Source organism: Mustela nivalis (genome assembly GCF_964662115.1).
Source record: "Mustela nivalis genome assembly, chromosome: 8".
In the NCBI taxonomy this organism is placed as follows: Eukaryota; Metazoa; Chordata; class Mammalia; order Carnivora; family Mustelidae; genus Mustela; species Mustela nivalis.
Window position 1 is genome coordinate 15,138,529 of NC_139027.1, and position 126,816 is coordinate 15,265,344.

The following is a 126,816-nucleotide window of genomic DNA, read 5'->3' on the forward strand; positions in this document are numbered from 1 at the left end:
CTCACCTTCCAACACACACACACACACACACACACACACACACACACACACACACACCCCATATCCCATTATCCAATTTTATCTCGTTCATAGCACTTATTAATGCCTAATATTACCTTCCCTCGGTTTATTTGTTTGTGATGTGTCTCTTTGCCCTGAGTTTCTTGAGGACAAAGCTAATCTTCTGGAATAGTACAGAGAAGGGGCTCAATAAATATTGCCTGATTGATTGTCAATATGTTGAATAGAAGCTAAAGTGATTTAGAACATCCTTTCTCTCTTGTCAATGGCTAGCTTTCAGGCTATCCTCTTACTGTGAAATCGTATTTCAATAATAGGAGCTGAACATTAACTCTTCCTTTATGCATTCCTGTTATAACAGTATCAGCCACCCCCTTTCCACCTCACCCGCCCAATATATTCCTCAGCTGGCTAAAGACTAGGTCGTGCATAAGGGAATACGAAAGAGAAAAAAAGTAATCCTTATTTTTCAAAATGTTTCTCTGTAACAAATATAAACAAAGTGTTTATTAAAACAAACAAACAAACAAACAAACAAAACAACCACATCTTCCAGGAGGCAGACTCCATCTCCCTTCTCTTTTCCCAGTGGGCAGCAAGATGTGCCCTAGCTGGTTGGCCTAAGGGTATGGCCCCAGTAACTGAATGTTGGTCAGCCGCCTCCTTTGCTGCAGCACAAACATACTTAGGGCTATTTCTACATTGGTGAAAAGAAGCCGTTTCCTTGCAAATTAGCAGACAAGGCTAAATGCAGAAGTGCTGGATTCTCAGGAGCCATTTCCCATAACAGGCTCCCATTGGCCAGCGTACAAGCAGCCCGAGTTTTCACCACACAGTGGGTGAGATTGTGACAGTATGCTTCTTGTGCGTGAGTGTGTATTGTGGTGAGTGTGTATGCACAGTTGTGCAATCTGTGTTTGTGAGGTCAAAAATAAAAAATAAGATATTTTGTATATCAACCCAGGAGAGAGTGGTGGGAAGAGCACATATATTCCACATAAACTAACAGCATTCAGATAGTGGTGGCTTTTTATTATTTATTTGCAAATGGGTTCATATCTATTTATTAGTGTGTTTTGAGAAACTACTTACTTTTGAGCCTCAGTTCTTTTAACTGTAAATTATGGCTGACAATTCACTTATGATGGTCCAACAAATACGAAATGCTGTCTCTACCACCCCCTGCCCTCCCCTTGCTGGCTAAGAAGCAACCACTATCCTTGCCTGATAGTTCTGGAGTCTTTATCACCCAGACTGGGGAGGGGGAGGGTGAAACACAGAGCCTTATAGGATTTCCATTGCAAATAGCAGGCGCTACTTACTGGCTCAGAATAAGACAGAGTGGGAAAAGCAGAGAGGGAGGTGTTGTCCTGCAGGCTCAGTTGGGAGCAATTCTCTTGTACTTAGGGCTGAGGGAAGAAAGGATTTCAGAGCATCCATCAAGCAGGTGAACCATGGTAACAGAGGGAACTAGGGAATGACAATCTTTAGAAGTTTCTCTGTGCGTTAGCATGGTGCTACCACTTTGGTATTTCCTTGAGGGACTACAGTATTGATTGAGTCTGTTTTTCTACCACTTCAATGGTTTCACAAAGGAACAGAACCAGAAAGCCAGACTTTATTCAAGTTAGAACCAATTTGCACTGCTGTTGTATTAAATGTGCATTAAATGTGATTTTTGTGTGTAATTTTGAACATAGAGTCTGGTACTAAATAAGATGTAGCTACAATTAGCTTGCTTGTTATTGTCTTATCTCTCAAATGATTGACTTGATTTCAGGAGTTCACATGCTCTCCTTTATCAGGCACTAACCATTTGCTGCTGTTTTGCCTTGTCTGGATTTTCCCTTGGCAACTCACAACCCATGTCCTATTGGCTCATAGCTGCTCATGAACCTAAGACTAACTTCTCAAGTTGGTTTCACGAGCCAGAGAAATAGAGCTCAGCCTTAAGGATATGAAAGACCTCTTCCTAGGAATGGTTAGGCCTGGGTCCCTTGGATGTATCTTTGAGTAAGCAAGGGAGTGACAGCTGTGGTAGAATTATTAGTTAGGTTCTCCATCAATGGGCTTGGTGAGAGGGTCCCAAGGATGCCAACCTAAACCCCTTTCCTCTGCCCCCCCACCTTGTTCCTTCCCAGTACTGTACTCCAAAAAGCTCTGAGCTTGCTCTGTGCTCTGGCAGAAGGACTTAGTTCTTCCCAATATGACAAGCTTAGGAACAACTCAGTCATGATGTCCCATATAGTGTACCAGGACAAAGTATGATCCAGGTGTGGGCAACTTTTAGAGAGAAATTATGATATCCCCAGGATTGTCATAGTGTTGGACCCAGTAGAAGCATGCTTCACCATGTTGTGGCTGGAATGTGGAGAGACTTCCATCACCAGTCAACTACCTTTCTGCCCACTGTAGTCCTTACTCTCTACATCTTTTCTTTTACTTAATCCTCCAGGTACCTGCTCTCTTGTTTCTTGTGTGCGGGAACACGGGATGCCCATCCATCCCAAGGGCTGGAAGTCCATTTCTTTTCATGGAAGGATGAAAAGCATAGACTCAGGTGCTTGTTACCTGGGGGGAATTTCAGGTTTACTATTTAGCACCTGATGATTCTGAGCCAGTTACTTAATCTTTACATGTCTCAACTTCCTCACCTGTGAAAGGGGGGATATTGTTAATATCTGTCCCATAGAGTTGTAATTACTTAAAGGAGTTAATACTGAACTCTTCCTTGCACCAATCTATGTAAGTTTTGTGGTAATGATGATGGTGGTGGTGGTAGTAGTGGTGGTGGTGGCGATGGTGATGATGGTGATGGTGGTGAGAGTAATGATGAAGATGATGGTGATGATGGTGGTGATGATGATTGTGGTGGTGATGGTGGTGGTGATGGTGATGATAGTGATGGTGGCAGTGGTGGTGATTATGGTGATAGTGGTGGTGATGGGATGATGGTTGTGGTGTTGGTGATGGTGATGATGGTGATGGTGGTGGTGGTGGTGATAGTCATGATGGGGATGATGGTGATGGTAATGATGATGGTGAAGGTAATGATGAAGTTGATGGTAATGGTGATGATGATGGTGGTGGTGATGGTGATGATGATGGGGATGGTAATGATGATGACAGTGAGAGTAATGATGATGATGGTGATGGTAATGATGATGGTGATGATGATGGTGGTGGTGGTGATGGTGATGATGGTGACAGTGGTGGTGATGACCTTTCTCTTCCCTTGTACTCAGCAATCTCAAAAGATCTATTGCTTGTTGCAGCCTGGACCATACTAGCTCTGAGGTCTCTGTGGACGGTGGTAGCAGTCTCTGGGCAGACTCTTTCCTGTGAATAGTCTTGTGTCACTCCCAGGTAGTACTTGCAAGGTGAAGGGTTTACTCTAATGCTGCAGTCAGCAGAACCTGATGGGGTTGACCTTAGGGGGCAGTGGGGGAACCCAGAGCCCTACATAATGTTGAATTGAGTTAATAGTGATAATTACTATGACACAGGCACTCCTTCCTTTGGCTATGAACTCTCACTCCTTCCTGGGAATAATCTTCCAGTATTATTGTGAGACTAACCAAAATATCTTTCAATCCAAATATTTGGAAATTATTACCAGGGCATTCAATGGGCTGGGCAAGAAGGGTCACTTCCCACTCCCCACCTTTGTATCCTGGGAATAGTAGTTAGAGCCAGTATACCAGGTTTGTTCTGGGGGAAAATTTTTATTTTATTTTTTAAAGAAAAGCTCTATTTTCTGTATCAGGGAGAGTCCAGATCCTACTAGGTTTGACTGGCAGGGTCTCACAGAGAGAGGCTGGCCCATCCAGCTATTTGGGTTCTGGACTAAAGCAAACTTCTCTAAATTCTGATCTTTTTCTCTCAGAAAGTTGTTCCTAAATACTGCAGTTCCTTGATTCAAGGATTTACTGATGAACAGTGACCTCATAGGAGGAAAAGGAGTTTTTGAAACAGTCAGAAGAGAAAGGCCATAGACTAAGACCTGGCCCAGAGGCTGAGCATTGCAACCTGAGGATGAGCCTTTCCCAGGAAGACTGTCTTCTGGCCCTTACCCCTCTCAGCAGTTGACCGTGGAGATGACTTCGCATCATAAGAAAATGGGGACATGGATCTTCTGGACATATTCCTATATTGCTAGTTCTGACCCGGTTTAATTAGAAGATTTAAATGTATTATGTTGATGGACTCTTCAGGGACCCTGGACCCCTGAAGTGGTCAGATGGTTCAGGCACTTTGTTCACAATTGCATTAGGGACTTTAGCTATTATGGAAAAAAGATCTGAGGTATCCTGCTGAAAATGGTTGGAGCATAATCTCAACCTTCGACAGAATGGGTCAGAATGGAAATCCCAGTAGGAGGAATGAGAGAATAAAAAGGACTCATGATCACAGGGAATGCAGGGTGAGATACACGAGGCTGGAGGGAGGAGGGACAGGTGCTGAGGCAGCATCTCCAGTCTGGCTAACCTGAGCGCAGCAAACAGGTGCGAGATGCCAAAAATTAAGGGGCACTAACTGTCCTAACTTCATTCTGAAATTTCAGATCCCTTCCTTTGGCAACTGTGAAGGCTCTGCCTTTAAAGGATTTTAGGGATTGAGTATTTGTGTCCCCTTCCAAATTCGTATGTTGATATCCTAACCCTTGATGAAATGGTATTAGGAAGTGGAGCCTAGGGAGGTGATCAGGTTGTGAGGGTGAAGCCCTGGTGAATGGGGTTAGCGTCCTTATTTGGAGACACATGCTTGTGTCTTCAAGACATGCTTGTTTCCTTCTTCTCTGCTCTGTGCCATGTTAAGGATATAATGAGGAAACAGGAAGCTCGTTTTCACCAAACACCATATCTGCTGGTAACTTGATCTTGGATTTCTCAGCCTTCAGAACTGTGAGAAGTAAATGTTTGTTGTTTAATCTATTCAGTCTATGGTATTTTGTTACAGAGGTCCAAGCTGACTAAGACAGGGGTCAATGTCAGCCAAGTTCAAGAATAGTGTTCCCAGAGGTATAGGGCCCTACAAGCTGCTCTCCTATCCTCCATCAGGCAAAGCTAGATTTATCACGTAACAGCTCCCAAGACAGTCTATGGAAATGTGTGAAACTCTTGAGGCCCAGGAACATCATGTTCTCTGAGTTCTATCATCCAAACCAAATCACCAGCTCAAGACATAGATTCCACCTTTTGATGCAAGAAGCCGCAAAGAATTGTGGCGATTCTTGCAATCAACCGCAGGTGTCCTCTGTGCTTTTGGTAGCCTTAAGGATTTCCTTCCAGCCCTTTGAGGTCCACCAAATCAATTGTGAAAAGGGAATCTGAGAAGAACTTCAATGTCTGGGAGATGATACGGATTCCTTTTTAATGTTAAAAAGTTTCAAAAACCCCCACAGAATGGTTGATGGCCTTTCACAATCTAATGTTTGAAAAATTAGTTAATAACCAAGTTACTGTAAATTTGAGAAAGTCGGGACATAAATGTGTATGTTTTAGTCATGGTAGCATCAGATGGGATTAACACAGTCGTCAAAGTTTATGTGAAATAAGACATACAAAGGCTTTAGGCATTAGTGTGTGAACAGCCTCACGGGCTTCTTGTTGCAGTTCTGAGACATGGTAAGGATCCAGACCCACAGGATGAGGACCGGTGCTCTACAGGAAATGAAAAGCTGGGCCTAAGGTAGAGATATAGATGAAGCTGGAAAGAAATTGTGGCTGGAAATGCTTGCTGGTGGTAATGGATCTTTCTGGAGGGTAAAAGAGAGTCATTAACTGAGATCCATGACAAATTTCCGTGTGTTATTTTATATTTGCATTTGAAAGTCATCATCCTGGGCTGTGACAGAGGGGTGTGCTCAATATAGAATTTCTGCTTTGCCCGAAACACTGGCTTTTTTGGCTGTAAAAGTAACACATTGTCAACTCTCTGGATTTTGGCCTTCACGCTGCATTTCAGTCCCTCCTGTGAGGCAGTAACCAGCTACATGCCTCCTCTCAGCCTGCTCTGTGCTCATCAGAAACCCGCCTGTCTCGCTCTCAGAGCAACGACCATTCTGCTGAGGCTGAGACCTAGCATTCCAGCCCCTCTGCCAGCCAGAGGCCCCCCAGCTGTGGAAAATGGCCCCCAGACTTCCTGGGAGAAAGACAGAAAGCCGTTCTGACTTGCTGATCACCGCTGAATCACTGTGGCCCAGATCGGGGCTTGTTGTCATGGTGACAAGCTTCAGCCAGGAGCACCGAGGTGGACAGAGATCCGACAGGCATGGCCTCCAGCAGTTAAGGCCACGCCTTTTGAAGTTATGCTTGAGTTTAAACTTCTAGTGTATCACTTATTAACTGTGTGTCTTTGGGCAATTTGCTTAACCTCACTGAGCCTCAGTTTCCTTATTATAACACTGGATTCGTGCAGTAAACATTAAGTGAGAAAACACAGGCAAAGTGCTTCTCCCAGTGACTGCTCCCTTTCATGTGCTTGGAAAACATTAGTTTTCTTAAAGTCAACATTGCTGGTGCTATGTTTCTACTCTGCCTGATTTTGAAAGTCCGGTGTAAGCAATGCATCGAGGCGGGGAAAGCTCGCCGCGTGCTTAAAATAGCATCTGGGAAGAATCTCTCACGTTTCGGAGATGCCAGCCAAAGAACATCTTATTTCCAGCCAAGCACCTTGTTTGTCCAGTTACGGAGTGTGGCCTATTTATCTGAGACAAAGTCACCCCAGCCCCATTTTTCATATTAACTTCTCCAGAAGTACAGCCAGAGAAGGAAATTAAGTTGTGGCTTGGTTGCAGCCCAAGATGCAGACATTTTCCCTTTTGATAGGCGCATCCGTCCTTCCAGTGGCCCCGTGAAACATGCAGGAGCGAAGAATCACTTACGGTCACTGGAGGAATTGATACCCTTTGAAAGAGGGTTGAGAATAATGCACATGTCACGTGACATAGGCTGCTACAGAATGGGAGGAACAAACCAATTAACTGATGGAATGTGGAGCCTCTAGGGGAACTGCAGGGGCTCTGAGAGGCCAGGGAAAGAGCAAAGTGTGTCCCTGTGTGCACAGGGGTCGGCTAAGTCTGGTCAGAACGAAAGCTGGTCCAGAGACTTTGACTGGCTCGAGGTCATCCTTCCAAATTCTCAGGGTCTTTATTTTCTTTTTAGGATGGGCACCCCCCCCCCCTTTGAATCCATAAGCTCCTACATTAGGGTCCACACACCAAGCCCAGGTTCCTCCCTTTCTGGAATCTTTAGTTCTCATCGCCTTCTGCGGCAGCTGTGACGGGATCCGCCTCTTTTGTTGAATTGTCAGCTCCACTGAGGACACCAAGTCCAACCAGACCTGTACCAAGTCCTTATCTCAGGCAGAAGTAGATTTTAGGCGGGGGGTGCTGAGGCTGAAGGTTCTTTGGGAACCTTCTTTGGGAAAGTGTGCGACCATCGGTCAGCAATGTCTGCTTGTGGACAAGGGCACACACACACCTAGGCTAATCAGGGAGTAGTGCACAGTAAGTGATTTAGAAATGTTTGTAAATCAAATAGTCAAATGAAGAGCGAGAACAATGGACAGGTGAAATGTCTCCCTGAAGCTCACATAGGCAGCTTGTTGTTGAGTAGGGACGAGAAAGCTTTCTTTTGATTGGCAGCCCAGAACTCTTCCTCTAGGTATCATTTACTCTTGCCCTTGGTGGCTATGGGAAGTCATCAGTAAAAGTGGGAGAGGGGGTCTGGTAAGGGCCAGAGCTCTTTCTCCAGCTCCTGTTTGATCTGGTTGGAAGAAGATGCGCCTGGAGCCAGCCTGGGGAAGAGCCCTCAGCTGAAAAGAGATTGACTTCTCTGGGGGCGGGTGGTCAGGGGGTGCGGGTTGCTGACATCTCTCCCACTCAAACAAAATTTGATACAACTTGCGAGTGGGGATTCTAGTCACATGTATTTGCCATCTAGAAATTATTTGTTAATCAATGAGTGTGCTTTTTTTTTGGTATGCTGAATGACATCTGGAAATGATCTATCCCTGTAAACTGAGGTTCAGGAAGATGATTAAAAAAAATCTGATTGTGCCCAAATGAGTATGGTAATGTTTCATAAGGAGTTGGGTCTTGGGATGCCTGTGAGGCACACTCTGGAAACCTCATGGTTGGGGCTTCACTTGGGGCAAAGGGGGGATTGGGGAAGTGCTGGTTTGGTTCGTTTCCCAGCCTTGTATGGGCGAGCAATCCCCGACTCCTGGCTTGCCTTCCACCTGTCTTTTTGAGACCCAATTTCCCATTGCTTGATTCTCAAAAACACACCACCACCCTTGTTTCCCAGGGCGGAAGGAAGGCGGAGAGGAGAACGTGGTTGTCACAGTGTTAGCATCTCACAGAAACACTGAGAATCCCAGGAGCATGTGGAGATTATTACCTGTTTTTACTCTTGGAGAGGTTATGGTGTCTTAGTCTTTCTGAGCCCAAGATTTCATTATCATTTCTGTGATCATGTAAGATCACAGAACATGCAAACTGCCTCAGGGCTGGTTGGCCAGATCTCTGTCCTGTAGAAGCTCACACTGAGTAAGCAAGACCATGCTAACCAACTTCCCTTGCAGAGGAGGGCAAACGCAGGGTGAGGGGAAGGCCTGGGAATAGCTTGGCTTGCTGCCCTGGGGACTTTGGTACATGTAGTGACTTAGGAAGTCTGCTGTGCACCCCAGAGTTGAAAGAAAGGGCCCCTGCCTGTGCTCTCCTACCTCGTATGGGTCTAGGGAACCTGATTACTTGTATGATTCCAAGGGCCGAGGAGAAGGCACCTTAGCCAGGACAATAGCCTCATCGGTCCGTCCTTGGTTGGACTCCATTCACTTCAGCATCTTTTTCCAGGAGGGCAGCTCCCTGGCTCCCTCCACATTTTTCTGTCCTTTGGCCTCCTTCCAAAGAAACTAAGAACACCGAAGTCTAGAGGGAAGAGGAGGTTTTCGCAAGGTCTCGCGGGATGCTGGGGACAGAACTAAGACCTGAAATAGGACTCCTGCTCAGACCCGAGTTCTGTGTTTCCCAAAACCCTTCTACTTGCCAGATGGTGTTCAAGCCCCCTGGACATCTGATAAATTGGGTGGTGCCATGACTTTTAATCCCCCCAAAAGTTATCAGCCAGGCATTGGAAGACAGAACTGAACAAAGAGTAAGAAGTGGACAGAACCTGAGAGAGAGACGGCAGTAACAACCAGTGCCAACAGCCCCGGGAGGAGAAAGGAAGCAATGCTCATTCGCCTTCGCAGACTGTGGGACGTGGGGTCCGCAGCTCAGCTTTACACTTAGTCCTGCAGATTTCCTGTGAAGCCCTGAGCTCTCACAGGCCCCAGGATGCCTGTCTTCTTGGATGGGCTGGACATCTAGGGCTTTTCTTGGTGTGGCATGAACAAAACATGGCGAGAGGCTTAAGAAATGGACAAAACCCCAAACCAAACCAAACAGAAATAACTTGGCTCTTGTCACTCATTGGAGAATACGAGCCACATGATTGCCTTGTTCTGGGCATTGAGAACGCGGAGTAGAGTTCAAGCCTCAGTACAGCTGTCATTTCAGTGGAAATGCTTGACATTATGTGAATTCTTGATGTTACTGAGGGGGCTGAAGTTTTCTTCCAAGTATGTTTCCCAGGAATGGGAGGTACTTGAAATGGCAGATATTACCAAGGTGAGTCAAAGTCAGAGCAGCATTTTGTTCTTGTCTTTTTCCTTTCTTGTTCTGTTCCTGGTGCAGGAAGGGGAGAGAGCAAAGTGCCATTTTGCTCCAGGCTTGGCCGCAAGGCTTTCTGCCACTGGCTGTGCCTGAGGCTCTCTGGCATCCAGCTGGTTGTCAGGGACAGTGACTGTGGTCCAACATGCAGCAAACCCCTGCCTCCCGCCCTGAACCACAAAGTTGGGCGGCAAGGCTGGGGAGAATAGCACCCTCCTAGAGAGGACTTGGGGGTCCGAGAGTAGCTCCAGGGGTCTGCTCCGCACTGGTCCTGTAGTCAGTGAGGAATGCACCATCAGCTTAACACCCATGACTTGGTCGATGCTCTGTAAATCCCTCTCTTGGGCTGAGCCTTTTTGGCCCATTTTGAGCTTTAGCTAATTTGGAAATTTTGCTTGGAGCCAATAGTGGGCCTTAGCCTGAACCTCAGGGCTGCATATAAAATATCTGTGCCCTTGGGCTAAGGACAGCCCGTGTGCAGATGCTGCCTCCTCTGCCCCGAGTGGGTTGCAGGTGTGAGGGGGGAAATGGAGATGAGCGGCAGGGAGGACTCGAGCCAGCCCCCTGGAGGCAGGAGTTATCCGGAAAATGAGCTCCCTGCCTTGACTCCTTCAGCTGATGTCTACCTGGCGGGCAGGTGGTAGAAGTAGAGAGGTGATGGCTGGTGGGGAGAAGGACACATGAGTGTTCAGGAAAGGAGAGGGTCTGAAACAGAGACCTTGCCTTCACTGAGCTGATTCTGCGGGAGGAAAGCACAATCAGTATGTGTATGGGGTCATTACTCTGTGCCTGATCCTTCACTGGGTGTGAAGATGCTGTGGGATGTGGCCTTGGCCCACAGAGAGGGCACAGGGCACTTTCAGGCTATAGGCAGGTGGGTGGGTGCCCCAGTTGAGAGTGGCTTTGTCCCGGGGTGGCCCCTCTAGTGAACGATTCCTGGGGAACAGAAATTTGGCTGGAAGGTCCCCCAAACAGCTCTGTGGGTCTTGGCAGTCGGGTCCTATGCCTTCCCTTTATCAGCATCACCTCTGAAGTCCCCAGGGGCCACTCTACCTGAAATGCAACAGAGACAGCTGATATGCAGCTAAAAGTAAGGGAAGATGATCATGGACAAGGCTTTAGGTGAAGTTCTTCAGGTGGGATGGGTTTTATTTCAGGGCATCTTACTAAAGTGAGATACTCCCCAGAGAAACCCAAGCCCGGTGCCTGTGCTGGGCAGGAGCACTCCTTTCTCTGGCAGAGACCATGGCTGACACTATGCTCCCCAGACCTCCAGACCCTGTAGGTCTGTCCTTGGAGGCTCGGTTGTTCTCCTGGCCATGAAGATTAGATGTCTCTGGAGGTTATCCTGCTAAACAAGTTTATGTTAGAAGGGATATGAGAGGTTCTAAGACCCAAATACATCATAGAACAGAAGGCAAGTTTGTGGCCCCAATAGATGTCACAGAGACCAACCACTAAAATGTCATTGTGCTCCCTGGGGATAAGGGATTGGCCTTGTAAGCAGAGCTACTCCAGACAGAATCAAGAGATTTTCGTGTATCGTTCTCTGCTTGAAGGGCAACGGGCACGTAGCAGGTGCTCATTTAGTGTTTGTTGGGTGAACAAGTACAGCCCACCTCCACTCCTGGGCCTGTCTCAGCACGGTATTGGCTCTCGCTGGAGTGAGAGGCAGGGAGCTGAGGGAACCCCCACCTCCATCTGTGCTCAAGTCAAGAGGTGTGAACTGACCTGCAAAGGAGTTCAATTGAGGGCAAAGTTCTGTGATGCATTCTTGGAGATTTCTATCACTTCGACAGGAAGGCCACCTTCCCTGAGTGTCTCTGCGTTCCCTCTCGAAAGCATCAGGAATGTCCCTGGTCCCTTCCCTGAAGCTGGTGCCAAGCTGGGACTCACCGGAAGCTGGTGGAACCAAAGCCTCCTCCTTCCCCAAGGGAGGACTTCCTGGAGGCTTGCAGGCTGCGGCCAAGAGCACCTGCCTGCCGGCAACCGGGCGACTTCTCCTCGTCCAGGCGACCTCTATCACGCCAGGCTGTGGCGTGTGCTCAGCGTGCCAGGCCAGGCTGACAAAGCACGTGCTCTCGGTCCCCCTTCATCTGGCCGTTGTCGCTGCGCTCCTGTCTGCCTCCGCATGTCGAGAGGCCCGGCCCCGGATTTCCAGGGAGCCGCTGAAGGCAACATGGGGCAGGAAAGAGAGAATTTCAGAAGCCGAGGCTGGCAGTAAGCCTGGGAAGGAGTATGTCTGGCAGCCTCAGAGAGGCACGAGCTGGGGTCTGTATGAGGGAGGTGCACCTGCTCATTTGCGTGTGCGCGCATTCCTGCGGATGTGTGTATCTGTGCGCGTGCACGCACGTGCCTAGGGTCTGTACGTAGAAGCCGGGCAGAGTCCTGGCATTGAAAAGATAAACTGAAGCATAACAGAAATTTTTGAGAGTTTATGTGAGCACAGTCAATTCAAATTGGGCAGTGCTAGAGCACGCGTGCTGAGGAACACCCCACTGCCGGAGCTAGGGGCAAGACTCGTCTGGGAGACCCGAAGCCAAACAGGGAAATTGTCTCATCAGCTATAGCCGAAGCGGTTGCTGTCTCTGGGAAAGCCTGTTGTTTGTGATTAAGTTTGCTTGAGGTTTCTAAAACATTTTTCTAAAATTTTTTCCTCTTTACTTTTTTAATTTCTTAAATTTTTTATTTATTTTTTAAAATTTCTTTTCAGTGTTCCAGAATTCAATTTTTTAAATCTTGAGACATTTACAGGCTGGTTTTGGTTTGCCAGTGTGAGCTACGGAGACACTGGAACCCCCTCAGGCTGACGACGTCCGTGTTTAATGAACTTAACATCGGCACTTCTGAGTTCCCGGGTCCCCTGTGGGCAAGTGCATAGGGCCAGGTGTGAATGGGAAGAATGTGTCCCACACGCTTGTGTATGTGCATAGGTCTCCTTCACCAAGGGGGTGACACCCAGCCTGACGTGGGCACTGACCAATCAGAACACAGCAGCACTGGAGTCCCAGGGAGGCCCACAGGTCCCCTGAAGGTGCTACAGTGAGGGGGCAGGGTAGGGGGTTTTGTGGGGAGGTTGGGCCAGTGGCTGCGTACCAACTGGCTCAGATGTATTTCAATATTTTAATAACTGGTATAGTTTTCCTTGTGCCCACGGGAAGAACATCAGTTCTGCTGTCACCGAAAATCAAGTTGGGTGAGTAATTAAGGAAATACACTCTGGTCACCGTGAGCTCGATTTTCACTAAAGGGAGTGACAGGATCAGATTTCTGTGTTAGAAAGGACACTGTCGGCTCTAGGTAAGTTGCATTAATGCCCTTGGAAAAATGGGATGACCGTGACCAGCCCTACCTTTAGGTCAGATTGGTGTAAAGACGAAATGAGAACACGTTCATCAAGTGTGCTGGGCAGAGGAGTTGTCGTCAACGGCACTGGTGTCGTCACTGTTACCATAAAAATGGTACAGTGTAGGTTACCAGCTATGGTTTTAAGCCCACTTTGCTATTGATAACTTGAGCTACTCAGCCTCTCTGAATCTCAGTTTCCCTGACTGTGGTCCCCACGAAGACCACAAAACGTTACTATGCGCTTGTTCTGATGATTCCCAATGCCTTGCACAGAGTAAGTAATTATAAATGAGTTGGTTATTATTCCTGATGATGATGATGGTGATGGTGCTGGTAAAGGTAACAGAGGGACCCCTCTGCAGTCCTTCAGAGCCCGAAGGCCTTTAAAATATCACCGGGTTCAACCATTTCATTGTACAGATGGGCCTGTTGTGGTCTGGAGAATTGTGACAAGTGACTGACCTCAGGCTTCCCTGGGGCCAGCAGCCTGAGGAGGCAACAGAGGCATCAGGCCGGTGCGCCTCTGGCGGGAACAGCCTTTTCACTCTGCTGAGCCTGGGCCCCAAAGCTGCCCTTTGGACCTTGTGAGGCGTTGGTGCTATCTACGCCTTCATTACTTTCAGTAAACGTGCGGATTGTTGTTCCCATTCTCCACATACCCTGCTCGGAGCCCCGACTCCTAGTGACTTTGAGGAGAGGGGAGAAGTGGGGATGGCATTGCTGGGCTCCTTCCGTGCTGGGAGCAGCCGCGGCCTGGCTGGTGTGTGCAGGTCCTTCGGCTGCCCGGGTCCCATCACCCGCAAAACTCTCCATGTTATGAGGCCCGTGAAGATGCTGCCTCTAAGTTAGTGGCAGAGGAAGAAACTCAGGCAGCACAAGGCCTCCCTGCACCTTGGGTACTGAATAGTCCAGAACTGTATTGCTACTTTCGGGGGTTGAGGAGGGAGGGAGAGGCTGATGGCCCATGAGGTGCTGGGTTGGTTCTCAAGGAAGAACAAGTTTCTGAAATCAGATCATTAGATAATAAAAGTAGCAAGTATGTACATAGCATTTCATTGCGTGAGACACTCCTCTCAGCCACTGACACACACAAACGTCTATTATTTTCACCAGAACTTTCTGAGGTAGGTGCTATTGTCATCCCCATTTTACATATGAGGACTGGAGGTACAGTGCCCTGAAAAGACCGGGAGGGAGTTGGAATGAGATCCAGGTGGCCGGGCCTGGCGTCTGTTTCCTCCGTGTCCTCTGTTGGACGGTGGGACTGAAGGACAAAGCCTCTTCTTTCCCCCGGGGGAGATCTGGGCTGAATGCTGGGAAGCTGTAAGCATGGACATTTCTCCTAGCAGAGAGGGAAGGCCTGAGCTGCACGGCATGGCTGGGCCGCTCCCAGAGGCACTGGTTTTGCATTCCGCAGTGGCCCTGTGCAGTTGCTGGGACAGCCTCTGGGGAACATCATTAATCATGGTGTGGCCCCTTGTGGTAGGACCAGCTGCACCTCGACCAGCCTCTCCCCCTCCCTTGCTAAGTCCTCTCTGAGGAAGGGACCATGGCTTTCGTTTGGTGGGTAAATTCCTGACCTTCTTGAAGGTGTGTAGCTGGGACCAATTTGGCTCTAAGTTGATCTATAAGGTCTCGTCCCCCAGCTCCACCAAGAGCTTGGACCCCAGAAGTTGGCTACAGAGGGGACCAGGTGTGTGAAACTCCCATCAAAGTACACAGTCAGGAGAAGAGAGGGCTCATGGCTCAGAGGACAAGTAGGGCCCTACAGATTGAGGGACTGGGGTCAGAGAAGACTTCCCAGGGGAAGGGCATAGACAAAGTGTGGCATGTCGCTGGGAAAGGAGAGGGCAAGGGGTGCTAAGGGCAAAGCCTTGGGGGCCACATTTGCTGAGCCCTTTTCGTCATGTGTCAGGAGGGCTGAACCCCACCCCCTGGGACAGGCTTATGTCTTCATCTCCTGTGCTCGGTTCACCCTGGCCTTTCTGCCTACCTGATGGGGCAAGGGCCCAAAGCACATGGTAGGCACTTTAAGGAACAAAAAAACCAAGGACAAGCCACAGCTGGCTCCCTACCCTGACCTTAGTGCCCCAGCAGAACACCTGCTGGCCAAGGCTGAAGGTGGCCTTTATGTTGCCTTAGGTATATACCTCCTCGACCCACACAGCCTCTGGACTGGGGTCTGAGGGGAAGCTGACCTGCTCCGGTGATGTGGCCTCACCCTCCAGGACTCCCACCTGCAGCCTGGGGACCTGGTCTGAGGACTTGGGGGGCTCTCGGCTTCCACAGCCTACGGCCGTCCGGCAGGTTGGGGGAGGTGCAGGCAAGTGTCAGCGGCAGGTCTCAGGCCTGACCTGCTCGGACCTCAAAGCAAACACGTGGCATTTCCTGGGAGCCGGGCCATGGAAGTCAGAAGTCCTCTCCCTTTTCCCCAAGGAAAGACCACAGAAAATTCAGCGTGCTACCTGTCCCCTTCCTCTCCAGAGCCTGGGAGTCTCTGGAGGAGGGGCGCCATCCAGCTTTGCTTCTCCCGAGGAAGTTTCAGTTTGATTTTCTATCTGTGGGCTGCTGGGAATGACCGTGAAGAGTTCCTGTTCCAGTGGGCGAGGGGCTCCTTCCTCCCCAGCCCCCCGGAGGGGGCAGGCCTTCTGCCCCAGCCAGGCCGGTGAGAGGGAGCCGCTAGGTTCTCAGGGGTCTGCGGGCTTGAATTGTAGCCTCTCCCGGGGCTGTGTTATAGTCTCACCTCCAGGTTTTTATTTTGTTTAGAACCACTCACATTATACTTTAGCACTTAATTCAACAGCCATAGAAAATATGCTCTTTTTACTTTTTTCATCTCTTTGACCTAAGATCATGTTGATGCCAATTTCCTTTAAAATAATTCATTACCTGCAGGCCATTGGCGTGAAATCCCAGCGGTAGCCCCCACCGACCCTCTCTCTGTAATTCCAAGGCCTCCCCTCGCTCACCCTCCCCTCGGGGAGCCTTGGCCTCTGTGTTTATACACTAATGTTTTTTCTCACACATTCATTGTGCGGCTTTCCTTAATTTGGTGTCCCACTGGGCACCAGCGGGAGGCCACTCAAACATTATGTCAGTGATCTCAAAATTGAACCCCAGGGCTTTCTTCTGCCAGCGGCCTGAGCAGATGTGTGGCACACTTTATTAACTCAAGTACCCACGAGTTGAAAATTTCATTAGTTTGAGGGGAGGGCTAAGTCCCATCCAGAGACCTGGTCTGGACAGATTCTTTGTGTCAACCTGACCCCTAGCAAAACGGATTATTGTTCTAAGTGAGACAAGTGACCTAATGTTCTGCCTGTTACGCACACATGGTCTGTAACCTTTTAAAATATGAGTGTGGGAAAACAGCGCATTCTGCCACATCCCTGACCGCGAATTCCTGACAGGTGGCAGCCAGGCTCTTAGCAACCCACAAGGAGCCTGGAATTATCCAGGGGCCACAGTGGTTCCCTTAGGCCAGGTATGGGCCAGGTCAGGAGGCTGCCGGCTGGGGGAAAAGAGCCCTCGGAGGCAGAGCCTCGGCCTCCACTGCCACCCTGTGACAGGCCAGAGCACAGCCTTAGCCCCCGGGGGTGAGCGGGGAAGGGCGTAGAAGCAGCCCACCTCCCTGGTTCCCAAGGCATGGGTCCTAGGCTTTGCAGCAGCACTGGGGCGGTGAGGAGTGCGGGGAAGCTTTACCATGGAATCCTGGAGACTCGGGCAGAAACGCTGGTTGGTTTGTTATAAAAAGAGAGTTGGCCGAGGCTCCATGAAGAGCCGTGGGTGCAGCCACGCCCCTGCTGAGAACAGTCTGTACAAACCTGCCTGCTCACCCGGGCCCCCTCCTCTCCTGCCGTTCTTGTGACCGCACGTTCCACCTGTTAGGCACACGTGGTCTGCAGCCTTTCAAAACATGGGTGAGGGAGAACAGCACCTTCTGCCACGTCCCTAACTACACATTCCTGTCCTGTGGCAGCTGGGCTCTGTGGGGACAGGGAAGGACACGCTCAGCCAGGTTCAGTGACCTCCTGTGGCCTCCCCAGCATGGCCCCAAGCTGGAGCTTGGGAAGGAGAGAAAGGTGCTCTGACCGTAGCCTTGCGGTACATTACGGCAGGGGACAAGAGTATGGCTGAATCACCAGGTTGACCAGGGAGGTACCATCTCCATCCAGTGAGCGACTGGAAGAGAAAAGCAGTTATAACCGAGGGACTCAGTAGGACCTGCAGGAGAGAAGAACCTGAGTAAGGCTTTAACAGACCAGAAGAATGGGTAAGGAGGGTCCTGAGTAGTAAGGGGACGAGCAGTGGGTCTTGACTAGAGTTTTGGGGGTGCTAAGAGGTAGCTAAGATTATTCATAACATATTTGTTCTGGACTACGCCTGAACAGTTAGTTCTTGGGCTGAGAGAGATTTCCACTTAGGTCTCCAGCGGGGCCTGTCATGGAGATGAGCCTGTGGAGGATCCCAGCCCCTGTAGCTGCATAGGAAAGCCTGGAGACCTAGGGACACGGCCCCCGGGCCTGGCCTCGGCTCTCTCCAGAGTCTCCGTGACATGGCCTCCCAGGGAGCTGAGGAGAGGGCTGTCCTGGCCCCTACCTTCTGACAGACACAAAACAGAGCTGGTTGTAAAAACTTAATTAAATGAAATATTTTAACAAGAAATTCCAAGAACAGAATGCCCTGCTCGTAAGCAAGCCCTCACAGAAATAAAAGCTGACAGGAAGCGTGTGTTCTGTCTGACAAGAGAAAGTTTCTGCAAGAATCAAGATGGTGCAGACAGTTGCCTGAGCTGGACTAACAGGGGAGCCAGGCTGGTTCTTGAGGTCAGAGCCCAGAAGGAAAAGGGTCACTGTTCTGGGACAGCGTGGATCCCTGACCATCCTTTTTCCAGTCAGCGCACCTTCATCGAGCATCTATCTTGTGGCCAGCGGTGTGCAAACCTGAGTGTCAGCACCCACCAGATGTTTCTGTTTTCCTGTGAGAGAGATATCACGAGATGAAGAACAGGAGTCTTTGGGAGGTGACGTGACTTCCTCACCATAGGTCAGAGCTGGGACTAGAACTTGGTCCTTCTGATTCCCAGGTCCAGGCTTTTCTTGACCTGACTTGCCCTTTCCACCACAGTGGACTTGCTGGCTGGCCGGAAGCAGGGCCACATCTGGGGCAGGGGGATGCCACTCTTGGGGGAGCACGACCAAATTCTGTCCTCGAGGGGGGCTAGGGGTGTTCAGGGAACGTCATCCCACTCTGAGGAGAGGGCCTGCAGACGAGACTGATGCGGGCAGGTGCTGCTGAGGTGCTGTGGCATGCCTAGCCTGGGTCAGGCACAGAGGAAACCTTGAACCTGACAGGGAACAGTGGGCTTCCATTGTCGGCAGACAGATGATCAAAGCAAGGGCTACCGGTCTTGGAAGACTTCCAGGAGGAAGTGGGACTTGAGGAGACCTTGACTATTTCCACAGATGGTCAAGGAGGGGGTTTCAGGCACAGGGAAGGGACTGAAAAAAGCCTAGGGGTGGATGGCAAAGCATGATGGGTAGCCAAGGGGGCATGAGGAGACTTCCCCGGAGGTGAGAGTGGATCAGCTGACTGACTCTCCCAGGAAACCTCACTCTCGTGTATGTGTCAGTGATGACAAGGTGACAGGAAGTATCTCCTGTTCCTGTCAGTCTAGGGCCTCTGTGAAGACAATGCATAAGTAGCTTGCTTGATTTTCCTTGATTGATTATTCCCTGGACTAGAAGTGTTTCAGTAACACTAGAACAAATCCTTCTTGCTATGCAGGTGGGCTTACTGTGTACAGTGTCCCAGTGGCCTCAGTAGGACCTGGCCCGGCGCCAAACTGACTGAAGCACACTCGGTAAAAAACCCAAAATCTGCAGTGAAGATTCATTTTAGGTACAATGGTTCACAGGCTAAGGGGAAACTGCGTTATAAGACCATTTCCCACTTGGTTCTCGTATGTTGTAAATTTCGAATATTCTTTGATTTAGCAAAGAGAATGCCCCAATTTTATTAAACCTAGTAAATGTGTATGGAACCTGAGGCAAGGCTGTGACTGCCTCAGCCACCAGCTTACAACCCAAGCAACTCTTAGATTAGAAAATTGCCTGCCTAACTGAACGTAATAATGGAAGAAAAAAGAAAGACAATTGCCTGCAAATTCTATCCCCTACCCTATCCCACCTACTTCCTTCCTTTAGGCCCAGAAAGGGCACAGGCAAAGAATGTGCTATCAGGAACCTGAATCATTCCCTTCTTTGAAGTCCTGTCAAGCAACTCACTCAACACTGCCAAGTGCTGTTTGTTGACTGACTAACCATTTCACTGAAGTGGTTCTTCAAGGCTTTCCTCTCACAAAAACATTTGAATGGTTGGAGGAAGAAGCTGAGAATCCAGAGGACCCATCTCTTAGAACAAAACCGAAGACTTCAGTAATTTGCCCTGAGCAAGGCTCTCATCTTGTCCTCTGAGGAGAAGGTAAGTATATGGGGACGTCTCTTTGCCAATCTACCTTGTTCCAGAAAAGTTGTGTGCAGAGTTTTAGATCAATAGATTCTTTCAAACACATGGTAAGATGAGTCATTGCTCTGTTTTATTTGTAAAAGATTAAAAAGTATTTTAAAGCTGGCTGCATGCAGTTGGGAGTCTGAGGCCTAAAAGGAAGGCAACATGATTCCTAGTAAGAAGACTGCTTGCTTTTTCTTAAATGAAAATAGGTCAATGGGCCTGTTGGTTATAAAACATGAGAGCCCACCCCCTCCCTAGCTATAATCACGGAAGAGACAAATTGCTCCTCGTGCCACAGGGGCACGAGTCTTCCTCTGTTGGGTGGGGCAGACAGGGTTTGGGGACCTGGGGAAAGTTAAATGGGAGACACACAGAGAGACAGACCTAGACAGACAGGAGTGGAGAGCTCACAGGACATTCATGCATTAGGGAGCCTCGGGAAGGCATGTGGGATGGCGCTCAACTGCTGTATTCAGATGTCAAAAAGGGAAGATATTGAAGGCGGGATTTTGTGGGCATATCCAGGCAGCCAACACTTGGTTGCAGAGTGAGTTTTAGGCTTGCATTCTGGATAGGTAGGTTTTGCTTAAGGTAGGACACACTGTGGTCGTATTCAGCCCACAGGCTGTCAGTATTGGGAGGAACATAAGGATAGAGACTCCGAGAGGACCATAAGGACAGGTCTCTAATTCACAGAAGCAGTCAGGCCAGGGACGGAGATGGAGCAGGAGCCAGGCCTCCCGACAGCCATGAAGGAGATTCTGAGGAGAGACAACAGCAGATTCTGCCAAGTGCTCCACTGACTGGATGGAGGACCAGGAGGCCTGGTGTCCGCTGGGGTTTCTGAAGACTCGGTTGGGGTTGGGGGGGAGTCAGGAAGGAGGAGGCCAGGTCTTAGGGGGATGGGGGCAGTTCCTGGGATGGGAGCAGTTGTAGAGGAAACAACAGGGGAGTTTTGCCTCCCTGCCATCCTGAGGAGCTCCTGGCCACTCATCTCCTGGGAGGATGTGGACAGTCTTCCTTCAAAGGACAGAAGTCAGCCTCACGGCTCCTCAGCTTCTTCCTCCGACCAGTCAAATGTCTTTGTGAGAGGAAAGCCTTGAAGTACCACTTCAGTGAAATGGTGAGTCAGTCAACAAACAGCACGTGCCAGTGTTGAGTGAGTTGTTTGACAGGACTTCATAGAAGGGAATGATTGTTTTAGCAAAATCAATGAATCCCCAAGAAGGGCTGGACCCCTCATCTCCCCAGCCCTAAGATGAAACATAGAGGAAAAACTGACAAGGCCCTAGGGGAAGCCCATGGCACATGGCCTGGTTGACTTCAGGGTTAGGTCTGGGGCAGCAACATGAGTCGGTAAGGAATAGCAGACCAATGCAAGCACAAGTCCTGGGTATGCTCCGGAGATGATCGGAGAAGACTTTGAAGACTAAGAGACATTGTTTCCTGGGCCTTGAAGAATCTCCCTAGTGAGGATAAAAGAGAGCCGGTCGTGGAGACTCTCCACATGCCGGAGGACCCAGACTAACTGAGTGCACCTGGAGTGCATTACTGTAGAGCTCCCATTTTGCAGACGAAGAAACTGAAGGTCAGAGAGGTAAAGTGACTCTCCCAGGCCCCTATAACTAGTCTACCTTTCTCCCTCCCTGTCCCCATGGTTCCCCAGAGCTCCAGGATCCCTGTTAGTCATCTCCATCTGGGCCCCTCCCACACTGAGGGCCTCCCCCAGCACTAGAATGCCTAGGAGAGTGACTGGCCCAGAGAAGGAGCTTAATAAGTAGCTACTAGGAGCACCTGGGTGGCTCAGTGGGCTAAAGCCTCTGCCTTCAGATCAGGTCATGATCCCGGGGTCCTGGGATCGAGCCCCACATTGGGCTCTCTGCTCAGCAGGGAGCCTGCTTCCCCCTCTCTCTCTGCCTGCCTCTCTGCCTACTTGTGATCTCAAATAAATAAATAAAATCTTTTTTTTTCAGTTTTTAAAAAATTTTTCAATTTTTTTTTCAGAAAAACAGTATTCATTATTTTTAAAAAAAAATAAGTAGCTACTAAAGACATGAGATGATTTCCTCTTGAAAAGAGGGCTTGTCCACCCAAAAATCCCAGGGTGATGCCCTGAAGGGGAAAAGGAAACACAAAATAAATTAAGTGCTTCATATGTGCTGGACACTTAAAGGCTTGTCTTTTCGGTCTTCTGTTTTACATAAATAATCAACAACATAGTTAAAGTAATCAGTAACATATTAAACACTCCCAAACTCATCATCAGTCCCCACAAGAATAAGAACATGGCGTAATTCACATCTACTGCACCGTCCTTGGGATGGCTAATTGCAGGTGTCAGCTTGACTGGGCCCAGGGACGCCCAGATATCTGGTGAAGCCTTCATTTTGGTTTTGTCTATGAGGGTGTTTCCAGAAAAGATCAGCACTGGAAGCAGCAGACTAAGTAAAGTAGATGGCCCTCCCCAGGAAAAACGTTCACCTTCCAATCTGTTGAGGTCTGAATAAAACAAGGAAGGGAAAATTTGCTCCTTTTGCTTGAGCTGGGACATCTGTCTTCTCCCTTCTGCCCCTTGGACATCAGTGTTCCTGGTTCTCAGGTTTTGGGCTTTGACCCCGCTGGACAAAGCCAGCTTTCCTGGTTTTCCAGCTCGCAGAGAGCAGATTCTGGATAGTCTTATCCTCTTTTTCTTAGCCAATTCCTATACTAAATCTCTCATATCTTACTGGTTCCATTTTCCTGGAATACTCTGACTAATATACCCATCCTTACCCCTGCCCGTCTCCACCAGATATAACCTATCCTGACTCTTGAGTTTATCATTCCCTGTCTTTAAAACTATAATTCTAAAACTAGAAAACAAATTGTTTGGTTTTAGTTGATTTTAACTTTATAAAAAGGGTATTATGCTGCACTTCATCTTACGTTTTCACTGCATCCTTTATTTGTGAAATCCCTTTACATAGTTGTGTATAATCGTAACTGTGTATCATTCATTTTTACTTCTGTGAATATGACACTCTTCGTATGCCAAGCACTTGATATATATTCTATCTTTTAATTTAATTTATTTATTTGAGAGCGAGAGAGCAAGGGGAGGAAGGGCAGAGGCAGAGGGAGAAGCAGACTCCCCGCTGAACAGGGAATCTTATGTGGGGCTCCATCCCAGGACCCTGAGATCATGACCTGAATACAGTCATAACCGAATGAGCCACCCAGACGCCCCTACATTCTCTCATTTAATCTTCATTACAACCCTATGAATAAGAGGCAACCACTTTCTACTACTGCTCGGAGTGGCTCAACCTATTCTTTCACAACTCCCATTTTAAAGATGAAACTGGAAAAACCAAGTCACTTTCCTGACGTTACAGAACCCACCCACAGTGAAGCCTGAACTTTCCTGACGTTACAGAACCCACCCACAGTGAAGCCTGAACTTTCCTGACGTTACAGAGCCCACCCACAGTGAAGCCTGAACTTTCCTGACGTTACAGAACCCACCCACAGTGAAGCCTTCATCTTCTTACTGTGAATGAGTTTCCATGATCTTCTAGTACCTCCTGCAATTCCAGAAATGCTCTAATGACCATGGGCCCCACCAAGCTAGCTCAGACCCGCTCTAAGGCTCCTGGAGCTTTTCTGGTGCCCCCTGATCTATAGGGACCCACATGACATCCTGAGCCTGACCTTCCCTGCCTGCAGAGAAGGGGCGGCATGCACTTGGGGAACCAGGTGGAGTTGATGGAGCTGGAATGTTCACCGATTACCCTTCCCTCAGGCCACTTTCTAGAGTCAACTCCAAACCCTTCCACTCAGTGTAGCTTAGAACTCACACTGCACAGCCACAGCCCTATGCATGGCTTAAACACGAGGGTGAGGACACCAATCTACTGCTCATGGACCAGGCCACCTCCCAGGCCTGAGTCATCCCTTTCACCTGAAACGGAGTGGTGCCATTTGAGGTGTAAAATTGACACAGAGGTCAGGGCTTAGCACATGGTGTCCCAGGCATCACTGACCCACATCACTGACCGCTCAGACCTGAACAGGGCATGAGGCAGTCTGTGCGGGAGGAGAAGGCAGGGCCCTTTCCTCACAGAAACATGTGCACCAACCCCACTAACTTTTATGAGGAACTGGAATGTTATTTGCTGGTGACCACCCAACCATCACACCAACAAATGGAGTGCTCCGAAGGGAGTTGCAGCTGACCTCTTAATGTGAAACAGCAAGACAGGGAGATGAGCTAAGAGGTAGGGGCTGTTTCTGCACATTTATCTCTGGTTATTAGACACTTTTAGAGGGAACATCTGCTTGGCCATTCCAGCTCCCATACTGCAGGCCCTGTTCGAGGGCCAGCTTGGCCTCTTCTTTGACTGAATGGGGACTAAGTCATAAATTAGAGCCAGAACGGGGACCTAGAATAAGAAGTCGGGTGGGGGGTGCTTTGCTCATCTCATGGGTGAAAGGTCACTGGGCTCCTCACCTAACCAGCCTTGCTCTAAATGCACCTGGGGGTGCCCACTCCCAGTGAACTTATTAATTATAAGGTTTATTGTGGGGACAACACCCCTACTCTAGGCAAGAGCCAGAAGTAAAACTAAAGCACACAGCCTGATCATGCTTCCTTCCAAGGTTCCAAGGACCTGGCCTGGGTTCCATTATTTCACTTCTCCTTTGGTTTGAAACATTGGCCATTTGTTTTACAGAAAGAAGATCTGTGATTATAGTAGGATTTTCCATGTCACCTCACGATATGTTTTTAAAAGATGTATATGTTGGCTCACTCTCAAGATCATACCTAATTAATTGTACAAGAAAAAAAAAACCTCTTTGTTTTCTTGTTAAGTTTCTAAAGATACTTATAAGTCATAAAATTAATGCAGTATTAGTTAAAATTCTCCTTTGTCTCTATTCCTTTGAATATTGTCTCTCTAGCACATATCTCCAGCTTCATAGCTTGCTTGTAATTTCTGCTTAGGCATACCGCTACAACTTGAAACCTACCATAGTCCCTTTCCAGCTGTGATAGTCTGTGAGTCCATGCCTTACACTAATAATCTGCCCCCAGCACATTCCTTATGTTTCCATGATGCCCCATAGGTCTTCAAGCTATTCAGGTTCAAAATTTTATAACTGTCCTGTTTCACTCATTGTTCTCCTTTGCTCTTCTGGTGTCTCCTGCACCCTCTGCAATTCTTGGTGCTGGTGATTTATCAAGGCAACTTCCTTTCCAACAGCTTCTGCACTATCCCTCTGTTCTAAATAATCAGCCCCTTAGTTCTGTCAAAAATGCCTTCACGAAGCTTCTTATGTCCTATCCCTCCTCAACATTCCTAGCAATCATGACTTGGCTAAGGCACTTAGCATCTTTTATTTGGATGCCGACGCAGCTTTGTATCCATATTCATCCAATTACAATTTATTCTACGTGAGTTGCCATAGCAGTTTTCTTAGATCACAACTTCTATCACCCTTCCTGTTCCAAAACTTTCATTGGGTGCCCTTCTCCAGCAACGAAGGTACCACCTTACACCCTGGTTTTTGAGATCTCTGCAAACCTGCCAAACCTGCCTTTGCAATCCTGTCTCCCTTTGCGTTTCCTGTGCTCTGGCGACTAGAAGAGCCAGTGTCTCTCTCACACACACCCATCTTCTTTTCTGCATGTTTTCCTTCATCTAGAATGCAGTTTCCTCCTTATCACTTGTCATTGCATCTTCAAGATTCATTCCAATTTCTTCAGGAAAATTTCTTGATTCTCATTCTTTCCTGTTATAAGCCCTCATAGTACTTTCTTTATGCCCATCACAAGATAACACATTCTACCTTTGATAGGCAAATGGGAAGGTACCTATGAACTGCATCGTATGGACCTTGGTTTCCTCTATAGAGCCTTTGTGCTTAGCATATGGAAACATTTTAATGAATGCTCATTGAACTGGATAGGTCTCCCTGCTTCTATTTCCTATCCTTGCATTAAAGTCATTTAAATTATCATCTAAAAATCATGGCACTTAAAAAAAAATGTTAATGATTGTAAAAGTTCTTTCACATGTATTATTCCAATGGATTTTTTTTTAAATGAACAACCCTTCAAAGACAGGCAGGATAGATATTAGCCTCACTTGGTAGTTTAGAAAACAGGCTCACTGAGGGGAAATAAGTAATCCAAATCAATAAGCAAGTAAGGAATGTAGCCAGTAATTGACCCCAGGGAAGTGTCCTGATTGATGGTAGAAGACCAAAGAAGAAATCAAAGTCAAAGTCCTCCCAAGTATCCCTTATCCCAACTTGATTGAGCATACTGAAGGTTTTCTAAGTCATCCAGGAGCACCATGTGAAGGGACAGGTGGGCACTGTGGGATTACGCGATCATTTCGGATTTGGTTCTATTTCTTCTTCTTGTTATGCCCGAGATGTAGGTATCATTACATGAACATCAGAAAACTTGGACTCCCCCTCCCCCTCCAAATCAAGCTGCAATTCCAGGCCTCCTTTCAATTTGGCACTTAGTACGTTCTTGCTACTCAGAGCTCATCAGGGGAACTCTTCTAGGGTGATGCCTAGAAGCACTCATGTGATGCCCTGGGACCTGGGGCTAATTTTCCTCCATCTACCACATTTGGAATTAACCCCTCATTTACCCACTCTTTCACTCAGCTCTCTGTCCATTCATCCATCCATCTGTCTGTCCATCCATCTATTGATTCATTATCCAATTCATTATCTGGTTTCTTCAGGACCAAATCCATACACGACCATGTAATCCACTTCCCTAGGACTATTTTTGGCTCTTTAGTTCTAAAGAATCCTGCTAAGATACCAATAGGCTAATATGTTTTTCTTTTCCAGGTAATGCTTGTGTATTTTAACAGGGATTTAACAGAGATTCACCAAGGGAATGTGAAAGCTTTAGGAAATAATGAAGTTTGAAGGAATTTTGGGATAAAAAGAGTCATTTCCAAACAGACCTCATTTAGGAATCAGAAGGGGTGGTAATCTCCAATTTCTTTTTCTCCAGAGGCCTCATCCAGCTTTTGTTGTTCAATGCCATTGAAAGGAAAGACAGAGCTCACCTTCCCCAAGATATTGGTGATGGTTGTGCTGCACAGGTTCTCTGAAGCCTTCCCTTGCTAGAGCTCAGCTTGGATGCTCTGACCGGAGGTTGCCAAGGTTTAAAACTAAGAGTTTGAGGTGAGTGGATGTGGCAGGAGACATTCTTAAGTTTTGATTATACTTGGGTTTGTTAGATACTAAATTTGGGGGAATAAGGAAACTCAAGAACATAAATGTATGCTTGGTCTCAGAAATGTTAGAAATTTATGTCTCCATGCTCCCTCTTCCACCCTTATTTTCTGTGCCTTGAGTGGATGCTGCTAAGCCGCAGAGAGACATCTGAGGTCCCTATTATCATAAAGCCCTTTGGGCTAGGATTTCCTTACTATCCTTTCTCCATCCCTGGCAGGCTGGTGAAATAAAGAGCCTGTTGTTTGATCTCAGAGCCCAATAGAGTGCCTTGCCTGGTGAGGGCAGACTGGTGGACAAAGAAGACTGTGGCCCATGAAGACAAGTAAGTTGCTCCTTGGAATCATATTACATGAAAGCCTTTAGAGATAGTTCTTCCTTTTCACTTGGCAAATACAATCCTTGATATCAGTTACCTCTTTTTGCTTTTAGGTGACAAAATATTTCCCTCCTCAAATTCTCCCTTTCCTCTTTTATTCTATTACTCTAAACTCTGCATGTATTCTTCTAGAAGTTTTGAAATACCAGATATTAGAACCAATACCCTCATTTTGTTATTTTTCAAGATGAATGAGTCAAATTGCGTGCTAGTATATGCAATAAAGAATTCATTTATTTGTTCTCCCTCCCCCACGTTTCACAAAATAACTCAGATCCTGATTTTTTTTTTTTTTAAACTGGCAAAAGAAATGTTATTTCCCAGACTTGAGAGACCTTCAGAGATCTGATACCAGCTTCCGTGCAGATCCAGTTCATATGGGCTTCTGTTTATAGTGAGCTGCTTGCCATAAGTTTGGCTCAGTGTGTGGTTATATCAATAAGTACAGTTTGAATTTCCCCCTACTATATGAAAGTTTAATTGAAACAATTAATTAATTGCTAGAAACAATTAGAAGGTAATAGTAAATTCTCCTGGAGAAACCGTGATGTAGGGGATCATGTTATTGACTGTGGTCAATTGTATCTCTTTCAGTAATTCAGTGATATATGTTAGAAACATGTGGTATTTTTGAATGAACAGGTCAATCAATCTTTTGGACTCAGTAATGAATTTTTCATTATATTCAGAGAGTTGTTCTGAAAAATCTTGTAGTTTATATCTGAACTGCTGATGGTAATCAGAAATGATTTCCTTCATTGCAGTGGCCCAGCTTTTAATTTTTTCCTGAGCCCTGGTAGAAAGCTCTGCAATCTTCTCTTTCCCTTTTCCATCTGCATCGGTAAGGATGCTAAGGTATTCCTGGATATCTTTCTGCCACTGCTCAACATGATTTGAGATTTCAGAAGACAACATAGCAGTGCTGACAATGTAAGTGGAGTGCAAGTCCTTAAGGACACCCACTAGGTTCTCGAGGAAGCAGATGATCTTTTCTTCAAGTTCATAAAACCTCGTTGTCCAGCTGAACACACTTCCATCAACAGATTCTTTGTAAAGATCCTTTATGTACTGACGGTACTGCTGTAACTGTTCAGAAGCTTCCTGAAGCCTGTATTCAAGTTCATTAAACTTGCCAAGGTAAAGGGACAGGAGTTCAGAAACATATGTGATAGACTCATTGAAAATTATGTTGATCTTGTCGTGAATAAAATCAATGAGATAAGTAAATTCTGTACCCTTTAAGTATGGAATAACTTCTTCTATGTCTTTGAAAGTGTCTTGTAACTGGTTTTGAAGATCACTTAGCATCTCTGTAGTCTTGAGAGACTGAAGTTTATTAAATATATCCTGTAGCTTATCTGATAAATATTCCAATAGACTCCCAAACTCTGAGATTAAATTTTTTAGTTTAACATTCTTTGACTCAAAAGGAATTTTAATTTCTAGGTCCTTGATTAATTCAGATTTCTCCATCAGGTCTTGGAAATAAGAAAACAGTATTTCTGACCCACTGTGGATTTTTGAATATATCTTGGACAGCACCTGCCCTACTTTCTTCATGACCACAGTGCAGACTTCATCTATAGTATATGCCCCAGCTTTTCCTGGGAGCTGGAATTTGGTGGACTTCAGGAAATCAACCAACAAGTCAATCTGATGACTGACTAAGACTTTGTATTTCTGAGTAACTACTATTAATCTGTCAAACATGTCATTCTGGAGTCCCTGGAGATCAGCTTGGTCTCCCTGAGCCAATGACAGTTTCTGGTACAAATCCTGGGCCTTGTCCTTCCACTGCTGGTAGGTTCTAGTGGTGTCTCTGGCTATCCTCTGGAGCTCTATTTCTGCCTCATCAATCTGCCTCATGGCACCTTGATAGGCCCACTCAGCGCTATTCTGCAGACTTCTTCTCAGTTTTAAAGAAGCATCTCCCAGATCGAGTCCTGTGTGCTCCTGGTGGTACTTGTTAGCATAGTTATAAAGAGCCCTCGTGGCCTTGGGCACATTGTCTTTGAGAGAGCTTAGTAGTTCAGATGCTGCTTCTTCTTCCCAGCTGACCTTGATCTGACGGTTCTCACCAGATTCCTGGTACCTCCATTCAGTTTTGAATATGTCAAGTTTTTTATCTAGAGAGGACTAAAATTAAGAAAAAAAAAAAAAGAAGATGAAAAGAACATGTTTTCCATTATCCTGATACATAATATACTACACTAAAACTTCATTAGCAGTTAAAAGTAAAGATCAGAGGATCTTTCATACTCTGAAGGGGATTTATCTTTCATATGTCAGTTCATGTGTTTGTGTTATGGTTAAACAAATTCACTGTTGTTAATTCCTCTTTATCATGTAACCCAGGAAAGATAAAATTATGCATGGCATTTACACAGTAACGCTTAACATTAAGGCCTTCTTAAGGACTGAAGATTAGAAGAGGGGGAGAGCGTTGGGGAGGGGGAGGAGGAGGAGGAGAAAGTGGAAAAAGACACAGGAGAAGACTACTTCAGAGAAAGGAGAAGTAGCAAAAAGGAAAAAGTCCAGAGCCCATCTAGCAGAGTTCTAGGATACTAGTATGAGGAGCCATTCATTCTCCAAACCTATGACAAACTCTTGCACTAGAACTTTATGGCTTCTTCGTTTCTACTAATGGCAACTTTGATTTGGCCCCAGTAGAACGTGTAAAGTACATGAGAGAAATTTGGCATATCTCAGCTAACGCTTCTATTGTGGGAAAAATTTCTGAAGCCTCAGATACTCTGGAAACCACTGTGGAAAAACTGTACTCAGGAGAGTTTGCTCATGATTTAGATGATGAGGCATAACCCTCGTCACTCTAAATTTGCCACGAAGTAATAAAATAATAGTGGAAATAGGATGTCATATGTGCCCATCATAACTAAAATCAACAAAATCATGGTAGTACATTCTGGAGAGTAGTTTCTCAGAGAAAAAGTTCAGCCTGCTCATTGCTTGTTTTCCCGTACTTTGGAAAAGCCTTGAGAGAATACTTGTAATGAATTGAATTGATATTCCCAAATTCTCTACCCATTCTCAGGGTATGTAACCCATTAGATGGGACTCACCCGAGGGCGATAGTACAAGTTCCATTTTAAGGTACTGTTATTTTCTTCCAAGTCCAAGGCTACAGTGCCTATGGCTGGGGAGGTCACAGAGGAGGAGAGGCTGTTCTTGCTTAGCTGGTGGTGCAGATGGACATCAGTGAATGCTGGGCTGGTGATGTCAAGGTGAATCTCTTTTTTCCAGTCCCTGAAAGTAGAAAAGCAGATGAGCCATCATGAAAGGGGCACGGATTTGGGAAGAAAAAAATATCACAGTGATTTGAAAAGAGGTGAGATTTCCATCAAAGTTCCATACTGAAGTCCTTGATATTTGCTATCTTCTTTATATTCTGCACTGATGTCACGATGTGCAAATGTTCCTTTCGTCCTACAGATGAACATGCCATCTTCAAATTTGTGTGTTCCCACAACTGTAGAGGAGAAAAGCTATATTTCATTAGATTAAGAATTTCAAGACATAAGCATTTTCATTGTGAAAACCAGGAGAATTCCATCTCAACTACATGCTTTACATGTTTGAAACATGCAGTCCATATTTAACAACGATAAACAGAAGGAGACATTTTTAGTCCTAAGGTCATCACAGAAAAAAAAAATACACTTTCTTGGAATCTATTTCTCTTGAATATCATAGGTTTTCTATTGAATGGTTTTTACATGTGGGGTATATACCCTTCTCCTTCTCTCTTTTTAAAATTTTTGCTGTGGAAGTAATTTTGCTTCCAGTCTTACAAAAATATCTAATTATTCATTCACAACTCTCATTGCAAATATAGAGCATATAGGAGAGGATCTTACCATTTAGATCATATTCCAGGAATTGAATGGTTGAACTGCATGTAGCATTCAGGAATGTTTCAACATATTCTCCTTTGTTTTTCAAACCAGCACTCCAATTACCACTATACATGGGAGAGGCCACTCCAAAATGTGCAGTCAGTCCTCCAAAGAAGGGAATGAAAATTCCAGCAGGTACAGAGAACGTAAGGGTAGGTATCTCAATAGTCTGCTCAGGTATGGTAATGGCTGGCAACTCAACGTCTGCAATTTTTCTGGCCACCTCATTTAGATACCCAACAGCACTGTGAGCTGAAAAACTTTTTGGAAAGGTGAATTGGGACACAGTTAACTGAGATGCAGGCATAGTTATCTCAAAAAAGGGAACTGAAGAGTCTTCTGGTTCAGAATACTTTGTTAACACATCAACTTGGGGGAATTTTACTTTGGGTAGTGTTGGTATATAGAGGGAAAATGGCAAAGTGCTTAGCTTCTTATAGATTTTTATTTCACTGAAATCAAACGTGTAGGATGGAACCTGAAGATCTGTAAATGGGACTTGGAATGTAGGTATGACAAAACTTGAATTTAGATCACTTATTTTCAGTCTGGGGATAATATATTTATCAGCTAATTCTTGCAAAGGGAAAGAGAAATGATAGCCATTGGGGTTTTTGGTATACACAAGGGCAGTTGAAGCATGAAGATCCTGTTTCGTATCAATGCTGGTGGTGACATCCAACTTTAGGAGGTTCCATAAGCTCTTATCATAAACTGGAAGGACAATATCTTTGAGGAACGATGGGGACACTTTTAAGGAACTTGCAATGTCAAGGCGTGCCTCTTCTTGGCCATTGGAAATTTGTATGTTGTTCTGGAAGAACTGAGAATGAACCTGGACCTCACTTTTCCAGCTGATCTTCTGGTTCTCAGTGTTAGCATGCAGGGACACCTCCTGGCCAAGGTAATTGATTTCAAGGAGGGAATGGGGCTGACTTTCATGGACCTGAATGAAGGCTGATATTTTCCATGGGGAGAGTACCAGGGTGGCTTTGCTTGTATGCTCTCCAGATGATAAAATGAAGCCTCCTAGCTGTAAATAGTTTTTTGTGTTGTGTTCCCAGATGGCATAGATGCGTTGCAGAGTGGCTTCTCCAGCAAAATTTTCTTTTACTTCAAGGTTCCAGATACCATCAACTTTGGAAGCCCCTTGCAGCTTCACTGAAGACCGAGTACTCTTGGAATTCAAGTAAGTACTGGCTTCGCTGTCAATAGTTCCTGAATATTCTAATGAAAGTACTGAGCCCTTGATATCTCCTTTGGTAGATGATTCAATGTAAAAGTAAGAGGTGAGGCTCTCTAAGTTGAGTTTGTGGTTGATTGTTCCTGTAGCAGTAGAATTGAGATCATACATTAATTCAATGGATGAAGAGACAGTAGGCTTCGACTTGGTATTTCCATTAAGTTCTTGCTTGAATTTCATTCTCAAAATAGGAATTTGGACTTCTGCAGATGTTGTCACTGATGCCTCCATGTTTTTCTTGGTCAAACTAAAAGTACTGTCATGATTTCCTTCCACAAATTTATTACTCAGAGACAAAGCTGTGGCTAGCTTCAAGCCTCTTTTCCTCGTCAAACTTGAGGTGCCCTCTAATTTGTATTGCAGAGCATCAGTGACAGAAGAAGAGGAAGTTAGGAAATAAGCAACAATATCTGACTGGTTATACAGTCCAACATTGGTATTCAGCGTGATGAGGACTGACTTAAAGGAAAAGTCATAGGTAATATTGCCCATGGCTGGAATGAAAATATCATTTGGGGTACTCAGTACCTGGAAATCTTTTGCATAAAAAGGAATTGGGATGATGTGCTCGTCTTTGTTTTTCTTATACTGAGCCTTTACACTTAAATCAAATGATTGCTTTGTTGTCTTCAAGAAATCCTTCAAGCCCGTTTTTTCCCAAAGGGAGAAATCTTTCACCTGGGGAGTTGTGAGTGTTGTGTAAGGTAGAGTCATTTCAGGAATCGTCAAAGGAATGTTGAGGAAATCCAGGTTGGCTTCTCCATTTATTCCTATGTGGGCCTCAATGCTGTTCTCATTGTTTCCAGCAGAGAAATTCTGATGGTACTTATACTGATTGAACCTGGCACTTGCTTGCCAACTTGCTTGTTGGGTGCTGGGACTCAAAAACAATGCGTAATTATTCAAGAAGTCTACCTTCCCTATCAATTTTAATGGAAAACTAACTTTCAAATTCCCTTCATTGTTTGTGGATGCAGTAATCTCAAATGGCTGTGCTGCAAAGAAAAGAGAATTTTTCAAATTTCCAATAACTTTTCCATTTAAATGAGCATCATGGTTGCCAGTTATCTCTGCCTTCCTTTCTCCAAGCAGTGCTGTGCCTTTAGCAGCCAGAACACTGCGCCCCACATGCTGGGATTCAACCTGTGACTGGATTTCAAATTTAGCAAAGTCGAAGAAGCCAGATTCAAAAACCAAGTTTTGGCTTAATCTTAGGTGTTTGCTATTGATCTTATTAGATAATCCAAAGGAAGCACTGGGTCCTTCCATAGTAAAGCCAGCTTGTGATTCATGGGACCCTTCATCTGAGAATGTGTGGCATGCCCATTTCCATGACCCTAGGCCAGAAGAATTCCATGCTACATGTCCAGCTCCCAACAGGGTCTTGATTTCATTACGCAGCTCAGCCTGGCTAGAAAAGTCCAGCTTGGGGACATTCAATTTGTGAAAGTATTTTGTGTTGCTGTCCAAAGTAAGCTGATTGTTTATCTCGACAAGCACACCATGACTAAGCTCCAGTGTATTTTTTTCTGTGTGTAAGCCTGCCACCGTGTTTGATTTTCCCTCAATCCTATTCCCCCAAAACAGCACTTCACTCTCATGCTCTGTTTTCAGGTACTTGCTGGAGAACCTCATGGATTGCTTCATAATCAGTGGATTAATCTCAGGGTCTGAAAGCTGTGCGTTGGCTTGAAAATCGAAATTGAGAACTTCTAATTTGGACTCTCCTTTGGCAGTGACAGAAGCTGCGATCTCTGCCCTGTTCCCTGAAATCGTTACATTCTGAACATCAGCATTTGCATCTAATGTGAAAAGGGGAGACTGGATTTTCAAAAGGCCATGAAGCTTGCCAAAAGTAGGGACTTCAACTGTGGGTGAGATGCTGGGAAGCTGGAATTCTGGTATGTGAAGGTCAGGAACTTGATAATCTTTAAAATCGAGATTTGGGATTATGAGTTCTGGAATTGTGATTTCTGGCAGATGGAAGTCTGGCAGAGTGATACTAGCAAGAATAGTGTCCACCCCTATCAGGTCCCTCAGGTCCACTTCTGGAACTGGCCACTGCAGCTCCCCATGCAGCATTTGGTCAATAGTTCTGATGATCTTTGCTTTTATTTCTACCAAGTCAATTGTAAAGGAAGGCACATGAAAGGTATTAAGGACAGTAAATTCTGGCGTGGCAAACTTGGATGGCACCTCTATATCTTTCAACCTTTTGAAGTTGATCTGAATTGATGGAACCTTCAGATCTGTCAAGGGGACTATGAAGTCCGGAGTCTGAAATGTAGCTTCCTGAAGAGCACGGAGACTGACTTCAAAGGCAGGCATGGTTCCGAAAGTGGTCTGGATTTCAGGAATAGTGAATCCTCGTTCTACCAAGGCTTTCAGGTTCTCAGCCCAGTCTTGGATAGAGTACTGTTCTGCAAAGTCAGTGAGGTTCTTAGCGGCGAGACTCCACCAGTCAGAAATAAAAGTGACAAGCGTGCTGTAAGCCTGGCTGATCAGGGACAGGTACCGTTGAACTTCCTGCTGAATGTCCATTTGATACAACCGGTCTCGTGTATCTTCTAGGGTTTCTCGGAATTTTTCTTTCATGTAGATTAAAGATGTTGAACTTAAAGCTTCCTGCAACTGATCAAAGAATATGTTTATTTGGGTGCCCTTGAGGTGTTCCAGATGGACTGAAACCTTGGCCTTGATGTCTTCTACAAACAGTGTCAGTGCTTTAGCTTTCTGTGGAAGTTCCAGGGCCTGGATTTCACCATTGAGTCTCTGGGTCACCTCATGGATTTTGTTATTGGTTTCATTTACAAACTGGTGGTAATCAAATGACCTTAATCTCTTTACCAACAAGTCAAGGGATCTGTTTACTTGTTCAATGATTTTTTTAAAAGACAATGCTTTAAGTTGTTTGATAGCATTATCAATAAATGTAACCAATTTCTCAAAGTGATCTTTTATCTTAACTTGTTGTAGGACACTGCTTAGCTTCTGAACAGTCTCTGTCAACTTATATTGGTGGGTCAACTGTACCGATTTATCCATTAAAACCTGGATGTGTTTGTCTACTTCATACATCTTAATTAACTCATGGGACATGGTTCCAAGTGCACTGATTTTCTCAGCTACTTCAAAATCTTTCATAAGATTTATAATATAGTATTTCACATGCTCAATAATTTCCTGTATTCTTTGAAATGGAATTATAGTTCTCAACCAATGTAAAAGAACTCTGACATCAGTAGCCTGGACCTGCTGTTTTAACTGTTCAGCAAAGTGCTGGAGGTCTAGATTCTCAATCTGTGTCTTGATCTGTTTTAATTTCTCTTGTATCTGGATTTTGATTTTGTACTTTGCATCCACATTTTGAATCCAAAATGCAGTACTACTTCCAATTCTGCTAAAGTCAGTCTTTTCAATAAACAAACACACATCATGGATTGTTTTTACTAAATTTACATGGATATGATAATGTTCATCAAGAATTTTCAGATTTTCAATGATTTGATCAATAATCTTCGCAATAGCGGTTTTAAAATCATCTAAATCATAATTATCATTAATATACTGATCAAATTGTATCACATATGTTTTTAGTTGAGACAGTTTGTCATTAAGGCTGATTTTGGTATTGTCTAATGTGATTTGTAGATCATTTTCTGTAATTTTATAATTCTCCACGAGAGCAGTTAGTTTCTCCTTGGCACTCGACATTTGTCTCTCCCAATTGAGTGCATTCAAATAACCATTGACTAGTTGTGGGAGCTCGTGCAAGGCTGTTCTGTATTTCCTCACAAACTGATCAACATCAATGAGTTTCAGTTCTCTCTGTATGGTTTCCAGGGCGGTTATAATCACCATTCGTTTCTCCTCGAAATATTCTGGCAGGGTTTCAAAGAATGGGAGGTTGATAGTGTGGACATCTTGATTCTTATCATATTTTACGGAAGCAACAACACGGAATTCTTGGGGCTGGTCAACAGCATCCCTCAACCCTAAAGCGTCAATTATGTTGGTGTGCTCACTGAACAAAAATGGCACTTTAATGGGGTAGTCTAGCAGGGTGAGGTCAGCCAGGGCTTGTCCTTGAAGCTCCACACCAACTTTGTCTTTATTATTGTAAGCATCGAAGTCCTGGCTGTATCCATTTTCATTCAGCCGGGTCTTGAGCTTCCAGGTGCCGGTCTGCTCAGCCGGAGTAAGCAGGGCGCTGACTTTGTGATCAAGAGCAGTCGTGATGCTGCTCTTCAACGGGAGATGGTGGCTTGTGGATCCTTTGTAATCATGAGAGAAAGTCAGGGACAGAGGTTCTGCTTTCAGCAGGAATTTGCTATACAGCTGCCCACTGTGCTCTCCCCAGAGACTCAGTTTCCCATTGCCATTTGTGTGTGCATCAATGGTCATTGTAAATGGGGCCACGGCAGAGTGAACAGCGTTGCTGAAGTGGAGTGAATCTGAGTTGTAGTTTGTACTGATGTCGATGGTCGAAGCCAGCCCAGCCATGTTTGTGTTGACCCGATGGCTGAACTCCGTACCCTGCACTTTAGCTACGGTGTCTGTTTTATAACTTGCTGATAAGTCACCGTAAGAAATGGTGTAGATGTGTTTTATTTCGTTGTTTTGGTAGAGTCCTTTTATGTTCCCACCCACGTTCAGCTTCAGGGGTTCTAGCCGTAACTTCCCACTGTTGGTCAGATCCAGGGCATTGAATTTCAGGTCATTGTTTAAAGTAGTTACGAGAGAATAGGGCTGTAGCTGTACATTAACATTTTGCTTATAAAACTTGTCAGAGCTGTAAATGTTGTCAAGTTTTGAAGAGAAGTCCAGCGATAACCCTGCAATATTCAGGCTGTTTGTGTAGTCAAGCTTCATCTCCGCGTAAGATCCCATCATGTCATTTGAAAGCTTCAGGCCCTCCCGGCTAATTTTGAAATTGAAGACATTTTTGCTGTCGACGCCCAAGATCATGGCCTGATAAGCACTTCCCAGCGACACCTCTGTGAGGGCAGCTTTTCCATCCAGACTGAATTTCGCATTGTGTTCCCTGAAGCGGCCGTTCGCTGTTAATTTCATAGATGCCCCGGAGAGGCCAAGCGCGCCGTTCAGCTCATTCTGCAGCACCAGCGGGCTATACTTCAAGTTGGTAGTTGCACTGGTGGACAGTCCATCCTGGGCAATCCTTAGCGTTGCTTTGTGAGCACCACTGTTAATTTTGTCCGTGCCCAAAATATCAGCATTTAATTCAAGGCCATGGGAATTTAGTGATCCGGAAAGCAGGGTGAAGAACCTCAATGACTTGTAATCGGCCTGATACTCAGAACGTAGCAATGCATTTTGCCTGGAGAAGGTCATGTCCACTTTGTTAGAAGTGGCAAAGTCCTCGTGCTTCCCATTGGTGTCTGATTTCAGGGTCAGCTCATAGTTCTCGTATCTTAGGAAAGCAGTATTTTTAATGACGCCATCTTGCAGATCCGAGGTGGAGGTTAACGAGACAACACCATCCTCATAACTTCCTGTCATCTGGTTGGTACCCTGGAGGTAGGAGGAGTTAAACCTCAGGTTGGACTCTCCACTTAACTGGCCAGTGTTAGAATCCCTCTGGTAAGTCAAGCCATATGTGCCTTTAGCATAGAACGAAGAGACTCTCAACTGCCCATCAATCTTGGCTTCCCTGACATACAAATGATGTTTCTTTTTTGAGTCCAAATGTACTGAAGCAGACATCTGAGGTCCCCAGGCACTAGAAGCTTCAAATGTTAGCAAACTTTTTGAGGCTGGATTATTTCTAATTTTTTCCACGTGACTGAATTTCATCGTTGAATCCAGTAATCTGTGGCGTAGATACCCATCACATGATAATGTGAATGAATTCCTGCGGTCGTAGGTTGTTTCTCCAGACCCTGACATAAAAATTAAAGTTAGTTAAATCAAATAATAAATTTCCATAGCAATTTCTATGTTGAAAGTCTTTCAGTAATAAAGTACCCCCCCTTCAAAAAAAAATAAAGTCCCCTTAATCTGAGTTAGTCATGCAAGTCTCCTCCATCCATAACACAAGCATAAAATCTGACAGCCAAAGGCTTCCCTGACCACCACAGATCTTGTTGGGTTCCCTTATCAAGTGCTTCTCTGTGCCTTGTACTTTTCCACTATATTTTTCATAGTATCTCCTATGCTAAATTTTCATTATCAGTTTAGCTGCCTTCTTACTCTGTTGATGCCCCAGTAGAATGCTTGGTACATATTATACGTTTAATTAATATTTCTATTAGTTGAGTGAATGAATGAATGAATGAATGAATGAATAGGATTCTAAATAGAAGGGAAATATCTGTAAGAAAGCCCAAGTCTTTTCCTTCCCAGAGGAGACTATCCTGTCAGAGCGTGCAATGAATTCACCCTGTGTATCCTCTACCCAACCATGGCTCACCTTGCACACTGTAGGACAGCAAGTCAATCACAGAGTCAGCCTTCATGTGGTACCGAGCCTGAAGGCTCAAGTGGTTGGTGCTGGTGTTGCCACCAGTGTAGGAGGCAGACCAGTTGTACAAATTGCTGTAGATATTTGTAGAGAGGTCTAGAACACCCAGAAGAGGCACTCGCAGTTGATACAACTTGGGAATGGTAAAAGTGGGCACTTGGAATTCCCGAGCTGGCAGGTGGAATCCTACGGACTTGAAGTTGAGGTCTGGTGTCCGAATAGTCTCTAACATCTTTAGATCTTTCGAGGATTTTCCACCAAAAGGCAAAGGAATCTCAATTATCATACTGTTCTTGTTCAATGTGTATTTGACACGGCCATCACTAAAATGAAAGAAAGACAACATCCCCACAGTCAGACATCAACAACTCAGAGTTCCCTGCTCTCTGACAGAGGCAGTGGCACATGTGCCCCATACCCCAACCCACACTGCCTTTTCCTCATGCTGCTCCCTGTGTCCAGAACCCTGCTTTTTACCTCCAACCATCAAAGACTCAAATCAATTCAAAAACCTTCCAAGAGCCAGTCCCTTAAATCTATCTCAAAGAACATGTTGCAATTCTGCTTACATAATTAACCTGTTCAGTTGTCAAGGCTTACATGTTCTTCCCGGGAGGAAGGATGATACTTTACCTGGTTTCTAGCTCCTCACTGCACTTAGTGTAGCATCTTACACACACGTGACATTTGATACTTCCTATTTGCCAAACTGAAATGAGACAACTGGGTGTGTGAAAAGAGTGTGGTGTAGGGGCAGTAATCTTGGGCTATAGTTTTAGCTTCCATGGAGTGGTGATGCTATGTGTCTATGCCTCTCTGAATCTCAGTGATGTTATCTGTATAGAGAGGATAATAGTACCCATCTCACAGAGCTGGCCTCACATACCTAATAGCCCTTTGAAATTTTTTCAATACTATGCACATACAGTGGACTATTATAATAGTTCATTTATAACAGAGGAAAACTAGATGGCTTTCAAATTCAGTCTGTGGTGCATAAAACCTCTTTGTGGGAATGTACCAGAATCCCCCAATCACTTTCTTAGGTTCTTTCTGACTGGATTGGTGTTCACATTCAGATCCCATGACCCATAAAGCAAAAATGCCATCATGCTTATGTGAGAGTTATTAATCTCCTTAAGATGCTTCAATTATTTCTCTTAAAAAGGTAAATTTAAAAAGAGTCTAAGTTATGCTAAGTAAAACCTTCCATTCACTTTCCATGGTTCAAGAAATTTTTCATTTTTCTTTTTTCTTTTCTTTTTTTTTTTTTTTACCTTTTCAAGAAGAGGTTTTCTGGGATGTGGAACTCAGGCAATCCCATTTTCTGGAGGTACAATTCTTTTAGTCCACTGAGTTGATCTTGCCAATTCTGGACATAAGGAAGATGATTAGATGCCTTCTGAATCCATGTGTTTGTTGCCTACAAAATAAAAGAAGCTTTTAGAGCAAAGGGTATGGAGGGACCTCAAAGTATAATTAACATCAGGTGATAATCTATATTTGACAGATCAATCATTAAGCAGAATAATGCATTGAAAGTTATAAAGAAATCACAGAAAATTATGAATTTGGGGTGTTCATCATCGATCGTTTCCTGGATTTTATAAAAAGAATATATAACATAGGCAAACTCCTAGCCAAGGTCTTGAAGCTTCCTTTGAAGGTTAGTAATATTCATTAGGTATTTATCACATATGGCCTGTGTAACTGGGTAACTAACCATGCATTCATATTTGTTTGCTCCCCAGGAATTCCCTGGGGTAGGAAGCATATCCATCTTTGGATACTCTTCTTCACCTAACTCAGAGTTAAGTATGTAATTAGTTCTTTTAACCATGTATTTATCAGCTGACTGATTTGTACTTACAACTATTAATTTAGAACCCATGTGCCGGAAAGTCATGTCTGTTTGAGGAACTCTGTGATCCAAGAGACTATTGGCATACATATGCAAGCTTTTAGGATAATCAGAGACATCCACAGGGAAATTAGAAGCTGCTTTTTTGGTATCCACGTTGGTGCCTGTGTTCCATTCAAATTCAATCTTCTCTTCGTCTGAAAGTGCACATGTGAGACATCATTTGTAGGACCAGGTCAGTCCTAACCCATGCTTCTCAGAAATACCCTCCCGTCCACGGTGCTCTCGGAAGTACTCACGGGGAGAGGAGGTACATACCATAACGCCAGACCAGCTTCTTGGAAATTGTTGAGCCGTAAGCTGTGGCGGACGAGTCCATGAGGAGGAGTAGTTTTGTGGGAGACCACTGGGTAAGGATTTCACTTCTGACTTCGGCTTGCAGACGGGGCACGGAAATAACACCTTTGATTTTGCCTTCTTCCTTTTTGTTGTAGCTATTGAAAAGAAAATGATTTGATATCAATGACTATCCATCCCAAGGGGATACATAGGATTAAACAAAAGTGTCATTTGTGGCCACAAAAATGAGATACATGAACGGCTCCGAAAATGAGCTCATTGACGTCTGAAGCTGACTTTGGCACAAATGCGGGACTTTTCCAAGGAGGTGTGGGAGAAAGGAATGATTTTCAGAAATTGTCTGAATCCCACTGTATGATTTACTAGCTCTCTGGCTTTGGCCAAATTATTTAGCCCCTCCGAGCTCCCATTTTCTTATCTATAAAACATGGAGACTCATATGTAGGTTGCAGTTTATTATAAGAACTGAGATGATTCCTTCAGAGAACCCAGCACAGTGCCTGATGAGTAGTAAGTGCCCAGTGAATAGTAGGAAGGTCCAACTAGACATGTGCAGATGGTCAGAGTATTGAGGGCTCTATCTGCCCCTCGGATCACAGACTGGGGATGCCCCTGGTTTGGTCATCACTTTTTAAAAAAAGGTTTAAAAAGACTTATTTATTTATTTGAGAGAGAGAGAGAGAGCATAAGGAGGGGGAGCAGCAGACAGAGGTAGAGGGAGAAGCCGGCTCCCTGCTGATCAGGGTGCCCGATGTGGGGCTTGATCCCAGGACCCTGGGACCATGACCTGAGTTGAAGGCAGATGCTTAACCAACTGAGCCACCCATGTGCCCCTGGTTTGGTCAGTCTTACAGTTAAAAAGGAAGAGCTACAAGGGCCTGCTGTTCAGGTCAGATCATCCAAGCCTTCCATACCTCATGTGGCCAGTGAGAGTAACCTCAGTAATTTTCTTGTTCTGAAGGTCCAAAGTGAGCTTGTAAGATTTTTTTTCCACAGTAGATTCATCACTAACTCTGAGGACTGTACCAAGGTCAACGTCAAAATCGGGAATTTGGATCTCACTGGACAACGTCATCCTTTGCCGGTTATATTTGAACGTCATAGTAGCCTCGGTCAGCTTTGCACCTAGCAAGGGTATATGAGAGAATCAAGACATGTGTATTCAGAAGCTATGTTTAGGAAGGAAGGAGAGGAAAAGGCAGAGAAATTCTAAGTAATCATTCAATGTGCTCAAATGAGGACACAGTTTAGGAGTTTACCTTCAATTCCTAACTATACATTTGTTCAGTCTGCAAATATTTATTGATTGCCTGTCGTATGCTTGGCCCTGCTCTTGGTATTGGGGAGCATAGAGCTCACCTTGTCCTCATAGAGCTCACATTCAAGTGGGGGGTGCACAGGCAATAATCATCTTACTTATGTCAGATGATACTAGATTTCATGAAGAAAAGTAAAAATTAGGAAGACAATAAAGAGAGGGATAGAGAGGTGCTATTTCCTGTGTGGTGGTGAGAGTTCTCTCTGATGCAGCAAGGTGTGGGCAGAGACCCGAATGAAGAATAGGTCTGAGCCATACCATGTTCAGGAGGGAGAGCATTCCAGGCACTGGGACCTGGAATGAAAAGATCTGACATGGGGCACACCTGGCAAAGTCAGGGAACAACAAAGCCTCGAGGTCCTTCTATGTCAGACAGAGAGGACATCTCTATGTGACTCTCTACCTGTGACACCCTTCTTGGTTCCTAGCCATGCCAGTCCTGGCTTCCCCTCTCCCCAAATTCTCCTTCCTTTGTCACAAGATTCCTAGGTTTTCAATTCACAGGATTGCCCATTTTATACCTTTGGAAAGTTGTTACGTGACCATTTTTTTCCCCAGCATGTACCTCATTTCTTGTGGGTTTTGTTTTTCTCATTTAATTTTGCGACATACTATCCCTACATTAAAAAACCTTCCAAGGTGAGCATCTAAGTTTGCCATGTCCCCTAAAAGCTACTTCTCCACCAGTCATTTTGTATCTAGGTACACAGCAACTCCACTCTTAGTTCCTTGGGCCAAAAAACTTCATCATGATTCCATCTTCTCTTTTACTTTCAACACCCACCTTGTCAGCAAATCCCAAGAAACCCCAACTTCAAAATATGTCCAGAATCCAACTATTAGAACTCTTCTGCTTCTGCTCTAATCCTAAGTGCCCATATCTCTGGCCTGGATCACCGCAACAGCCCACTGCAATGTCCCTGTCCCCCGTAACGTCTTTCCCCACTATGAACATAGATCAAATCATGGAAACTCTCCAGTGACTTCCTATTTCACTCACAGTAAAAGCCAATATCCTTGCCACGACCTACAAACACGTCCTTCCTGTACTACCCCCTATCTCTGTGACCTCACTTTCTACCATTTTCCTCCCTGATCTCTCCTCTTCAGTCATACCAGCTTCCTCCTTCTCCTCAAACTTGGCAGCCATACACCTGCCTCAGGGCCTTTGCACCTATGAGCCCTTCAGACTGTAACACTTTCTATATGGTTCATACCCTTATCTCCTTCAAGTCCCTTTTTAACGTTCTTTTACCAGTGACCCTTTCCCTTATCATGTCAAATGGCACTGTCTTCCCCCACCCCCTCCTCTTCCCTGTCACTCTAGACATTCCCTAGATCCCTTTAACTATTTTTCTCCCCAGCACCAGTCTGGGATTCTGAAGAGTTACGTGTTTGGCTGTCGGCTGTAAACGGTATGCGGACAGAGACTTGATCACCACTTTCATTGCTCTAGCCTCTGCTCTTACAAGGGCCTGACCACAGTAAATATTTGTTAAATTCAGTAAATTAGTCAGTGCTCCTTGTGAGTCCTGGATCTGAGACCGAGGCAGAGCTGGAGGAGCCCTTTCCAGATACTTGCCTTCTGTCTGAGTTACAAAGGTCAGTGTGTCCACCGGGGCGCCAGCCTCTCTCTGCAGTTCGTAGGTTACGCTGGCCAAATACTGCTCAACTTCTCCCGTGGGCTTCAGTTCCAGTTCAAATCTAAAGACATCCCAGGGCATGTGCACAATGTTAGAGCTTTCGGTGATGATGTTAACCACCCCCAAATAACTCCTCCTCCATGGCAATCCACGTATGGCCCTTATTTTAATGTCATCTCTTGTCCCTCACTCAGGAGGACCTTTCTGATCACTTTCCATCCCTCCAAGAACCCAAGGCAGGGGGAGACCCCAGGGGGTTTGGACACACTGAGCAGGAGCTGACTGGTTGTGTCAGCAAAGCTGACAAGAAGCAGTGGGAGCAGAGAGAGTTGAAGACAAGGAGCCCTCAAGCACGGCTGGCGCTTCAAACACTTCAGTGGGCTCCCAGGGGAAATGGCTCAGAAACCTGGACACTGAATTAGGAGCAAAGTGGAATCTGTGTTCTGATTCCACTCCCTAATGCATAAGGGAGAAAAGGGAGACACCATCTATAAAGAGATGATTTCAAAGGAGTACACTGGTACAATTGTACATGTACAAGGGCTTTAGCTCCCTGGAGGGAGTGAGCCAGAATCATCTTGGTTGTTTATTTTCTGAGCTAGGACCTCTTTTAGGCTCATGATTTACCTTCCAGCGGCCTCTACCCCCACCCGCCCCACCTCATCTATGAAGAAACTCAGTCCTACTCAAAGTTTAGGGGGGAATAGGAGTGCCTTTCAGGTGTGCTGGACAGAGGACCGCTATTTTAAGTAATTCAAGGATGGTGCAGCCCCCCAAGGCTGGTGGCACAGGCCTCTTATAACACACAGATTTCCCTTCACCCCACCAAGTGGCCATAATGTGGAAGGGGAGCAGATGCAGGCTGAGACACTGAGCGACTCTGACCTGGTGTCCCTGGTCAGCGGATGGTAGGAGGCCAGTTCTAGGGAGGTGACGGTGGAGTAAGTGCCTGAGGTACAGTAGTCCAGGCCAAGAAAGAGAGGCTTGCAAGCTGACCAGGACCGCCTGTTCTCGTTGAGAGGTGGAACCACTTCTGTCTTGTCAGTGGAGACGAAATACAATGTGTTACTGGGGAAGAAAGAAGAAACCTGTGTTACCTTCATGGTACCAGTGGACGTGAACACCACTGATGGCCGTACGTAGGTCGCAGTGCCAACATGTGCCCCCTTAACGTGCTCTCTGTCTCCCCTCTGTCGGCACCCACCTCAGGTTATCTCATTCACTCAGAAACAACGAACAGCACAAACATCAACAAGGCAACAAACACAGGGACTATTGGGTTTCAGGCATTGCCCTGAGGTGTTCGCTTTTGTTAGCTGGGATCCCCACAATGGCAGGCATTAGGAGGCTCTTTATTTTACAGAGGAAACAGAGACTCAGATGTTGAATAAGGATCCCTGAGCCCTGAACTCAGGTGTGCCCCTTCCTTCCGTTAGTGAAGGGAAGCCCAAGGGTAACTCTTACTGTATTAGCTTATTTCTACTTCTTTCCCACACGGAACAAGTCTAAGTCACCTCTCCCTTTGCAAGCCTCCCCCACCGCACACCTCCCCCACCGCACACCTCCTTCACCCCGCCCCCCCATTGCACACCTCTCCCCGCGCACATCTCTCCCATCACGCACACCTCTCCATTGCACACCTTCCCCATGACACGTGTGCACATGTGAACACATGCACACGCACCCTTTTCTTTCCCTGCTTCCCCCTCGTCTCTCTCACAGTCAAGAAACGGGTAGGCCTCATGGTCTTCACTCTTTCAACACGCCTCTCACGAACTGTGATTTGACACCACACCATCACGCTTCTGGGCCTGCCTCCGTCAGCATCTCCAATCACCTTCTTGCTCCTAACTCCAGAGGACCTTCTTAGGCTTTATCTTCCTTGATCTCCCAGGAGCATTAGGGAGACCTGCTCACTTATGGCTAGATTAAGACTTTAGAGTCCCTGACCTCTGAACAGATGATAGATAGAATTCTCCTCTCAAGAATGGACTTAAAAAGATTAGTAAGTCCAACAAAGTTCAACAAAGTGCTGATTTCATCCAAGGATACTTTTTTTTTTTTTTTTTTTTTTTTTTGGAAATATCATGTTCTTCTTTCAGTATTATTTCCTCATTTTAAGGGTACCCAAAAAGCTAGCCTTGCTGGTGGGCTGGAACTCTGTCAGCGTTAGCTGCCTATGGGGTAATCCTGGCGGTCTCTCCTGGGTCTCTCTTGGGCTGCTGAGACCCTTTACAACTTCGGCCCTTCTTCCACCTCCCTGAACACTACTCCTTACGCTTTCCTGCTTCTCTTCTGCTGCTTCACACATTCACATTTTCTACATGTCTGTCCTAGTCCATCGCGTCTCACCCTACACCAGTTGCTGTTTGACCTCAACAACCTCCTTCTGCAGGTGATGCCCAAATTGGTATTTGTAGCTCCAGCCTGTTTACCGAGCTCAGACCCATTGGTCCCACTCCCAGCTGGATATTAGAACCGGTGGTCTCACAGGACTTCAAATGAGGCACATCCCAAACTGAGTTTGTTAACTTCCTCCAAACCTCTCCCTGTCTCAGCGAGAGGCACCCCCACTGTTCTTCCTCTTCTTCCTCACCTTGCAACTGGTCAATCACCAAGTGCTCATGTTTCCACCACGGAAGAGTTTCTGGAGTAGGTTTGCTCCTTCCGACACCACCCCTGGCCCTCGTCTGGTTCAGGTCACGAGCATCTCTCAACCACATTTGGATGTGACAGACTCCAACCAGTCTCCCCATCCCCACCCATGTTTCTTGTCCATCCATGCCCCACTTTGGAGTCAGAGCGTGTCCTCTAAAACACCAGCCTTTCTTTATCTATGCTCCCACCTTTAAAGTCCTCTGCCTTCAGAAGAGTCCACCATCCTTCAGGTGGCTCAGAAGGTGGACCCTGGCCAGCCTCTGCCACTTCCCTCCATGACCCCTGTGAGCTTTGCCACACTGAGTTTTGACTTTCTTGCAGCTCCTGAACTGTTCTTTTTCCTTCAAGCCATTCTCTTGGCCTGGGAACACTCATTTCTTTCTGCTTGGTCTGCAGAACTCTGACAGCCTTCAGGTAGCAGTTCAAGCATGGCCTTCTTCAGAAAGCTTTCCCCGAGTGCCACAGACTAGGTCTTACAGAACTTCATGTCCTCCAGTGTTTCCTCTCAGCGTGCACTTGATATTCCTATGTCCTTCCCATGAACTAAGTGCCAGAGATCAGGTATATCTCATTCCATGTGTAAGCACTAGAAGGTCAGGTGTATTTCATTCCACATGCTTCATGCATTAGGCACTTAAATACTATTTTTACTCTTCTGGAATCAACAAATTAATGAGTCCAAGATATAGAAACTAAGATAAATCAGTGTTTAAGGATATCATTGAAATGGAGCTCTCCATATATGCTGCTTCCCATAATCATGAGATTAGGACTCTCATGCTTTATCCACTGAGCTAGCTACCACAGATTAGTATGTTCCCTGGTATTTTTCCTGTGAAAAAAAGGTTCATTTCCCAAGGATGATTTCTCTAGAGTTTATGTTTCTTCATTCTCAAAACAAACAGAAAAACAACAAAAAAACATAATCTATTAAGTGATTAATCAGTGAGTCCTAAATGTGAATTTGGTGAAACCTGGACAGTCGAGGAAATTGGTATTATTTGGTGAGTCTAACCTACGTTAAAACTAGGTAAGTCACTACCTTCTCTCCCCCAACACCCCCAAGATCACGGAGCCCTGAATTATCTCAGGCAGTCAAGTCCTACCGACCCAGTTTCCACTCTCCCTCTCACACTGGCTAGTCCCCTCTGGCGGATGGATTACCTGCCACTGAGCAGCTTGACTGGCCTCGTTGGAGAAGGAACGATGAACTTCAGCTGCCCAGCTTTCAAGGCAACTTGCATCTCCAGGCCTGTCTCATGGAAGAAGTTGGTGTTCATTTGGATCCCGGTCCTTGAAAAGTCTGGGATGACGATGCCCATGTTTGTCACAAACTCCACAGACACAGAGGGCTTTGTCACCAGCCCCATCTGCAACTGTATATCAGAAAATGACCTGTTCAGCTTCATTAAATACCCATGTCCCTGTGCAGTCAGATCAACCACCCTTCCCCATCCCTGGGCACACATGTCTGGACCACTCACGCCTCAGGAAACATTACTGTGATTTCTTTGGAGGAAGAAAAGCCATGTTGTCAGTTCCCCAGAGCCACACTACACTGATACCAGCACCAGGAAGTGCCTGAGCTGCTTAAAGTTAACGGAATAGGATGAAAAGAGGACAGGAATCAGATTTTCTTGAGAATAGCTTGTTCCTTACTGCTAGGAGCTAGCCAGGTGGAGCCTCCTAGTGGAATGCTAAAGTTTTTTTTATAAAAATGAGGAAGGGGGAGATGAGTCATGAGAAACTGTGGACTCTGAGAAACAATCTGAGGGTTTTGAAGGGGCAGGGGGGTGGGAGGTCGGGGTACCAGGTGGTGGGTATTATGGAGGGCACGTATTGCATGGAGCACCGGGTGTGGTGCATAGACAATGAATTCTGGACCACTGAAAAGAAATTTAAAAAATAAATAAAAATTTTTGAAAAATGAATAAGGTGATGACAGGGATGATGTACTTCAACTTGAACTACACACATTTTAAAATCGTACAAGAAACCCGCCGCGGAGGAAATGAACCACCTGAGGAATGAAAAAGTGAACAGGGTCTTACATTGGCTATTTCTAGCTTCATTCCGGCCTTGATTCCAGGAGTGATGACCCCAGAGGAGGAGACTTGCAGTTGTAATCCAAGTCCAGTGGGCAGTTCAAAGGCGTTGTCCATGAAGAGGTAGTGAAGAAACAAGTCATTCACTGAGCCCTTCCTGATGGCCTCTCTAATCTGTAGATCCAAGATGGCAATGACAAGTAAGCCTCATCCAAGTGGGATTTGTGAAAGGCAGTCTCCCACATCTCAGACAGTAACTGTTCTTCTTTATCCAGAAAGGAACAGACTAGCATATTTTGATTAGCTGAGGATTTGATCAAATGCATGATTACTGGTTTCAACAGAATGGGATGTAAGAAATTGCCCTTCCCAGATACCATGTCATTTTGAACTAGTGGTTCAGAGTCACTTAAGAATAGGGCTGGGCTTCAGAGCTTTCTGAGCTTTAAGTAGCCTTGGATGGCAAGGATTAATTCTGGTTATTTGGAGTCTACATGGAAATGAGGGCTTACTGAAGTATAATCTATTATGATAAAACAACTCTTTTAAAAGAGTGATTTATTTTAGAGTGGGGGAGGGACAGAGAGAGAGAGAGAGAGACAAATACACACACTGCTGAACACAGAGCCTGACTCAGGGCTTCATCCTAGGACCCTGAGATCTTGACCCGAAGTGAAACCGAGAGTGGGCTGCTTAACCAACTGAGCCATCCACATACCCCAAAACCATTTTTTTTAAATTGACAAGCTACTGAGATGATGAACATATTAGTATGAATTTTTTTTAAATAACATTTTTAGAAAATAACTTGAAATCTGGTTTCTTAAAGCCAACATTATTATTTATCAAATACCAGGGGATATATTTACACATTTTTCTCCCTTATGAATAAATTAATAATGATGGAAACTATAACTCATATTTAGATAGTGGATGACAGTTTGTCAAATACTATACAAATGATTTCATAATCATTTGATATAGAGAACTTGTAGCATAGATATAGAGAAACACATATGAACAAATGGATGCCCTCAAAAGATACACCTAATATTATCAAAGGCCTAATTTCTAAATGTTACCAATTCTTTGCAATCCAAGAATCTTCCTTTCTGAAATTCAAAGCAAACTGCTTCCCTGAAGGAAGTATAAGCACCTTCTCTGGTTTGTGGGACAGGATCTTAGGGGTCTGGGAGATCTACAAAGGGCATGGGCTAATCTCATTGCTTGTGATGGCGCCTGGCCTACTTACCATCTGGGGGATACCAGGAAGAGTGTGAACACCATCTAGCAGCAGCTTTCCCAGGAGCTGGATATCATGGAGCCTGACAAAGCCAAGCTCCTCTCCCAAGATGCGGAGGTAGGCTCTGGCTTCTGGGAATTCTTTGGATTTCAAATCTTTGATCAGTTTCTTGACACTGAGCATAATTCCATTGACCATGTCCTGGGATTTTAACAATAAAATGTCTAATGAGATGTCAACATCGTCACACATCTTTAGAGTCCTCCTGTGGGGCCATCTGCTGCAGCCGTGGTGGGTTAGACATAAATACACAGGTGGGGATATAGGGAAGCCGCCGAAATCACTCCCGCCTTTTATTGAAAGATAGATAGCTTTACCAAATTGAGATGAAAAAAAAAAAAATAAAAAGAAACTGAGGTCTTATCAGGGATAGGAGGTGTCTCCATGCTGTTGGAAACTTGAATGCAGACATAATAAGAGGGACCTCTGTTCTCCAGGATCCCAGGATTGCTAGGGCTCACCAAGAGTAGAAGATATCTCCTGATTACCCCTTTTTCCTCTGATGAGAGATGAATACCAGGGGTTTCTTGATAAAATATAGCTGCTATATAAATTGGCCAAAACCTTGAAAAACACCTTATCCTAGATAAGTTCTTCGTAGAGATTAGAAGAACACCAAAGACTGATGCTTATACATGAGGGAGAAAAAAAAAAAAAAAAAAAAAAAGAACGATTGACAGACTCCAACAGAGCAAAGGGCCCCAGCCTCACGGGGACATGAGTAAATTAGAAAGTGGAGGTTTGGGCCATCTGTTGGCATCTAGGAGTAAATTATTGCCCTGCTTTTCAAACTGAAATGTACATACAGGTCACCTAGGGAGTGTCATTAAGATGCAGGTTCTGATGCAGTAGATCTCAATGGGGTCTCAGAACCTGCGTTTCTAACAAACCGTGATGTGAGCCAATGACTGAATCAGACTTGGAGTAGCAAAAAACTAAAGAATGAGAAACTCCAGATTATACAATCTATTTTCTACTCCTTAAGTGGGGGCTTATGTTAGCTTCAAAGTAGATTTTGCTCTCGCTATACGAGTAAGAGCCGAAGAAAGCGGTTAATAAGGAAAATAAGAATTCAAAAATTAAAATAATATCTGCTTATTGAACAATCAGTACCAGTCATGCACTCTGCTTAGCATTTTACATACTTTATTTCATTTAGTCTTTAAATAACCCAGTGAGGTATGGATTATTAGCACTCTGGGGACGTAGAAACAGACAGAGTATCAAGCAGTTTTCTCAGGTGTGCACAGTTTGAAAACAGTAAGGTCAGAATTCAAATCCATGCCCCAGAATTTCCACAGGTAATCATTATGGGAGAGCGCCTCTAATAAGTCTGGCTCCTGGGCACATTGAATCTCTAGGAGGCTTATAACTGCAGAGGACCATAGTCTTTACTTCCACGGGACTGGTTAATAATAGCCACAATTGTCATTTCAGTTAGATAGCTCCTTGACGACTTCTAGGCTAGGAGGAAAATGTTTTGCATTGAGATCCAAAGCTTTTCTTAATGAAAACATACCTGCTCACGTTTATCATCTTTGGTATAGCCGAAGTGGTCAACTAAGACCTTGGAGACATGATCAGGAACTTGGTTATCAACCCAGTACAAAGCCTTGTTGACACTGTCTGGGAAAAATCCTTGCTTTCCAAAAAGAGCTTCCAATGTTGGCTCAAAACCTTTCCCTTCCAAACCAATCTGAGAAAGAAAATCAGGCAAGAAAATGCCATCAGGTTGCTTTGTTCCATGTCAGCCTCCAATCCCTCTTTAATGTCCATTTAATTAAACAAGTATTTAATGAATACTATGCAGTAGGAGCTGAACTCGGCAACCACAGGAGTTGTCTTCTTTAAATCATACAAGAATCTTGAAAGGCAGAACTTGTTACTTGTCCTTTTTCCAGAAAAGGCTAAGGTCAGAGAGGATAAGCAATTAAACAAGAGATTCAGATTGGGAATGAATTTGGGGTTTGAACCAGATCAGTCTGATTGCACAGCCCATGTGTTTTGTTGGCTTTGGATCTAAGGGCTTCCCTAAGACATCAACATTTCCCTTAATACTACAGCGTCATGCTTCAGGTGACCTTTAGCTAGAAGGCAGGAGGGCGAGGGAGGAGGGAAAGAAGGCGGCCTCAAACTGATGGTAGGAATGAGCTGCTTGATCTTAGCTCCTCCCAGGCTGGCTCATGCCCCACCTTGACTTTCTATTTATGGAGTTGTACCGAACTAGAGAAAGAATGGGAGCTTCTTCTAAGTCTCACACATACCTCAAAGAGATCTCCTGGAGCAAATCCAAAGACAGTGAGGGTTGTTTTCAGCATGCTTTCTTTAGGAAGGTAATTATTTGGATCAAATATGAGATTTCCCTCAATTTTGGCTGAGACAGGGTCAAGTGAGGGCAAGGAAACAGACTTGGAAAGCTGATAGTTCTGGGAAAATTTTGAGAAGTCCATGATGGTTGGGAGTTGAGATCCTTTCAGAGCTTCTTCCACTGACTTTTTCAAGCTAGATGGAAACAGGGAGCATATTTTTAGCTTATTCACCATGTTACAAATCCATGTCTCTCTCACCCCAAGGAAATATGGATTGCCGAATGCTACCAAACGATCTGGATTTCATTTGCCCAAGAGCTTGGCTCAGGACTGCTGCATTTTTGTGTGCATGTTGTCCAGAAGAAAGAACACTCCATAAAGGGCAGGCAGTGGCCTTTAGGAATGAAGGGGGTGGGAAATTACTCTTTGCCCTTTGTGGCAGATGTGGGAAAATTACTGTTACTTACTTTTTGATATACAGTTCTTCTGAGTTTAGAATGTTGGCAATGTGGGAAGCCACAAAGTTCTTCACTTGCTCATTCTGTTCCCGTGGAAGAAGCTGGATGATTTGGTTAATATTTGACTGGGAAGGGCCCCTCATCAGCATGAGATAGGCAGCTAGTCGCTTATCCCCTGGAGAGGCATCATTGAGGAAAACTTGAAGAAGGACTTCCCGGACCTGTACCCAAAAAAGGAGACTGTTACCACTGTCCTTTGGTCAGAACACAGAACATGCCTGGCAAACACCAGTGTGGTCTGCTGGTGGTTTACTACATAGAAGTCAAATTTCTTTCTGATAACTTTTCAAATGCTGGTATGGTATCTTCTCACCAGTGTCCCTCAGAACAACCAGCTCAAGGAAGGGTCTCAGATTAAATGCACGTTACATCCAACTGCATTAACATACTCAAGTTGGGACTTGAGGAAGATCTGCTACTATAAGTGAAAACAAATCTGTTTAACTGTAAGTTATTTCAATGCAGGAATGTAGGTGGGAAGGGAAAGTGAGAGTTTGGAGTGAATAAATAAGGCGTTTTCCAAAGCTCTTATTTATTTCCAAATAAATAAGCGTTCTGCACCCAATTTGGGAAGATGGTGGAAATCAAGCATGTTCATGTTTTCCTAAGGTGAGAGTGATGGTTGATCTGGAAGGGGGACAGCATGTAACTAAAATCTCATATTCTGAGGCTGGAGTAGGACTGTGGTCTATTATTTCTGTCTTGTCCACATACTGCTAGGCAGTCAAGAGGCTTGTTGAAATTGGCAATTAGAAAGCAGTAGAATGATGAGATTTAGAATCTCTTTCCAAGTCCTTGTTAATCTGACTAAAGTTTTTACACTCGGACTTCCTCTGTGGACTTCACCTCATCATTAAGCTCCATTTTCCGCAAGGCCTGGATGGCAGCCTTCTGAATCAGCAGGGATGGCTCGGTACTTTTGATACACTTCAGGACTGAAGACCTGAGTCTTGGGGTTACCGTCTCCATGGTTCTGCCAATATTTCCAATGACCTGTATTGAAAAGAAACAAGAGCAAGTCAGGTGCAGAAGGAGAAGTAGGGGGTGTTCAGAAATTGCTTCTGAAACAATGCATGTCCTACAAAAGGCTGAAAGTACCCTCAGAATCAAGTAGGTGTGATCTTGGTTCCCAGTGCAGTCATCACGAATCTGTTCCAACAGGTAATCAGCAACATCCAGTAGGTCCTGAGTCACCAAGAGGTTAGCCTTATGATAGCTGCAGAATGAGAGTTAGGACTTAGCAAGCACAGCCAAGTTTATTTAAGATACAAACTTGTGTGTGAATATTTCTTATTTCAAGTCTTTGCTCTCAACATAGCTAGTGGAAAAAACAAGAGTACGCAAGAGAGTCTGAAAGTGGAAGGTGGGGTATAATCTTAGTACAGAGATGTGGGGGTCTTCCTCAGCTCCCACTAGGAGAAGCAGTGTGAAACTCACTTGTTGACTGTGTGACTCAGAGCATATAGAGTGGCCCGGCTCTGCTGCTCCTTTGCTGTGCTGAAGATCTCCTGCAGTCTCTCTGCTGAGGGCTCTGGCATCAGGGCTATCAGGTAAGTCACTGCATCTATCAGGAGGGGGTTGGCCTTTTCACTTCTCAGCCACTGGAGGATGTGAGTATAACACTGGGGCTGTCCACACTGAATCAAGGCTTGTAAGGTGATGGGGCTGAGAAGGAAAGAAGAGAGAAGGTTACGGAGATCACCTTCAGGCAGCTCCAATATCCTTGGCCCATGATTTCTGAGATTCGCTCTCCAAATCTGACCATCTTCCAAAATCCAACACAGATCCCAGGAAGCAGGAAGCCTTCTCTGCAAGCACTGTCCACTGGGGAAGCACCACGGAGGAAAGGCCCAAGAAGGACCCCAGAGTTACTGCCCAAAGAGGATTGTTATCACTGCCTTTCATTCAGAACATAGACCGTGCCAGACAAGCACTGGCATGGCCTCATTTCGGTCCTTAGTCCTTCCTCTGGTCTTCCCAACAGTTAGAACCAGTGCCTTAAAGTATGGAGAAATCACAGTATCACTTTGTTTGCCTAGTTCTCTCTCCACTAGTGTAGGCTTCCGGAGGGCACAGACTTCTTTTCCTCCCCAACTTTCCAAGGTACTCACAATAGAATGAGGAACTAGAAGTTACCCATCAAAAGGTGGGAAACATTGCTCTCCCATTTTGACACAGAAATGCCTGTCTGCCTTGAATGCAGCATGGGAGTGTGTGTGTGTGTGTGTGTGTGTGTGTGTGTATGTCCGTCCCATAGAACTCTAAGCACATTAGCTGAAATTTCTCTATCCAGCAAACATTAATTGATTAATTAATAGTGGAATTATTGGATTGATATTTCAGTGGCCTCTGAGATTTTCTGCTTGGCCAAGGTTTGAAAGTTTAGCCCCCTACCACAGGTCATACAAAATATATGGCTACCACCATTAAAGAAATACCTGGACACCTCGATCAGCTTTGGCAAGACGGATGTGAAGGCCTCCTTGTTGAGACTTCTCAGTTCAGTAATGAGTTTACTGAAGAGGTTAGCTCTCTGGGCATTCTGCTCGGAGACATGCAATGTTTGCAGCTCCTGGATAGTCTTCACAATGGCCTCAGCCTGCTGTGGGGGTGGTGTGGACTTGGTGTGCTCAAAGGCAAGACCCACCTCTTCAGTGCCTGGAAGAGGGGGGGGAGTGTCAAAGGGGTTCTTGCTTACCTCTACATTTCAACCGATTCCTGGTCTACTGAAAATTGGAAATTAGGGAGGTACAGCAAAGAGGAAAAGAAAACTATCCTATACTCAATACTTGTTATGTATCTGGCTCTGTGCTTGGTGTTCGACTTCAGTGTTTTTACTGACTCATCACACTGTCCTATGGGTTCATTATTATTCTTCAATTTAAAGATAAGGGAACTGAGACCCAGAGATGAGGAACTCTCCTTGCCTAAGACCTCCCTGTGTATAAGGGGCAGAGCTGCAACTGAATCCAGGCTTATCTGAATTTGATCAGATTACCTCTCTGCTGGAAGGAACGAGACATGACTGTGGCTGCCACTGACATGACTATGGCTGAGGCTAGATCCATTGATGCTTACCTGCCCTTTTTTCCAATGGGATCTATAAGAAGCTGATGGGGGAAAACGCTTCTGTGTCTCTTTCATCACCCTGCCCTGACCTATGCCAGGGTGGGGGTTAATGTGGAAAATGTGGGGGAGATGGGGGAAATGTGGTGCAATGGAAAGAGTCCTGGCTTCAATTAGACCCGAGGGCTGATTCTGCACTACCAATATTTGGAGACCTTGGATGTATCACAAGCCTCTCCAAGTTTCATTTCACCCTCTGTAGAATGGGTATAAAAACACACACGGCTACCACCTGACATCACAGGTTGCATATGAGGGAACAATGAGGGAATGCATAAGACTGATTTAAATATAAGACAAATGCAGGGTTAGGGTTAGACTAGAGATTGCTAAGGTTTTTTTCCTGCTCTAAAGACTAATTCCTGACTCCGAAGGGCCTCTCCCACTTGCCCCTCCTCATCCAGGTCCCAGGCTTATTTCAGAGTGTAGGAGGTTGTCAGACCTACCAAAGGTAGACTTAGGAGGCCAATTTCCTTTTTATGAAAACCGAGGTAGCTTTGGGATACTTCTCCTTTTCGTTTATTGCATTGGCACTTAACATTTTGAAGGGGATATGCTTTCTCACTAGAGGAGCCCATACCCAGAATGTCAAACCCCACTGGACTCACCGGTCAGCAGGCATCTCCTAGCCATAATACATGCTATGTTTTGGGCAGATTTCCAGGTCCTGGCAACAATATACATATAAAATCTTACCTTCCTCAAAGAAGCGGCTGTTGATCTTAGGTGTATCTTCAAGTTTCAAAGTTTGTGTAACTTGTGCATTCATCCCATACTGACTCCTGGTAGCAAAGGAAGCACATCATGTCATGGATAGCCAGTTCCCTAGAGAGTAATATTCTTTTCATGTTGAATGTTTCCCTCTCTACTTCTACCCAAATCCTGCCTACCTTTCAAACCATTGAATCCAGCCTCTTGACCTCCTTTCCTGCCAATGAACACCCTCCACCTCCTCCTGGTTATGCTACCTGCCCTTCCATTAGAGGGACATCTGTAACTTACCCCTTTCACTACTCTGGAGTCCCCAGAGGGTAGGGACTAACACTGTGCCTTGAAACTCCTGCGTCTCTCCCTCAGAACAATGCCAAGAATAGAGCAATTAATCAGTAAACACTAGTTGATGCCTCAGGTTTCAAAATGGATTGGGATATACCAGTCTCTGGTCCCAATCCCAAATCTTTGATAAAGCCTTTTTAACCAGGGCAGCCTGCAAAGATCCTTGGTTTTTCCTGATCCATAACCCTTAGAGTCTGGGTCTAAGATATCTTTTGTTGGTCTCAAACTGTTTTGTATACCTAAGATTTTCTTGCTTAATTATCTGTTAGCTTGAAAAGAGAGATGGGGTTGGGCTCTGCTTTGTACCTCCTCATAGTCTCCTCCAAACACAGCCTTGCTTGGAACAAGGTATTGAGAAGCATTCGTCTCCCGTCAACCCATAAATAATGAATCAGGGTGCAGAAGGTGACCTACTTGGAGGATAAAGGCAGGAACAGGTGTTGCTCCCTGCAGATGGCTTCCGACACATGCTTCTTCTTGGGGTCCAAAGTGTACTGGCAGGACTGGTTACTGCTAATCAGAGTTGAGAAGGGGTGGAGCTGTAAATGAGATTAGAAAAAACGTGTTGATCAGCCTCTGGGGATTGAACCTGATTCTTCTGCCATGGGCATTTAACTTCAAGGAAGATGGGAGATGGGAGTTCTGCCCCACTAGATAAACTCAGTTAAAGAAGGAAATTTGGTACTTGGCATGTAGACAAAGGGATGCAATAACTCAGTATACCCAAAGCGGAGTCAAGCTGTAGACTCTTCTTATTCTACCCCAATGAACATCTCATCCTGCACAAAGTATATCTAACCAGGTATTATACACCTACCCACCCACCACACATTTACACTTCACACTGCTTCTTAAGTTTTCTTTGCCTAGAAGCCTGTCCTTATGTCTTATGTCTCTCACATCCTTTGTATCTTACAGGTTCATGTTCCACATCCCCCATAAATCTTTGAGGCTAGACTGATGGATACCCGCCCACCATTCCCTCTAAGCAGATCTACCACCAAATTTTCCCATTGAACTACGTGAATAGTGCTTTCTCCTTCCTGGTCAGGGTTAGGATTGCTTGTCTGCACTGGTCAGTTTATAACTTTATCTAGTATGCCATTTATTGTCCTTTATTGGCATGCGTAGGAACCTTGTTCCTGGGTTAGACTGTAAGTACAAGGGAAAGGCCCATGGTTCATCTGCTACAGTCTCTGACCTTCAGTTCCGCCCAGAGTGGGGCTAAGCATACAGCAAGTTCTCAGAAAAGACACACAGGCCAGTGCCTTGGCTTCTTCTGAATATGACCCTTATGGCTGTCAGACATCATATATTCAGCCTCAAGGACAATGACCAGGAACATTGCCAAGCATGGCAGTGATTGCTCATGTCCTTCCTGTTTATTGAGATAAGCTGTGATTCATGTCCCAGAAGATTACAAGGCACTGGGTAAGCTCTGGTAATATGGTGCTTAGTGATCCCTGTTGAGGTGACAGGAGAGAAGGCTAATACTAAGAGGCTGGCCTAGGCAGGGGGCAGAGAGGCCAGGCATTGAGCAGGGTCATACATGGGATGAAAGGATAGGATACTGGAATGCTCTTGGTAATGTCACTTCATAGGAGTGAGGGAGAGGAGGGCAGAAAACAGGTCCTGGGACTTCCTCAGAGGTTGGATGCCTGGAACTGGGGACATCCAGTCCTCTTATAGGAAACAGCAGTAGATGGCTTTTCTATCCTCCATTAAGCTCTAGAACCTTTTCAGGGATGGACAGTCATTACTATCCAGGGATGGTGGATGGTTCGGTGTCAGTAACAGAAAGACAGCAAGAAGGACAGAGCTCTGGACTGGGAAGTCAGGAACCTGACTCTGGTCTTGGTTCAATTAATAACAGGTCACGTGGCCTTGGGCAGTCCTTTCCTGTCCTCAGTTTCCTGCTATAGTCTAGACGAAAATGAGTCTGGGTTGATTCTTCCCTAAAATTCTTACCAGCTCTAACATTCCAGAATTTTAAGACTCAAGAGGACAGTGTTCATTGCAAGGAGCGACGTGGATGTGAAACTTACCATGCCTTTGATCAAAGCAAGTGGGCTAACTCCTGTGCTAACGGCCTTGAAGTGATCACACTTCTCCAGGTTCCTTTCAATGGATATTTCTGTTGCCACATTTGCCTTCTTTGTTTTAACAGTTAAGTCACTGGAACAGTTTCCATACACAGTATCCTATGGGAGTAGAAGATACAACAGGTGTATTCAATGTGGGAAAAACAGCTCTGGATGCTTTAGAGGGGCTAGGAAAGGAGCCTGGGAGAAAAGGCAGGAGCACCATGGATTGGGAAAGGATTTTCTTCCTCCTGGGCTGAGAGTGGGCATTGCTGCTACTCCAGAGCTAGACTGAGAAGGCCATGAAGGGTGGTTCTGGTTCTGAGGCACATTCGCCTGGCCACCTAGTTCCCAGCGGACTCTGACTCCATTCTGTGCTCTCAGAGGATTTTCTCTATTGCTCCTTTACAGCAAGGATTCCAGTCTGCCTGGTGCTCAGTGTGTCTTGGTTCTCTCCCCAGATCCCGAGCATATTACGAAAGGTCTCTGCAGGACACATCTATGTCTTCTCCAAGTGGAGCAGAGTATAGAACTTAGAACATAGTAAGGGCTCAAAAATGTTCATGGGATTCAACTAAATTGAATTCTCTCTTGGATCAAAACTTCAAATTCTTGAGAGAGGCTAGCAACAGATTCCATTATTTTCTGGGTTTAAAATACACAGAGCTTTACTGTGTTATGTCTTGTGGGGACACAAAAAATCAAACAGAAGAGTATGGTGGTCAGGACTCCTCAAATACTGCTTTAAAATTAGGCTCTTTTCTCTATCTGCTCAGAAAGGAATCCATCAGTGAGCCCAGGGGACAGGAAGAGCCCTGGGTACCAGCACTTCTCACCAGTACAGGGCCTCCTGGGTGTAGCTAGTCATGTGGCTAAGTCAATAATCCACTTTATATACAGAGTGGGACCCAGCTCAAATTTGTGAAGATGAGTTCAAAGGGCATGGTTATCAATTTTCTGCATTCTCACCAGAAACAACTCTTGTTTATCTGCTTCTGTCTCCAGGGGAACCAGGAGGGCAGAGATGATGCCCCTCTTGATGTTCAGGATATGTGTAGACTCTTCCTTCTCTGGGTAAAGTAAAACTTGCTTCCCTTCAGGAATGGCCAGCCTGAGCTCGTGCCTGTTTCAGAGAGAGTGAGGTCACAGACGTGTCCTTTTTCCGCTGGAAGCCTGTTGGATGTAAGCTAGGTAGCTTTGCAACCTCCTTTTACTTACTGTTTTTTTTCCCCCATCTTTTCTTTATAAGTGTACATTTTTCAAAAAAGTGTACAAATATGTGTATGCTTTTTGTATTCTTTGACTTCTTTACCTGTTTTTCTTGCCTTATGCATCCCCACTGTTTTCTACCCACACCAGTCTCTGCTGTCATGTTCCTTACAGAATAGCTCACTGGGTTTTCCAGTTCTCTCTCCACACTCAGACACTCCTATCTAGAGGTGTGGGGTGGAAACATTCACGCATAAAGATTTTTTCATTGCTTGTCTTACATAGACGACACAATGTTTTCACATTTCCCCCCTATCTTTCTTTTCTCAATTATATGCCACAGAAATCCTTTGACTCCATTGGTACAGGTCTGACAGATTTTTTTTTTTTAAGCTATAGAACTTTCTCATTTTATGGTTATATGTAATTGATTCAGACATTCCCTCTATTTGATGGGATTCACTTTCTTTCTGGATTTTTCCCTCCCACATGAACAACACTGAAATAAACACGCTTATGTGTTTATGTGTTTGAACCTCTTTTCATACATTTGTTGGGTCATCACTCTTTAATAAGCCTTGAGACCATGTCTGAAGCCCATATCAACTATGGTCTTAGGGACTTCCCTTCGGGGACTTCCTTTTAGAAATTCAGGGCTGCACCTGCTCTGGGTAGGTCATAAGCAGGAGAAGGAGACCAGGCACATCTTCCATAGCTCAACATCTTTGCAGAAAGTTCCAGATACTGCAGTGTAGGCTTGGGAAGCCGGTGATAGTCAAGAGCAGGAGTCCCTTTAGTTTGGAGAAGGTAAAACCCAAAAGGAAACTACTAGTCCCTCCTGTCACTGATCCCTGTGCTGCAGACATATTCAGGTCTTGGATAAAATATTGGCAACAGACAGAAGCATGAAGGCTTACTCGGCAGAGAAAGGACTGGCTTTCATGTCTAATGTTTAACAAATCAAAAAGATGGGTGGGGAGTTTCTGATGCCCCCAGACCAAAAAACCTAGGACTGTCTGTATTTGCACACACTTAGGACACTACCAACTGTGATCTGGACTCGAGGCAGGGGTGATGTTCACAATATTTACAACAGGAGCGATACAGACATGGATCAATCAGAAGACAGGCTAGCTGCAAACACCAGGGTGGCCTGGTCACTATGCTTGGGCAGAACTACAGTCTTGGGCAGGGCAGGGCAGTGAGGGGCGGGGGGTACTTGGCATTCTCTGCACTTGCTGAGGCTGAGCCTTGCTGCCCCCTGTGGAATAGACCCTGCACCACACCAAGTCCTGCTGGACCTTCCCTGAAGACCAAGGGGCTACGGGTCTTGTTTAATTCTTTAAACAAGAATTCACCTGTTTAAACAAACCATCTCACCTTTATTGTCTCAAGGAGATTTAAAGCATGGGAGTTTTTAGAAACACATTTAAATGATAATTAGGGGCACTTCGCTAGGGGAGGGTAAATAATGTTTACCTCTTGCTGATTCTTGGGACAACCTAGCAATTCCCTGATCCATAGTGAATACAGAATGAAATGTTTGTCCTCACACACAGGCCTCACATAAAACACAAGCATTCATCCCTCCCTGGATACACACACACACACACACACACACACATGTGCACACACACACACACACGAATGCACACACACACATATCCACAACACATCCAGCAAATCTCAGAGCTCAGAAGTTCAGACAGGCCCCTGCCTTACCTGGACATGGCAGCAGCAAAATCCTCCGAGTTCTCAGTCTTCTGCAGTGAGGGCCTGCCCTTAGGGTTGAAGCCAGACCCTTCCTTCAGGGTGCACTGGCTTGTCCTGAGGATAAAGCTGCAGAGTTGGGGGACCTCCAGCTCAACCTGAGAAGGGTAGTAAGCAGCATCAAGAACATGAGACCATACACAGCCCAGGGCTTACTCTCTAATCAGGACACAGAGGAAAATACTGTTGGGGACCGCTGGTTAGCGGGAATACAGTCTAAGAGCTAGAGGAAGAACAAAGAAGCAGAAAGAAAGCCATCATTGGTTTCAACGGCAAATGTTTCCTTAATGTCATCAAAAAAACCAAGCAACCTAACTGTTCATATCTCTTGGGGCCTATTCAGAACTTCATGTACTGCCGGAGTACATGAGATCCGCAAGGGTTATTTGGCACTGTTCAAGAACTTTCTGCAGTGATTGAAATGTTCTGATAGGAGAGCTGCTGGCCATGGGCACTTGCAATGTGGCTGGTATAACTAAGAAGTTTAAGTTTTACTCAATTTAAACAGCCATATGTGGCCAATGGCCACCTTATAAGACAACACAGACTATGGGGCCCTAGAAAGAAGAGGTCTGTTTTCCAACTTGACTTCTCTTTCCCACATGGCCCCTAATAGCGACCCTTAGATCCATTCCATGTGAACACAGACATGAATACAATCATTTCAGCGATAGATAAAGTTTTGAAAACAAACTACATGTTCACATTTTTCTTTCTTTTTTTTTTTTTTTCTGTTTGTCTTAAGCAAAGATTGTTTCGCTCCGAGTCTAAAAACTGTACTCTAGAATGCTTTCCTGAGATGCCCGCCTCCTTTGGCTTACCCCCTGGGCTTCTCTCATCATGTTAAATTTACCATGCTGCAATGCTAATATTCTAGATCACGTATTCCAGTTACATCTTAGAAGCTAATGGAATAATAAATCTGGTTGGCAACATTTTTTTTTGCGGCAGAAAACTCAGCAGAGTGGCTGACTTTCAAACCCAGAGACAGTCCCTCACTTTGTGATTAACGGCAGTCCTAGCGTGAGCAGGGTCTGCTAGGACAGGAGCCCTGGATTCCTCTAGTGGCTCTTCCTGTCTCCTCATACCTTGCAATTGATCCTGGTGGCACTCCTTGAATCAGCGGCCGTGGGGACACCGGTGGAACTCTCAGCCTCATAGCTGTATACGTACTTCCTGAGGTGCTTGAAGCGAGTTGCACCTTCTAACATGGGGAGAAATAGGTCAGCGACATAGTAGATAATTCCCCCAAAGAGTAGTCTACTGGGAAAAGAGAGGTAGTGGCAAAGATCGTAAAAAATGGTAATTAAACTCAAATTATTTTTAATTGACCTTGCATTATATTGAATTTCCCTTTACAGATTTAACTTCCCCACTATGTTTTATTGAGGATACTGCTTAAATTTGCCAGTAGTTTCTGAATGTATTATCTGAGGTGCAGGGAGGGGAGTGTTAAACAATGGGGCTGAGAAAGTCTGTAAGAGAGACTGGGGAATTAAGAATCAGCAACATAAAGCAAATAGCTCTAGTGCCTTTTCAGCTTGAAAATTCCTGAGGCAAAGTTCATTAAGTCTCAGGGATCTCTGACGGTCTTAAGAAATTCTGGAGTTTTCCACTGTGAGAGGAATTGGCTGAACAATTTGAGGAAAAGAGCATTTGGGGCACGAACACAAGGGCAGTGATGCCAGGTGGCCACAAGATGGCAGTGCTGTCCCATCATCAGAGGCCAGCCTCCCGCTCGGCCGAGGGCGCTGGGTACCACCTGGAGGCCAGCTCCTTTGATCCCTGGAGGTCAGGTAAATAGGAAGGAGTGGGGGGTCTGGATTTCTCCACAAAGGTTAAAGTCAGCATTTCCTCACCCTCAGGTGCTTCGAATCAATGATTAGCCACTGATAAACAGACGGTGATGGGACTCGGTAGAGTGCCCCCGGGCCCAGAGAGTGACAGTCCCTGCCCCAGGCCAAGCGCTTGGGACAGAGTAGAAATGCAGGCAGAAGGAGTTGAGATCCCTTGGAGGAGGGCAGAGTCCCACGGAACTGGCTTCCTGGGGCTCAGAGCCGTGCACACCCATCATAGCATCCCAGCATCTTAGCGAGCTGAGGTGCAGAAGGAGGGAGGAGCTGGGGGCTGGGGGCGCCCTTCCCCGCCCAGTGGGGAAAAGCCTTACTTGGGCAGCTGGGGCTGGCGTTTTCCAGCACCTCGTCCTCTGTAAGAAAAGGAGAAAGACAGCGCTGGGTTTTCTCCCCTCTTCCAGGGGACCCCGGGTCTCCCGGGCAGGGGGCCCGCTGGCGTCCTTGGAGAGAAGCAGGTTCTGGAGAACCCTCTCCCGGGCCTGCGCTGTCCCCCCCCCCCCCCACTGCGTTGTGCGTGGACGAGCCACCGCCGGTCCGGGTCCCCGGCCCCCCAACCCCTCTTCCCGGGACCCGCAGGCCGGGCCGCCCCACTCACGCGCCCCGGCGCGGGCGACCGCCAGCAGCAGCAGCAGCAGCAGCAGCAGCCCCGGCAGCAGCGCGGGCCTCGGACGGCCCATGGCGACGGGGCGGGCGGCTCCCTCGCTGCGCCTCGTGTCGCCTGGCTGGCCGGCTGGCTCCTCAGGATGGGCACCCGCAGGCCGCCGCCCCGCACTGAGGAGGGAATGCGCGGCCGGCGCCCGCGCCCCATTTATACCAGGTCGCCCGCCCAGGCCGCAGCGCCCCGGCGAATTGCAAAAGGTCCAAAGGGCAGCCAGCCGGGCCTGTTTGCTTTTGCACACCAGTCTCCGCAGCCTCTGAGCGCCAGCAGGGGCCGGCCCGGGGCTGAGGCCAGGCCCAGCCGGCAGCACCTCTGCGCTCCTCTCCTCCGGCCTGTTTAGAACGGGGCCCTGGGAGGTGGGGTTGGGGGAACTTGGACCCTGCCCCGCCGCCCACCCAGCAGTGCCTTCAGAAGATGACCAGGCACCCGGACAAAACCCACCCCAGCTCCCTGCTCTGACTTTGTAGCCATTTCCAGAACTAGTCCTCAATGGCCTCTTGGTTGAGACATTTTCCTTTCTGTTCCGTTTTCGCCAAAACAGTGACTTTGTTTTCACCAAAACTTTGGACTTTGTGGTGGCCAGGTGCCCCTACTCTTGATAGGTACCTGTGGCTATGGGTCACCTGCCTGGGGTTCAGCCCACCAGGAGGGAGCAGAGGGAAAGGGGCAGGAGGCCTGGTGAGTGACTGACCCAGTGTCCTGAGGGACCTAGTCCCAGTCCCAGCAAGAGTCCAAGGGTCCAAATCTTCAAGAAATCCCACTGAGGTGCCCCCTCCATCTTCTTGGGAAACTGGGTAGAGGGGGTTTTCCCCCTGCATGCACCAGCTCCTGGGTTTCCTCCAGGGATGCGGAGGCCAGTGGGGAGAAACCGAGTGGCGATGAAGACAGCATGTTCCTTGGACACACCCCAGAGCCTCGTCCACAAATCCTTCCCTTCTTCCTCCAGGAGACATTTAACGAGGTGCCTCCTCTCGCAGCTGTAGGGAATCCACACAGCATGGATATTTCAGCTGCGCGCGGACTTTATCCATCCAGGAGCCCTCAGGTATGACAGAAGGGATGAACCGACACGGGAGACTGGCCTGTCCACAAGGCACCTCCAGTCCACTTGGTGAACAGATGCAGAGACGGGAAACTGCCGGAGGGCCCTGAAGGTAGGCTGTGAGGAGCGCTAAACTGGGTGGGGAGTAAGGGCTGGAGGAGTGCAGGGCAGGGGCTGGGGCAAGGACCCGGAGCCAGGGACTACCAGATACACTATCGCCTGTTGCATGAGCCAGTGCTTACTAGTCACCAGTAGTGCCTCTGTATCCAGATGGAATAAACGACCTGTGAAGGGTTGCAGTCTTCTGGTGGTGAGAAGGGTAGTTCCAGAAGGGTTCCTAAACAAACAAACAAACAAAAAACCAAAAGAAAGGTTCCTTCCGTGCTCTCAGGGGAGATGCACACTACAACATAGGCCTTGTTCCTGGCACTTGTTTCCACATTTCTCCTCATCGGTGTATGGTGGTCTTTAGCCAGGAACTCCTTGGGCCTCGGAACTCCCTGCTGTGACCAGCGGTTTTGCATTCACGCTGTATTAAAGTTGTTATTAGGCTGATGGTGCCTGAGCCACTGAATTGTGGAAGGTCTGGAAGAAGTATCCGCCCCCCACATCATTTCTCTGAGCATTTTATTTGAATGATTTTATGACTGACTTTCCATCGGAGGAGCTGATGTTCGTATTTTTGGAAACGCATGTTCCCTTTAAAGAGAATGGGTGAAAAATTTAGGTAGGAAGAACCAAATGGAGATGATGAATGAGGTCTCAGTACCATTGTCTGTGTCAGCAGAGAATATAATTGTTGTGATTGGGGAATCAAAAATGAATCTGATAACTTGGATGTTGGGAAAATGTGTGGGGTGTTTGGATGCTTCTGAGCTGTCACCCTCTCTAAAGGAGAAAGCCCAAGACAAGGAAACATGGGGGTTAGCTTCTGTTTCCCTCATTTTCTCTAGAGAGTCAGCCTGTGCTGGGCTCCATCCTCTGACGGGGCCCAAGACACAAGCACCATGGAGCAAACGTTGAATCTTTGAGCTGGCCTGAGTATGTTCACAGAAATACTGTGAGGATTAATATATAGACTTTTCTTAAATTCTGAATCTACTTAGACCCTTTGTCAAAAGCTATTGGAAAACATTAGCATTGTTTGTGACCACAGGAATCCCCTTCATCTTTTTCCTTTGAGTAAAACATTTCTCAGTTCCCTCTCCTCAACAAGTTCTAAGTTTCAAAGGATATCAACTAGTTTCCATAGAGACATTAAATAGAATTAAGATTCAGGAAATCTTATGGTATAAGCTACTCATTGAGCAGAAAACATACTGGTCCAGAGAGGTCAGCTGATGTAAAGGAAACCAGTGTGAGTATTAGACTCAGGAAGACCAGAGATTGAGTCCTGGCTTTCTTGGGAAGTTTATAACCTTGAGCAAGTGACTCTACCCTCCTAAGCCTCTGTGTAGTCATCCCTAAAATAGGATTAAAATTATCTACCTTCCTCCTAGCTATTTTTGTGAAAATTAAATGAAACAGTTATGTAAATAATTGCACTGATAGCATGATATCTGGCCAAAAAAAAAAAAAAAAAAAGAGAGAGAGAGAGAGAGAGAGAGAGAGAAGAAAGAAAAGTAACTTACTATGTGTGTATCAGAGCAGAGGTATCTTTGTAGCATATCTACTGAACTAGTTAACCCTGCTGTGTAAGAAGCAGAGATTAATAGAACAAAAATAGGAAATCTGGGTTGAGGAAAAGCCAAAGCAGAACAGGGCATGCAGGAGGGTTAGGCATAGCTGTCCTCTTGTCTCTTTCTTTTTTTATTATGTTCCGTTAGTCAGCATATAGCACATCATTAGTTTTTGACGTAGTGTTTGACAACTCATTAGTTACATATACCGCCCAGTGCTCATCACAACACGTGTCCTCCTTAATACCCATCACCCGGCCCCATCCCCCCACTCCCCTCCCCTCTGTAACCCTCACTTTGCTTCCTGGAGTCCAGAGTATCTGTTTGTCTCTTGATGGTTCCTTACATTTCTGAGTATTTGAAATCTCTGCCCTTTCTGAGGCACATGGGGGCCTTCCCACAGCAGGCGGACTAGTGACTCTAGCAGAGATGCATTCTGGTGTCACCAAGATTAATCCCAGAGAGTAGCGGCAATTTCGTGGCTCCTAGATGCAAAGTCCCATTGGGTGAACCATCAGTCTGAGTAAACACAGAGCCCCGGGTCCCCCTTAGGAAGCCACCTGACCAGTTTTCAAGGAATTAGATAATGTTGAATAGTCCAGCTGCAGCCTCTAGAAGTGAAACTCTGCATTGGGTTCACCTGTTGGTGACCAGAAGCGAACTGTGGGGGTTAGTAAAGGCCCCCCAGAAGCCTGATATTTTGAGTTCCGAGCTGTTCACATCCTGATACAGATGTTCAGTACATAATTTGCTGCATACTATTGGATGATTCTGTGGCATTCATTTATACCCCATTGCTTCCAGGATATTTACGAACAGTGACCATGATGCCACATAAATCTTCTCACTGACATAATACAAGGAAATGCAATCTGATACAAATTATTCCCAGCTATGCTGTTCAAAAATCTCATCTGACAAATAGGGACCAGTACAGACAAGGACTAATTAGCCTATCTCTTCTCTGCCTATGACTACATCGTATTTGCAAATGGTCCCCAGAAGCTGGAAAGGAAACCTCAAGAATTGTAGCTGGGGGGAGCCTGGGTGGCTCAGTGGGTTAAAGCCTCTGCCTTCAGCTCAGGTCATGATCCCAGGGTCCTGGGATCCAGCCCGCAACGGGCTCTCTGCTCAGCGGGGAGCCTGCTTCCTCCTCTCTCTCTGACTGCCTCTCTACCTACTTGTGATCTCTGTCTGTCAAATAAATAAAATCTTAAAAAAAAAAAAAAGAATTGTAGCCGGAACTATGCAGGCCCAGTGTGGTCTGTACATATATGCGTGCACACACCATGCACACGCACACACACCATGCACATACATACACATACACAAATAAGAATGTCAAGAAAAAAATGGGGCCTGCATTTAGGTGGAGGGTATAGGTGGAAGATAGTGGGTAGGACATTGTCAACCAAATGAAGGCATGACGGTTGGGTGATTAACTCCAGTGAGGAAGCAAAAGAAAAATTTTCTGACTCCCTCATTCTGCTATCCAAGAGATAAAGTCAGAATGCAGAGCAGCAGCTCTTACAAGTGGTGGTGGGGGGGAACCTCAGAAATCAGTACTGTTGTCTGAGCAGTGAGGTTCTGTGCCTGTGAAGTAGCACTTCCTGGATTACGCCCATCTCATCCATTTACCTTCTGGGGCAGGCTGCAGCCCCACCTACTTCAAGGAACCTTTCTCCTGGGCCAGCCCAGCTGCACCTCAAGGCTTCTGACTCCAGTCTCTTCTCAGTTTCATTTTAGAACAACAGGTCATAAAGAGCCTTCATACAAACCTTCTACTATTGCCCTGAACTTCTATTTTCTCTGGTCATATGATTTAATGTTTCATGTGTTTCCATATTACGTTGCCAGCCAGAGACATAAGTGAGGAGGGCAAGAAGTGTGTGTGGTTTTCACTTTTGTATCCCTGGTCCCTCTTGCTCACCAACACCTTGTATTAGGCTGGGCAGACAGTAGCGAGGATGTACTTCTTGTGATTATGATGTGAGATGGTAGGTGTGAGACATGTACTTTTTTATATGTGCACTTCATTTTTACTCCTGGGTGCTGTCTGCGTGTGTCTATATCTTTTTTAAAGATTATTTATTTATTTATTAATTTGACAGACAAAGATCACAAGTAGGCAGAGAGGCAGGTAGAGAGAGAGGAGGAAGCAGGTTCCCTGCTGAGCAGAGAGCCCGGTACACGGGGCTCGATCCCGGGACCCTGGGATCATGACCTGAGCTGAAGGCAGAGGCTTTAACCCACTGAGCCACCCAGGCACCCCTATATCTTTTTATTTATTATATTCAAATTTTGTTAATTAACATACGGTGTATCGTTAGTTTCAGAGGTCTTATTCAGTTACCCATCCCTTGCAGGTAACACCCAGTGCTCACTCCAACGCTGCCCTCCACAGTGCCCGTCACCCAGTTACCCCGTCCTCTCACCCACTTCCCCCCCAGCAGCTCTCAGTCTTAATTTAGAATGCGTGGTGGTGCATTTGCATCTGTATGAGAGAGAGTTGCTGCTGTGAACCACGATTATGGGACGGTCTCCAAAAGTCTGAGTGTCTGTCCCTCTCCTGTGTAATGAGTAGACAGGACTAGGTGACCTCTTATGTCCTCCACAGCTCTGACTAATTTGATTCTCTGAAGACGGTGCAACTTAAAAAAAGAATTTATAAGTCGCCCTGGGCTCCAGCCTCATGGTGGTTAGGGGTTGGAAAGGATTTGGAGTCCTTGAGAAGGACGGGTTTTCTGGGAGGCCACCTGCCTCCCTGAAGACTTGCATTCTTGCATCTAAGAAATAGAACACTCCACTCGTTTTAAGTGGATTTCCTGGTAAGAAGAAGACATGCCCTCCTGGGGTTACTGGCAAACTCTCAGGAAGTTCATTCTCATGTTTAACTTTGGTCTTTGTCTTTGCCTTGACTTCAGATAAACTTTCTTAGGTATACACCTTCTTTAGCTTTTCTTTGAAAGACTTTTTGATAACTTTTGTCAGTTACTCTTTGCTAACTTTTTCTTCCCTTAAGTTTCCTTTATTTTCTCACAGGGTAAGGACTGGAATACACTACCCTCCAAAGGCTGAGACCTTTTGTGCGGATGGTCAACTAATGGCTGGTTGGCTAGCAAGACTCGCCATCCCCACACCACCTCTGAACTCTGTAAGTGCTCTGAGAGCTTCCAGATGAAGAGAGGAGCATGGATACGCATCACAGCTGATAGTCAGTGTATATAAAGTACCCTGTGTGGGGTCTCTGCAGACTTCACAGGTCCAATGTGGGGTTCAGAGGTCCTGACTTGAGCTGCATCTTGGATGATGGGCAGGATTTGGGTAATGGGACCGGGGGCATCACCAAAATAGAAGGTTACAGGAAGCTGGGACTATGAGAGTCAGGCAGCTGAGTCCATGGAAAAGGCTGGGGAGAAAGTGAGCTAGGCAGCGGGAGGGAGGACAGTTTGTTGTGACCCAACCAGGGACTGAGCTTTCTGGCTAGTTCAATCGTTGGTCTAATGGAGAGTTACTATACAAAATACACAGTGTATATTTGGCATTAAGTATAGTGCATATGCCACAACACTAGGTTGTGTAGAAGGTCACAAGTATTGGGCACAGTTCTCCTTTGCAGAGCCATAAAGGGAAACAGAGGAGCAGGGATTTATAGAGGGTTAGACACAGAGATCTTAAAAGACTGGCTCTAGATGCATAGGGAAACTGAGGCCTGGGCAGCCTGTGGTCGTGGTTGTAGTGTCCAAGACAAGGGCAGGGTCAGGACAAAAACTTGGTTCTCCTCGATTATAATCTAGATCATTCATTCTACTCTAATTGCATTAAATCTATATTGATTACAAAAAAATTGCTTGGACACTATTTTATGAAGATGACTCCTTGACATCGACATGTATCCTTGTAATCTACTGCTCATTGAAGTTTTTGTGGATTCATATTCAGAATAAATATTGCTATGTGACTAATTAAATAGAATCAGAGATTCGGGGTCTCAAAGGGCCATGAAGGTCATTGAATCCTATTTGTCTCCCAATATAAGTGTCCCATCAGTCTGAGAATTCCTGGGCACCTGTTAGCAGACCACCTAACTGGTGTACTTTCTGTGACATTAGATAATGCTTCAGTCAGTGTAGCAATTCAGAGTCCCTAAAAAGGAAGCTTCCCAGCCGGCTTGTTTACAGATCGACAAATGGTCCTGTGCATGGACAGCAATGTTTTGTGGCCATATCTGACATCTCTCTCTCTTTTTCTTCAAAAGATTTTATTTACTGACTTTAGAAAGAGCGAGGGTGAGAGAGAGTTGGGGGGGGGAGGAGCAGAGGGAGAAGGACAAGCAGACTTAGACCCTGAGATCATGACCTGCGTTGAAATCAAGTGTCGGTTGTTTAACGGACTCAGCCACCCAGGCGCCCCATTATGCCCCTTCTATTTCTGCCCGCCATCTAGGTCACAGACCATCCACTGCAGGGAAAGCTGAGAAAGGTGCCAATCTGGGAATGGAAGTTTCTCTGCCAGGTTTTACTGATATTCTGAAGTCAAAACCAAGAAATTACCAGATTGTCTGATGGTTTCACCTTACCTCCTTCCTCCCTATTAACATAGGGTGTGGCAGTGGAGGCATCAAGCCAGCCCCACAACCTGGGCTACTTTGATTTCTTGGTCTCTGAAACAGAAAGTGGGTAGATATGTGTGCCATTTAGTATCTGGGGTCCCTTGTCGTTCTTTTTTTTTTTTTTTTTTTTTAAGTGGGGGCACTCAGCCTTAATACATTCACTTTGAAAAATATTGGCCACCTTCAATGTTCTGAGATCTGCCCTTGAAAGGGACTTCTTTAATAGCTTTATTAATACACACTCATTTAAAGTCTATAGCTCAATCATTTTTAGTATATTCACAGAATTGTACAACATTTACCACAATAATTTTTAGGCATTTTTATCACCTCAAAAAGAAATTCTGAACCAGTTAACCAACACCCCCTAAATTCTGCATTCCCCAGCCCTGGGCAATCATAGGTCTATTTCCTCCTGTCTCTATAGCTTTACCAATTCTGGACATTTCATATAAATGGGAGCATACAATGTATGGTCTTTTGTGACTGGTGTCTTCTCACTTGACATAAGGTTTCCAAGGGTCATCCATATTGTAGCATTTCGTTCCTTTTTATCACCAAACAATATTTTATTGCGTGACTATACCACAGTTAATTTATCCATTCATCAGTTGATGGATGTGTGCTATATCTACTTAGTGGCTGTTATGAATAATGCTGCTATGAACATTTGTGTATCAGTTTTTTTTTTTTTTTAATTTGAAAGAGAGAGAGATCACAAGTAGACAGAGAGGCACGCAGAGACAGAGGGGGAAGCAGGCTCCCTGCTGAGCAGAGAGCCCGATGCGGGGCTCGATCCCAGCACACTGAGATGGTGACCTGAGCCGAAGGCAGCGGCTTAATCCACTGAGCCACCCGGGCGCCCCTTGTGTATCAGTTTTGCATGACATATTTTTTCATTTCCCTCGGGTAAGAGTGGAATTACTGGGTCATATGGAAACTCTATGATTAATCATTTGAGGAACAGCCACACTTCAGACTTTTCCAAGCTGGTTGCACCATTTTACATTCTAACCACTGTTATATGAACGTTCCAACTTCTCTGTGTCCTTGCCAACACTTATTTTTATGTATCTCTTTGCTTACAGTCATCCTTTTGGGTGTAAAGAGGTAATTTTATTGTGGTTTCAACTGGTATTTCCATGACAATCAATGATCTTGGGCCTTTTTTCATGTTCTTTTGGGAAATTTGAGAAAGGTCCTTTAGAGGAATGTCTATTCAAATCCTTAAGGTTTTGAACCTTTTGTTTGTTTTAGTATTTTAAAAATAATTGTTATTTATTTATTATGTTCAGTTAGCCAACATAGAGTACATCATTAGTTTTTGATGCAGTATTCAACAATTCATGAATTGCATATAACAGCCAGTGCTCATCCCATTGGGTGCCCTCCTTAATAGCCATCACCCAGTGATTCCATCCCCCAACTCCCTCTCCTATGTAGCTCTCAATTTGTTTCCTGGAGTCCAGAGTCTCTCATAGCTTTGAACTTTTTAATTGAGTGTTTTTGACTTTTGTTATTAAGTTCCATGGGTTCTTTATATATTCTGAATATGAGTGTCTTATCAGATAGAGGATTTGCAAATATTTTCTCTCATTCTGTGGATTCCTTCCACTTTTTTGATGGTGTTTTTCAAAGTACAAGAGTTTTAAATTCTGGTGAAGTCTAATTAATTTTTTATTTTTTTTGCCTGTCTTTTGGCATCATACCTAAAATATATCATTTAAAACTAGGTCAAGAAAATGAATTTTTTTCTCCTTAAAGGTTTTCTCCTAAAAGCTTTATAGTTTCAGGTTTTGTATTTATGTCTATGACCCATTTAGAGCTATTATTGTGTATAGAAGATTACTTTTGAGCCTCATTTTTAGAAATGTCCAAGTTCTATAAGCCTATGGATGGCCCTGAGTAACCTCTCCTTCCTCCCGCTAATAGAGCGTGACCTGTCCCCCACAAGGATGACATCAGTCCTATTGCGCAAGGAGCAGGATCAGTCCCTTATCAGGGTGCTGCTCCTCCCTGGTGCTTTCCAAGCAGTGACCAGTCACCTGGGACTGAGAGTCACAATCCCTGAGGGACAGGCCCTGAGCCCTTGTCATTTCAGAAAGAAAAAAGATATTTTTGGTGTCTCAAGCTGAATTCTAAAGCTTCTGGTATAGTCCAAAATGCCATAATGCTGTGAGAGCCATTCTCTCTTTTTCTCCAGAAAGGACTCAGAGATTAGGGAAATGAAGTTTTTTGTTTTGTTTTGTACCCAAAACAGTTTAACATGTTTTACAAGGAAACATACAAAACTAGTAAAAAAAAAATAAATAAAATAAATGAACTGACATCAAAAACCTTAAAATGTTTACTTTGGGGGTGAGGAGGAGAAGAACAGAAGTGGAGTGTGGGGGTAGGAGTTAGAGTGGGGAATATACAAACCAGTAAACCAACAGACCAATGATAGCAGTGTGCCGGCCACTGAGAAGGAAGAAAGGCCATCTCTCTGTTCCGAGCGCAACGGAACAACAGTCGTATCATTACGAATAGTTTTAAAACCCTAATATATATATTTTAAAGATTTATTTATTTATTTGAGAGTGAATGAGTGAGTGAGAGAGAGTATGCGCAGGGGAAGGGGCAGAGGGAAAAGCAGGTCCCCTGCTGAGCCTGGAGCCTGACATAGGCTCCAACCCGGACTCCAGGATCATGACCTGAGTCAAAGGCAGATGCTTAACCAACTGAGCCACCAGGTGCCCCAAAACTCTACTTATCAAACACCAGAAATGTACCAGTCCTTGTGGTAGTTAACTCATAAATGGTCTCATTTAATATTCAATAGAAAAAATCTGCCGGTGGATATTTTAACCACCAGCCTTACAAATAAGGAAACCGGATTTAAATTCCACATAACTCACCAGATTCTACTATCTACATTGTGCAAGCACAGATACCTACAAGGGCCAATTACGAATGTGTTAGAGGATCAAATAAGCAGCATAAGGTTGTATCTCAGTGACTCTGTTCATACGCAAGTTGCCTACTATCTGGGGAGTAAGCTAGTGTCTTACTAAGAAGAGCTGCGATTCCACATTGTTTTGGTATTCATTATTTCTTTTAATTCTTCTAATAACCCGCTGTATTTTATGATCTATATCACAGGGAAGGCATCTGAGGATCTCTGGAGTTAAAGATTTTCCAGGATCGCCGAGCTTATAACTGGCTGAGCTAAAACTTGAACTCAAGTGTTGTGACTCCATATCCCAAGTAGTTTGTAGTCTTGAATCTCAATGAGAAGATTAGGAAATCCTGAACTCTTTATGGCACTTCTTAGAGAGTCAAGGCATGGGGTTTTTAGATTCAGCTGGCTTCCAGAGAGGACACTCGGGGAAGCAACATAAAAATGTCCTAGCACTCACAACCAGAGAAGGAGATGGGGCCGAGTGGCATTTCCCAAGGTTGGTCTTTGATAACATTCAGATTTCTGATGCCATGTGCTTGGGAGGGACGTCCAGGCATGTTGGAACACTGGTGGTTGCTGCTCTTTGGATGAGATCTTCATGTAAATGCTGTTGATTGCAATGTCTCCTTCTTCTTGCCTTCATGCATTTTCCCCAAATAGGTACTCAAGAAGCTGGCTCAGATACCTTAGTTCTTTTTCTAGACTTGTTCTGTACATAATAGTCTTTGCATGGCTCATCCTACTGGATTCACCCTCTAAGATGTGAGACACTGCATCATACCCAGAAAACATCTCTGAGGATGACTCAGTATGAAATGATATGTCTGTTCTCTCCTTCCAGACCAGGTCTTGGGACTGGAGTCCCTTCATGCAGCACTCGCTGATAACATTCTCTATCACTGGCTGACCCATGAGTATAGCTAAAGGTCATCTTTGTAAATTACTTTGGACAAGTCCAATATAAAATGGTAAATTGAGGCAATTAATTCAAATCAATCTATTCCACTTGACTCTTACACTTTTTTTACCTGAACATTTTAGTTGAAAATGGGGATGGATGTCTGAATTATCCAGATAATTACTTTGTTCTCACTTCATTAATAACAGTCCTGTGTCTCCTTGTTAGAGGGTCAATGAATTATTTACTCCCTTACTGCTCAGAGAAGCTAGAACCTTCCTGAAGTAGGGGGGGTATGGAGAGTCACATAGCTAGAGTAGCTTCTGAGTTCTTTCCTCTGATGACTGGACTCCCATCTATTGATCTCTTCAGCTGGCTCCTGGGCTTCACCCCATCACACTCCCCTGCCTTACCGTTCTTCCACAGGTGGAGAAGGGGTAGCTCCTGTGTGTGACTCCTCCGCCATGCCCTGACCTCACTTGGGTCCCTTTCAATGTGCTCACTCCCTTGCCCTGGTCACCTGGTCTCAGCTCTCATCACCACTTTATTAAGGTTGTCTGTCCTATTCCTTTTCCACCATTTTGGTACTCCATTTTCTCTGAATTAATTATTGTTTTGAGTGGCTTTATGGACTGTGATGCTGGTACATGTGGAATATACCACAAGGGCTTCCCCAGTAGCCTGAGTATTAGTTTTCCTAGGACTTCAATAACAAAGTTCCCCAGACTGCATGGCTTAAGCCACAGAAATGTATTTTCTCATAACTCTAGAGGCTAGGAGTCCAAGATCAAGGTGCTGGCAGGGTTGGTTTCTTTTGAAGCCTTTCTCCTTGGCTGCCTTCTCTTCTGTGTGTCCTCACACAGTCTTCCCTCTGTGTCTGTTTCCTAATCTCCTCTTCTTATAAAGACACCACTCATATTGGACTAGGGCTCAGCCTAATGACTTCGTTTCCCTACGTTACCTCCTTAAAGGCTCTTTCTCCAATATGGTCATGCTCTGAGGTACTGAAGGTTGGGACTTCAACGTACATCTTAGTCAGCTTGGACTGCCATAACAAAATACTGGGTGCTTAAACAATGCAAATTTGTTTCCTTACAGTCTGGATGCTGGAAGTCTGAGATCAGGATGAGTTCTGGTGAGAACACTCTTCCTGGCTTTCAGGAAGCCTTGTCCTCACATGGCGGGGAGAGTAGGGGTGAGGTGGGAGAGGAGAGGGAGATAAAGAGGAGAGAGAAGTGCTGCAAATATTGTCACATTGGAGATAAGGGTCTCAACGTATGAATTTTGGGGCAACACAATTCAGTCCACAGCAATATGTGAATTTTGGGGGTAGTGGTGGACACCCTTTCATCCATACTAGTCTGAACGGGGACCAAAAACAACGGGGACCAAAACCAGAAGTACATGTTCTCCTTATTGTGGGCTGTGATATAGATACATACTTTCTGTGTTTCCTGAGAAGGGTGTTTTTGCTTTCATTTTGTTTTGTTTTGTTTTGTTTTGTTTTTTTTCCTGAGGAGATCCTGTTAGCTGATTACTTGACTATGGAGTATGATCCAAATGGTCTTGTATCTACCTCATAGAGCTAAATATGGCTTCCTTAGTGCCCAAGTGCTTCTTGAGATAAGTTTTGGCCATGGTGCTTGCTGCAGTGGAAGGATATTATTGGAAAGTGCATCTAGGACATACTGTTGGGCAGCATTTCTACTGCTCTCTGGGGCCATACAGCCATGAATCCTGAGGGATTTGTTCCAAGGGTAAGGCAAATCCAGAAAACAACTGCCCTGGGACATTAAGACAGCCTGTCAACAATAGCAAAATAACCAAAGAAGAAGAATGATAAAGCTTGTTGACTTTTGCTCTCCAGGGGCTAATTTTCTTCTAGTAGAGTAAACTCATCTCTGGAGATTAAACCCATCTCTGGACAGGCTCCCAGAGAGCAATGGACTCCCTTCTATGTCCATGCCAGCAATACACTTAGCTCCAGAGACAATGCAGCCAGTGACCTTTGGCTAATTTGGAAGGGCAGATTAATGCTTAATACTCTGGATGCTTTCGGTAGGAAACAGAGAAATAAAGGTGTCTCTGGCAAGAAAAGATTAAGTGCAAAAATTATAAATTAAAAAAGGATCATTTATGTGAAATATAGGCTTCTTCAAAGGAATGCTGGAAAAAATATTTCCGGCTATTTAGGAGATTTAAAAAGTGACAATTTTGATATCAATCAGCCTATGAAGAAAAGTATGATAATACTTTATTTCATAAAAATTATATCAAAATAAGGCAAAAATAGCGTTATATTGCTTGGCTGAGTAGTTTGACTGAACCCAACCATAGTTTGATTCTATTATAGTCGGAGAATTTATGCTGTGTGATTTTAATTATTTTAAATTTGTTGCAGTTTATTTATAACCCAGAATATGGTCTATATTGTTGAATATTTCATGATTACTTGAAGAAAAAAAACTATCTCACTGAGTTGGGTGTAGTTTTCTAGAAATGTCAGTTAGATGGTATTGGTTGATGGTGCTGTTCTTTTACATCTTTGGTTATTTTGTGTGTTGGTTCTATGAATTGCTGACAGTGGGATGTTGAAGTACTTGACTATAAATGAAGCTGGGGCTCAAAAAACAAAAAGACTAGGCTTCTTCCTATGAATCAGCCAATCAATTAATCAATTAGTAAAATATAAGATATAAGTCCAGTTAAGAGACGTAGATGTTTTCATTATGTATGAAATTAGTGTGTATAGGCTGATGATGGTATGCTGGAAGATTTGTAACTTCCCGTTCTAAAGATTTTATGTATGTTTGGTTAATTCATCTGGTTAGCTAAACTTGGTTCAAGGTAACCTATGGACTAAGGAGGAAGACAAAATTTCCACATGTTGGACGGTCTCCTTAGGAACTTACTCTTTTTTATTTTTAAGGAACTTTTACTGTTATTGTAGAGTAAGCTGATCACGGACAGACTCAGAAACCCACCATTTTTTTCAGAGCTGGATACCAGAGCTTCCTTTCCTCATGTATCTTTTCTTTTTAGGAAGTGCACCAGCGGAGGGGTTAAGAACGAACACTCCAGAAGCCCAAAGCCTGGGTTTTCCTGCAGCTGTCTCTTGCTGGCTATGTGACATGGGGCAATATTTAGTCTCTTGTCCCTTCTGCTTCCCTATCTGTAAAAAGGGAATCATAATAGATGTCCCTGCCTGATAAGGTTTTGTGATTATTAAATGGGTTAACGCAGATAAAGTACTTGGCTCCAGCTGTGGTGCATGACAAATAGTCTGTAAGTATTCGTTATTATCCGTTCTGTTAATACATCCTTTCAATTTAGCTCCCTTCCTTCTTCCAATGTCTGTGATCTGATGGGCACACATAGGTCTACCTCAGACATTTCCTTAAGGTGAATAAAAAGGGCTTCTTTTCTGCTAGTTTACACTCTTAGAGAGGAAGTAAGACCTGTAAGAACAGCCAAACTATAAGACCTACTGTAATTGCCTTAAGAGGGGTGCATCCACTGCTGGGGTCATAGGAGGTGGGGGAGGGAGGTTAACTGCTATGAGGAAAGCCCCAATCTTATGAGGAATTTTGCAAATAGTTCATTTGGATTTCAGCTAAATGGCCAGTTGACGTTGTTTTTGGTGATACTTGTGTTGTATTAAATATGTCCATGATATTTTCTTTACTAGGCTGATTTTTTTTTTGAAGTAGATATACTAACTTCTCAGTTTTATAAATATCTATTTGAGCTTCTGTCTGGTGTCTTTATGTTTTCAGTGGAGTTTCTGCAGAAATCTGGAAACTCTGAAATTATTTTTCAGGGAAGCTGTCCTTTCTTTTCATATTTATGAGAAACAACTCTTTTCCTGTTTATAAAATTATCATATGTATCATTATAGAGTTTCAATGCAATTAAAGTCTTCACAGTTGGCCTGAAAGGTGGGTTGCCTTAGAACCTCCTGGACACCATGGGCAGGAATAGATAGGGCTGCCTACAGCTCTAGTCTCCAGTCAGGGATGGAAAGTGAATCCTTACAGATAAGTCCTTTGGAGAATAATTTTATGTTAAAGAAGTTAGAATTGGAATTTATGATTTTATGGGTTTTTTTTCTTTTGTAAAATAATGTAGAATCACAAAGGTTAAGAAGAGAGAAAATAAGGTATCATAGAATTTTGGATTACTTAGTCATTCCCTAGACTTTGGAGTGAGATAAGAAGATCCTTAGAAACTAAGAGACTTACCCAAAGTAAGTTTTTCTTTCTTTCTTCCTCTTCTTCTTCTTTTTTAATGGCTGTGTCTGGGAGAATCACAGCTTTAGGGAGTGTTGGAACAACTGACAGGGTTAGGAGAAAACTAGATGCTTTTGTCTTCAATGATTATTTACTTTTTCATGAAATTGAAACTTGAGAAAGTATTACCCTACATAACAATTCACAAAATCATGAATTCTAATAATGAATTATTTAACCTTAGAATATTCTTTAATGGATTTAACTGTGAGAGTTCTAAGGAGGACAGAAATTACGGCATCTTGGAACAGTTAAACTTCCAGTTTAACATTAAAACATTGATGTATCTTAGGACTACTTCCTAAACACACAGTAATGACTATTACAAAAAGCTATTCTTTCCACACCAACAGAAATATGGAAAAGTATATAAATAGTTCACAGAAAAGGATATAATTCTTCAACATGTAAGAAGATGCTCTTTCTTATAATAAGAAAGATGTAATCATAATTACATTAAGATTCATGTTTTCACCTGTCAGGCTAACAAAGATAAAACAATTTGGAAAACACACTGTGTCGTAATTGATGGGGGAGTTGTAAATCTGTCCAAGTTCCATGGAGGACAATATGGCAAGATGAAACAAAATATAAGATGTACATAACTTGAGACCCAGAAATTCTACCTGTAAACACTTATTTATTTTATTTTATTTTTTATTATCATATAATGTATTATTTGCTTCAGGAGTACAGGTCTGTGATTCATTAGTCTTACACAATTCACAGCACTCACCAGAGCACATATCCTCCCCAATGTCCATAACCCAACCAACCATATCCCCTGCCCCCAACAACCCTGTTTGTTTCCTGAGACACAATATGTATCTGTAGGTGTATGTAATATACCTACATCTATAAAATGGCATGTGTACCAAGATATTCCCACAACATTGTTTATTATAGCAAAGTTTAGAAACATTAAATGTCCATCTGTAGCAGATTAAGTCAATAAATTACTGAACAGGGGCACCTGGTGGCTCAGTTGGTTAAGCATCTGACTCTTGGTTTTGGCTTAGGTCATGCTCTCAGGGCTGTGAGTTCAAGCCCTATGTTGGGCACTGTGTTCAGCATAGTCTGCTTGTCCCTCTCCTTCTGCTCCTTCCCTTCATGCTCTCTCTCTCTCTCTCTCTGTCACACACACACACACACACACACACAAATGAGTAAATAAAATCTTAAAAAGAAATTACTAAACAAATATACTATGGGAAACTGTGCAGTTCTATATGTGCACCAATATAGAACAGACTCCAAAACAGACTATTATTTGAAAAGCAGATGAAAAGAATGGTCATAATGTGTTATCTGTGTAAAACTATGTATACATGTACAAGGTAGCTGCAACATACAAATGTATGTTTAAATATGCATATGTCCTTTTTATTTGTCAGAGTTCTTCAGAGAAACTGAACCAATAGGAACCCATACATGTATAAGTATATATTTTACATCAGGTTTAAGTATTATCCATTAATAAATAAATAAAATATAGTTTTTAAAGCATGGTGAAGGGTAAAATGGTGATGGTGTGGCCTGGAAGGTGCAGAGGAGAGTGAGTTTACTCTTATGTTAAGGGAGACAATGAGTGGACACCAGTTGCTGCAAGTGAGCCTCATGGTAATCAAGCATCCAGAAGCATGTATGTTCTCGTGTGTATCTTATAAATACTTTTTGATGCAAGAAGGAATGAATGGTAGAAAAGTTTGTAGACCTATGAGTCACACAAAGTACCTGGAACATAGCAAATGTTCAACAAATTTTTATTGACTGAGAAAACACAGAGGTGGACCACTCTGCCCAGTTATAGCTGACAAGCTCTTTAGAGCTTTGATGAGATTGTGAGGTGAAATAAATAAACTTTCCTGGAGACTGGAAGGGCTCTGGGAAATTCCCTTGGCATCTGTGCATTCCGCAACCATCTCAACATGATGTGTTTGTTCAGTGAATGAATAAATGAATGAATTTGTTGAACAGATCTCTTCCATCTTCTGCATCTTGAATATGGGAAGGAGTTATCTTCCTGTTTGGTGGTCAGTATTCAGTCACATGTCTTGATTGATGGAGATTCATAACTTACTATTTCTCAACTAGCATTCACAATTCCAAGTCTCGGTTGTGTGACAAATAAGATGGTTTTTCATCCAAGGTCGTTTTCATTATTTCCTGGAAAGATCATCTTTTGAATTAAGCAAAGTGTTAACAGGAATGCTTCTGGAGGTGCAGTTGGATTTGGAAAGGACATTGGACACTTTAAGGAGTAGGCATGCATTTTAAAAGATCAATAAGGAAGGGTGCCTTCCTGCCTCAGTCAGTTAAGCATCTGATTCTTGATTTCTGCTCAGGTCATGATCTCAAGGTGATGACATTGAGCCCCTCGTTGGACTCCAAACTCAGTGTGGAGTCTGCTTGAGATTCTTTCTCTCTCACTCCTTCCACCCCTTGAACCCCTTCCTCCACTTGCTCTTTCTGTCTTTCCCTGTCAAATAAGTAAAAATAAATAAACCTTTTTAAACACCAAAGATCAACAGATAATTTCAATTGCAGAATCATTTGCAGTTCATTTTTTCTAAGTTCTGTTTGTATAACACTTCATTCACAACTCTGAAAAAAATTAAGAATAAGAATAAATTAAGAATAAAGAATAAAATTAAGAATAAAGAAGGAAAAAATCCATATTACCTTAGATGGTTTTTAGTAGCAGTAGATGGTTTTTAGTAGTTTCTACTATCTGTCTGGTCAGACTTGACACGGAGAATGTTCTTCCTTTGTGCTATGTGGAATTCCTTCTGGCTGTACATTTAATAAAGTATTGTTCTACCTTGAGCAAAAGCATAGAGTTCACTTTTTAATTCATTCTTATGATTTCAGTAATGAGACATGATTTTCATTCTAGTAATATTCTTTGGAATTTGGGGAAAAAAGAGTAGTTTAGAATTGGAAATAGAAACACCCTAGTACAATGACTATGGCTTACTTCTTTAGCAAAGGAACCTATCAATTCATACCCATGAAACATAAAGCTGTGAAGGGGAGAATGTATTTCTCATTTCTCAGCTATCTGAAAAGTGTCACTGGACCAACTTTAATCAGATTTCCCATTATCATCTAAATATATATTTGAGATGCAGCATCAAAAACTAAGTGGGTATTTTTACATTATCATGTTAGATTTTTTTCTGGTAATAAAGCTGCCTGATACTATTTTCTATTATTTCAGCAGCCAACCAGAACTTATTTTATACAACTTTTATCCAGCTCTCCAAAATCAATTTTATATAAATGAAGTCATATAGTGTAGTTGACTGTTAACTTTTCCTACTCTTTATTATTCTATCAGTAATGACCCAGTTATGGTAAAGAGAGTTATTGATTTAGAATATTGGAAAAAATAAATAGAGGACAACTTATGCTTTCTTCAGCCCAAGTTTTTCACTTATTGTCAGACCAATGCTTTAAAAAAAGAATGAATTAATTTTGCTAGTATTAATTATCTGTAAGAAACTTATTACTCTAAATAATTAGGTATTTTCCTACAAAGAGAGAGAAGCATCCCAATTTAGGTATGGAATTAACCTTCTTTGAACTCAAGAAAGCTACAGCTGTGAAATTAGGCCATGGTTAATCTTCTGATTAAAACACCTGGATTTAGCTTATACAATTGTTTGAAAGTTATTTAGTAATTTAAAGGACATTTCCTATAAGTAAACTTTCCCCTTATCCTCAGCAATGAAGAAAAAAATAAAAATAAAGAAAAAAATGTCTCTCCCACAACAAAAGCAAAAAGAAATATCCAGTTTCAAAGAATAAATTTTAGATTTGCTTAGATTCAAATTAAAAGAAATCAGATTATATATACACCATGCCATCAAATAACAGCCAAGTGGGACTCTGGAAACTCAAATTTCTCCATATTTCAATAGTGGCAATCTTAGTGACAGAGTCCACCATGGGGCAGTCCATACTCTTCATATTAATGACAAGAAATAATGGGAATGTCTGTATTGCACAACAAATTGATTACCTTCGGCTTACTTGTTTTGAACATGCTTGCATAATTATTGCAGGGATTGGTGACATATGATACACTGTCTACAGAAAATAAGAGTCAGCCCTTAGATTTGGTCAGAGAACTTCTAATTAATCTTCCGCAGGATCCATATGTCCATGGGGACAGTGCTACCCCATTGCTAGAGTCTGATAACTGATCAAACTTAACAAGTAGATGTTGGAACAGTAAACCAGATAGAATCCAACTCCTGTTACTCGAAAGCACCCTCCCTTGCTTTTTGTCCAGGGTTATAGGACTTCTGTTATTAATATAAGAATATATAACAACTACAGGGGCACCTGGGTGGCTCAGTGGGTTAAAGCCTCTGTCTTCAGCTCAGATCATGATCCCAGGGTCCTGGGATTGAACCCCACAGCGGGCTTTCTGCTCAGCGGGCAGCCTGCTTCCCTTTCTCTCTCTGCCTGCCTCTCTGCCTACTTGTGACCTCTATCTGTCAAATAAATAAATAAAATCTTTTTTAAAAAAAGAATATATAACAACTACAGTTGAGAAAACTAATCTTTTAACAAATTTTGGGGGACCCAGAGCCCTTTGCTGATAAGAGCTAGTATCTTCTTACTGTAAAAACCTAGAAATACCAACAAATTTTTCACATAAATGAAACCCCTGAAACCCATTCACACACCCCCAACAACTCTTTGGTCAAGATACTTAACATGACAACTAGAAGATTAGGTTCATACTTAATTCTCTGTACCTCTAAACTTTCTAGTGCACTGAATGGCCTGGAGTAGATTTTCAGATACTTTGGGAATCAATAATTTATTAGGGGTTGGGGTTGGTGCTCTTATCCACAGGGAGCTCCAGAGCACCAGTGGAAAGCCTCCTAGGAACTCAGTGCTCTTGTGTGTGAGGTTTAGCACTCGCCCACCACTGCCTCTTGTCTATTCAGGAGAGAAGGATTCTGGGAAGACTGGGATGGCTGCGTAGCAGTGTGAGTGCTAGTGTGGGTGATGACCAAATGCAGTGCAAGCCCAATATGACCAACTGGGCAAGTCTTGAGTAAGGTCACTGCTGTTAGGATGATCCTGTTTTGGGCTCTTCACTGATGATGTTCGTTATTAGAATATCATTGTCTTCCAATAAATAGTAAACTATTGCTGTGTCACCAAGAAATCTCTAAAAATGAGCAGTGCACTGAGGCATAGGTCCAGAACTAATTATCTCGACAGGGAATTTATGCTATAGAAAGAATACAGGAAATGGCTTCAAATTTATTCCATGCTCCAGTTTTAGAATCACAGTCCTTTTCAGGATGAGGAGAGGATTATGACTGCTGTGTGTGTGTGTGTGTGTGTGTGTGTGTGTGATAGGGAGATGCAGAAGGAGGTCCCAAAGCTATGGACTCAAACCATACTTTGAGAGATATTTTGAGGCTAGAATTTCTAAGGCACATGTGACCTGTGACTTGACTTTTTCTGATCCAGAGCCTTTTAGCATTGTCCCAGAAACCCACCAATGCCTTGACAGTCCTCCATAGCAGAGCCACACTAAGCCCTGAAGGCAGGGTGTGTCACTGATAGTTCATCAGTGCAGAGATCAGGTTTCCATGAAAATGCCGCAGTGGCAAAGGTTCAGTTCAATCACAGCATATCATGAACACAAATGTGGTTAAGTCTGCAACTACACATTGTTGTCCTGCCTGTGTCTTACTCTGTTCTGGCTTACAGTTACTCCATGGAGTGACTGGCCAGGCTCAGAGCTACGGGACGATGATCCAAGGGAGAGGAGATCCAGGCTATGCTTGTTGAGAGCTGGTAGTTGGGTTCAACCAGGCAAACAAGGACTCATGAGGGGGAGAATGGCTCTGCAAGGTAGCTCAGGCAGACTCTTTAGAAGGACTGCGGTCTCCCTGACTTGTCTCCGGCTCTGCCCTCTACTCTTTTGTTGTTTCTTTTCTTTTGTTGTTCTGTGAGCCAAATCTTACTCTTTCTCTAGGGTTTGCTTTCAATGGACCTCTTGGAAAGCTCCTCTAATATCTCAGCTCCACTTCTCTTCTGTGATCTCTTATTACTGAAGAATTATTACCCATGTGGCATTTAAATATTCCCAATAGTCGCCAGTTGTTTCTGGTCATTCTCCTTCCCTAGCTGGATCCTTGAGCATAGAATGTCTGTAGATACTGCTCCATGGGGCTGAGCAAGTACAGAAATCAAGAATTATTGGATTGAGTAAGTTAGAAATCCCACTATTGGTTATTTGAAAGGTGACACTGAATCCAAATAATTTTATGAACATTGGCGTGGAGAGGGCATGGAATCTTCTCAGCATTTTGCAAATTTTTTGGAAGTGACCCATACAAAGACATTCTTTTCCCATCACAATACAACAAACACAAATATATGTACTAGAGACAAAAGTGACCTGAAACAAAACTTACCCTTACTATACCGTGCGATGCACTCTGAAATTTTCTGTTTTGTTCCATTTCGCTAAGAAAAAAAATGCTGGTCACCACCCATTGAATTGATTTCATGATCTGCCAATGGGTGACCACTTTTTGTTTGCAAAACACAGACTTACCACGTGAGATTGTAGTGAGCTTGAAAAGGAGAGCTACCCTGCTTTGCATTCTTCTCTAAAAATCTTAAAAATAATTCTTTCTTCATCCACAGTTCATATAACATCCAAAGCAAATACTTACAACAATTCTGAAGTGGGTTTAACTGTATTTCACAGCTAACAAGTGGGGAAGTTAAAAGCCATATCCAGACTTAAGATTCCAAATCAAGGGTCATTTCTACTTTATCATGTTACATCCATTATCTGATTTGTGTCTGTCTAGCTTTCCCAACTTAGTTGTAAATACCCAGCGGATCAGAAATGCACCTAATATCTGGCTGGATGCTCAGGAGGTACTCAATGAATACCTGATAAACAGAGGGTATAATAGAGTTGGTCCAAAGCCATATCTCTTATGACGTATGATTATGCTTCACATATAATCTCATGGCTGTGATAGTCTACGAGCCATTGGTCGACGAGCCATTGGAAAAGTTTCCCAAGCTTGCAGGGCTTCTTCAATGAACAGATAATAAGTACTAACAGAGGAACACTCTTTGGTTCCTCCCTGTCTTTGAGCTTTTCCCAGAATTCCATAAGAAAGTTCCAGAGAGACATAAAAAGCACCAAAGAAGAAGATCTTTGCTTTTACTCGTTTTCCCAAACAGCTGGTTTTCCAAGGCTATCATCTGTAGACCTGGCTTCTATGAAACCCTGAATCCATGATCAGTGGCAAACTATTGAGAATATGCCCCAATTTCTGCTACCTTGGGCCTCTCCAGCTAAATCCAGTGTCCTTGGGGAAACATATACGTCTGTCCTAAGGTATATACTCATGTGTATGAGGAGGTGGGGTAAGAGAGTTTAGACTGAGCGGGCAGTGAATCATCATCTGTTGAGTGTATGTATGCATGATTATATGGATGAGGAAACTCGACGTGTAAATATATGCCATCCGTATGTCAGTATCTAGGGTTTTTTATATGCACCTATAGGATGCTCTTTTCCTCAATGTCCCAGGAGGGGGAAATGTGACAATAACACAGTCAGTCCTCTGGGTACTTGGAAAAGAAAAGACAGGTGGGGAGATGAGTTGAGGGGAGAAAAGGGAAGAACTGGAGAGAGGAATGAGGGGGAAGTATGTGGTTGGAACAACAGGAAGAAGGCCCAGCAACACCAGATGTTGACTTCAGTCTTTGTTAGTTCTGGAGTTACCTTTATCTTGCCGGTTACTCTGTATACTTTGTTAGATTCAAAGTACATGTTTCATGTGATGAAAAGTTCCTGTTTACTTATTCTTCCTGAGCCTGTTTAAAAAGGCTGTTTAAGCATCTCAGTAAGTCTCTTACAGCTGATAAAATTCTGAGCTGAGCTGAGAAGTGGGAGAAAGAGGTGTCATCGTAGCTTCCTAAATCCAGTTCCTGTGGAAGAACGGAGAGAGGAAGCCTTCTCTGACATTGATCAAACAGAACCCTCTCAGCAGGAGGAAGATAGGAGATGTTGCAATGAAAGGACTCACCTTTCAACCCCATGTTTGATACGGTTTTGGGAAAAGAACAGCATTCTGTCCAAAAGTCAGGTCAAAAGCCTCTCCACAAGTTGATTTCCCAATCCAGGAGAGGTAATATCAAATAAAACAAAGGCCCTTCCCCCAAATGAGAGCATTAGCAAATGTCTTTCCTTTCTGGGAATGGTGTTCTCTCACAGCATCATTCTGAATGATCACTTTCCAGAGATACAAGAGGTTAGTCTTTCCAATGAACTGTATGGTGACGGACAAGGCCAGTGGTTCCAAGGGCAGGAGACTGGTGCTACCTTTGGGCCTCGGAGAAACATTAGGATCAAGAGCACAGCTACTGGAGCCAGACTGCTTGGATCTGAAGTTAATTCTGCTATGTAAGTCACATTATCTTTCTGTGCCTCACATGTGAAAGAGGGAGAAAATAGTTTTATCTCCTAGGAATAAATAAGTTAATAAAGGTAATGCGGTGAAAACTGTGTGTGAGTATAGCAGGCATTTAATAAGTCCTAGCTATTAGAGGATATAAGAAAAGAGATAATTCATTTTTTATATTCAGAGGGTTTTTTTATTCTTTTCATTTTAATAAGGACCAGTGACTTCAAGAGTCTTGGAATAATAGAACTAAAAGGAATGTTTATTTTACAGATCTGCAAAAAGCCTAGAGTTGAGCTCTCCAAGGCCACATAGCTACCTACTGGCACGTTCAGGTCTGAAAACCAGACTTCCAGATTCTAGACCATTCCCGACTGTGCTACACTCCTTCCCTCGCAGGCGACGTCCAGGACCAAGAAAGTTCTATCAGAGCAATAATAATTAGAACTGTAGTATCTCCCTGAAGGACTCCCTTGTATTCCAAAGGCAATCTTAGGCTGAGTCATTCATTAATTTAACCATGCACTTATTCACTCAGCACTGAGTTAGGCTACCCACAGAAGGTACAGAAATGTAAAGCACAGATGTTGTCCTTAATGGACTTCAACTAAAATTGGGGCGATAAGATAGGCAGAGATTAAAATGATACAGTAAGCGTCATTTACATAGTGTGAAAAGTATTAGAGAGGTTAGGCATGTTTTGCCATGTAACCAATCACATGTTCAATAAAAGAGTTTATGGTAGAGTGAGTAAATTTATGAATGATTAAAATAAATGAAGCCAGGCGGTCTACTAAAAGTTGGGCTGTGTTTAATGTTTTCTGTAGCTGTAAGTGCCAGAGGCTTCACATTTCTTAGTGTCTTTGCTTTTGTCTCCCCTGTTGTCCTGGGATTTCTCTTCCTTAGACAGAGTCTGTGTTTGTGGTGGTGAGGTTTTGGGAAGGGGTAGTGTTCTGTAACTGTATGGTTAAACCTTAGTGTTTTAGTGTGCCTGGGTCCCTGGGGGTGTGACCTTCACAAGTGTTTCTTAGACTCGCCCAACCCCTTAAGTAAAACAGAAAAGGTAGAAGGAGCTAGAATCAAGGAAGTATACTTCTCCCAGATAGAATAAGACTCTGGCAAAATCTTTTCCCTGGAGAGTAGAACTTTGTTGTGGAAGAAATTCTGGGTTTATTAAAAAAGAGAGAGCTATGAGGTCATCTTTCTTGGTTCTTCACCATGAGAACCTGGTGGGGATTTGAGAAGTTAAGTCCATGAAAATAAGAGAGACCCCCTAAGAGCTCATAGTAGTCAATTTGTTGAAATTTGCAATTTGTTGAAATTATCACAAAAATGTTCTTATCAATGATGCATGGCTTTAGTGCTTCACGTAAGCAGATCTCAAAGACTCTCTGGATTCCATTCTTTTTTTTTTTTTTTTTTTTTTAAACGAGGCTCTGTGCCCAGTGTGGAGCTCAACCCAGGGCTTGAACTCATGACCCTGAGATAAGACCTGAGCTGAGATCAAGAGTGGAATATTTAACTGACTGAGCCATGGAGGTGTTCCTGGATTCCATTCCTTGTCCGGATTTTGGGGTGGCTAGCACCACAACCTCAGCTCCCTTATGAGTCCAAGAAAGGTGATTAATTTTTAGTTTGTTCAGTTTTTTTCACTTAAGATTGTGACTGATTTCCAATCTGTCTGTAAGTAGGGCTGAAACCAGAAGTTTCAATTTCATTTTTTTTTTTTGCATTTGCTTATACAGTTATATCAGCACCATTTCTTGGAAAGATTATTCTTTTCCCATTGAATCTTTTGGCATCCTTGTCAAAAGTCATTTGACCATAAATGTGAGAATTTGTTTCTGAACTTTCAATTCTACTCTATCTGTATGTCTACTCTTATGCCAGTACAACTCTGTCTTGTTTATAGTAACTTTGTAGTAAGTTTCGAAATGGAGAAGTGTAAGTCCTTCAAACCCACCATTCCTTTTTAAGTTTGTTTTGGTTATTCTGCTTTCCTTGCATTTATAAATTTTAGGGTCATCTTGTCATTTTAGAAGGAAGCCATCTGGGGTTTTGAAATGGACTGCATTGAGTCTTTAGATAAATTTGGGGAGTTTTGCTATCTTAATAATACTGTCTTCTAGGGGTACCTGGGTGGCTCAGTTGGTTAAGTGACTGCTTTTGGTTTAGGTCATGATCCTGGAGTCCTGGGATCAAGAACTGCATTGGGCTCCCTGCTCAGCAGGGAGTCCGCTTCTCCTTCTGACCCTCCTCCCTCATTCTCTCTGTCTCTCATTCTCTCTCTCTCAAATAAATAAATAAAATCCTTAAAAGAAATAATGCTATCTTCCAGTTCTTAAATATCAGGTGTATTTCCACTTATTTAAGTCTTCTTTAATTTCTTTCAATGATGTTTTATAATTTTAGGTATACAAATACTATACTTTGTTGAATTTATTCCTAAATATTTTATTCTTTTAATTCTGCTCTAAGTGGGACTGTTTTCTAGATTTCATTTTTGGATTACGCATTGTTCCTGTATAGAAATTAAATAATTATTTTTTTATTTCAATTGTTTCATTTGAGTGCAGTTGATACACAATGTTACATTATTTTAGGGATACAACATAGTGATTCAACATCTCTAAACATTATATCATGCTCACCACAGTGTAGCTACCATCTGTCAACCATACAATGCTATTATAATATCACTGAGTATATTTCCTGTGCTGTGAATTTATTTCCATGACTTATTCATTCCATAACTGTAAGTCAGTATTTTCCAGTCCCTTCACCTGTTTTGCCCATCCACCCACCCCTTGCCTCTGGGGACCATCAGTTTTCTATATTTATAAGTCTGATTCTGCCTTTTTGTTTATTCATTTGCTTTGTTTTTTAGATTTCACATGCGAGTGAAATAATAAGGTATTTGTCTTTCTCTCTCTGACTTATTTCACTTAGCATAATATCCTCTAGGTCAATCTATATTGTCTCTAATGGCAAGGTGTCTTCCTTTTTTATGGTTGTGTAATAGTCCATTGCATATGTGTGTGTATGTATGTGTATGTGTGCCACATCTTCTTTATCTGTTTATCTATTGGTGGACACTTAGGTTGCTTCCATATCTTGACTATTGTAAGTAATGCTACAATAAAATAGGGGTGCATATATCTTTTCAAATTAGTGTTTTCATTTTCTTTGGTAAGTATTCTGTAATGGAAATATTGGATCATATGGTATTTTTATTTTTAATTTTTTGAGGAGCATCCACATTGTTTTCCGCAGTGGCTGTACCAATTTACATTCCTACAACAGTGCTCAAGGTTACTTTTTCTGCACATCCTCACCAACACTTAGTATTTCTTGTCTTTTTTATTTTAGCCATTGTGACAGGTGTAAGGTGATATCTTTAAACTAATTGATTTTTTTATGTTGACCTTGTGTCCTGCAACCTTGCTAACCTTGTTTATTAGCCCTTATGGTTTTAGAATGTTTATTTTAGGGCAGTCGGTTAATGTTTCTCTTTGGTCCAGTTACACTGGGGTTTAAGATATCCACAGGATTTACCAATCAGAGCCATTGTTATACCAAGAAAATACAATCTTAATAAGATAGTGATAAGATAAACAGTCCTAGACTAAAAGATGGGGTCCAGATGACTTGTTTTTTATTATGGGCCTGACATGAGCATGTTTATAGACTGAAGAGAAGGAACAAGTGAGAAGAAAGGGATTGATATTTGAACAAAAAGAAGATTGCTAAAGTCTCAGAGGAGTCATAAGGGGGTGAGTTAAGTTTAGGCAATGACTTTGTGATGCTTTAAGGTTTACCTTATGTTCTTAGATTGGGGAAAAGAACCAAGGATAGATATGAATGAGAATGTGAGCTAGAGAATACATTAAAACTGCTGACTAAAAACAGGAAGCTAATATAGAGTAAGCTTGATGATTTCAATTTCTCCATGACACAGGAGCATAGGTGATCAGCTGAGAGTTTTGAGGATAATGGCAGATGTTTGGAATAATTGTTGAGGAGGTTGGAGAGGAGTCTGACCAAAAGCAAGTAATAGGGTCAATAGGTGTTTCTGACCAAAAGCAAGTAAAAGGGTCATTAGGGACATGTGCACAAAAGGATAAGGAGATATATAAGCAATAATCTTGCATTGATCTTGGGATAGAGATTTACTATAGAGTTGCTGTAGCAGGGAAAGTATATTAACAAAATGTATCAAAGATACTGGCAAAGAGTAATTGAGACAACCAATCATGTTATTACAGATTAGGTTGAGAAGGGAGCTTTAGAAGTTCCTCATAGGCTGGGAAAAAATTGTGGGGTTAAAGAACTGGAGGTCTATGCAGTTAAAAAGTAGGTTTAATGGGAATTAAGGCACAAGAGAGGGAGAAGGATGAGAAGGACCATAATGGAATAATGGAATTCAGAATTTCTGATCTGGTGCAGCTCCAGAGGTTAGTATGATTCCAGGCATGACTTAGCCAAGTAGAGTAGAGGTGACAACTACCGGAATTATGGAGGTCCAAGTCCATGTTTCTGGATGGCTTATTTAGATGAACCTTAATATCATCCAGAATTATAATAATAACTGGGGTAGAGAGAAAAATGCAGGTCTTATCACTGTCCCTTAATATCATCCAGAATTATAATAATAACTGGGGTAGAGGGAAAAATGCAGGTCTTATCACTGTCATTTAATGAAGAGGAGTACCTGAGAAGTTGGGAGACGGCAGTAAGAAAATGAGGCAGAGGTTGGTCTATCTGAATGACTCAACCTCATAGAATCAAGGGCTTTTATCCAACAACCATGAGGAGTACAACAGTCCCATTAATAGAGTGGCACATTCTGGACTGGTTCTTAAGGTGGGGGAGCATCATAAAAGAATCCTTGGGGGTGAAGTAGGGTGATGGTTCATATCTATACTAGAAAAACTTAGCCTGGTAACTCCAGTATACCCCATTAAAAAGCATTAATTTCCACTGTCCTTCCCTTCCCAGTGAGAACTGCTGTTTTATGGATGGCTACAGAAATGCAGGAGAATTTCTGAGGAACATGTGGCTTCTATCCCATCCATACTTCTGTTTGTTACTGAAGACTATATAAAAACATGAATCTAGATTTCTGACAGATCTTTCCAAGGAAAAATGCACATAATTCTCATAATTACATTCCACTTGGTACGAAAGAGCCTACATTCATTTATTCACTTTTTATACCTGAGATGTTATTTATAGTGCAATGAGCAAATCTTAAGAGCAGTTTGGTGAGTTTTGATGAATGTGTAAGCCCTCAAGCTATAGAATATTTCCATTACTCTGGAAAGTTCCTTGGTGACCCCTCTAACTCAATTCCTGCCCTTCTTGAGGCAACTACAGTCCTGATTTCTAGCATCAAAGATTAGTTTTGCCTGTTTTAGAACTTCATATTAATGGAAACACAGCAGGTACTCTTCTGTGTCTGGCTTCTTTTGCTTAGCCTAGCAAGGTTTAAAGTTAGAATTTGAGGATTAAAGTAAGTCATTCTAATGGAAAATTCTCATTATTACTCAGGTGACTGAATTCAGACCAGAATAAAGGCAGGTGTGTGCAAGATCTCTGGTGTGTTTCCACCTCCTGGATAGTTTGCCAAGAAAGCCTAAGATAAATTTTAGTTAAGCATTATAGGAACTATCCTGGGGCCAAAGCTCACTAGGCTTTTTGGCCCCATCCCTGAACTTTTTCTTGTCTCTGATATGGATCAGAGAGAATATTTCTTTCCCATACCTTCTGAGAGGAATAATAAACCTGCTATGTGCTTGGTAGGATGATAGTGTTCTTGTTTTAGGGCATAAACAGAAAACCCTAGAATATATTTTCCAACTTAAAAATGAAATACCAACTTAAACCTGAAATCCTGGAATAAATTTCTCAACATCTGTTTCAATAGAATCCAAAGTCTGAGTGAATATCTTTCCCTTTCTTGAAATTCTCCTTCCCTGGTGATGTTATGGTTGAAATGTTTGTGTCCCCTCCAAATTCATTTGTTGAAGCCTTAACCTCCAAAGGGATGATATTTAAAGGTGGGGCCTTTTGGAGGTATTTAAGGTTGGATGAGATCTTGAGGGTGGGGTCCTCATGGTGAGACTAGTGCTCTTATAAAAGAGATACCACAGAGTCGTCTCTTTCCCCCTTCCTTTCTCTCCCCCTCCATCTCTTCCTCCACCCTCAATCTATATCCCTTACCCACCCCGGCCATCTTCCTCCCTCCCTCCTTCCCAAGACAAGAAGACTTAGAATGAATTATCTTCCTGGCACCTTGTTCTTGGACTTCCAGCCTCCAGAACCATGAGAAATACATTTCTGTTGTTTAAGCTGCCCAGTCTTTGGTATTTTGTTATGGCAGCCCAAGCTGATTAAGATAGGAGGTAATACTTGTTAAGTACAAACTACATATAAGACCCTCTATCACATTTAATCTTTGAAACAAAACTAGGAGACAGGTATTAAGAGTTCCATTTTGCCAGGAAGGGAAATAAAACTCAGCACCACACAGCTGGTAAATGATGACAAATATCAAATTGCCTTCCATTCCAAGGAAGTTGCACCATTTTATTTTCTCACTAACAATCCTCATACGCTTTCTAAGTAACTCCCAACCCTTTTAAAGATTCCTGATAGGTCTATCTCACTATAAGTTCTTGATCCGCATTGCTTTCTTTTTTGAGCTAATGGTTGAAAACAGGGACAGGTTCTGAAACCATTGGAATATTGGCTTTGATGTTTCCATATCAGCATATATTCATCTATGTGAGGATTCTTAGGGAAACAGGAGGGTACTTGGTATAGACAAGCAATGGTGCCTTGACAAGGGAAAGCATCATGGGCAACATTTAGGGAGATAGCTAGAGGGAGGAATATTCTAATTTTATTGCTTACATTGTCCTAGGAGGGTATTAGATCAGACGTGAGATTAGGGAAGCTGAAATTGCTTTGGAATGATAGGAATGCTTTGCAATGCTATGTCCCTAATCCACTGTAAATTTTGATTAAAATCTGCCTATGGGGTGAAGAATTTAGGAGCAGAGCTCAACAAAATAGGACCCTCAAAACACAAAACAAGTGCAAATACAATTGAAGAAATACACATTGATGAAACTATGACCTCTTGGATCATCTTTTCCTAATGCTTTCTCCGTGAGGAGACTACTCACATTAGCCTGAGGTAGTAGAATAATGTCATGACATTGAAGGCTGTCTTGGATGGGTATCCTCTACAAAGATAATTGTTGTATCAAGGTTACACAGTTGGGAAGAGGCTGAGACAGTATTTGAACCTGCTCTCTTTCTCTCTGTTTCAGATTTATTAAGTTTTACTTGACATAAAATTGTAAGATATTTAAAGAGTACCTTGTGATGATATGTACACGTGTGTACATTGTAAAAGGATTTCTCCCATCTAGTTAATGAACAAACACATCTGTCACCTCATATATTTTTACATGTAGTATATATGTAATATAGATTGTAATGTTATGTGTATGCTTTATAATCACATAAATATATTTGGTGAGAACCCTTAAGTTCTACTCTCTTAGCAAATTTTCATAATAAAATACAGTATTACCAACTATAGTCAATATGTTATACATTAGATCTGTACTCATTTTATTTATTTATTTACTTACTTATTTATAGATTTTATTTTTAAGTAATCCTCTACACTCAACATGGGGCTTGAACTCATTACCCTGAGATCAAGAGTTGTATGCTCTACCAACTGAGCAAGCCAGGCACCCAAGAACCTTAATCATTATATAGCTAAAAGTTGGTACCCTTTTACCAGACTCTCCTTATTCTCTCCTCCCCCGAGGCCCCCAGTCCTGGCAACCACTTTTCTATTTTCTGATCCTATGAGTTTGGCTTTGTCTTTAGATTCCACACCCAAGTGATGCCATGTGGTATTTGTCTTTCTCTGTCTAACTTAATTCACTTAGCATTATGCCATCCATGTTGTTGTGAATGGCAGGATTTCCTTCCTTCTAATGGCTGAGTAATTCTCCCTTGTATAAATATATATCCCACATCTTCTTTATCCATTCATCTGTTGATGAACACTTAGGGTGTTTTCATGTCTTTGCAATTGTGAATAATTCTGTAATGAGCATGAAAATGCAGGTATCTCTTAGATATCCTATTTTTGTTTCCTTGGATATATACTCAGAAATAGGATTGCTGGATCAAATGGTGCTTCTATTTTTAATTTTTTGAGGGATCTCCATGTTGTTATTCATAGTAACTGAACCAATTTGCATTCTCACCAATGGTGCTAAAGGACTCCCTTTCCCCCATATCCTTGCTAATACTTGTTACCTCTTTTCTTTTTGAGAAGAGCCATTCTAATAGGTGTGAGGTTTCTTGTACTTTTAATTTGCCTTTCCCCAGTGATTAGTGATGTTGTGCACCTTTTCGAGTATCTGTTGGCCTTTTGTATATCTTCTTCTTCTTTTTGTATATCTTCTTTTGTTTTTTAAAGACTTTATCTATTTGACAGAGAGAGAGATCACAAGTAGGAGGAGAGGCAGGCAGAGAGAGAGAGGAGGAAGCACGTCCGCCGCTGAGCAGAGAGCCTGATGCGGGCTCAATGAGAGGCTCGCTGCGGGTCTCGATGCAGGGCTCAATCCCAGGACCCTGGAATCACGACCTGAGAGGAAGGCAGAGGCCTAACCCACGGAGCCACCCAGGCACCCCTGGGAAAATACCCGTTTTATACCTATTTTACCTCTGCCTGTTTTTAAATCAAATTGTTTGTTTTTGCTATTGAGTTGTGTGAGTTCTTTATATAATTTGGATATTAACACTTTATCATCTATATCATTTGCAAATAGACTTTTTTTTTGATGGTTTCTTTTGCTGAACAGAAGCTTTTTATTTTGATGTGGTGCCACTTGTTTATTTTCACTTTTGTTACCTTTGCTTTTGGTGTCAATTCCAAAGCTCTTTGCCAAGATCAACGTTAAGGAGCTTACCACTGATGTTTTCTTCTAAGAGTTTTATGGTTTCAGATTTTAACTTTAAGTACTTAATTCATTTTGAGTTGCATTTTTCGTATTGTGTAAGTTAGGTGTCCAGTTTCATCCTTTGCATGAGGTTGTTTTTACAATATCATTTGTTGAAGAGACTATTCCATTTCTTATTTTATATTCTTGGCTCCTTTGCTGTTAACTAATTGACCTTACTCTAGGGGTGCCTGGATGGCTCAGTGGGTTAAAGCCTCTGCCTTCGGCTCAGGTCATGATCTCAGGGTCCTGGAATTGAGCCCCACATCGGGCTCTCTGCTCAGCAGGGACCCCCACTTCCCTTCCTCTCTCTCTGCCTGCCTCTCTGCCTACTTGTGATCTCTGTCTGTCAAATAAATAAATAAAATCTTTAAAAAAAAATGACCTTACTCTATGTGTAAGTTTATTTCTGGGTTCTTTATTCTGCTGATTTATGTGTCTCTTTTCATACCAATATTATACTATTTTGATTACTATAGCTTTAAAATATAGTTTGAAATCAGGAAATATGAAGCTGAACCTGGTTTCTTTGATTACAAAAAATTCTTTCTGCTATGTAATTTTCCCACTTTTCTGTAAGGAGTTTCTTACTGTCCTGTTACATTGGTTCCCAGCATGTATGCAGGTCACTTTCTTAATTCCCCATAGCATAGTTGAGAAATATTTATTTATTTATTTTTAATTTCTTTTGAAGAGTTATTTATTTGAGAGTGAGAAAAAGCAAACAGGAGGAGGGACAGAGGGGAGAGAGTCTCAAGCAGACTCCTTACTGAGTGTGGAGCCCGACCCAAGGCTCTACCCCATGACGTGAGATCATGATCTAAGCTGAAACGAAGAGTTGGATGTTTAATGGACTGTGACACCTAGGTGCCCCTCAGAAATGTTTTTTTTAAAACAGTGATTGATTTTTTTCAGGTTTTCTATTCCACCTTAGGTCAAATTTAATCATTTGTATTTCAGGAAGTGTATTCATTTTATCTAGGTTTTCCAGTGGATTAGTATTAATTTGTTATAGGGTCATAATTTCCTTTTATCTTTTATATATGTGCATCTACAACTTTCACTCATTCCTAATGTGTTTTTTTGTGGCTTCTCTTTTTTCCCTGACTAATCTTGTGAAAGGCTTTTATTATATTCAATTGGAAAAAAAAAGAAAGAGGAAGGGGAGTTTGGGGAGCTGTAAATGCCATCTATTCGATAACTATTTTTTTTTTATGCACTGTATGCCATGCACTGATTATAGCTAAATGCTGCTGATATTTGGAGTGATCATATGCCCCAATTTATGTATTTTTTCAAGTATAATAATTAACAGCAATCTCCTTATTCTCAAAAATACATGATCAACCTACTGATGGGTCAGATAAAATTAAAGTTGAAATGGACAAGTGGTAGCCGTAGCAAGACAAATTTTGGCAGACTGTTGAAGACGGAAGCCTGGTTGGAAGGGTTTACAAAAGTGGATGACAACAACTGGAGACAGTTAGATGATTATTTTGAAGACTTTTGCTACAAGAAAGAGAAGAAATGAGGTAGGAGGTAGAAGAGATGGAATTATTTGTTTGCTATTTTACCCATTTCTACTTTTATTATTTTTATTTCTTCTTTCTTCTTTCTGTGGGCTTATTTGAGTTATTTCCGAGCTTCTTAGGTTAATGTGTAATGCATTTGAAACCATATATACATGTGTCCATTAACAAAACATATAGGTTCTGATACGGGATGCTTTTATTTTTACTCGTTTCTAAAGAATTTGAAGTTTCAATTATGGCATTTTCTTTACCAATGAGTTATTTAGAAATGGCTTAAAATATCTAGATGCATGGATTCAAGTTTTAAAAAAATATATAGTTTTAATATACTATATTCAATGAAGTGGTCTGTGTATTTCTATTTATCTTTTTTTATTATGTTATGTTAGTCACCATGCAATATATTAGTATTTGATGTAGTGTTCCAGGATTCATTGTTTACGTATAATACCCAGTGCTTCATGCAATATGTGCCCTCCTTGATACCCACCATCAGACTCACCCCCTCCCCCCCACCAAACCCTCAGTTTGTTTCTCGGAGTCCACAGTCTCTCCTGGTTCATCTCCCTCTCTGATTTCCCCCTTTCACTTCTCCTTTCCTTCTGCTACTGTCCGTCATGTTATTCCTTATGTTCTGCAAGTAAGTGAAACTATATGATAATTGACTTAAGTCTATATATCTTTTTAAAAATTTATCATAATTTTCTTAGTGGCCTTCTATAGGACCAATTTTTGTAAATTTTAACTGAGCAAATGAACAAATTATGTATTCTCTGTTGACTGTGAGTTCTATGCACATCTATTAGCATAAGCCAGTTAATTATCTTACATAAGTATTCTATATTTATTATTACAGAGTAATGTATTATTACTCATAATACATCATAGTGGGAGACCTTAACAGACCTCTCAGATGTGGATTTCATAATTTCCTTTTGTGATTTTACCAATTTTTCATGTACTCCCAAACGATGTTAGGATCATTTAAGTTGATGATTATTATATCTTCATGGTGAATTATTTAACAATGTGAAATGTTCTTTTTTTATTATGTTCAGTTAGCCAGCATATAGTACATCATTAGTTTGTGATGCAGTGTTCAAGGATTCATTAGTTGTACATAACATCCAGTGCTCAGCACATGTCCCCTCCTTAATACCCACTTACCCCATCTTCTTGCCCCCCCTCCCTTCTGTAACCCTCAGTGTGGTTCCCGGAGTCCAGAGTCTCTCATGGTTTGTCTCCTCTGATTTCTTCACTTTCAGTTTTCCCTCCCTTGTGATCCTCTGTGCTATTCCTATGTTCCACATATGAGAATTGTTTTTCTCTTATTGACTTATTTCACTCAGCATCATCCCCTCCAGTCCCGTCCATGTGGATGCAAATGGAGAATGTTTTATGTTTTATATGCCTTTCTGATGGCTGGGTAGTATTCCACTGTATATATGGACCACATCTTCATCCATTCATCTGTTGAAGGGCATCATGGCTCCTTCCACAGGAGGAGTTACGTTTGGTTAGTGTGGACATTACTGCTATGAGCATTGGGCCGCATGTGCCCCTTCTTTTCACTACATCTGTATCTCTGAGGTACATACCAGTAGTGCAATTGCTAGGCTGTAGGGTAGCTCTGTTTGTGAAATGTCCTTTTATAAACTTGTGATCTTTCTGACTTTCAATTCTGTTTTGTGTGATAGTGATCGGGCTACGAGCAGCTTTCTGTTAGTAGTTGCTGGGAGTATGTTTTCAAACTTGGAGTAATCATAGTTTTGGCATTCTCTAGTAAGCTGCACATGGCTGGATTTTTAGAATCCAACCTAATATACCTTTTATAAAAAAAACTTACCCAAGTTGTTTTTATCCTTATTTGGATGTATTTAGATCTATTCCCGCCATGTCATTTTGTGTTTCCATTTACCATCCTTGCTCTCATTTCCTCTTCAGCCTTTCTATGGGTTACTAGGATTCCCTTTGTTCCTCCTTTCGTTTACGACTTTGAAAACCACACACATTTTATTCTTATGCTTCTTTATTTTTATGCTTAAATTTTTATCATAAGTTGTTCAATTTATGTTTTTCTAACTGCGTCTGAAGTTACGCACTATCTACTGATCATTTTTGATGACTCTTCAAATGCTTTTATTTGAAGAAATGACTTTTTTGCCAACATCCCTGCCTCCATCTCCCATATCCCACATTGACATAATCTGACGTTTTGGCACCAACATTTTGTTTTTAAAAAATAATTTGTTAATTGCATCCCACAGAAAAAAATAGTTATATTATTTTCCTGCTAACTACTGCAGCTTGTTGTTAAGTCTTGGATTCATTTTCTTTGAATATTCTCTAGTAGTTCTCTTAACTTTCAGACAGCACCTATTGGGTTGTTAAAACTCTGACTTTCTGGGTATTTGAAAAAAATCTTAGGTCATTCTCACATTTCAACAATAATATGTCTGAATATAGATATTTAGATTTGAGCTTCTCTGCTTTCAGCAAAGTAAAGATACTGTCCGATGTCTTTTTTTCACCCCACACTGTTGATGAAACACCTAATGCCAAATCTGATTAGAATTACTGTGAATAGTCATTTTCTCACCCTCTCTGGAAGCTTCCACAGCTTCTCTTTATCCTTGTAGCTGTTCTCGTGCCTAGCATATTGACTGTCTATTTAATGTTACAAACTGTCACTACCTTTGTACATTACCTTTTGTGTGTGTGTGTGTATGGTTATTTATTTTATTTTATTTATTTATCTTTTTAAAAAAGGTTTATTTATTTATTTGACAGAGAGAGACACAGTGACAGAGAGAATACAAGCAGAGGGAGTGGGGGAGGGAGAAGCAGGTTTCCCACCAAAAAGGGAGCCTGATGCGGGGCTTGATTCCAGGATCCTGGGATCATAACCTGAGCTGAGGCAGGCGCTTAACCAACTGAGCCACACAGGTGCCCCTGGTTATTTATTTTGATCCTGCTGTATATTTTGTGAACCATTTCAATATGAGGATTTATACTTCATCAACTGTAAGAGGAAATTTTACGCTTTAATTTCCTCAGATTTTCTCTGTCTCTTCTATCCTCATTATTCATCATTAGGTGGATACTATGACTCATAGAACTTTACTCCATGGCTCTTAAATTTTCCTCTTTTTTTTTTTCACCCGTGCTTCATTCCTAGGCTGTCTTCCAGGTATCTAATTTCCTTCTCAGCTGGGCCCATTCTTCTATTCTTACCTACTGAATTTTTAATTTCAGTAATCACGTTTTCTTCTCTAAGGATTTTGTTTAGTTTGTTTTATAGCAGACAGTTCCTTACTGTGAGGTCACACTGTGTCTGAAGACACTAAATTTGTGTTAAAGGCCTTTTCTTATCAGTCCATTAATTTTCCGTAATTACAATTCTTCTGTTGGGTTGTTAACTATTTTTCATGGTGGCTTCATGCCAGATGTTAGTGATTTTGCCTATGGTGGCTTCATGCCAGATGTTAGTGATTTTGCCTATGGGCTCCTCTTTTTGGTTTGGATCCCCTATCTGGACTCTCTCTCTTTCTGGTCCCACAGCCAGCCTTCAGAGAGGTGGAGAAGTAGCTACTGAGGTTTGTGCTGTGCATGTTTTCAGGATGAATGGGACAAAGATGGGATGTATACTGGGTGGGATATCTTAGAAGCCAATATTCTGAGCAAAGTCATTCTCTCTGGGCATTTTCAGGCTTTGCTGTCCTTCAGCATGGCCCCTGCCCAAAGACAGACCTGAATGTCTGTGGAGCATGTGGAGGAGGGGAGTGGGTTACACACGGCACAGTGTGGGTACCCCGACTCATTTCCCTGTCATGTGCGTTGAAGCCCTCCTCTTAGCACCCAACTTCTACCACCTGAAAGCCTGTGATAGCCCTGGTGATTCTTCTGTCTTCTGTGACATACTTTCCAAAAGGCTCCAGGACAAATTTCTGGTTGCACTTACCCTTTTCAAACTTATCCTGTGTATTTTTAGATTCTCGGGAATTTTTTCACAATTTTAACTAGCTAAAAATTTCTCTTTGACTTTACAATATAAGATATGTATTCTCATACTCAATAAAGTAATTTAAAGCTTAGAGTAGATGGATAGAGACGGTTGTAGAAAGAGGGGACACGGCTGTCTCCAATTAGTTTCCTATCTGGAAGGCCAAATTTCTACTTTTACTTTGGGTTGTTTGCCTTTTTATTTTTCCCCATTGATATTAGAGATAGTAAGCAAAGTGTTACTTATGTTGTAAATATTCGTTAAATATTCCTTTTGGTTTTGTTTAAGGTAACTTTTGAGATACAGAAATTTTACATTCTTAGGAGGACAAACTTCATTTTTTATCTTAAGATTTCTGGATGCTGTGTTGCATTTAGGAGGCCTTCCTAATACATTATTAAAACCCATTTTTATTAAAGTGCCCTTTACTATTTCATGGTTTAGTCTTTTGTGATTACATATTTCATGTTTGGATATGGATGGATCAGGGTTTTAATTTTGTGTTTTGTGTGAGATTTGGTGTGTGTCCCATTCCCTCTCTTCTAAAATGAAAATTTTTTTAATTGCTGATGTCCTTCCTTGTTCTGTTAACATGTTCTAGGTGGGTGGGTATGCAGAAGTGCTTAATATTTTTTAGTTCATAGGTCACCCCCCATAATGAACCAAGTTGATATTTGAGGATTGGACTGTGCAGCACTCAGAGTTCTTGAACCTTGAGGTGAATGCAGGACCTGCCTGGGATTGGTGTCCTCTCTCTCGGGGAGCAGGTGAGTAGGAAGAAGGGCATGTGTAGATACGTGAAGCCAGAGAAGCTGACCGTGGCAGCGAGTATTGTCCATTGAAATAATTTTCCAGTATTCCCTTTGGCCGGATGGGTAGAGTCTATCATCCTGCCTCTCTCACTGTAGAGCCAGGTGACTAAATTCTCCAGTGCAATGTGAACAATATTCATGCCAGACCCATTCATATTCTTCCATCATCCTTTTTGAAGCCTGGATAAAGGCGATGAAGTTCTAGGAGATGGTGACATGAGACGCAGAGATTCTGAATATGTGCGAGGCCATATGGAGGGGAGTTTCCTGCTGCCCAACAACTCTTGCCTTGGACTAACACTTAAGTGGGAAATGTGCTTCATTTGTACCTGCCCAAATAAGACAGGAGATTAAAGTTTCTGGTGGATATGCTGTATCGAGTTAGGAAAGTTCCCTTCCATTCCTAACTTACTTTTGTTGTTTTAAGCAGGAGTGGGTGTTCAGTTTTATTTGAAAAAACTTGACAAGAGAGTAGAAACTGAGCTACTTGGCGATAGAGAAGAAACTGATGGTTACTCAAGAGTATCACAGATATTTAAACCGTTAATTACTCCCCTAATATGATAAATCAAAATTATTACCATGGAATTTTGATTTAACAGTGTTAACATTTTCTAATTTATCTATTTTTGCTTTTATTTTTATTAATTCCTTCCTTCTACTTTCCTTGGTTTTATTTTGGGTTTTCTAATATCTTGAATGTCGTTCATTTTTTGTTTGTTTCATTAGAAAGGCATTCAGAGCTATGAAGTTTCCTATATTCCACAAGTACTGATTCATAATATTTTTTTATTTTTTGCTAACTAACCTATTAATTCATAAAGTTCTTTGTTAAATGACTTCTGTAATAAGAACTGACATTGTGTGCTTTCTGCCAATCACAGACCCGCAGAACATCTTTACATTTTTCCATGGATTTTGGAGTGTTCTGGCACATACTTTTCTTTTTGTAACTCATTTCTGGGTAATGAGTAAGGAGCCAAAGCAACCCCACATTCCTCTATAATATGTCTGGTATTTTTGAGGTATAGTTTTATCTGTGAAAGTCTCTTAATTTATTTCTTTTTCATTACTAATTAGAAAAATGTACATATTGAACTACAGCTATATTAAAACCTTTGAATTCTAAAATTATAAAAATGTGAAAGCCTTAAGCAGTGAAAATCTGCATATTTCTGTCTTTAAATATTTTAATATCTATGTGTAAAAAACAAAGTATCTTATTAATATTAATATGATATGGTGATAAATGTTTCTTTCTTATCTTTATCTTTAAAATTCTTTGGGGATAAAAAAAAAAGACTGACTATACAAAGTAGCATGAATTATACTCTCCCGTGATTATTCCCTCTGTGATTTCACTATTAACCAAAGCCAATAAATAGTAACCTTCTAAAAAAAAAAAAAAATTCCTTGGGGATAGAAACTTAGTATGACCATAAAATAACCTTTATATGATTTGCTGTAGCAATTTAAAGGTGCATTTTCTTATGTCTCCTCTGGTCATCTCATTATTAAAACCAAAGTTATAGTTTTTAATGCACAGTGAATTTGTTCCTTAGGGGTCTATCAAAGATCATTTTGGTCTATATTGTCACAGTTTGGACTCTGGTGCCAACGTTTATGAGCTCTGTGACATTTGGCAGGTTTCTTTTTCTTTCTCTGCCTCTCTTTCCTCAAATGTAAAGTGGGGCTAACCATGTTCCCTACCTCATAGGAGTTTCCCAAGGATGAAGAGGTCAAAATATAAAGTTCTTAGAACAGTCCTGGGGACAATGTTAGTTCTCGGTACTTTAGCTATTCTTATTATAATCTAGAACCAATCACAACTACCTTCTCTAAAAACCTCTTTCTTTCTTTCTTTCTTTTTCTTTTTCTTCTTTTTTTTTTATTTCTGATTTTCTTTTTATTATTAAAGGCCCTTTCTGTTTTAGGGACATTATATAAACTGTCACCATCTTATTACAAACCCAGTGATATAAGTATTATTATGCTATATCAGAAGCTGAGAGAGTGACATAATTTTCGAATTCACAAGACAGTATGTGACAAAATGGAGACTTGATTTTATGTCTGTCTGTCAGTTATGTCCATGCTCTTCCCATTATATCACTCAGCCTGAGGTCACCACTCTTTATAAAATCTACCACCACAACCTTTTGCTGCCATTACCAAACCAGAGCTTCTTAGAGCAGGTGTGTCCTTAGAGTACCAAGATGGTACCTTCGTAGCTCGTCTAAGATGGTAAATAGCCCGGTTTGTTGACCTGGAGCAGTGATCATACTGCCCCTGCCTGATGCAGGACACTTTGTCTTTAGCACCACAGACAGGAGAATACAGACATAAATGGTTTATTGCTGCTTATCTCAGTTGACCCCAGATAATTTGTCAATCAATACCTAGCCTTCTGATTTTCTCCCTGCCATCTCTCCCAATCCCCCATTTCAAATGGGTGTTGAAGATGGCCAGCCTCTAGCTCTCCGGGCAGACCCTTGGCATGAAGGCACTACACAATATTGCATAGGATTCCTGGGGTTCATGTAGGAACAGGAGGAAAATGCGTGTTTTCCAAGATAGAAACTGGAGGAGTCATTGCTGGGAAAATACTTCCTAGGCCTAAAATTAATTAAGGCTTTGGTTATGTCCGTTCAGAGACCTATGTCCAGTCTGGGTCCATGAGGCCCACATTCTCTGGACATTCTGATCCCGCACCCTCCTTACCACCTCTTCCCACTTCTCAGAGAAGCCTCCAATCACAGAGTGCTGCCCATTCGACTGGATTGTTTGATATATTGTCCAGTCTCTGCAATCTTTTTTTAAATGTTTGTATCCCCCATGTCCTCTGCCAAGTGGGGACCATGTAGTGATCATTATCTTCTTCTTCTTCTTCTTTTTTTTTTTTTTTTTGCATTGTGGTAAAATATACATGACATAAAACTTACCCTTTTAACCGTTTTTCAATATACAGTTCAGTGGCATTAAATACATTTACATTACTGGGCAACTATCACTACCGTCTATCTCAAGAACTTTTTCATTATCACAAACTGACACTCTGTACCCATTAAACAACAACTCCCTATTATTCCCTTCCCCCAACCCCTGTAACCATCATTCTACTTTCTGTTTCCATGAGTTTGACTGCACTTACATACGTGACACTAGTCATAACAATCTTTGTCCTTTTGTGTCTGGCTTATTTCACTTAGCATAATGTCTTCAGGGTTCATCCGTGTTGTGGCATGTGTTAGAACTTCATTCCTTTTTTTTTTTTTAAGATTTTATTTATTTATTTGAGAGATAGAGAGAGAAAGATAGATGATGGAGAGGGAGAATCAGGCTCCCTACTGAGCTAGGAGCCTGAGTTGGGACTCAATCCCAGAACCCCGAGATCATGACCTGAGGCAAGGGCAGATGCTTAGCGGGCTGAGTCACCCAGGCGCCCTAGAACTTCATTCCTTTTTAAGGCTGAGTAATATTCCATTATATGTATGCACTGTATTTTGCTTTTCCATTCTTCCATGGTGGACATTTGGGTTGTTTCCACTTTTGACTACAATGAATAATACTGCTCTAAAGGTAAATAAATGTTTGTTTGAATCCCTGCACTGAGTTCTTTGGGGTATATACCTAGTGGCAGAATTGTTGGATCATATGGTAATTCTGTGTTTAATTATTTTGAGGGGACATGAAACTGTTTCCCAGTGTTGCACCATTTTACGCCCCCACCAGCAATACATAAGGCTTCCAATTTCTCCACATCCTCCCAACATTATTTTACCAGTATTCTTTGGACTTCATCATGAAGACAAGTAAATAATTATTACTCTATCTGGCATCTTTATTGATAATTTTTTGCATATATTAGCCTTTGAACCTTTGTAATAATCTTTGGTTTAAGTATTATATTTATGTTACAAAAGCAGAAATTGAAGTCAGAGGTATTGCAAGATCATTGGAGATCACAAAGCTAATATATGGAAAAGTCAAACACATAAACTTTATTCCTGATTCTTTTTATTATTTGGAGAATTAAACAGTCTGTGTTCTTTGAGATTCTCTCCTGCATGTTCTGTTCGCTGGAATCAAAGCAAAAGGAAAGCTCACACATTGAGAAAAGATTCCAATAAAAGGATATCTGCTATTCTTCCATATGTCCTAAGGTATTAAAGAAAATAAGTGGTTTCAATAAGTGGCAAGAAGGACTTAGGTTAGATATTAACTGGGTGGCTGATGTAGGTGAGATACTGAAAAAGATTATCAAAAGATACTTTGAGATAATTAAAGTCCTGAAAAAATGCTATGGGGTGGATTCCATCCCAGGACCTGTCTGAGGGTGCAGGAAGTGATTCAATGAAACCTTGTTAATTATTTGAAAGCAGGGGAATAAATGGGATGTCCTCACATAGTTTCTATGAGTGAGTTTTCTGATTCTATAGTGAAGATTCTGCAGAATGCCTCTGTAGTACTCAGGAATGGTGTTCTTTGGTGTTTGGGGATGGATCTTTGTTTTTTTCACCTTTTCATCCTTGATCTTTGGTGAATGCAGGCTCCCTCAGTCAGTTCCATTTTAGACGCTGAGCTGGCCAGAGCCTCAGGGGAGAGGTCAGACATGACCTGACTCATCTGGGGTCTTGAGCTACTACGGGGGCAGTTATTTTTCTACACTACTGTTGATTTGTTTAATTCTGTTCCCAGGGAGATTTGAAGGTGATGCAGTTTGGCCTGAGATTAAAGGGGGGCTGTTTCAGTGGATTTCTGGGTCATCCGTGCTGTGGATTAGGAAGGAAGAAGGTGGCTGGTTTAAGACAGTTAACAGGGCAGCTTTTTCAACAGGCCAGCCCTGCTGGTGTGGAGCAGTAACCACACTACTCTTGCCTGAGGCAGGAGACTTAATCTTTAGAACCACCAGGCAGGGGAGAGTTAGAATGTAGAGCAGGAGATAGTTCTCGGTGATGACCCCATCTAACCGACGCTCTCACTGTGCAGATGACAAAGCCAGGAGAGGTGTCAATTATTTTTCTTTTACATTTCAGAGTTGGAAATTGAAGAATGCAACGGGAAGCAAGATGAACGAGGCAAGAGTGTGTAGCCATCAATCCTGGATGCAGGGAGCCATTACTGACTGGTAAGTAGATCTTCCTTCAGATGTCCCCCAGGGTCTGCAGAGTTTACAGGACAATGGAAGAACACTCCAGACCAAATATCATCTCAATAAATACATGGAGTTAAGGCCAACAGAACCTGGCTTAGCACTTAGCTCCATTCTTCTTGACACCAGAACTCCTTTCTGAGCCCGGATAACTTGACATCATGTTCCCTAGATCTGCCTCTTTATCTCTGCAGGGCGGTTGGTGGCTTTTGTAGGCAGCCCCAATAGTGCAAGATCAACACAAGTCCACAAACCTCAATCACTCTGTTTTCATCCACTCCAGATTGCTCTCTCTCACTTAATTGCCTGAATTCAGTGTCTGTGGTAATAACTCAAGCACAATATCACACAATATCACACACCTCTGGGATCCCTCCACCGGTTATGGGCTGTGCCTCGCAAGTGAGGATAACAGGATTTGGCCAGTTATGAGTACAGGGTTTTCCTGGCACTGCCCGGACCTGTATGGAGCAGGTCACGCTATGCATACTCCTTGGAGCTGGCTCGATTTCACAATTTTTCACACCTATTGTAATCTATCCCTATCCCACACAAAGGCCCTGTCCAAGCATGCTTTGATGTTTTGTGTCATAAGTTGCAAAATTCAGAATTGAAGCATCAAAAGTAGAAACCCACGCTTTTCTTTCTTATTCTGTAGGATTTAGCATGTTAGTTTTTCTTTAAGCTTGCAGAACATGGTGAACAAAATGTGTTGTGGTAGATTATGAAAGTGTTTTCCTTTTTCACTATGTTGTACACCTGAAACTCATATTACACTGTATGTTAACTAACTGGAATTTAAATAGCCTAAAAAAATTTTTAGGCAAGAAAATTTATTATGTTTATGAAACAGATAAATGTTTTAAAGAATCCTTCTCGGTGCAGTAGGAGTTGTGGGCTGAGGGGGTTCTGTGACATCAGATCTTAGTCACTCCCTCACTTCTGTGGTGAAGTGAAACAGTATGACTGCCAGGCTTTTAGCTATATCGGGGTTTTATGACTCTATGAAAGATCTAAATTCATCATCATTAAAAATGTATCTGTAAAGCCTGGGGGATGTTTCAGATACTAGCTTTATTGATACTAGCTTGTTTCAAAACCCTAGCCGTGGAGCTGGAATGTGCCAAGAAATCTTTACTTTTTTTTTTTTTTTAAAGATTTTATTTATTTATTTGACACAGAGAGATAACAGCGAGAGAGGGAACACAAGCAGGAGGAGCAGCAGAGGCAGAGGGAGAAGCAGGCTTCCTGTGGAGCAGGAAGCCAAATGTGGGGCTCAATCACAGGACCCTGGGATCATGACCTGAGCTGAAGGCAGACGCTTAATCACTGAGCCACCCAGACGCCCCAAGAAATCTCTACTTGAGTTAAAGGGAATACAGGAGGGGAGGAGGCAGGGGAATGTTATGAAGCCTCCTGTGGCTTCTGTTTCTTTGGTATTTTCCTCAGTGTGACTAACTAAAATGCTCTTTGTTCTTTGTTCCAGAGTTAGAGACATCCCTGCCACGCAGCACGGAGATTTATAACTCTGAGCAAAGGTTTCAACAAATAAGATTTCTTCACTCCAAAGTCCATCTATGTGTGCTCCCTGAAATAAAGAACAGAGCATTTCTGTCTGCTGGTGTCTAATCCCAGGAGCCTTGGCAGCAGAGGCAGGAGAGTTCCAAAAGGTCTTCTTATAGCTCTGGAGATAATGACCAGCTCAAACAAGCTGGCGCCGCACGGGGATACCCATGGACTTTATCTCTCTCTCTCCCATTCCCCCTGCCCCCCTCAGGCTGACATAGTGTCTGTACTGACACAGGCAGTCCAGAAAAAAGAAACTGTGTCTTTTATAACTTTTACTTAAGTGGGATAAATGGAATGATCATAACTGAAAGATTTGTTGAAAACACACTTCCTATCCAGAAAATCCATTGTAATGTTGCAATTAAAAAGTTCTACTCAGAGCAAGAGTAAAAAAAGAAAAGAGAAAAAGGGCAAGATCTGGGATTAGGTTTAATGACCTGGAACACGCAAGGAACATAATAAAATTTCTGATTCCATGTCAGGGATGTGGGTACGTGGTTTAAGACATACATCGGAGTCTTCAATAGCTCTGCTACCCTGCCCCCACAGTGCCCCCTCCCATGAAGTCAGGCAACAGGGAAGGTGCTTGAATTCTTTCAGGGCCTATGGCGGTCACTAAGCAATTTGTTTCTTTAACATCTGAAATAACATGTAAACCTCACGTGGGTGCCAGATTGGGGAAGTGCGGTTGAGATGTCCCACGAGACAATGTTTTTTGGAAACATTCAATGACACCAAATCCCCTCCAGTGCACAATTTTGTATAAGGCTTCCATTTTGGAGCCCAGCCCAAATACTAGTGGAATTCAGCGTTACATTACAATTTGACTCACTACAAAGTCTTGCGGCAGAGTCCAGGTATGGTAAGCTTTGAATTACCTAATCAGGGGAGGAGCCAGTTGGCCTATGGAATACCTGAAAATTAAACACTATCTACCAGGGATGAGAAAGTATGCCCACTTAGAAACTCTGTTGAGGCGTACCTTGAAAACTGAAAACCATCCAAATGCCAACAATGTCTTCGTTTTTGCGACGTTCACAGTCTTGTGATGAAAGAAGATGAAAAAATAATAACCTTAAATAATTTAAAGTGGTGTAATTAAGGGTATATCCAGGGCAGTGTCAGAACACAGAAGAGGGACACATTTATCCAGCCAGGTGATGAAGGCCAGGGAAGGTTGCCACTCTATTTAGTTATAAGAAATTCAAGGTACAGTTAATGCATCATGTCTTGAAGATGGCACTTTTCCTCCAAACAACTCAGACTTTTCCCAGAACCATTCCAAAGGACTTAGCTTTTCTCATAAATGCTCTATGTATTTGTTCAACTACATCCTCTGTGAATGGAAGAGAGGTCAGAACTATGTCACTGTTTTGTAGCCTGAGGTCTCCTGCCTTGTCTACTGAATGGGTTACTGAATTAGTATTCCTCCCTACACATTTTTCCTCTAAAAAGCCTGTTCTTTTCTGCCTTGGAATCTGAGCCCCTACTTCTCTATATATCATTCTTCACAGATCTCTATCTAACCACTTAGACAAACAGTTTAATTTCCTTCGACATGATGATTTCTTCTGGACAATAAAAACAAAATTGCCATAGATAGACCTTTTTTGTTTGTTTGTTTGTTTACATTATGAAAAATTTTACCTCCCTTGTACCTGCTGTTTTTCTTCCTCATCTTCTGCACACTCGCTGGAGGTCTCCTGAAGGGTCCACGCTCAGGCTGCATAAGCCTGGCAGTTATCTTCAGTACCAGGTCTCACTTCAGAATGGAAAACCTGGAAATGTTTTCATTTCCTTTAAAGTTATCTGAATCAGAGGAGCTAAAGGCAGAGAATGGGCTCTCTCTGGGGTTGCTTGAAGAACTCAAGGTCCTAAAAGTGAATGTCCTCTTCTAATTGCTTGACAGAATTGTTTATTTTCCATGACTTAGCAACTTATGTCCAGGACAGGGTCTGACTGACCGGACTTGTGACAAAATTAGATAGAAAATCTCTTAATCCTTTTATTTTTTCTCATTGGCAATGTTCATGAGTCCATTATTCCTATGGACTAGAGAGGAATGCAGGAATTACAAGGATGGGCCCATTGAATTGCAGGCTCGGGTTATGCAGAATATCCTTTGAATGGATTCATTGTCCTACAATGGGTCTCATAGAGTGAGAGGATTTGTTGTTAAAGGCTGGGCTTAAAATTTTTTAGCCTGAGTTTGAATGCAATGCAAGGTCACTTCAATTGTCTTGGAAATGAGAGTGCTAGTAACTAGTGGAGAGACTATTTTGAAATAAGATAATGACATTCCCCAAAGCTGCTTCCAGCTTGATAATAAATATTATCCACCAAATGATATTATACAGATTTTCTTGTTAGATTTTCTTGTTCGAGGGAATCACACCAACAGAGGTTTTAACAGCTCTGTTGAGATACTATTTCCGTACCATACAATGCATCCTATTAAAGTGTTTAATTCAACAGATTTAGTGTAATCATAGAATTGGATAGCCATCACCACAATCTAATTTTAGAACATTTCCATCACACTAAAAAGAAATCCCATAACCATTAGCTATAATCAACCAATGTCTTCATTTCACCCCAGTCCTATACAATTGCTTAACTACTTTCTGTCTCTATTGTTTTGCCTATTACAGATCTTTCGTATCAATGGAATCATATAGTATGTGGTCTTCTGTGACTGGCTTATTTAATTTAGCATAACGTTTTTAAGGTTCATCCTGTTGTAGAATATATTAGGGCTTCATTCCTTGTTATTGCTGAGTAATAGTCCATCGATAGATATACATTTGTTTATTCATTCATCAGTTGTTAGACATTGGGATTATTTCCCCTTTTGGCTATTATGAATAATGCAGCTATGCAGTGTTATTTACAAAAGCCAATACCTGGAAACAATCTAATTGTCCATGGATGGATGAATTGGTAATGAAGATGTGAGATAGATATATATAGATATATATATATCTATATATATTTATATAAGTGTGGTAATTAGCCATAATAAAGGAAAATCCTGCCATTTGCAACATCATGGATGACCTCCAAGATGTTACGCTAAGAAAAATAAGCCAGGGAAAGATAAATACTGTATGATCTGATATGTATATGGAATCTGCAAAACAAACAAAGGAAAAGAGATCAGATGTGTTCATTACCAGAGGTGGAGGATTGGATGAAGGCAGTCAAAAGGTATAAACTTTCAGTTATAAGATAAATAATTACTGTGGATGTAATGTACAACATGACAACTATGATTAATACTAATATATGGTATATATGAAAGTTGTTAGAATAAATGCTAAGAGTTCCCATCACAAGGAAAACAATTTTATTTTTCTTTTTCTCAATTTTTTTATTTATATGAGATAATTAAACTATTGTGACAATCATTTCATCTTTTATGTAAGTCAAATCATTGTACCATATACCTTAAATTTATAAAGTGCTGAATGTCAGTTATACATCAGTACAATTGGAAAAAACAATGCAGCTATGAACATTCATGTTCCAGTGTTTGCATGGACATATGTCTTCATCTTTCTTGAGTATACATCTAGAAGTAGAATTGCAATACCAGATGGTGACTCTATGTTTAACCTGCTAAGAATTAATAAAAACCAGATAGCAATGGGATTTTTTTTTTCTAAGAAAATGTTAGGGTCTGAAAATAAAAAGAGATCAAGATTGGGACTGAAGGGGGCTATTGACAACCCCCTTTCTAATTCATACAAGAGAGTAGGTAGATTTTCTATTTTTGTAAATTATTTCTGCATGGCATGTCTCAGAAGCACGTAGAGAAGACATTGTATACATTTCACTGCCTTGAGTCAGATTTGAATCTTATAAAACTGTGTTGTCCAATGTGATAACAATTAGTTATATGTGGCTTTTATAATTAAATTAGTTAAAATAAAATAGCATTTAAAATTCAAGTCCATTGTTGTACTAGCCACATTTCAAGAGCTCAGTAATCACATGTGGCTTGTGGCTACCATGTTGGGCATTTCCCTCATTGCAGAAAGTTCCATCTCACAGGGTTGTTCTAAAGCAGTGGTTTCTACCAACTGTGTAAGAGAGTTCCCCTTTCTCCACATCCTCTCCAACATTCATTGTTTCCTGCCTTGTTAATCTTTGCCATTCTAACTGGTGTAAGATGGTATCTCAATGAGATTTTGATTTGAATCTCCCTCATGGCTAATGGTGATGAACATTTTTTCATGTGCCTCTTAGCCATTTGTGTGTCTTTATTGGAGAAGTGTCTGTTCATGTCTTCTGCCCATTTTTTGACTTGATGATCAGTTTTTTGGGTGTTGAGTTTGAGGAGCTCTTTATAGATCTTGGATATCGGCCCCTTGCCTGTAGTGTCTTTTGTAAATATGTTCTCCCATTCCGTGGTTTGCCTCTTTGTTTTGTTGACGGTTTCCTTTCCTGTGCAGAAGCTTTTTATCTTGATAAAATCCCAAAAGTTCATTTTCGCTTTTGTTTCCCTTGTCTTTAAAGACATGTCTTGAAAGAAATTGCTGTGGCCAATGTCGGAGATGTTATTCCCTAGGTTCTCCTCTAGGATTTTGATGGATTCCTGTCTGACATTGAGGTCTTTTATCCATTTTGAGTTTATCTTTGTGCACAGTGGAAGAGAATGGTCGAGTTTCATTCTTCTATACATAGCTGTCCAATTTTCCCAGCACCCTTTATTGAAGAGACTGTCTTTTTTCCACTGTCTTTTTTTTCCTGCTTTGTCGAAGATTATTTGACCATAGAGTTGAGGGTCCATATCAGGGCTCTCTACTCTGTTCCATTGGTCTATGTGTTTGTTTTTCTGCCAGTACCATACTGTCTTGGTGATCACAGCTTTGTAGTAAAGCTTAAAATCAGGCAACGTGATGCCCCCAGCTTTGTTTTTCTTTTCAACCTTTCCTTGGCGATTTGGGTTTTTTCTGGTTCCATACAAATTTTAGGATTATTTGTTCCAGTATTAATGATATATTATTTGTTGACTAATATAACACAATAAAAAAATAATAAAGCAGCGATTCTTAAATAGATGGTGATTTCAGCTCCCAGGGAAATCTGGCAATGTCTGACGACATTTTGTTTTTCTTACAATTTGTGGAAGGGAGGGTGCTACTGGTATCTACTGGGTAGAGGCCAGGGATGATGCTAAACATCTTATGATGCACAGTACAGCATCCACAACAACTAACTATCCAAATACGTCAGCAGTGCTTATGTTGAGAAACTGTGTCCTGCACAATGTTGTCCAAACCTAGCTAGCCCTTTCAAAGAGTCACCTGTTAGGCTTTTGAAAAATCCTTGTGTATGAGCCCTACCCCTGAGATTCTGATTAAGGCTATATAAAGAGAATCCTGGGATCTGTGTTGTTCAAGAGCTTTCCAAGTGATTCTTCTAATTGGCCAGATCCAAGAAATATTGTGTGAAAGTAGACTGACTCTCAGCTATTAATTCAGATGAAAATCACCTGGTAAGCATTAACAGTACTCCCAGAATAGATTAATGGCTCCAAGGCCATTACCCCTCCTGTTTAATTTCTTTAATTACCTATCTCTCAATTAATGGGGGTCATTAAGCACTTAAGACTTGCCTTAATTTCCTTCCTTTTAAAAAAAAAAACTTTCATTCTGTGTAAACCCAGTTTGCAAGATTACATCTTGTTAATTATTGTACACTTTCTGTTTACAAACAGAACAAATGACCTAGAAAATGTTTGGCAGCTGTCTTTGTTTGCTGGTGTTTAATGGGAAATGGCTGAGCAGACAGGCACACTGACCCTATCGGTCTGGCGCAAATCATCGCCCAGTGCTCCGGTACCAATTAACTAAATTCGTGGAGGTAGGATTTCATTTTCAAAGGTCTGGAGTTGCGTGTATTAAGGTTAATATAATTCTGCTGAACTTAGGAAATTATAAAATAAGTTAATTTTAGCTTTAAGACTTTTTTTCCTATTTTTTATCATTCTGTAATAAATGACTAAAAGGGAACAGTCCTTACTCCCTTTAAAAAATATATATATATTTTATTTATTTGTCAGAGAGAGAGAGCACAGGCAGGCAGAGGCAGAAGTGGGCTCCCTGTCGAGAAAGGAGCCCTATGTGGGACTCAATCCCAGGACACTAGATTATGAACTGAGCTGAAGGCAGCCATTTAACTGACTGAGCCACTCACGCATCTCAGAAAACAGTCCTTTCTTTTCAACCTAAAAGGTAGTAATGGAACACGACACCTAAACACATGTATCTGTAAGAATGAAAGTTAAATATTCTAAGAGGGTACAGATTTGAAAGGAAGATATCCTTTTGGCTGGAGAGAATTGGGAAGTTTTCATGGAAGTAGTCCCAGCTTTGGCTTTCCCTTCACCCATTCAGTATGTTTGCTGGTTCCCATCTTCTAGTCCACCATATTAGGAGTCAGGGATAAGTAGGCACAATCCCCTTATTAATGGAATTTCATTTCCTGGAGGCTAATTAGTCAGCCAGCAATTATTTATTGTGTTTCTACTGAGCCAAGCCTACAGACAGGTGATGATGATTCCAAGTAATCAGTGTTAAGATAGGGGAAGAACATGGTAGAGTTCCTTACAGGCTGGATTTTTATTGCACCGAATCCTCCTTTCTAAGCACAGACATATCTCTGACCTCACTTGCAAGGCTAGTATCACAGGGCGCTCCCTCACCCTCAGTGATAATTTAATCATGCAGCTGTATCTGTTTGCTGACTTGCTGCCATTATCTATCTGGTGGATCACTAGGGTTGACTGGCATCCTTCAAGGGATCACTACAGAAGTGTCATTAAGAAACCGGTGACCTGATTCCCTTTTCATCCCTCTTAGGAAGTTTTCTGAGAGAACTAATAGGTATTGACTCTTGTTTGTAAATCTGTGTCAATTGTGAAATTCTTCAGGTATATGATTACCCTATACTGCACTTTGTGAAGCCAAGTGGATAGTGTGACTAGCTTTATTCAATTTCAAAGCGATGTTAAATTGTAAAACATTTTAAATATATCAAAAGTACAGAAAATATTATAACAGATACCTATATGTACTTCCCATAATGCCAAGAAGATCATAATAGTATGCCCCCCCCTTTTTTTTTTGCATTCTGTTCTGTCTCTGTTGTTTTCTCTGGGACATAAATGAAATAAAACATAAAGATATAGCTCAAGTTCCCCTGGTACTCCACCATCCATTCCTTCAGACTTTCTTCATGCCAGAGGAAACCAGTATCTTAAAGCTGATAAATGAGCATTCTAATTCTCATGTATTAAATGAGAATTTAAAATCTTAACGTGTAAGCATGCATAAACAATATATACTATTGTTTGCTTAGGGTTTACACAAATGTACAATATCGGACATAGACTTCTGCATTTTATTTTAATTCGAAATTATATTTTCAAGAGATTTAGATATATGTAGATTCAGTTCATTCATTTTCACTGCTGGACAGGAATCAATCTATTTCACCTTACCTGTAGTTCAGGTCTTTTTCCCCTATAACATTCTTTTTAAAAAAAAAAATTAACATATAATGTATTATTTGCCCCGGGGGTGCAGGTCCGTGAATCATTAGGCTTACACATTTCACAGCACTCATCATAGCACATACCCTCTCCAATGTTCATAACCCAGCCACCTATCCCTACACTGATAGATATTTTAAATGTTAAACCAACTTTGCATTCCCAAGGTAAATCCCATGTAGTGTTTTCCTTGTATTTCTGGACTTGCTATGCTAATGTTTTGTTAAGGATTTTTTGCATTCATTTTTGTCGTGGCCAGCGCGACAAATCAACCAGGAATGTGAAGGTAAGAGGATGAAGAGAAGAACTTGAGAAGCAAAGAGATGGGGGCAGGAGGAACACTGAGGAGGATATCCAACAGTGCTAAGTTTATTCAAAGCACTATGGCCATATATATAGTGATAATAGGAGAAGCAATACACCTGTGTCTAGTTGAACAACCACGAGTTCCCATAATAAGTTTCACATTTAACTATAAGCAGACCTCGTGATGCCAAAAGGCTGATGCCAGTACAATTGTTCTGTATTGATACAGTAAACCTGAAAGTAATTTATGGGCTGTACTAAGGCAGCAAGGACCAGCAAAGAACTTTTGACCCCAACCGAATTGTTCTCAGTTGTTTAGCAAGCGTGTGGGCAGTCGCGTAGGCGAGTGCACAACACATAGCACAGACCCTTTCTCAGTGCTACTCAACTTCTCCCATCCTAAACCTTTTGTTAGGTTATTTGGACTTTAAAGCAGGCACAAGTCAGGGCCTGGTTTGGTCCTCGTCTCAAGCCTTATTGTGGCCTCCCACACATTTTTATGAAAGATTTTGGTTTGTAGTTGTTTTCTATTAGCTTTATCTGGTTTTGGTACTACGGTAATGTTTACCTCAACCAAATTGTGGAGGTGCCAGGATGGATCAGTTGGTTAAGCGACTGCCTTCGGCTCAGGTCATGATCCTGGAGTCTCAGGATTGAGTCCCACATCGTGCTCCCTTCTCTGCAGGGAGTCTGCTTCTCCAGCTGATCTCTCTCCTCTCATGCACTCTCTCTCTCTCATTCTCTCTCTCTCTCAAATAAATAAATAAAATCTTAAAAAAAATTGTGAAGCATATTGTCCTCTTCATGTTTTTGGAAAGATTTTACATAAGCCTGGTCTTATTTCTTAACTAAAATGTTGGTATCATCTACCACTGGAGACTTCTGGATCTAGACTTTTCTTTTCGGGTAAACTTCTGTCTACAAATGCCGCTTATTTAAATGGCCTGGGGCTAGCCAGCCTGTCACTTTCTCTTGAGTGACCTTTGTTATTTTGTCTTTCAAAGAATTTGTCGATTTCACCTAAATGGCATAAATTCCTCATAATATTCTATTATTTTAAAATATGTGGTATCTGTAGTGTTGTCCTCCCTATCCACTTTTACTTGTGTCTTCCTTCTTTTATGTTTGATCAGTCTGACTGTTCAAGAGTCAAACTTGATCTGAGTTTTGTCACTTTTATTGTTCTTTGGTTTTATTTCACTGATTGTTCTTTGTTATTTATTTTCTATTTTATTGACTTCTCTGATGTTTATTATTTCCTTCCTAATGCCTATGAGTTTAATTCACTTAATTCACATTTTTATGATCTTAAAGTAAAATTTCATAACATTAAATTGAGAGCATTTAATAATATAAATTCCCCTTAAAGCACTACTGCTGCAGTGACTCATATACTTTGATAAGCTACTTTGTATTCATTTAATTTAACGGATTTTCTAATTTCCCCTGTAATTTCTTCTTTAGCCCTCTGTTATTTAGAAATGTGTGTTTAATTTCCAAATACTTAGAGATTCCCCAAATATCTGTTTGTTGATTTCTAATTTAGTTCTACTCTGGTCATAACATACTTTTTATGATTTATTCTTTTAAATTTATAGAGCCTTATTTTGTGGCTCTATAAATTTAAAAGAATAAATCAAAATAAGCCCAGAATATGGCTTATGGTGGCAAATGTTTTGTGTGCACTTGAAAAGATGATGCATTCTGCTGTTGCTAGGTGGAATTTTTATTAAATGGCAAATAGGTCAAGTTGATTGAGGATAATGGTCAGCTGTTATACCTTTACCAATTTTCTTTTCACTTTGTCTATTACTGTTAAAATCTCCAGCTAAAATTATGGATTTGTCCATTTGTCCCTTTACCTCCAATAGTTTTTGCTTCAGATATTTTGAAACTATGTTATTATTTACATACACGCCAAAGAATGTTATGTCCTCTTAATAAACTGACCTTTATATCATTATGCATTTACCTTCTTTGTCATTAGGGTTGTTCCTTGCTCTGAAATCTGGTTCCTCTCATATTCTTGTGCCACCCTAGCTTTCTTTGGATTGTGTAGGCATAATAAATATTTTTCTGTCATCATAATCAAGTCCACACTTTGCTTTTAACCTGTGTTTTTATATTTGAGGGGAGTTTCTCTTAGACAACATATAATTGACTCTTGCTTTCTTATCCAATCTGACAACCTGTGCATTTAACTGAAATGTTTAGAACATTTACTCAACATGTTTATCAGTATGGCTAGGTTTATATCCACCATCTGCTGTTGTTTCTTATGTTCCATATCTTTTGTTTTTCTCTGTATTTTCCTGTTTCTTTCTTCTATTTTCCTACTGATCTCAATTAGAATTTTCATGATGTGGTGATTAATTGCAAAAACATCTCTCATCTTTATGTCTTCCTGAATCACGCACTTTGCAAAATGACTCTGAAGATCAGGCCATCACAAGGAAGTGTTTATTTCTCTCCCCTTGAAACTCAGCTGTCCTTGTGATTCACAAGGTATATGTATTTTATCCCTTCAGTTTCAATCTTTGTATATGGTGCTCCTTTGGTATGTATTTTGTAAGTCTCATATAAATGGATTTTATGGTATTTTATTCTTTAATATTGTCTATAGTTACAGACATTTCAAATAGATAAACCTATTTGTACTTCTATTTTTTTACTTTGTCTGAAGCTAATCAATATTATAGTCTCATGCCAAATAAAGTGATTCTTTTAATTGATTTTAACTTCATTCTTATCTATGCCTCTCCTTTTCTAAATCATGTTGACATTGCCAACAATTTTAATTTTACATAATCATTAAATTTGTCAAACACATTTCTACTTTTATTTTGAGGAACATTCAATTACATATTATTTCACAGGTGTATCATCAGTCATTATTTAAATTTACGTGAATTATTCAATTAGAGACCATTCTTTTCTTTCTCATTTTAATCCTTCTGATATCAGGAATTCTGGTGGCTAAAGTGAATCAAATCACAAGGCCAGCGAGTATTTAAGGGGAGGAGAAATAAATTCCTCTACTCAGTAATAAGATCTGCAGTCATTTTGCATTTAATTCTTCTGATATCTACCCACCTTCAGTTCATTAAGAAACACGTATTGTGTACATGTGTGGAATACACTGTGTTAGGTGCAGGAGACGTCAGCTGTGGGTGAGATAGATATAATCCTGGTTCTTACCTAACCTACATTAGGTCTGCAGTCCATAGTCACAAGGTCCTGTTAATTTGGTGTTCTTCATAATCTTGAATCTGACCCCTCTTCTCTATATTTCCTGCCTCTGCTCTAATTCAAGCCCTTATGGTGTCTCACATCTCTTACTGTGAAAACCCACTCTCCTCATGAATCCATTTCCCACAAAACGTGGTGATTTGATTTCATCACTCTTTAAACTTTGTTCCAGGGTGAAGTTGAAACTCTGTAGAATACCATGTTCTGTCCCTGCTACCCCTAGGTTGGATCTTTGAATAAGTTTCTCAATTTACTCTTGTTTGCCACTGACCTGATTTTAGTTCTCTATGCATTTCATGCTATGTTTCTCTTTTTTTGCCCTGGTCTATATTATTCTGACATACCTCCATGGTCTCTGTCTCTGCCACACCAAATCCTCCCCATCCTTCAAAGCTTACTTCAGTGCCACCTCCTGGAGTGTAGAAGAAGGGGCAGAGTTGGAATTTCAGGAAACATTAAAAAGGACTTGAAGGCAATGAGGATGAAGCTGACTGCTAGACTGAGGAAAGGGTAAGTGGAAAGGAAAAGATACTGGGGCCATGATGGCAGGATGGAGCCTCAGCCTTGAAACAGGAACGGGACAGAGAGCCCCTAAGGAAGATAGGTAAAAGAAGATTGTGGGCTTATATGGAAAGTTTTAGCCTTCTAGCTGTCCAGGAGGAGGCCATGATGAGCGAGGGCAGTTTCTAGGAAATGAGAGCAGATATAGGGATGAAACAATGTCCATTTACAATTGTCCCATGTACCACATCTTGTGATATATACACCACATATTTGGAAAACAATTCAACAATATCATTTTTAACAGCCATGTAGTAATCAATTATATGATCCGAATCCCTTATTGATGGATCTGTACATCATTTTCTAGTTTATGTTATTTTAAGCAGTGCTGTACTGAATGTCCCTGTAGCTAAATCTTTGCCCTCAACCGCAGTAATCTCCTCAAATGAAATGACAGGGGGTAGGAGAGAGGTTGTGGGAAAGGGGAATGCTAGAAAAAAGGATATTCACCATGGTGTTTCATATTGTCCCCAATGAACACTTCAACTGCAAGTATATAGCATTGTATGAGCACTTCAACTGCTCCCCCATGTCCTCATTAACACTGGGTATTGTTTGAGAAAAAAGAAAAAGGGTCAAGTTTAATTGTATCTTAAGTAGAAAAGACATGTTCTTTTAGAAGTGACAAAATGACCATAGCTGTGAGGTCATCACTAAGTTCAGGCTGCCTTCTGGTGGCATCTATAAAAAAAAACAGACAACACTCAAACCCAGTCAAACTGAACCATCTGAACAAGTCATCACTGCTAAATCAATTAGGGTTAAAGTAATAGAAAGTGGGTAGTAGAAATATAGAAAAAATGGACTTGACTCTAGGATACCGAAGGAAAAGGAAACAGAAAAAATGGACTTGACTCTAGGATATTGAAGGAAAAGGAAACTGGAGGAAAAGATTCTTACCCACAAATATCGTATGTGGTATGAATGCATGATGCAATCAGAGATGATTGGCTAGAATGGATGATAGAAAAAGAAAACATTTAAATGGCTAGTTCTCAGGAGGGATTATGTGCAGCTTCCTTGAAGGGGAGGTAGGAGCTACTCTGTTTTATGTATTTAACATCTGTTTCTTCCATAGGGCAGTGATGACAACAAAGATTGAAGACATTGAGAGACTTGCCTAGTCCCATACTCTTTTAGAGTAACTGTATCTCTTAACAGTAGTTATCTACTCTGGGTCTTAGATTGGTTTGGTAAAGCAGTCCAAGCAGGGTCATTTTTCCTTTTGTATTGTTCCTGTGTGCAAGACACCATGCCCCTATTAGAGATGAGGGAGGAAAGGAAAAGGGAGAGCTGTAAATGCAGGTGACTCAGATGTGGCCCTAAAAGGGCTTGCTAATCTACTTCTGTTTCTAGAGTTCCATCCTCTGCTCTGCGCACATGTTCTGGCTAATCACATCCACTCCTGGAATTGCAAACACCGCCTGCATCTGGTGCATTTGCCCATTAAATCTTTCACGCAAGGTTTACTGAGGAAAAGCAACGTGCTCAGCAATGTGCTTGCTTCTGTACGACTTGATGTTGTAGGATACACAGACATTAAATAGTTACATGAATGAATATATGTTTACATATTATGATAAGCAAAGGAAGAAGTCCAGGTTGCTATGAGAAACTAAAACTTGGTGTTTGTGGTTCTTAAACCTTATTGCTCTTGCATTCTTAATGCTCTCATATCTACAATGATTGAGGACTTGGCTAGATTCTTCAATCTTCTTCTTTTTGTTGTTAGTGCCAAAATTGGGGACAGTGGACTTGAAAAAAAATTTCCTTCCCAGCCTTCAGAATTGTTTACATTCTGAATTTCTGGGCAGTTTAGCAAAAAGGCCTTATCATAAATTACCAAATTATGTGTGTAATTCTTTCATTTAACTGTGACTTAGCAGATATAAATTAGAAAATATATTGTTAATTTCCACATTCCTTGTCAAAGCTTTTTTCTTCTTGTTCATTGAGGTATAACATATATAAAGGGTACTCGTCTTAAGTATGCAGATCAACATGAAGACACTTTGATAATATTTATCATTACTTATTTGATAACATTTATTTTTATAATGTGTTAGTTTCTATAAAGCCCTGGAGTTGAAGATTTGGTGAATTTAATATGTGAAAAGTTCCCACATATAGCCAAATTGTTTAGCCCAATCTGAATCATTTTCCAACAGAACAAGTCTGAATTAAGTTTTCATTTCAAATCAACATATTAATAAACATCACTATGATAACCATCTTATTTTGTAATTCTAATTCTAAGATAGATTGCTAAATAAGGAAAAGATTCTTGCCATGAGTTTGTAGCCTGGTTGAAATAAAGCATCTCTGCTTTAAAAGTTCTTACATTTTTGGGTTGGGTTTGCTCCAACAGAACTCTCCCTTGGGAACACTGTATTTTTAAAAAATGTCAAAGAGATGAAAGAAAAAAATGAAAGTTGTTCTTAATATTAGCTAGGGTTGTCAGATAAAATACAAGATGCAGAGTTAAGTTTGAATTTCAGAGACCAATAAGTTTTCAGTGCTTTAGTATATCTGGTAATCCATATACTGAAAAAAATTTTGTTAGTTGAAATTCAAATGAAACTAGGTTTCTGTGTTTTTACTTGCTTAATCTGGCAACTCTACTCTTATTTGACTCCATGTTATGTCTAATTATTAACAACCGAACAGGTGCCAAAACACTCCATTTCTAATGCTTTGCCTTTCAGAAAAAATTGAATAATACAGAGAAAGCACAACTAAAATTTCACTGATGTTAATATTTTGAGCTGCTGACTATTTGTTTGGTATTTGAAGGGAATTTATATGCCAGGGCCAGACCAAACACAATGGTAAATAGAGGTAGTATAGACATACCTTTATTTTATAAAGTGATGAAAGGGAAGGAGAAAAGAACTATCTGCTTCAGGCTTGTAGGTAGCTTTTTTCTCAGGCAGATCAGTATTAGGGAAGACTACACATAAAAGGTGGGGATCTGGGGGCGCCTGGGTGGCTCAGTGGGTTAGGCCTCTGCCTTTGGCTCAGGTCATGATCTCAGGGTCCTGGGACTGAGCCCCGCAGGGGGCTCTCTGCTCAGTGGGGAGCCTGCTTCCCACCTCTTCTCTCTGTCTGCCTCTCTGCCTACTTGTGATCTCTCTCTCTGTCAAATAAATAAAATCTTAAAAAAAAAAAAAAAAAGGTAAGGCTCTGGAGATTGAATCCTTTAAAATTATTATGCCAGTGCCCCTTTTGGAAGTCTTTGAGTATTTTTTTTTTAATGTAATTAATTAATTAATTAATTAATGAGACTGAGAGAAATAGAGAGAGCACACATGCAGGGGGAGAGGCAGGCAGAGGGAAGAGCAGGCTCAGGTCCTGATCTCAGGGTCATGAGTTCAGGACCTGAGTACATGTGATGCCTACTTAAATAAATAAATAAAGACAGTAAACATTCAACGAAAGAAGCTATGATAAATAATAAAACAAACTCAAAGAAATTATTTAAAAGAAAAGGATACTGATATAGAAAAGATAGATGAACTAGAGAACAATTAGAACAAGAAAAACCAGTAAAGAAGATTAATCAGATCTGTCAAGAAAAAAAGTGAGAAGATATAAATAAACAAATACAGAATAAAGGAGGAAATGGTCACAGACATAGATTTTTACTTTATTATTCCTTTTTCTATCTCTTTTTAAAAGTTTTTATTTTAATTCCAGTTAGCATAGGGTTATATTAGTTTCAGGTGTACAATATAGTGACTCAACACTTCCATACATCACCCTGTCCTCATCACAAATATACTCCTTAATTCCTGTCACCTATTTAACCCATCCCCCCTCAACTCCCCTCTGGTAACCATTAGTTCTTTATAGCTGAGTCTGTTTCTTGGTTTGACTCTCTTTTTACCCCTCAGTTGTTTGCTTTGTTTCTTAAATTCCACATAGGAGTGAAATTATATGGTTTTTGTTTTTTTCTGACTGACTTATTTCACTTAATACGCTAGCTCCAGCCATGCCGTTGCAAATGGCAAGATTTCATTCTTTTTTTATGTGATATCTCATTTTTTTAAATTAACATATAATGTACTATTTGCCCAAGGGGTATAGGTCTGTGGATCATCAGTCTTAAAACACAATTCACGGCACTCACCATAGCACATACCTCCCTGGATGTTCATAACTCAGCCACCCTATCCTTACCCCCTCCCCGGCAACCCTCTGTTTGTTTCCTGAGATTAAGAGTCTCTTATGGGGCTGCCTGGGTGGCTCAGTGGGTTAAGCCTCTGATTTGGCTCAGGTAGTGATTCCAGGGTCTTGGGATTGAGTCCCGCATCTGGCTCTCTGCTCAGCAGGGATCCTGCTTCCTCCTCTCTCTGCCTGCCTCTCTGCCTACTTGTGATCTCTGTCTAATAAATGAATAAATAAATCTTTAAAAAAAGTCTCTTATGGTTTGTCTTCCTCCCGATCCCACCTTGTTTCATTTTTCCCTCCCTAC

General features: G+C 42.4%; 1 protein-coding gene and 1 long non-coding RNA gene across 3 annotated transcripts; one reads left to right on the top strand and one right to left on the bottom strand.

The window, feature by feature from the left end:
• Positions 1–27,443: 27,443 nt before the first annotated feature.
• Positions 27,444–64,756, bottom strand: APOB (apolipoprotein B). The gene is made up of 29 exons (XM_082744190.1): positions 64,571–64,756; positions 64,290–64,328; positions 63,211–63,326; positions 62,075–62,220; positions 60,113–60,266; positions 59,108–59,263; positions 57,477–57,601; positions 56,703–56,788; positions 55,319–55,538; positions 54,318–54,545; positions 53,979–54,096; positions 53,727–53,873; positions 52,830–53,041; positions 52,318–52,555; positions 51,573–51,749; positions 50,003–50,194; positions 48,757–48,924; positions 47,870–48,081; positions 44,933–45,115; positions 43,987–44,108; positions 42,001–42,211; positions 41,045–41,220; positions 40,736–40,923; positions 40,143–40,288; positions 38,815–39,188; positions 31,103–38,284; positions 30,600–30,714; positions 30,308–30,491; positions 27,444–29,363 (listed from the first exon to the last, which is right to left on the bottom strand). The coding sequence occupies exons 1-29, from the start codon at positions 64,650–64,652 to the stop codon at positions 27,738–27,740; spliced, it is 13,323 nt and encodes a 4,440-aa protein (XP_082600316.1). The 5' UTR covers positions 64,653–64,756; the 3' UTR covers positions 27,444–27,737.
• A 28,810-nt stretch (positions 64,757–93,566) lies between these two features.
• On the top strand, positions 93,567–121,088 carry LOC309872007. 2 transcript variants are annotated; one of them, XR_014315610.1, is made up of 4 exons: positions 93,567–93,740; positions 98,898–99,129; positions 108,981–109,072; positions 110,583–121,088. It is a non-coding gene; the product is annotated as an uncharacterized lncRNA (long non-coding RNA). The 2 variants fall into 2 exon arrangements; XR_014315611.1 differs by lacking the exons at positions 93,567–93,740; positions 98,898–99,129 and adding an exon at positions 102,600–103,899.
• Positions 121,089–126,816: the final 5,728 nt, after the last annotated feature.

Coding starts and splice junctions, on each gene's coding strand:
- APOB (XM_082744190.1), bottom strand. CDS start 64,652: ATGGGCCGTCCGAGGCCCGCGCTGCTGCCGGGGCTGCTGCTGCTGCTG. Junction 63,327..64,289: donor CGCCAGCCCCAGCTGCCCAA/GTAAGGCTTTTC, acceptor TCCCCATGTTAG/AAGGTGCAACTCGCTTCAAG. Junction 48,925..50,002: donor TTCCTGGTATCCCCCAGATG/GTAAGTAGGCCA, acceptor TTGGATCTACAG/ATTAGAGAGGCCATCAGGAA.